The sequence below is a fragment of the Scyliorhinus torazame genome, chromosome 3 (assembly GCF_047496885.1).
Source record: "Scyliorhinus torazame isolate Kashiwa2021f chromosome 3, sScyTor2.1, whole genome shotgun sequence".
In the NCBI taxonomy this organism is placed as follows: domain Eukaryota; kingdom Metazoa; phylum Chordata; class Chondrichthyes; order Carcharhiniformes; family Scyliorhinidae; genus Scyliorhinus; species Scyliorhinus torazame.
The window spans coordinates 151,780,139-151,902,034 of record NC_092709.1 but is presented as its reverse complement, the minus strand read 5'-3'; the positions used below and the strand labels follow the sequence as shown (position 1 = coordinate 151,902,034).

The following is a 121,896-nucleotide window of genomic DNA, read 5'->3' as shown; positions in this document are numbered from 1 at the left end:
CCCGACACGCGCGACCCGCGGGGGCGGCCATCTTGTGACCTCGATACCTCAGACCACGCAGACTACCCGCAGCTCGGCGCAGTTACCCTTGACCAGTCGCGGCCAAAGCATCTGAGGAATTTGATGAAGGCCGTCCTGGTCAATGGGCACGTGATCCCTTGTCTTTTCGACTCCAGGAGCACAGAGAGCTTCGTCCACCCCTCCACATCTACCCCGCATCCCAGACAATCTCCCTCGCCTCCGGATCCCATTCGGTACAGATCCGGGGGTACTGTGTGGCGAACCTCCCCATACAGGGCACTGAGTACGCCCAATTTAAACTGCATGTCCTCGCTCACCTCTGCGCACCCCTATCACTTGGACTCGACTTCCAATGCATTCACCGAAGCCTGACGCTAAAGTTAGGCGGACCCCTACCCCCCCTCACTATATGCAGTCTCACGACCCTTAAGGTCCCCGCCCTTAGCTCTTTGCGAACCTCACTCCCGACTGTAAGCCCGTCGCCACCAGGAGCAGGCGGTACAGTTCACAAGACATGATTTTTATCAAGTCGGAGGTCCAGCGACTGTTGAGTGAAGGGATCATCGAGGCCAGCAACAGCCCCTGGAGAGCACAAGTGGTGGTCGTCAGGACCGGGGATAAGAATCGGATGGTTGTGGACTACAGCCAGACCATTAACCTGTTTATGCAACTTGATGCGTACCCCCTTTCCCGCATAGCAGAGATGGTGAACCAGATCGCGCAGTACCGGGTGTTCTCCACGGTCGATCTGAAGACTGCCTGCCACCAGCTCCCGATCTGCCCGGAAGAGCGCCACTACACTGCTTTTGAAGCAGCCGGCCGACTCTTCCACTTCCTCAGGGTCCCTTTCGGCGTCATTAAAGGGGTCACGGTTTTTCAGATAACGATGGACCGAATGGTGGACCAATACGAGCTGCGGGCTACATACCCGTACCTGGACAATGTTGCCATCTGCAGCCATGATCAGCAGGACGATGACGCCAACCTCCAGAGGTTCCTCCAGGTCGCCCAATCCCTCAACCTCACATATAACAAAGAGAAGTGCGTTTTCCGCACAACCCGGCTAGCCATCCTCGGCTATGTCGTCAAAAACGGGGTTCTGGGGCCCGACCCCGACCGCATGCGCCTCCTCATCGAACTTCCCTTTCCCCACAGCCTCAAGGCCCTCAAACGCTGCCTGAGGCTATTCTCCTATTACGCCCAGTAGGTCCCCAACTATGCGGACAAAGCCCACACTTATCAAAGCCACAATATTCTCCCTGCCGGCTGAGGCCCGCTCGGCTTTCAGCCGCATCAAGGCAGATATTGCCAAAGCCGCGATGCACGCGGTGGATGAGTCCATCCCTTTTCAGGTAGAGAACGATGCGTCAGACGTCACCCTGGCCGCCACCCCCAACCAAGCGGGCAGGCCAGTAGCCTTCTTTTCTAGAACCCTCCATGCCTCCGCTGTCGAGAAGGAAGCACAACCCATTGTGGAAGCTGTGCGGCACTGGAAGCACTACTTAGCTGGTAGGAGGTTCACCCTCGTCACCGACCAATGGTCAGTAGCCTTCATGTTTGACAATGCACAACGGGGCAAAATTAAAAACGACAAAATCTTGAGGTGGACTTACGATATCAAGTATCGTCCTGGGAAGCTCAATGAGCCCTCAGATGCCCTGTCCTGCAGCACGTGCGCCAGCGCGCAAGATGACCGACTTCGGACCATCCACAATGACCTCTGTCACCCGGCTCATCCACTTAATTAAGGCCCGCAACCTGCCCTACTCCACCGAGGGACCAGGGACTGCCAAGTCTGCGCAGAATGCAAACCGCACTTCTCCCAGCCAGACAAGGCCCACCTGGTAAAGGCCTCCCGGCCCTTTGAGCATCTCAGTATCGACTTCAAAGGGCCCCTCCCTTCCACCAACCATAACGTATACTTCCGCTTCCCCATCGCTATCCCATGTCCCGACATGACCTCGGCCACCGTTATAAAGGCACTGCACAGCATCTTCACCCTGTTCGGTTTCCCTAAATACATCCACAGTGACCGGGGCACCTCTTTCATGAGCGATGAGCTGCGTCAGTACCTGCTTAGTAAGGGCAGCGCCTCGAGCAGGACTACGAGCTATAACCCGCAGGGAAACGGGCAAGTGTAGAGGGAGAACGTGACAGTATGGAAGGCCGTCCTTCGTGCCCTTCGGTCGAGAAGTCTCCAGATTCCCCGCTGGCAGGAGGTCCCCCGACGCGCTTCACTCCATTGGATTGCTCCTCTGCACAGCCACGAACGAGACCTCTCACGACCGTTTGTTTGTCTTCCCTAGGAGGTCCATCTCCGGGGTCTCGCTTCCATCCTGGCTGACAACTCTGGGAGCTGTCCTTCTTCGGAAGGATACGAGGAGCCATACGACCGACACCCTGGTCGAGAGGGTCCTGCTGCTGCAAGCCAACCCCAAATATGCCTACGTCGCACACCAAGACAGACGGCAAGACACGGTCTCCCTCCGGGACCTGGCGCCCATTGGTTCCCTGGCCAACGCCCCCCCCCGCCCCCCCTATCGCCACACCCCGAATCCCTTACGCCCCCCTGGGGCTCCTGTACTGTCCCGAGCCTACACTGCCGCCATCCACCACCCCCCTGCCGCCATCCACCACCCCCCTGCCTACCCCCACCCCTCAACCGTCGCCGACACACCGGACCGAAGCTCCAGACAACACGCTCTCGGAGTCAACAACTGCAACGCCCGTACCCGCCGCACCGCCAGAGCTGAGGAGGTCCAAAAGAACAATCCGGCCTCCAGACAGACTGAACATATGATGATCCCACTTCATCCTCGCTGGACTTCATTTTTTTTTAACAGGGGGTGAATGTTGTGAATGTATTCACCATAGTATGAGCTGTCTGTGTAGCACTGTGGCCCAATGGTAATGTGATATCCTTCCAGGTAGTGTACTGGAACCTGGTGGGCTCCGCCTCTGGCTCCGCCACCCCCCCCTGGCCGGTATATAGACTGCCCGCCTAGGGGCGGCGCTCATTTGTACAGCAGACACAGGCAGGCAAGTTCTTGGTTAATAAAGCCTATGTTCACGCACTCTCATCGTCTTGCAGTGAATTAATGGTACATCAGGCGCCATTTTGTCCCGCCAATTTGGATACCAGCTCCCACAGTCTATATTTCAACCAATCTTCTTCCATTCCATTTCTTTTTGATGTATGAAACAAGAGGTCTCCTGAACCACAACGCAAACTAAAAACTTTCCTTATGCCCGACTGTGGTTTGCCTTTTTCCTGAGTAGTGGCCTGTACAGAGTAAGAAGACTTCTCAATCCCTATTCCTGTGACTGTTTCACCTCGCCACGTGTGTGCTCTCTGCAGCCTTGAGTCTACCCACGCAATGGCAAGCAAGTTTTAAAAACTGTAGTTCTGCTGACTCACGATTGTTCTCTTTTTTTTTGTTTTAAAGCTTCAGCATCGGCAGCTTTTCCTTGGACTAATGTGTGAGCTCGCTCCGGGGAATCTTCTCCTCTGCTCTCATCGGCGTCTCCACCTTTCCTGTTGATGATTTTTCTCTCAGAAGTTTATTTTCTTCTTGTCGCAATCCTCACCGCCATTTTTCTCTTTTGTTATATGCTCAACATGACGCAAAGAGAAGGGGTTTATGGAAGAGCCACACACTTGGGTTTCTTACAAACACGATGAGAGGTTCATTACATTTTGCTCATATAAACCAAGACGCCGAACTGAAACCCGTGCAAAAACTCTGCTGATGTCACTACAGATCTCACGACATTCTATCAGCAGAGATATATTCTCTGATATATAACAGATACAGATTGGCAATTATCTAATTGAATGGTGGAACAGGCTCAAGAGGCTGAATGGCTTGTTCATCTTCCTGTGCTCCTTTGTTATGTTTGCTGGACATGATCTCCTCCATTGCCTGTGGAAATAATTGGGTCTTGGTTCAAGCATTTCCAAGCTAAAATGGCAGCCGGGGATCCTCGAGTGTGGATTTTCAATGGGAATCCAATGCCCAGATAATTTCCAGGTCACAACCCTGCACCATGTCAGTATCACTTACCCAACTCCATTTTGATATGCAAAGGCTTTAATTGGGCCAGACGCACGTTCAGCTGGGTGCTACTTGGAGATAGGAATTGGCTTTGGAGGGTGATTTTGAAAGGCAGCCATGTTTGGACTTCCAGAATGGAGCAGGCAGGAGAGCAGAGTGGCTGGGGCATGATGGCCCAAACAAGTGCGCCTTTACGTCCCCTAGACAGTTCATTCTTCCCGTTCTAAACTTTGACAATTTCCTTTTGGTCCTCTCCAAACTGTGCGCAAGTTTTTCAATGTGCTTAACAGCAGGTTAATAGGAGACTTGGGGGATACTGGGTTACCTCAACCCATTCTCCTTTCAAAATCACAACTTGTTACAAAGCCGGCTGAAGACCGACACACCATCCAAGAGGACTATTACATCAATAATACTTCCAGTGTCACCCCTGCACTTCCTAAAAAGCAATGAAGTTCACTTTGCAATTCCTTTGAAAGGTGTAATTTGACAACAATGTGCTAGATACTGTTATGTTCTGTGACCTTGGGCGGGATTCTCCCAGCCCTGCGCCAGGCAGGAGAATCCCCGCGAACGGGCCACGCGCACTGCGGAGAATCCGCGCCATTGGCGCCGGCGTGGTTGGTGACGCCGGTCGCAGGCCGCCCTACGCGGCCGGCCCGCTGATTCTCCGGCCCGGACGGGCCGAGTGGCCGTAGGAAAAGAGCCGAGTCTCGCCGGCGCCGTTCTAACCTGCTCTGAGCCGACGGGACCTCGGCGTGTAAGGGTCGGGTGGCGCCCTGTGGAGGGGGGGGGGGGTCCGACCCCAGTGGGGTCTGATGTGGTCTGGCCCGCAATCGGGACCCACTGATCGGCGGGCCGGCCTCTGTGGCTGGTGGCCTCCTTTCCTACGCGCCGGCCCCTGGAGTCCTGCGCCATGTTGCGTCGGGGCCGGAGCATTGAAGGAGGCCACTGCACATGTGCGCATTGGCGCCGGCGCAACTGCACATGCGCGGGTCCCGCGACGGCGTTTACGATGGCGTGGACACACTGCCGCGGGATTGGAGAATCCTGCCCCTTGTCTTCGCAATGATTCATACAAACTGCTGGTGACTTAACTAGAATGATGATTTATTAATGTACACGTGGTAAGGTAACAATCAGAATGCTATACAGACTAAGTTACTGATTGAGTTACATAGGCCGCGATTCTCCAATCCCGCGGCCAAGTACTAATGCCGGCATGAAAAGCGGCGTGAAAAGTGGCGTCAACAGTCCCCGATAATCAGGAATGCTCCCCTTCCCAGGGGGCTAGGTCGGCACTGGAGTGGTCCCCGCAGCTCCAGCCGGTGTGGAACAGCTGGCGTGAGCTCGCGCATGCGCGCTACAGCCGGCGTGATTCCGCACATGCGCGTAGGTTCCCGTCTCCGCGCCGCCCCCTAGGCAATATGGCGGAGCTGTACAGGGGCCCGGCGCGGAGAAACATAGGCCCCCATTGAACCAGCTCGCCCGCCGATCGGTAGGCCCTGATCGCGGGCCAGGCCACCATGGAGGCCCCCCCTGGGGTTGGATCCCCCCACACCCCCTCCAGGATGGCCCCCGCAGACTCATCTTCCAGGTCCCGTCATGTGGGACCTGAGTAACCCACGCCGGCAGGACTCAGCCGAACTCGGCGGCCACTCGGCCCGGAGAATCGCCGGGGTGCCGCTTTCAATGGCCCCCGACCGGCGCGGCGGCGATCCTGCAGGCGCACAGGAATCGGCGCCGGAGAATCGGTAAGCCGGCTTCAGGGCGCGATTCTCGCCCCCTCCCCCCCCAGGCATTCACCGACCCGACGTGGGGTCGGAGAATCCCGGCCATAGACTCTCCTGGAACTACCCTAATGTGTGACTGTCCTGGTGTATGACTTACAACCTTATAGCCAGAATCGGATGTCACATGACTGATGTCTGCGGCCACCTGCTGGTGGGAGGTCACATTGCTGAGTGTATACAATATTATCCAGTTTTTAATTTTTTACTAAAACAGTGGTGTTACTGTCACACTGCAGGTAGACGAGGGAGTTGCCAAGTACTCAAAATCACAGCATAAAGAGGGAAAGCAGCCAACAAAAATAACCCTATTCAACAAGTTCACAACAATTCAGCAATCTTGTCAACAATCAAGAAAGGCAGGACCACACTTTTAATGCTAATATTCGTAAGTTGCAAGAAATTCAATATTTTTAATCATTGTGGGATTGGTTAGCTCCGATGGCGAGAGCGGAAGTAGTTCATGGAGACCTGCCTTTTCACCTTGCACCACGCTTGTATAACCGAGAAGTATAGATTTATAACTAATTGTCTCTCTTTAATGGAGAGGAATGCCTATGTTCCTTTATGGATAATGGCTAATCATCTCACTTTTAATCGTTGTCAATAGCACTCGGTTGCTTCGAATTTGTTGGTGTTGTTTGTTTCTTTCACTTCTTCTTGCCGTTCTTTCATCTCATTGTTTAATTGATTTCTAGCTTTGAGAATTTAACTTAGATGAACACAATTGTTTCTTAAATAAGCATCATAGAAAGAAATAGCTAAGACACTTTGATTAAACATAAGAACTAGGAGCAGTAGGCAGCATGGTAGCACAGTGGTTAGCACAGTTGCTTCACAGCTCCAGGATCCGAGTTTCGATTCCCGGCTTGGGTCACGGTCTTGATTGTTGACAAGATTGCTGAATCGTTGTGAACTTGTTGAATAGGATTATTTTTGTTGGCTGCTTTCCCTCTTTCTGCTGTGATTTTGAGTACGGAGACTGCACGTTATCCTCGTGTCTGCGTGGGTTTCCTCCGGGTGCTCCAGTTTCCTCCCATAGTCCAAAGGTATGCACGTTCAGTGGATTGGCCGTGCTAAATTGCCCTTAGTGTCCAAAAAGGTTAGATGGGGTTACGGGGATAGGTTGGAAGTGTGGGCGTACGTGGGGTGCTCTTTCCAAGGGCTGGTGCAGACCTCGATGGGCCAAATAGCCTCTTTCAGCACTGTAAATTCTAGGCAATTCAATCCCTTGAGCCCGGTGAATGTAAGCTAATCTGTAATTACAGTACTATTTTTAACTTTGCAAATGTTAAAAAAGACCGTGTCTTACCAGCAATTTTCGAATAGAAATGTCCTTGAATTATTTAATTAATTCTAGTTAAACTTGGCTGCTGTGCTACATCACATCTCATTTATGCAGCTGTAATCCAGTACCCCTAAATAGTTTGACAGAAGGCGACTTTACACTGTGTGGAATGCAATAACATGTAAAACTAAACTTCACACAAGCTCTGTCATTTGAGCAAGAACCAATTACTTTTAAGTTTTTAAACCTGATTGTGTGTTGCTGTGGTGAAATGGCGCTGAAAACCTGCAGTCAAGTATTGAAAACCTGTCATCGAGTATGAAGAGAACTTAAATGGACAATGCTTTACAGATACCCTTAAAGGAATATCACCTGTTGATTAGTTTTATGGCTTTATCTAAATAATATCTGCGCATGTGGATCTCCCCTGTGGAGCCTTCATTGTCTTCCATTCTGTTCAGGAGACTTGCAGGGAATTGATACTTCGGGTGACAAGGGGATTTTCTTCAGGAACACTTACAATGACAGTAATTGTGGATTGTCAAATGTCTTTTTATGTCTCCTGGAGTAGAGGATCTAGTATATTAAGAGTTAGTCTGGGCCAGAGTACAGTACCACACACCACTGATGTAAGAAGGGACCGGACCCAGAGTTTAGGGATGAAGATTTCGGTGGGAAGGGGAAGGGGACACCTACATCAGAAGCCCCCTTCTGACTGGGAGTGCCCTTCCCTTATAGCCCGGTGACCTCCGCACTGTCCTCCATCCCTAACCCCCAACCTATGTCCAAGATCCCGATCACCCCTTAATGACCATCCAGGCCTTACCCATCCTCCCTGCCCAGCCCACTGACAAATACCTTTTCACCTGTTCCTGGGACTTAGGCTCAGGAGGCTTTGTGCAGTGCCTCTTCTGACCACTGAAGTGTTGTTCCTGGAGGGACTTGAGAGTTGCAGGCCATCTGATTTGCTGGCAGCTGTCCAAGGCGGGAGGCCCTCCTGAGTTAGAGGCGGAAGTACTGCCTGACAAAATTACAAACTACCAGCACTATTAGAATGAGTGTTATAATTTAGTTTGGAATCAGAATGAATGAATGATCACTCAGTATTATCCAACTTGAAAACGGAACATTGATGGTTGCATAAATGTTCAAAATAGGTGTACAAAAAATACTTAATTCTTCCTCGCGATTCCAACAATGTGTGCAAGCAATCTAAAAAGAATAATTATGCATATATTAGTTTAAACTTCACCACCCTTGAGGCAGACTTGTGGACAAAGTTCCAGTTCTGGTTGGATCAATCCACATTGCTGACCCCAGTCCATGTATTTAAATGCTGTGAACTACAATGAATCTGAAAAAGAAAATAATTTATGTAGTTTAGATGAAAGATACTTGAACAAATACTTGAACAAATTTTGTAAGTTTATATAGTGAGGTAATTTTTTAAAAGCTGGTTTGACTTATTTTGAGTCGACTAAAGAGATACTGATACCTCGACAGAATTACTTCTCATCTGTCTTATGTCCAGGCTGAAAAGCCTAAGTATCTCCAGTGGTATCTCTTACCCTGGATGACTGACACTAGATACCAGATACTAGATACCCCAAAACCAGGAAGTGGACAGGGAGGAGGAGGATTGAAGAACACTAAAAATTGGAGGAGGAATCAGTCATTTAGCCCCTCCAGCCTGCCCCATTATTTAAGAAGGTCATGGCTAACCCTTGACTTGGCCATCCAATCCAAGATAGGAAATCTAGAAGTAACGATTTCCCACAAGGCCTGACAAATTTAACTGCGGGACACGCAGTTTTAAATGATCCCAATAGGTTTCCCAGCCGCCAGCCAGGCAGATTTATAAGCTGATTGTCTACAGGGAAGCAGTCAGGATGTGAGTGACAAGTCAGTTTGACATTGCGAAAGGTGGTGGGGGGAGGGGTTGGCAGTGGGTTGCAAAGCAGACATCACAGTGGGGTTTGAGCATCAGGTGCGGTTGGGGTTTACCAACGTCAGGGGGGAGATGGTAGTCAGCCAAATGCAGGGTGCACAAAGGATAGGGAGAGATGCACTCCTGCCCCTCCAGCCTGCCCCTCCTGAACCAGAAGCAGTGCAGTAAAGACACCTCATGAATCTGGCCCTTCTTGCCTTCTTTCATCTGCCCTACAGTAACTGAAAATAAAAAATGCATAGTTTGGTGATAGATGTGACCACTGAACCACCTCTGGAAGAGGGAGCCCCTCCATCCCCAGGATTCAGGCTCAAGGGTCTTCTACATATTACCTTCAGCATTTGAATATCTCCTTTGTTTCTCAGTTATCAGAACCACGTGCAGTAGGGGAAGGTTGTTCAGCTTCTTACTCCGTTTTCAGCCTTCAATTAGGTCATTGATAACTGCTTCAAATCCATTTGCCCTTTATTGCTCCATATCCTTGTTCTTATAGACTGTGACAAATATAAATGATCCCTCCTCGTCCTTCTTGACCTCTCTGTAGTGTTTGGCACAGCTGATCACTTCATCCTCTTCCAATGCCTCTCTACTCTTGTTCAGCCGAGTAGGACTGCACTCGCCATTCCTTTTTATCGAATCGTAGCCTGAGAGTGATCAACAATGGCGTCTCTTCCTGCTCCGGCAGTTTCTGCTGGAATCCCCCAAGAACATATCCTTAGCCCACTTCTATTACTCATCCACATACTGCTTCTCAGTGACATCATCTGAAAACACATAGTTACCGAGTGCTAGCTGGTGATGCCGTGTTAAGCACACTGCGATAACACGGGCTGCAACTGAATGCAGCTATAACTCAAGTAGACTCCAGACCTTGAAGTTAGTTCAATTTGATTTATTGAACCTGTCACACAGTTAGCACAGTTCTCTGAGAGTTCGGCTCTCTGCTAACCTAAGTGTGATTTCTCTATCTGACTGAATCAGACTAGCTCTTAGCCACGTGCTGTATGCGTTACGTGATATGTACACTGGGCTCACTCTGTAGATGTCCCCAGTAGAAAGAGGCGGAGTGTGAGTGCCTCGTGCCTTTTATAGTGGGAAAACAAGTGTTCTGCCTGCTGATTGGTTATGTCCTGCTCCCTGCGCTCATTAGTTGTCTGTCTGTATCTCATTAAGTGCATGTCTGCATATCATGACAGATGACACCCAGCTTTACCTTACCAGCATGTCACTTGACTTCTCCTTGGTTGCTAAATTGTCAGATTGCTTGTCAGGATAAGCAGAAATTCCCTCCAATTAAATACTGAAAATACTTGAAGCCATTGTGGTCAGTCCTGTCACAAAGGTGCTGTTGGCTAGCCACTAACTCTATCCCTCTCGTTGGCAACATGTCCGAGGCTTAACCAGACTCTTTTCAAACCCAGTGTCATATTTGGCCCCAAATAAGCACTGTTAGTAAGATCACTTATTTCCATCTCTGTAATATCATCCGAGTCTATCTCTACTTCCATTCTTCTGCTGTTAAAACTCTCACCCAAGCCAATATCGCTCTGAATTTGACTATTTTAAATGACTCCTGGCTGATAATATAATGATTTTCTAAGTTCATCGTTAAGGTTTCCTAACTAAAAGATTCCAGCATTTCCCCACCCACTGATGTCAGGCTAACTGGCCGGAAATTCTTGATTTTCACTCGCACTGCTTTCTAGAATAGAATTCAGATGATACAAAGATCTGTGGAGGGACAGGTAGTATTGAGGAAGCAAGGGGGCTGCAGAAGGATTTGGACAAGCTAGGAGAGTAGGCAATGAAGTGGCAAATGAAGTACAATGTGGAGAAGTATGAGGTTATGCACTTTGGAAAGAGGAATTTCGGCATAGGCTATTTTCTAAATGGGGAAATGCTTCGGAAATCAGAAACACAAAGGGACTTGGGTGTCCTTGTTCACAATTCTCTTAAGGTTAACTTGCAGGTTCAGTAGGCAGTTAAGAAGGTAAATGCAATGTTAGCATTCATGTCAAGAAGGCGAGAATACAAGACCAGGGATGTACTTCTGAGGTTGTATAAGGCTCTGGTCACACCCCATTTGGAGTATTGTGAGCAATTTTGGGCCCTGTATCTAAGGAAAGATGTGCTGGCTTTGGAAAGGATCCAGAGGAGGTTTACAAGAATGATCCCTGGAATGAAGAGCTTGTCGTATGAGGAACGGTTGAGGACTCTGGGTCTGTACTCGTTGGAGTTTAGAAGGATGAGGGGGGATCTTATTGAAACTTACAGGATACTGCGAGGCCTGGATAGAGTGGATGTAGAGAGGATGTTTCCACTTGTAGGAAAAACTAGAACCAGAGGACACCATCTCAGACTAAAGGGGCGATCCTTTAAAACAGAGACGAGGAGGGATTTCTTCAGCCAGAGGGTGGTGAATCTGTGGAACTCTTTGCTGCAGAAGGCTGTGGAGGCCAAATCATTGAGTGCCTTTAAGACAGAGATAGATAGGTTCTTGATTAATAAGGGGATCAGGGGTTATGGGGAGAAGGCAGGAGAATGGGAATATCAGCCATGATTGAATGGCGGAACAGACTCGAAGGGCCGAGTGGCCTAATTTTGCTCCTATGTCTTAAAGTCTTTTCTTGTAGATTTGTGCTGGGGGTTCTGGTGGCCATTTTGAATGGGTCTGGTGTCGACCTTTCCTGGAGGGTTGCTAGATTGCTTCACGGGACTGACTCCGGTGAGAGAGGGAGTGGACGTCCCCCCTCATTCAGCTGGTCACATGGAACGTGACGGGGTTGAGTGGTCTGGTTAAGAGATCCAGGATGTTTACGCACCTTAATACTCGGAGGGCTGAAGTGGTGCTGTCACAGGAGACACATTTACGATTCAGAGACCAGATAAGGTTACAAAAGGTTTGCTGGGTTGCTGACCTTAGTGCTGCTTGAGGTGTTTGAGGACTCTCTGATTCAAGGATGTTGCCAGCCTCTTTGGTGCAGGCGACGATCTCCTTGATATTGAAGAAGGATAAAGACCCAGTGGAGTGTGGGTCGTACTGCTCCCATCTCTTTGTTGAATACAAATGAACAGTTGTTAGCTGATGCGCAATCAATTACTCTCAAGACGAAGTGATTGAGAACTGAAGGCTTTAATCTGCAAGAACTCTTCCCCAGCAGCTTCGATACAGAACGTGAAGGCTGCTGGGACTGCACCGGTTCTTACACTCCGCCTCTCAGGGCGGAGCTATGTACATCAGCCAATGGTAGACTCCCGGGTCTAACCAATGGTCATCCACCTCTCAGGTACCGCAATACCTTGTACTACCACACTAGCGAAGTTATTGGTGAGGCCATTGGAGTCCTGCCTCCTAGGAATCATTTAGGAAGGGCAGACAGGATTTATCAAAGGGAGACAACTGTCGGCCAATGTCCAAAGGCTGCTCAATGTGGTTCTGTCCCCTCTCGATCCCCTGAAACAGAGGTGATTATTTCTCTTGATGCAGAGAAGGTGTTCAATAGGTTGGAATGGAACTATTTATTCGAGGTCTTGGGCTGGTTTGGCTTTGGACCTCGGTTTATATCCTGGATCCGGCTTTTGTGTAGCGCCCCCACTGCCAGTGTCCATATAAATGATTTAAACTCAAAATACTTCCAACTCGGAAGAGGCATGAGACAGGGATGTCCCTGGTCTCCTCTCTTGTTTGCCTTGGCTATTGAGCCTCTGTCTTTCGCACTGAGGTCATCCACAAAGTGGAGGGGAATAGATAGAGGGAGCATAGGGTGTCCTTATATGTGGTTTGTTTTTTTGTTTTGTTTTTAAATTTAGAGTACCCAATTCATTTTTTTTTCCAATTAAGGGGCAATTTAGCGTGGCCAATCCACCTATCTGCACATCTTTGGGTTGTGGGGGTGAATGTGCAACCTCCACACGGACAGTGACCCAGAGCCTGGATCGAACCTGGGATCTCGATGCCATGAGGCAACAGGGCTAACCCACTGCACCACCGTGCTACCCCCTCCTTATATGTGGTTAACCTGTTATTGTATGTGACGGACCACCTCTCCAGTGCAGAGAAGAAAATTAAACTGCTCAAGAGGTTTGGCTCCTTTTCGGGGTACAGATTGAACCTGGGTAAAAGCAAATGTTTTCCGGTAAATCCCCCAGGAAGGGGAGCCGACCTGCGGAAGTTGCCTTTTCGCCTGGGCAGGTCCAACTTTCTTTATCTGAGAACTTACACTTCCCCAGTCACTCCTCAAAACTCAGGAACCTACCGTCAACAAACCCAGATCACCAAGTCTCTCCAACCCCTCCTCCTTCCAAGCCCCGAGGGACAAATCCAAAACCGCAGGCACAAAACAAAGGTTTGCACAGATTGGGCCACGTTACAGAAGCTAAATTTTGGGGTCCTGGTTAGAGCAGTGAAGGAGGACCTGAAAAGGTGGGTTAGCCTCCTGCTGACTTTGGAAGGATCCAATTGATTAAAATTAATATCCTCCCAAGGTTTTTGTTTTTGTTTCAGTGCCGTCCAGTTTTCTTTTTGAATTCTTTTTTTTCAGGAGTCAATAAGATGATCTCATCTTTCATTTGGGTGGATAAGACCCATGTGTCCGAAGGGGATTTTCGTCAAAAGCTAACCAGTTTTGATATTACCAGGTACGACCCTTTGCGTGCAAGGAAATTGCTTCCTTCCCTTTGAACCCCCCTCCCCCCACAATCCTTCGTTGATGGACAAAGTTCTTTTGCTCGCAAGGGTACGGGAAGGAGGGGTGTCGGAGATCCACGGCCAGCTGATGTCTATGGATCAGGTCCTGTTGGACGAAATTAAAAGAAAGTAGGAGGAGGAATTGGGTCATGAACTTGAGGATGGAGAGTGGAGCGAGGCTCCATATGAAGTCAATTCTACATCAATGAGTGCTAGACTCAGCCTGATGCAATTCAAGGTGGTGCATAGGACGCATTTCACCAGGGCCCAAAATGAGTGGATTTTTTGAGGACATAGGGGATAGGTGCGAGTGGCTTTGGGGGGTCCAGCCCAACACACACACATGTCCTGGTCCTGCCATGGACCCATGAACCTTTGGGTCTCCTTCTTCAACGCCATTTCAGGAACTATTGGGATTGACTTAGAGACGTGCCCTTTGGTGGCTGTTTTGGGGATCTCAAACTTGACAGAGTTACTGATAGGGGCGAAGGCAGATGCTCTTGCCCTTGCTTCATAGTTCATAGAATTTACACTGCAGAAGGAGGCCATTTGGCCCATCGACTCTGCACCGGCCCTTGGAAAGTGCACCCTACCCAAGCCCTCACCCCCACCCTCCCCGTAGCCCAGTAACCCCACCCAACTTTTTATCTTTTAGGACACTAAGGGCAATTTAGCGTGGCCAATCCATGTAACCTGTACATCTTTGGAATGTGGGAGGAAACCGGAGCACCAGGAGGAAACCCACACAGACACAGGGAGGACGTACAGACTCTGCATAGACAGTGACCCAAGCCGGGAATCGAACCTGGGACACTGGAGCTGTGAAGCAACTGTGCGAACCACAATGCTACCATGCTGCCACTATGCTACCATGCTTCTTTGATAACCCTTAGGCGAATCGTGTTTGGTTGGAGGTCCTTACTGCAGCAACTTGGCTCGGTGACCGAATGGACTTTTTACTCTTAGAAAAAATCAAGTTACTAATGATTGATTGAAAGTTGGTTGAAAGTTTTGACCTCAGATGGCAGGTGTTTATTTCCATTTTCAAACAGTTGGTCACCATCAGATGCTGGGGAGTGGGGGGAGACCGGGAATTGGTTGTTGTTTATTTTGGGTTTGTGTGGGGTGGATGAAAAGGTTGGATTACTGTTAATTATTGTACATAAGTGGTTGGAATGGCGTTATTCTGAAAAATTGTTAATTTTTTAAAAACTGAAATGGGGAGTGGATGGGTTGGGTGGCAGGGGATTTTTCTTATATTGTATGAATCTGGTTGAATATTCTGTACGTTTGTCAACTGAACATTTTAAATTTTATTATTTTTTAAAAAGAGAATAGGTAATTTTCTGGTTGGCAGATTGTAACTAGTGGAGTGCCACAACTGCGTGCCTCAACTACTTACAATCCATATTAATGACTTGGATGAAGGGGGTTCGGTTTTTAAAGCAACAAGCATTTCTATTCATAGTCCCAATTCAAAGATTTTATAAGCACTTGGAGCTGTCATTCAAATTGTGAATTGACAGGCACCCAACTGTGATAATGATAGGTTGTGAAATAAGTTATACAGCACTAATCATGTAATGTAGGCCCTCGAAGCTTTGCCAGTAGACAAAGTAAAATAGCAAGCCTTTTTTTTTTAACATTGTTGACAGCTTTTTTCCCAAATATTTAAAGGGATTAAAATTCCTCAACAGCATGACAACTGCCTTTGACTAAATATTTGATTAATGAGTTAAGTATTTGAAGAAAGTTAAATTTAGTAAATGGAAATTTATCAGTAATAGTTTTTTTAAAAATAGTGGTTCCATCAATAGATGCTTAAGTGCTTAAATGTATTTAATGTCACCATGGATCTATGGTTGTCCCATGGTAGATACTGGGTGCAATGGTATGGAGGCAGTAAGGGCAAAGGGTGAAGGATGGGGGAATGGATTGGCACTAAGTTGGCATGTGGCTAATAAGGGCCATGGGGATGGGTTGTCATGGAAGGGGAATAGGAAGAGTGTAGGGGAGAGAGAGGTTGAGGACTGCTATTTGGGTTTTTTTCAAAGCTGTGACAAGTTTCCACTTAGGTCATACATATGGGAAAATTGAAGCTAGAACTGCAGCATGTTTCAGTTTATGGTTAAAAAGACTGACTTAGTCAGAGCACCAGGTGGCAAGAAGAAAAGGGTTGAAGTTGAATCCCTTTGTTCTATTTGAATGACATATTGCTTCTCTTTGCTGTTGACAACTGGAGTCGGAATGTTGAGTGGGCAAAAAATTGGCAGATGGAATATAACATAGAAAAATGTGAGCTTTTCTACTTTGGCAGGAAGAATAGAAATGTAAATTATTATTTAAGTGGAGAGAGAGATTGGAGAACACTGTGGTATTGTGGAATCTGGGTGTCCTTGTATATGAATCACAAAAAGTTAGCATTCAGGTACAACAAATGATTAGAAAAGTAAATGTAATGTTTATGTTATTGCAATGGAGATGGAGTATAAGAGTAGGGAAGTCTTGCTACAAATTTTATTAACCAAGACCAGACCCCAACAGTGGCTAGGATACTGGACAGAAACCCCGATATTTTATTTTAATTTTGTAAAACTGTGAGGAAAGTTTACCTCACTCCATGAGTGATTGCACAAAGAAATAGGGACATGGTACATTGAAGAAAACTTTATTATTAACACAGTGTTCAAATCTTTAAATTCACACTAGAAAATAACTTATAATTATCCCTTAAACAATACCACTCAATACAATGAATACAATACCATTAATTGCTATCTTTATTCCCACTTAAACAATAAGGATACAAACCATCTCAGTTCTCAATCCACGTGGCACATAGGAATACTTGTTTTACAGAGATGTTCTTTGGGAAAGACAAATCTCTTTACACTACTTTTAAAAATCTGACTCCTGTCAGACCCATGCAGAAACTCTGGCTGTATGTCTTCAGAAGCTGTTTCTCAGTTTGTTTCAGCTCCCCCTTGTTCTCAGACAAGTCTGTGTTGCTTTAAAGACTGTTAATCACTTTTAAACTGAATTGTGGTGATAGCAAAACTGTTTGATTGTGGTCACGGCTTCATCCAGAACTACACTGATCCGCTTTCCCTACAAAATGCATCAAACTTTAGCTCCACCCAGTAATGACATCATCTTACCAAGCTGACATCTAATGAACTCCACAGTGAATCTCCTTCATCAAAACAAAATTTCATTCGCCCATGCTTTTTACAATGGCTGATTTTCACCTCTGGCTCCCAGAATACACTGGCCTTTCAAACTAGGATTTATTTTAAAATTTGATTGCAGGAGTCGCACACATTAACCCAAGTGTTTAACCCCTACTGCACCAAATACCTAAAATACAATACCTCTGAAATTGCTACATTCATCACACTGCACAGGGCATTGCTGAGGCCACGCTTCCTATTGTGTAGATTTTGTCTCCTTCCCGATAATGTTTCCTCTCATGGGGAAATCTAGAACTGGACAGCAACATTTCAAAATAAGCGGTCTCCCTTTTTATGACAGAGATGAAGAGAATTTTTCTCTCTCAGAGATTAGTTAATCTATGTAATGTTCTTCCCCAGAGGGCAGTGGAGCCTGGATCATTGAATATATTCAAGGCTAAGTTAGATAGACTTTTGATTGACAAGGAGGTCAAGGGCTATGGGGCAAGGCAGGAAAGTGGAGTTTTAAAACATTTTTTTAGAATACACAATTATTTTATGTTATTTTTTGTTTCCAATTAAGGGGCAACTGAGCAAGGCCAATCCACCTATCTGCACATCTTTGGGTTGTGGGGGTGAAACCCACGCAGACATGGGGTGAATGTGCAAACTCCACACAGACAGTGACCTAGGGCCGGGGTCGAACCTGGGATCTCGGCGCCATGAGGCAGCAGGGCTAACCCACTGCACCAACGTGCTGCCCCCTCCTTATATGTGGTTAACCTGTTATTGTATATGACGGACCCCCTCTCCAGTGCAGAGAAGAAAATTAAACTGCTCAAGAGGTTTGGCTCCTTTTCGGGGTACAGATTGAACCTGGGTAAAAGCAAATGTTTTCCGGTAAATCCCCCAGGAAGGGGAGCCGACCTGAGGAAGGTGCCTTTTCGCCTGGGCAGGTCCAGCTTTCTTTATCTGAGAACTTACACTTCCCCAGTCACTCCTCAAAACTCAGGAACCTACCGTCAACAAACCCAGATCACCAAGTCTCTCCAACCCCTCCTCCTTCCAAGCCCCGAGGGACGAATCCAAAACCGCAGGCACAAAACAAAGGTTTGCACAGATTGGGCCACGTTACAGAAGCTAAATTTTGGGGTCCTGGTTAGAGCAGTGAAGGAGGACCTGAAAAGATGGGTTAGCCTCCTGCTGACTTTGGAAGGATCCAATTGATTAAAATTAATATCCTCCCAAGGTTTTTGTTTTTGTTTCAGTGCCGTCCAGTTTTCTTTTTGAATTCTTTTTTTTCAGGAGTCAATAAGATGATCTCATCTTTCATTTGGGTGGATAAGACCCATGTATCCGAAGGGGATTTTCGTCAAGAGCTAACCAGTTTTGATATTACCAGGTACGAACCTTTGCGTGCAAGGAGATTGCTTCCTTCCCTTTGAACCCCCCTCCCCCCACAATCCTTCGTTGATGGACAAAGTTCTTTTGCTCGCAAGGGTACGGGAAGGAGGGGTGTCGGAGGCCCATGGCCAGCTGATGTCTATGGATCAGGGCCTGTTGGACGAAATTAAAAGAAAGTAGTAGGAGGAATTGGGCCATGACTTGAGGATGGAGAGTGGAGCGAGGCTCCATATGAAGTCAATTCTACATCATTGTGCGCTACACTTAGCCTGATGCAATTCAAGGTGGTGCATAGGACGCATTTCACCAGGGCCCAAAATGATTGGATTTTTTGAGGACATAGAGGATAGGTGCGAGTGGCCTTGTGGGGCCCAGCCCAACACACACACATGTCCTGGTCCTGCCCTGGACTCATGAACCTATGGGTCTCCTTCTTCAATGCCATGTCAGGAACTCTTGGGATTGACTTAGAGACGTGCCCTTTGATGGCTGTTTTGGGGATCTCAAACTTGACGGAGTTACAGATCGGGGCGAAGGCAGATGCTCTTGCCCTTGCTTCATAGTTCATAGAATTTACACTGCAGAAGGAGGCCATTCAGCCCATCGAGTATGCACCGGCCCTTGGAAAGTGCACCCTACCCAAGCCCTCACCCCCACCCTCCCCGTAACACAGTAACCCCACCCAACCTTTTATTATTTAGGACACTAAGGGCAATTTAGCATGGCCAATCCATGTAGCCTGTACATCTTTGGACTGTGGGAGGAAACCAGAGCACCCGGAGGAAACCCACACAGACACAGGGAGGACGTGCAGACTCTGCATAGACAGTGACCCAAGCCGGGAATCGAACCTGGGACCCTGGAGCTGTGAAGCAACTGTGCGAACCACAATGCTACCATGCTGCCACTATGCTACCATGCTTCTTTGATAGCCCTTAGGCGAATCGTGTTTGGCTGGAGGTCTTTACTGCAGCAACTTGGCTCGGTGACCAAATGGACTTTTTACTCTTAGAAAAAATCAAGTTACTAATGATTGATTGAAAGTTGGTTGAAAGTTTTGACCTCAGATGGCAGGTGTTTATTTCCATTTTCAAACAGTTGGTCACCATCATATGCTGGGGAGTGGGGGGAGACCGGGAATTGGGAATTGGTTGTTGTTTATTTTGGGTTTGTGTGGGGTGGATGAAAAGGTTGGATTACTGTTAATTATTGTACATAAGTGGTTGGAATGGCGTTATTCTGAAAAATTGTTAATTTTTTAAAAACTGAAATGGGGGTGGATGGGTTGGATGGCAGGGGATTTTTCTTATATTGTATGAATCTGGTTGAATATTCTGTACGTTTGTCAACTGAAAATTTTAAATTTTATTATTTTTTAAAAAGAGAATAGGTAATTTTCTGGTTGGCAGATTGCAACTAGTGGAGTGCCACAACTGCGTGCCTCAACTACTTACAATCCATATTAATGACTTGGATGAAGGGGGATTTGGTTTTTAAAGCAACAAGCATTTCTATTCATAGTCCCAATTCAAAGATTTTATAAGCACTTGGAGCTGTCATTCAAATTGTGAATTGACAGGCACCCAACTGTGATAATGATAGGTTGTGAAATAAGTTATACAGCAATAATCATGTAATGTAGGCCCTCGAAGCTTTGCCAGTAGACAAAAGTAAAATAGCAAGCCCTATTTTTTTAACATTGTTGACAGCTTTTTTTCCAAATATTTAAAGGGATTAAAATTCCTCAACAGCATGACAACTGCCTTTGACTAAATATTTGATGAAGGAGTTAAGTATTTGAAGAAAGTTAAATTTAGTAAATGGAAATTTATCAGTAATAGTCTTCTTAAAAATAGTGGTTCCATCAATAGATGCTTAAGTGGTTAAATGTATTTAATGTCACCATGGATCTACGGTTGTCCCATGGTAGATACTGGGTGCATTGGTATGGAGGCAGTAAGGGCAAAGGGTGAAGGATAGGGGAATGGATTGGCACTAAGTTGGCATGGGGCTAATAAGGGCCATGGGGATGGGTGGAGGGATATGGGTTGTCATGGAAGGGGAATAGGAAGAGTGTAGGGAAGAGAGAGGTTGAGGACTGCTATTTGGGTTTTTTTCAAAGCTGTGACAAGTTTCCACTTAGGTCATACATATGGGAAAATTGAAGCTAGAACTGCAGCATGTTTCGGTTTATGGTCAAAAAGACTGACTTAGTCAGAGCACCAGGTGGCAAGAAGAAAAGGGTTGAAGTTGAATCCCTTTGTTCTATTTGAATGACATATTGCTTCTCTTTGCTGTTGACAACTGGAGTCGGAATGTTGAGTGGGCAAAAAATTGGCAGATGGAATATAACATAGAAAAATGTGAGCTTTTCTACTTTGGCAGGAAGAATAGAAATGTAAATTATTATTTAAGTGGAGAGAGAGATTGGAGAACACTGTGATATTGTGGAATCTGGGTGTCCTTGTATATGAATCACAAAAAGTTAGCATTCAGGTACAACAAATGATTAGAAAAGTAAATGTAATGTTTATGTTATTGCAATGGAGATGGAGTATAAGAGTAGGGAAGTCTTGCTACAAATTTTATTAACCAAGACCAGACCCCAACAGTGGCTAGGATACTGGACAGAAACCCCGATATTTTATTTTAATTTTGTAAAACTGTGAGGAAAGTTTACCTCACTCCATGAGTGATTGCACAAAGAAATAGGGACATGGTACATTGAAGAAAACTTTATTATTAACACAGTGTTCAAATCTTTAAATTCACACTAGAAAATAACTTATAATTATCCCTTAAACAATACCACTCAATACAATGAATACAATACCATTAATTGCTATCTTTATTCCCACTTAAACAATAAGGATACAAACCATCTCAGTTCTCAATCCACGTGGCACATAGGAATACTTGTTTTACAGAGATGTTCTTTGGGAAAAACAAATCTCTTTACACTACTTTTAAAAATCTGACTCCTGTCAGACCCATGCAGAAACTCTGGCTGTATGTCTTCAGAAGCTGTTTCTCAGTTTGTTTCAGCTCCCCCTTGTTCTCAGACAAGTCTGTGCTGCTTTAAAGACTGATAATCACTTTTAAACTGAATTGTGGTGATAGCAAAACTGTTTGATTGTGGTCACGGCTTCATCCGGAACTACACTGATCCGCTTTCCCTACAAAATGCATCAAACATTAGCTCCACCCAGTAATGACATCATCTTACCAAGCTGACATCTAATGAACTCCACAGTGAATCTCCTTCATCAAAACAAAATTTCATTGGCCCAAGCTTTTTACAATGGCTGATTTTCATCTCTGGCTCCCAGAATACACTGGCCTTTCAAACTAGGATTTATTTTAAAATTTGATTGCAGGAGTCGCACACATTAACCCAAGCGTTTAACCCCTACTGTACCAAATACCTAAAATACAATACCTCTGAAATTGCTACATTCATCACACTGCACAGGGCATTGCGGAGGCCACGCTTCCTATTGTGTAGTTTTTGTCTCCTTCCCGATAATGTTTCCTCTCATGGGGAAATCTAGAACTGGACAGCAACATTTCAAAATAAGCGGTCTCCCTTTTTATGACAGAGATGAAGAGAATGTTTCTCTCTCAGAGATTAGTTAATCTATGAAATTTTCTTCCCCGGAGAGCAGCGTAGCCTGGATCATTGAATATATTCAAGGCTAAGTTAGATAGACTTTTGATTGACAAGGAGGTCAAGGGCTATGGGGCAAGGCGGGAAAGTGGAGTTTTAAAACATTTTTTTAGAATACACAATTATTTTATGTTATTTTTTGTTTCCAATTAAGGGGCAACTGAGCAAGGCCAATCCACCTATCTGCACATCTTTGGGTTGTGGGGGTGAAACCCACGCAGACATGGGGTGAATGTGCAAACTCCACACAGACAGTGACCTAGGGCCGGGGTCGAACCTGGGATCTCGGCGCCATGAGGCAGCAGGGCTAACCCACTGCACCACCGTGCTGCCCCCTCCTTATATGTGGTTAACCTGTTATTGTATGTGACGGACCCCCTCTCCAGTGCAGAGAAGAAAATTAAACTGCTCAAGAGGTTTGGCTCCTTTTCGGGGTACAGATTGAACCTGGGTAAAAGCAAATGTTTTCCAGTAAATCCCCCAGGAAGGGGAACCGACCTGAGGAAGGTGCCTTTTCGCCTGGGCAGGTCCAACTTTCTTTATCTGAGAACTTACACTTCCCCAGTCACTCCTCAAAACTCAGGAACCTACCGTCAACAAACCCAGATCACCAAGTCTCTCCAACCCCTCCTCCTTCCAAGCCCCGAGGGACGAATCCAAAACCGCAGGCACAAAACAAAGGTTTGCACAGATTGGGCCACGTTACAGAAGCTAAATTTTGGGGTCCTGGTTAGAGCAGTGAAGGAGGACCTGAAAAGATGGGTTAGCCTCCTGCTGACTTTGGAAGGATCCAATTGATTAAAATTAATATCCTCCCAAGGTTTTTGTTTTTGTTTCAGTGCCGTCCAGTTTTCTTTTTGAATTCTTTTTTTTCAGGAGTCAATAAGGTGATCTCATCTTTCATTTGGGTGGATAAGACCCATGTATCCGAAGGGGATTTTCGTCAAGAGCTAACCAGTTTTGATACTACCAGGTACGAACCTTTGCGTGCAAGGAGATTGCTTCCTTCCCTTTGAACCCCCCTCCCCCCACAATCCTTCGTTGATGGACAAAGTTCTTTTGCTCGCAAGGGTACGGGAAGGAGGGGTGTCGGAGGACCATGGCCAGCTGATGTCTATGGATCAGGGCCTGTTGGACGAAATTAAAAGAAAGTAGTAGGAGGAATTGGGCCATAACTTGAGGATGGAGAGTGGAGCGAGGCTCCATATGAAGTCAATTCTACATCATTGTGCGCTACACTCAGCCTGATGCAATTCAAGGTGGTGCATAGGACGCATTTCACCAGGGCCCAAAATGATTGGATTTTTTGAGGACATAGAGGATAGGTGCGAGTGGCCTTGTGGGGTCCAGCCCAACACACACACATGTCCTGGTCCTGCCCTGGACTCATGAACCTATGGGTCTCCTTCTTCAACGCCATGTCAGGAACTCTTGGGATTGACTTAGAGACGTGCCCTTTGGTGGCTGTTTTGGGGATCTCAAACTTGACGGAGTTACAGATCGGGGCGAAGGCAGATGCTCTTGCCCTTGCTTCATAGTTCATAGAATTTACACTGCAGAAGGAGGCCATTCAGCCCATCGAGTATGCACCGGCCCTTGGAAAGTGCACCCTACCCAAGCCCTCACCCCCACCCTCCCCGTAACACAGTAACCCCACCCAACTTTTTAATTTTTCGGACACTAAGGGCAATTTAGCGTGGCCAATCCATGTAGCCTGTACATCTTTGGACTGTGGGAGGAAACCAGAGCACCAGGAGGAAACCCACACAGACACAGGGAGGACGTGCATACTCTGCATAGACAGTGACCCAAGCCGGGAATCGAACCTGGGACCCTGGAGCTGTGAAGCAACTGTGCGAACCACAATGCTACCATGCTGCCACTATGTTACAGCCCTTAGGCGAATCGTGTTTGGCTGGAGGTCCTTACTGCAGCAACTTGGCTCGGTGACCAAATGGACTTTTTACTCTTCGAAAAAAATCAAGTTACTAATGATTGATTGAAAGTTGGTTGAAAGTTTTGACCTCAGATGGCAGGTGTTTATTTCCATTTTCAAACAGTTGGTCACCATCAGATGCTGGGGAGTGGGGGGAGACCGGGAATTGGGAATTGGTTGTTGTTTATTTTGGGTTTGTGTGGGGTGGATGAAAAGGTTGGATTACTGTTAATTATTGTACATAAGTGGTTGGAATGGCGTTATTCTGAAAAATTGTTAATTTTTTTAAAAACTGAAATGGGGGTTGGATGGGTTGGGTGGCAGGGGATTTTTCTTATATTGTATGAATCTGGTTGAATATTCTGTACGTTTGTCAACTGAAAATTTTAAATTTTATTATTTTTTAAAAAGAGAATAGGTAATTTTCTGGTTGGCAGATTGTAACCAGTGGAGTGCCACAACTGCGTGCCTCAACTACTTACAATCCATATTAATGACTTGGATGAAGGGGGATTCGGTTTTTAAAGCAACAGGCATTTCTATTCATAGCCCAATTCAAAGATTTTATAAGCACTTGGAGCTGTCATTCAAATTGTGAATTGACAGGCACCCAACTGTGATAATGCTAGGTTGTGAAATATGTTATACAGCAATAATCATGTAATGAAGGCCCTCGAAGCTTTGCCAGTAGACAAAGTAAAATAGCAAGCCCTATTTTTTTAACATTGTTGACAGCTTTTTTTCCAAATATTTAAAGGGATTAAAATTCCTCAACAGCATGACAACTGCCTTTGACTAAATATTTGATGAAGGAGTTAAGTATTTGAAGAAAGTTAAATTTAGTAAATGGAAATTTATCAGTAATAGTTCTTTTAAAAATAGTGGTTTCATCAATAGATGCTTAAGTGCATTTAATGTCACCATGGATCTACGGTTGTCCCATGGTAGATACTGGGTGCATTGGTATGGAGGCAGTAAGGGCAAAGGGTGAAGGATGGGGGAATGGATTGGCACTAAGTTGGCATGGGGCTAATAAGGGCCATGGGGATGGGTGGAGGGATATGGGTTGTCATGGAAGAGGAATAGGAAGAGTGTAGGGGAGAGAGAGGTTGAGGACTGCTATTTGGGGTTTTTTCAAAGATGTGACAAGTTTCCACTTAGGTCATAAATATGGGAAAATTGAAGCTAGAACTGCAGCATGTTTCAGTTTATGGTTAAAAAGACTGACTTAGTCAGAGCACCAGGTGGCAAGAAGAAAAGGGTTGAAGTTGAATCCCTTTGTTCTATTTGAATGACATATTGCTTCTCTTTGCTGTTTTCAACTGGAGTCGGAATGTTGAGTGGGCAAAAAATTGGCAGATGGAATATAACATAGAAAAATGTGAGCTTTTCTACTTTGGCAGGAAGAATAGAAATGTAAATTATTATTTAAGTGGAGAGAGAGATTGGAGAACACTGTGATATTGTGGAATCTGGGTGTCCTTGTATATGAATCACAAAAAGTTAGCATTCAGGTACAACAAATGATTAGAAAAGTAAATGTAATGTTTATGTTATTGCAATGGAGATGGAGTATAAGAGTAGGGAAGTCTTGCTACAAATTTTATTAACCAAGACCAGACCCCAACAGTGGCTAGGATACTGGACAGAAACTCCGATATTTTATTTTAATTTTGTAAAACTGTGAGGAAAGTTTACCTCACTCCATGAGTGATTGCACAAAGAAATAGGGACATGGTACATTGAAGAAAACTTTATTATTAACACAGTGTTCAAATCTTTAAATTCACACTAGAAAATAACATAATTATCCCTTAAACAATACCACTCAATACAATGAATACAATACCATTAATTGCTATCTTTATTCCCACTTAAACAATAAGGATACAAACCATCTCAGTTCTCAATCCACTTGGCACATAGGAATACTTGTTTTACAGAGATGTTCTTTGGGAAAGACAAATCTCTTTACACTACATTACAAAATCTGACTCCTGTCAGACCCATGCAGAAACTCTGGCTGTATGTCTTCAGAAGCTGTTTCTCAGTTTGTTTCAGCTCCCCCTTGTTCTCAGACAAGTTTGTGCTGCTTTAAAGACTGTTAATCACTTTTAAACTGAATTGCGGTGATAGCAAAACTGTTTGATTGTGGTCACGGCTTCATCCATAACTACACTGATCTGCTTTCCCTACAAAATGCATCAAACATTAGCTCCACCCAGTAATGACATCATCTTACCAAGCTGACATCTAATGAACTCCACAGTGAATCTCCTTCATCAAAACAAAATTTCATTCGCCCAAGCTTTTTACAATGGCTGATTTTCACCTCTGGCTCCCAGAATACACTGGCCTTTCAAACTAGGATTTATTTTAAAATTTGATTGCAGGAGTCGCACACATTAACCCAAGCGTTTAACCCCTACTGCACCAAATACCTAAAATACAATACCTCTGAAATTGCTACATTCATCACACTGCACAGGGCATTGCTGAGGCCACGCTTCCTATTGCGTAGTTTTTGTCTCCTTCCCGATAATGTTTCCTCTCATGGAGAAATCTAGAACTGGACAGCAACATTTCAAAATAAGCGGTCTCCCTTTTTATGACAGAGACGAAGAGAATTTTTTTCTCTCAGAGATTAGTTAATCTATGAAATGTTCTTGCCCAGAGAGCAGTGGAGCCTGGATCATTGAATATATTCAAGGCTAAGTTAGATAGATTTTTGATTGACAGGGAGGTCAAGGGCTATGGGGCAAGGCAGGAAAGTGGAGTTTTTAAAAAAAATTTAGAATACACAATTATTTTATGGGTTTTTTTTCCAATTAAGGGGCAACTGAGCGTGGCCAATCCACCTACCTGCACATCTTTGGGTTGTGGGGGTGAAACCCACACACACATGGGGTGAATGTGCAAGCTCCACACAGACAGTGACCTAGGGCCGGGATTCAAACCTGGGTCCTCAGCACCGCAGTACCAGTGCTAACCACTTTGCTACATGCCACCCTAGGAAAGTGGAGTTAAGGCCACAATCAGATCAGCCATGATTTTATTGAATGGCAGAACAGGCTGGTGGACCGAATGGCCCACACTTGCTCCTGTTTCTTATGATCTTATGACTTTCAACAGGGCACTATCAATATTTTAGAAGATAAGAAATAGGAGCAGGTCTAGGCCATTTGGTCCATCGTATCTCCTCAACCAGTCATTACGAACATGGCTGTTCTTCTACCTCAACAATGTCTCCAAATTCCTCAATCCGTTTCCAATCCCAAAACCTATCTTGAATATACTCAATTGAATATTTGAAGCTCTCTTGTGAAGAGAATTTCAAAGAAACATATTTCCTCGATAATAATAGCTTATTGTCACAAGTAGGCTTCAATGAAGTTACTGTGAAAAGCCCTTAGTCGCCATATTCCGGCACCTGTTCGGGGAGGCCAATACAGGAATTGAACCCGCGCTGCTGGCCTTGTTCTACATTACAAGCCAGCTGTTTAGCCCACGGTGCTAAACCAGCCCCAAAATCCATATCCTCGCTTCCCTTCCTCTTAATCTTTCTGCTGCCTTCTATACTTGTTGTTCCTCACCATGTCACCTCTAATGTGTGCCTCTCAGCATTTAACATACCCTTTTCACCATCGTCCCTCTTTTGCCCGGCCTGGAAGCCTTACTCGAAATTTCAAAGAAGCAAATTAGCTCTTTGTTTCTTTGAGTGCGTGTGTCACAATAAAAATCCAATTGCAAATTTGTGAATAAAGCTCACAGTTCTGAGGTCCTGGTTCCTGAGGATTTTGGGTGGTAGAGGGCAGATTTCTGGCTGGGGGCAACTGAAAATAGGCCAAAGTGCTACTGCTTATTTCAGGAGCTGGAAGAGGCTACAGGCTGGTCAGCAGCAGAGAATAGTGAATGGGCTGATACCAGCAGAGGAGACACTAAAATCCGCTACAGAGTCAGAGAGCAAGCTGTTGGGCCAGCCAGGGTTGGGTCAGTGAGCAGTGTGCAAAATACATATGGGAGATTGCATCGGATGCTGTGCAGCAAAGGGTCAAAGGAACTGCCAAAACAGAGGTGGAGGAGAGGAAGCGAGCGATAGACAATCATAGTGTGCATTATCAGTGGACTGTGTAATCAACAGAAACACAGGGTAAAGTGGCAATCCATAGAGTGAAATCAGAAATGGTGAGTGGAGAATGGGGAAAGAACATCAATCGATGGGCTTGATCTTCTGAGGAGCAGCAATCATTGTTGGATTGCCGCTCCACTGTAACATTCCCTTAACTGAAAGCTGCTTCAGATTTCTTTTGGGATCTTCTGAGTCCAGCTTTTCCAGGAAGGTGACGTGCAGTGTGATCGAGGACTCAGTTGCAGCAGAGTAGAGTAGTATGTCTAGTGTTCGACAGTTCAAAGACAGAAAGATTTAGGCAATTTTCATGGCTGCAAGTCCTGAAGAGAAAAACTATATCAAAATGTTTTAAATAGATAGAAATACAAATTCAAATTCAAAACCCACTTGGAGAAAAAAATCACCAGCAATGATTGAGCATAGAATCCCCTTATTTGGGGAGGGATGTAGTGGCATTAGAGACAGTTCAGAGGACGTTCACTAGATTGATTCCAGAGATGAGGAGTTTGTTTTATGAAGAGAGATTGAGTGGTTTAGGCCTATACTCTCTCAAGTTTAGAAGAATGCGAGATCTAATTGAAGTATATAAGATGATAAAAGGTATTGACAAAGTCGACGGAAAGTGGATCCTTCCTCTTTTGGGGCAATCTAGAATTAGACATCGTAGTTTTAGCATAAGGGGTAGCAGATTTAAAACAGGGACGAGGAGAAATTACTTCTCTCAAAGGGTCGTGAATCTGTGGAATTCACTACCCCAGAGTGCGGTGGATGCCGGAACAGTGAGTAAAATTAAGGAGGAGATTAGCAGATTTTTAATCAGTAATGGGTTGAAGGATTTTGGGGAACGGGCAGGAAGGTGGAGTTGAGGCCAAGTTGAGATCAGCCATGATCATATTGAATGGCAGAGCCAGCTCATGGGGCTGAATTGCCTACTCCTGCTCCTAGTTCTTATGTTCATATACATGGTTCAGAATAATACCAACAGCACGAGTATGATTCCCATTCTGGCTGAGATAGACTTTGGACTTGCCTCCTGGCCCTGTTCCTGAGAATGAAAGGAAATGGCAAAACAACCTGAGAAAGGTTGACAGGAAAATAGCTCAGGATGAAGCATCAGCAAACAATGAGCCAACAACCTGCCTTTGGGCAGAGAATACATGGCATTTTCTAGAACTGACCCGAGAACAGGCCAAACTGGATTAGTAATGAGTAGCAAGCCATGTTCAGTTAAAACCTAACAGTAAGGAAACATTTAATAAACAGCAACCATAATATGGTTGAACTCAATTTTAGGTTTAAAAAGGAGAATCTTAACAATTACCTAACTGCCATATTTTATTGAGATTTCTTTGATAGGATGGTAGAAAGGCTGATGGAGTAAACTGGTCCAAATAATTATCAGGTAAATTGCAGGTGAACCTAATAAACCTCAATCCTAATAAATTTAACTTATCAAATAAAACAGTCAAATCAAGAAAGAGGGCGAGTGAGATTTTACTCAAAACTAAAGGAAAAATAATCTCAAAATGCAAAGAACGGAATAGATCCTGGGGACTGAGAGAGATATGGAGAACAGTAAGTGAAGAAGAGAGTTACAAAAGGAATGTGAAGAGAAATTTCAAGGGTTATCTAGATTAACATTAGAATTTTTTAACAATTAAATTCAAAGAAAAGGGTAATCAAGGATAGTTTAGGCCCTTAAAAATGATGAGTAATATTGCAAATAAAAAGAGAAAAGGCAGGATTTTTAAATAATTACTTTGTGCCATTTTTCACAGTAGAGGTAGGGAATACTAAACCTGACATTTCAGGCAAAATAATAATGAATCAAGAACTGGAACTCATTAAAGTTAATGTAATCAAGAGTTCCACCCCAAAGGAAGTAAGTGAGGAAACTGCAGATGCCATAGCCAAAATCTTTCAAAATTCTCTCCAATTTGTGATTATCTCTTTAGAGTGGAAAATTACAAACATAACTCCCATTATTTAAAAATGTGAGGGAGAGAAAGCAGGAATTGATAGACCTCTTAATCTAACATTTGTCATGGAAAATGGTTGGAATCTATAATTAAGGTCAGAGTGAGTAAGCACTTAGAGAGTTAAAGCTGGTTAGAGAGAACCAACATGGATTTATAAAGGGAAGGTCATGTTGAACAAACTCAATTAATTTCTTTTTTGAGGAAGTAACTAAGGTCGTAGCCAGGGAATGTCTATGGATGTAGATGAAATGGACTTCTAGAAAACAATCAATACAGTTCAAATGAAATGAAAGGTAAATTATTGACCTGTTTAGGAGATTGGTAATAATAATCTTTATTAGTGTCACAAGTGGTAATAATAATCTTTATTAGTGTCACAAGTAGGCTTACGTTAACACTGCAATGAAGTTACTGTGAAAATCCCCTAGTTGCCACACTCCAGCGCCTGTTCGGGTACACAGAGGGCGAATTCAAAATGTCCAATTCACCTAACAAGCACGTCTTTCGGGACTGTGTGCGAGGAAACCGGAGCACTCGGAGGAAACCCGCACAGACACGGGTGAATGTGCAGACTCCGCACAGACAGTGACCCAAGCTGGGAATTGAACCTGGGACCCTGACGCTGTGAAGCAACAGTGCCAACCACTGTGCAACCGGTTATGTGGTTAGATGATAGAAGACAGAGAGTGGGAATAATTGGTATGAAGTCAAACTGTGGTCTTCCACAGTGATTTATGCTGAAGCCTAAAATATTCGCTATTTTTATTCATGACGTTGATAACTGTGAGAGTCATATATCCAAGTTTGCCAATGGCACAAAGTCATAGCAAGTAGCAGAGAGGGGGATAAAACTACAGAGTCATTGTTAGATTATCAGGTAAATGACAGATGAATAATGGGAGAATTTTTAAATGGCGATCCGAGTAAATTTAATTTACAAAGTGTAACAGTCAAGTTCAAGACAGAAGGTGAGATTTAAACAAACCTAAATGAAAACGGATCTCAAAAAACAGATTAGATCCAGACGACTGGGAGAGATATAAAGAGTAGCAAATGAAGATTTAATAAAGCAGAGTTGAAACTGGATTGTGAAAAGAAACCTCAAAACATTTAATGATTAACATTAGAAATGTTAATTTAAGTGAATGTGTTAACTTTTTGCAGATTAATTTCAAGCAGGTAATTGTGAAGCCATCTATTTTGATCTGTTTATTCTTTAAGTGTTGGAAATTGGGAACAGTGGACGTCCAAAGTGATTTAGGAGTCTATGTATGTAAATGATAAAATGCGTTAGTCAACGAAAAAAGAGCTAATGTGATGTTAGCCTCTCTAACTAGAGGGGTAGAATAGAAAGGAAAAGGTTTTGTTACAGCTATACAAAGCGCAGGAGTACTGTTTACAGTGTACCTTAGAAAGGATATATTAGTCTTGGATGCAAATTAGCCAGAATGTTACCAGGGCTCTAAGGTCTAGGTGATGAGGAGAGATTACATAAACTAAATGTGTACTCACTGTAACATGGAAGTTTAAGGGGTGATTTGATTTAGGTGTTTAGGATTGTGGAGGAATTGATAGGGTAGATAGAAGAAAATCTTCTTCGGCTGATGTGGGAATCTAGGACAAGGGGACATGATCTTAAATTCAGAACCAAGTCATTCAGGAGAGAACTTAGGAAATACTTCTTCATGGAAACAGTGGTAGCAGTGTGGAACGCTCCCCTACAAATATCAGTCGATGCCAGGCTTAATTAATAATTTAAAATTTGAGATAAATAATTTCAAAACCTTGTTAAGAAAAAATCTGTGGAGCCAGGTAGGTGAATGGAGGTAAGGTACAGATCAACCTTGATCTTATTGAATGGCAGAACAAGCTTGAATGGCTTACTCCTATTCCTATATTCCAATATAGATGTGTTCAGATTACCATTGGAAATTCTGTTATGGCGACACCTACTGGTAATACAAGGAACATCAAGGAAAGCATCACAAGTATCTCCAGGCATTTTAACAAGAGAAACCCTACATGAATGTTTACATAGCATTTATCAATTGAGTGCACAATATATAAGAACATAAGAACATAAGAAGTAGGAGCAGGAGTAGGCTATCTGGCCCCTCAAGCCTGTTCTGCCATTCAATGAGATCATGGCTGATCATTTGTGGACTCAGCTCCACTTTCCGGCCCGAACACATAACCCTTAATCCCTTTATTCTTCAAAAAACTATCTATCTTTATCTTAAAAACATTTAATGAAGGAGCCTTTATCTGCTTCACTGGGCAAGGAATTCCTTAGATTCACAACCCTTTGGGTGAAGAAGTTCCTCCCAAACTCAGTCCTAAATCTACTTCCCCTTATTTTGAGGCTATGCTCCCTAGTTCTGCTTTCACCCGCCAGTGGAAACAACCTGCCCGCATCTATCCTATCTATTCTCTTCATAATTTTATATGTTTCTATAAGATTCCCCCTCATCCTTCCAAATTCCGACGAGTACAGTCCCAGTCTACTCAACCTCTCCTCATAATCCAACCCCTTCAGCTCTGGGATTAACCTAGTGAATCTCCTCTGCACACCCTCCAGCGCCAGTAAGTCCTTTCTCAGGTAAGGAGACCAAAACTGAACACAATACTCCAGGTGTGGCCTCACTAACACCTGATACAATTGCAGCATAACCTCCCTAGTCTTAAACTCCATCCCTCTAGCAATGAAGGACAAAATTCCATTTGCCTTCTTAATCACCTGTTGCACCTGTAAACCAACTTTTTGCGACTCACACCCAGGTTTCTCTGCACAGCAGCATGTTTTAATATTTTATCATTTAAATAATAATCCCTTTTGCTGTTATTCCGAACAAAATGGATAACCTCACATTTGTCAACATTGTATTCTATGTACCAGACCCTAGCCCATTCACTTAGCCTATCCAAATCCCTCTGCAGACTTCCAGTATCCTCTGCACTTTTTGCATTACCACTCATCTTAGTGTCGTCTGCAAACTTGGACACATTGCCCTTGATCCCCAACTCCAAATCATCTATGTAAATTGTGAACAGTTGTGGGCCCAACACTGATCCCCGAGGGACACCACTAGCTACTGATTGCCAACCAGAGAAACACCCATTAATCCCCACTCTTTGCTTTCTATTAATTAACCAATCCTCTATCAATGCTACTACTTTCCCCTTAATGCCATGCATCTTTATCTGATGCAGCAACCTTTTGTGTGGCACCTTGTCAAAGGCTTTCTGGAAATGCAGATATACCACATCCATTGACTCCCCGTTATCTACCGCACTGGTAATGTCCTCAAAGAATTCCACTAAATTAGTTAGGCATGACCTGCCCTTTATGAACCCATGCTGCGTCTGCCCAATGGGACAATTTCCATCCAGATGCCTCGCTATTTCTTCCTTGATGATAGATTCCAGCATCTTCCCTACTACCGAAGTTAAGCTCACTGGCCTATAATTACCCGCTTTCTGCCTACCTCCTTTTTTACACAGTGGTGTCACGTTTGCTAATTTCCAATCCGCCGGGACCACCCCAGAGTCTAGTGAATTTTGGTAAATTATCACCAGTGCATTTGCAATTTCCCTAGCCATCTCTTTTAGCACTCTGGGATGCATTCCATCAGGGCCAGGAGACTTGTCTACCTTTAGCCCCATTAGCTTTCCCATCACTACCTCCTTAGTGATAACAATCATCTCAAGGTCCTCACCTGTCATAGCCTCATTTCTATCAGTCACTGGCATGTTATTTGTGTATTCCACTGTGAAGACCGACCCAAAAAACCTGTTCAGTTCCGCAGCCATTTCTTCATCTCCCATTATTAAATCTCCCTTCTCATCCTCTAAAGGACCAATATTTACCTTAGCCACTCTTTTTTCTTTTATATATTTGTGGAAACTTTTACTATCTGTTTTTATATTCTGAGCAAGTTTACTCTCATAATCTATCTTTCACTTCTTTATAGCTTTTTTAGTAGCTTTCTGTTGCTCCCTAAAGATTTCCCAGTCCTCTAGTCTCCCACTAATTTTGCCACTTTGTATGCTTTTTCCTTCAATTTGGTACTCTCCCTTATTTCCTTAGATGTCCACGGTTGATTTTCCCTCTTTCTACTGTCCTTCCTTTTTGTTGGCATAAACCTTTGCTGAGCATTGTGAAAAATCGCTTAGAAAGTTCTCCACTGTTCCTCAACTGTTTGACCATAAAGTCTTTGCTCCCAGTTTACCTTAGCTTGTTCTTCTCTCATCCCATTGTAAACAGGGGCTGTTTAGCACAGGGCTAAATCGCTGGCTTTGAAAGCAGACCAAGGCAGACCAGCAGCATGGTTCAATTCCCGTAACAGCCTCCCGAACAGGCGCCGGAATGTGGCGACTAGGGGCTTTTCACAGTAACTTCATTGAAGCCTACTTGTGACAATAAGCGATTTTCATTTCATTTCATCTCCTTTGTTTAAGCACAAAACACTAGTGTTTGATTTTACCTTCTTACCCTCCATCTGTATTTTAAATTCCACCATATTGTGATCGCTCCTTCCGAGAGGATCCCTAACTATGAGATCCTGAATCAATCCTGTCTCATTACACAGGACCAGATCTAGGACCGCTTGTTCCCTCGTAGGTTCCATTACATACTGTTCTAGAAAACTATCGCGGATACATTCTATAAACTCCTCCTCAAGGCTGCCTTGACTGACCTGGTTAAACCAATCGACATGTAGATTAAAATCCCCCATGATAACTGCTGTACCATTTCTACATGCATCAGTTATTTCTTTGTTTATTGCCTCCCCCACCATAATGTTACTATTTGATGGCCTATAGACTACTCCTATCAGTGACTTTTTCGCCTTGCTATTCCTGATTTCCACCCAAATGGATTCAACCTTATCCTCCATAGCACCGATGTCATCCCTTACTATTGCCCGGATGACAACCTTAAATAACAGAGCTACACCACCTCCCTTACCATCCACTCTGTCCTTCCGAATAGTTTAATACCCTTGGATATTTAACTCCCAGTCGTGACCATCCTTTAACCATGTTTCAGTAATGGCCACTAAATCATAGCCATTCACGATGATTTGCGCCATCAACTCATTTACCTTATTCCGAATACCATGAGCATTCAGGTAAAGTACATTTATGCTGGCTTTTATACCTCTGTTTTGAATCTTAACACCTCGATCAGTAACCTCTCCTAAGTTATATTTCCTCTTAACTTTGCTCCTAATTTTCCTTGTCGTTGAACCCATATCTTCATGTAACAACCTGCTTGATTCAACCTTACCATTTATGTGTTTTATTCCTTTTGGTATTCCTGGGCCTATTCACTGAGCTCCCCTCAGTCACTGTACCTTGTACTGTTGCCCTTTTTGATTTTTGATTATGGCTTCTCTGCCTTACACTTTCCCCCTTACAGCCTTTTGTTTCTGTCCCTGTTTTACGACCTTCCAACTTCCTGCATCGGTTCCCATCCCCCTGCCACATTAGTTTAAACCCTCCCCAACAGCTCTAGCAACCCCCCCCCCCAGGGCATCAGTTCCAGTCCTGCCCAGCTGCAGCCCGTCCAGTTTGTACTGGTCCCACCTCCCCCAGAACCTGTTCCAGTGCCCCAGGAATGTGAATCCTTCCCAGCTGCGCAGCAGAGCCAGCCATGGTGCCATGTACCTGGCTGCTGCTCCCTTCCCCTGGTGAGCCATCTCCCTCAACAGTATCCAAAGCGGTATATCTGTTTTGCAGGGAGATGTCCGCAGGGGACACCTGCACTGACTTCCTACTTTTGCTCTGTCTTTTGGTCAACCATTTTCTATCTCCCTCAGTAACTTTCACCTGCGGTGTGACCAACTCGCTAAACGTGCTATCCATGATGTCCTCAGCATCGCGGATGCTCCAAAGTGAGTCCATCCGCAGCTCCAGAGCCGTCAAACGGTCTAACAGGAGCTGCAACTGGACACACTTCTTGCACGTGAAGGAGCCAGGGACAGTGGCCGTGTATATGCATCAATTTTATAATTTATATACATTTTAGCAGAATATAAGCATTTTGAAATGTGTTCTGTGCCTTCTCTTCAAATATAATTTCTTAAGGGCGGTACGGTAGCACAGTGGTTGGCACAATTGCTTCACAGCTCCAGGGTCGCAGGTTCGATTCCCGGCTTGGGTCACTGTCTGTGTGGTGTCTGCAAGTTCTCCCCATGTCTATGTGGGTTTTCTCCGGGTGCTCTGGTTTCCTCCCACAGCCCAAAGATGTGCAGGCTAGGTGGGTTGGCCAGGCTAAATTGCCCTTAGTGTCCAAAAAGGTTAGATGGGGTCACTGGATTATGGGAATAGGGTCGAGGTGTAGGTTTAGATAGGGTGCTCTTTCCAAGTGCTGGTGCAGGCTCGATGGGCCGAATGGCCTCCTTCTGCACTGTAAATTCTATAATTCAATTATTCTATAATTTTGAAAAACAGCCAAAGAGATTTAATTAGCGAAGTATTCTATCATTTAGTTAGGCTAAAACACTGCTAATGTACCCTGGAAAATTGTGCACACTGCACATGCTCAAGACAACAGGCGCAGCCTTCAGATCACAAGCAAAATTATCACATTCAAGCTGTGGCTTTGGGGAGAGACAGAAGCCTTTAAATAGAAAATTTAATGAAGGTAGTAAACGAGACAAAAATAATTAACAAGTTAAATAATGTTGTGAAAAAGTATTTTTGGTTTAAAACCTTAACACTGAATATTAAAAAATGACAGTTGAAAACTTTGAATGGTTCCATCGATTCGACAAATTGTGCTGGCAAAATGTTTACACACTTTCTCAATTCTAAAATATTTGTTTACAGAATTCAGTTGTAATTATTTATATTTCTATTATAAATGTTAACGAAGTGTGACAAAGCACTTCCAGTGAGCAGGAAATGTATGCGCTGGACAAGTTCATTAACATTAATGTTACAGTTTCGTTCTCAGTATTTGTAAAAAAAAACTTTAATTTCTGTAGTTCTCGGATCATTCTCAGAACATCCTCAGTGTTTCACAACCACGACATTTTATGAAAATAGTACATATAACCGGACCCCATCTTGGACACTGGACTACCTCAATGATTGTACCTGAGCGCCGCACTATTTTGAGGTTGGGATTTGTTAGCTTAACGCTTGTGTTCAGACTTTCCAAAGCGAGGATAATGAAGTGAGAAATGTCCATAGTTCTATATAAAGCTTGAGGCGGGAAGTGTTCCAAAGCATTTCACAAAGGGGTGATTAAAAATGAAATCCGCCGTGGATCTAGGAATTCTAGCCCCAAATCGTTATTTTTACAGTTTTATTCAAAATATGCCGGCGAAGTACGAGTTGGGTGTCCATGCACAGGCAGCTTGTTTAGACATACGCAGTGAAGCTAAAGGGTCTGAAATAAACGCAAGAACGGACCAAAGAGGGGAAAATAAACTGCAAATTTGGTACAGCTCATTACAACTTCAGAGTGAGCAGTGGAAGCAGACGACAGAGAAAGTCATATTAATTTGACACGTTTCCATTTAATGTTGATTTGGATGGGAACCAGTTCTGCCCTCTGGACATGGTGATGCTGATGACAATGGAGCTACCTGGTGGCTCCTTCAATTGAAAGAAGCACAACATTCCTGAAAAGACAGTGTGCTTCGTCATTTAAAAAAAAAAGGTCTAAAATAGCTGGGGAGCATATGCAAATGTGATTTTTTTTTTCCTCTTGATGACACTTTTTAAAAAAGATATAAAATACCTCACCTTGTCAGCCTGAGATTCAGCAGTTCCTGTGTGAGATTTGCTGCAACTGTCTCTAGCGGTGATTCTCTTCCTCTCTCTCTCTTTCTCTCAAGTGCGCCCCCCCCCCCCCCCCCTTTCCCCACGTGATTTATTTTTTTAAAAAAATCTTAACCTGCTGCCGCTTCAAGGCATTCAGAGGTTGCTAAGTGTGGCCGCGGAGATGGAAGGTTGCCTGTCGCTGCTGCTCTTGCTTCTGCGATTTCAGGTCGCTGCTGGGCAGCGCTCGGATGGGAATGAGCCGCTCGAGGAGAGGCAGCCCGGCCACAGCAGCGGTAGCGGCGCTGCACTGCAGAAGGTGCGAGGGTACACCCAGCGTGCAGGTGAGCTCCTGGGGAGGCTCGGCTGGAGGGAGGGGGAGATTGGGAGAAAAGCTGGGAATGTTGGAGAAGCGGATCAGGAAGGAGAGGGGACGAAGTTTGACAATCTGCTCCACCACTTTTACCTCAACACTCCGGTGTTTCCGCAGGTTTAGGACAGCCGAGATGACTTCTTGTCCCGTCTCGCCTTCTTGTCCTTTCCACCGCTGCCCGCCCTTCATTTTACTTATTCGGCTTTTTAGTATCGTGTGGCTGTTGCTCGAAATGCGGCGCGCTTCCTTAACTTAGACGAACTCTCAGCTTTAAATCCCATTTTAAAATTAAATGTATGAACAGACTTGTTGCATACAATGGCAATCACATTCCTACACCCGCATGATGAGCGTTATCTGATTTCGAGGTTGAATCGACCTGATCAGTATTACTCGTTTATGGCATCAAAGTAGTTCTGTGTATTCAATTTCTGTTTGCATGTTTCTGTCTGTGCCACTTCTAATGTTGCTGATGCTAAAATCCCAATGCTTCCTATTCGTGTGACCCAACACACAATGACAGTCAATGTATGTATAATTATCGCCCTCTGTCCCCTTTTGTATCTCCCTCTCGCTTCCACCATATTGTGGAATTAATTCAAATATTTGTGTGGGGGAGATGATGCAAAACGACAATGAAAGATAACATTAACATTTTTTAAAATTCCATTATAAAAGTTACAAAGCTGATATTCAGTAGACAGAGCAGACCCTTAATCCATCTCATTGCTTGCTCCAAAAATCAATTCAAATTGAATCCAATTAATGGTTTTCACAAGCGAGATAAAAGGCAGTAAGGGGGAAAGTGTAAGGCAGAGAAGCCATAGTCAAAAATCAAAAAGGGTGACAGTACAAGGTACAGTGACTTGAGGGGAGCTCAGTGAATAGGACCAGGAATACTAAAAGAAATAAAACGGGAAGTGAAAACATTAATGGTAAGCGACGCGGCAGGTTGTTACATGAAGATATGGGTTTAACGACAAGGAAAATTAGGAGAAAGGTTAAGAGGAAATATAACTTAGGAGAGGTTACTGATCGAGGTGTTAAGATTCAGAACAGAGGTAAAAAAGCCGACATAAGTGTACTTTGCCTGAATGCTCGTAGTATTCGGAATAAGGTAAATGAGTTGATGGCGCAAATCATCGTGAATGACTATGATTTAGTGGCCATTACTGAAACATGGTTAAAGGATGGTCACGACTGGGAGTTAAATATCCGAGGGTATCAAACTTTTCGGAAGGACAGAGTGGATGGTAAGGGAGGTGGTGTAGCTCTGTTATTTAAGGATGACATCCGGGCAACAGTAAGGGATGACATCGGTGCTATGGAGGATAAGGTTGAATCCATTTGGGTGGAAATCAGGAATAGTAAGGTGAAAAAGTCACTGATAGGAGTAATCTATAGGCCACCAAATAGTAACATTATGGTGGGGCAGGCAATAAACAAAGAAATAACAGATGCATGTAGAAATGGTACAGCAGTTATCATGGGGGATTTTAATCTACATGTTGATTGGTTTAACCAGGTCGGTCAAGGCAGCCTTGAGGACGAGTTTATAGAACGTAGCCGCGATAGTTTCCTAGAACAGTATGTAATGGAACCTACGAGGGAACAAGCGGTCCTAGATCTGGTCCTGTGTATGAGACAGGATTGATTCAGGATCTCATAGTTAGGGATCCTCTTGGAAGGAGCGATCACAATATGGTGGAACTTAAAATACAGATGGAGGGTGAGAAGGTAAAATCAAGCACTAGTGTGTTGTGCTTAAACAAAGGAGATTACAGTGGGATGAGGGAAGAACTAGCTGAGGTAGACTGGGAGCAAAGACTTTATAGTGAAACAGTGGAGAACCTTCCAAGTGATTTTTCACAGTGCTCAGCAAAGGTTTATACCAACAAAAAGGAAGGACGGTAAAAAGAGGGAAAATCGACCGTGGATATCTAAGGAAATAAGGGAGAGTATCAAATTGAAGGAAAAAACATACAAAGTAGCAAAGATCAGTTGGAGACTAGAGGACTGGGAAATCTTTAGGGGGCAACAGAAAGCTACTAAAAAAGCTATGAAGAAGAGTAAGATAGATTATGAGAGTAAACTTGCTCAGAATATAAAAACAGATAGTAAAAGTTTCTACAAATACATAAAACAAAAAAGAGTGGCTAAGGTAAATATTGGTCCTTTAGAGGATGAGAAGGGAGATTTAATAATGGGAGATGAGGAAATGGCTGAGGAACTGAACAGGTTTTTTGGGTCGGTCTTCACAGTGGAAGACACAAATAACATGCCAGTGACTGATGGAAATGAGGCTATGACAGGTGAGGACCTTGAGAGGATTGTTATCACCAAGGAGGTAGTGATGGGCAAGCTAATGGGGGTAAAGGTAGACAAGTCTCCTGGACCTGATGGAATGCATCGCAGAGTGGTAAATGAGATGGCTAGGGAAATTGCAAATGCACTACTGATAATTTACCAAAATTCACTAGACTCTGGGGTGGTCCTGGCAGATTGGAAATTAGCAAACGTGACACCACTTTTTTAAAAAAAGAGGTAGGCAGAAATCGGGTAATTATAGGCCAGTGAGCTTAACTTCGGTAGTAGGGAAGATGCTGGAATCTATCATCAAGGAAGAAATAGCGAGGCATCTGGATGGAAATTGTCCCATTGGGCAGGCGCAGCATGGGTTCATAAAGGGCAGGTCGTGCCTAACTAATTTAGTGGAATTTTTTGAGGACATTAACAGTGCGGTAGATAACGGGTAGCCAATGGATGTGGTATATCTGGATTTCCAGAAAGCCTTTGACAAGGTGCCACATAAAAGGTTGTTGCATAAGATAAAGATGCATGGCATTAAGGGGAAAGTAGTAGCATGGATAGAGGATTGGTTAATTAATAGAAAGCAAAGAGTGGTGATTAATGGGTGTTTCTCTGGTTGGCAATCAGTAGCTAGTGGTGTCCCTCAGGGGTCAGTGTTGGGCCCACAACTGTTCACAATTTACATAGATGATTTGGAGTTGGGGACCAAGGGCAATGTATCCAAGTTTGCAGATGACACTAAGATAAGTGGTAAAGCAAAAAGTGCAGAGGATACTGGAAGTCTGCAGAGGGATTTGGATAGGCTAAGTGAATGGGCTAGGGTCTGGCAGATAGAATACAATGTTGACAAATGTGAGGTTATCCATTTTGTTCGGAATAACAGCAAAAGGGATTATTATTTAAATGATAAAATATTAAAACATGCTGCTGTGCAGAGAAACCTGGGTGGGAGTCGCAAAAAGTTGGTTTACAGGTGCAACAGGTGATTAAGAAGGCAAATGGAATTCATTGCTAGAGGGATGGAGTTTAAGACTAGGGAGGTTCTGCTGCAATTGTATAAGGTGTTAGTGAGGCCACACCTGGAGTATTGTGTTCAATTTTGGTCTCCTTACTTGAGGAAGGACGTACTGGCACTGGAGGGTGTGCAGAGGAGATTCACTAGGTTAATCCCAGAGCTGAAGGGGTTGGATTACGAGGAGAGGTTGAGTAGACTGGGACTGTACTCGTTGGAATTTAGAAGGATGAGGGGGGATCTTATAGAAACATATAAGATTATGAAGGGAATAGATAGGATAGACGCGGGCAGGTTGTTTCCACTGGTGGGTGAAAGCAGAACTAGGGGGCATAGCCTCAAAATAAGGGGAAGTAGATTTAGGACTGAGTTTAGGAGGAACTTCTTCACCCAAAGGGTTGTGAATCTATGGAATTCCTTGCCCAGTGAAGCAGTAGAGGCTCCTTCATTCAATGTTTTTAAGATAACGATAGATAGTTTTTGAAGAATAAAGTGATTAAGGGTTATGGTGTTCGGGCCGGAAAGTGGAGCTGAGTCCACAAAAGATCAGCCATGATCTCATTGAATGGTGGAGCAGGCTCGAGGGGCCAGATGGCCTACTCCTGCTCCTAGTTCTTATGTTCTTATGAGACATCCAATATCCAAGCTCAGAACAAAAGACATTGCACCTCATCTTGGGCTTGATCTGATGTTTGATTTGAGCCAAAAGGCTAATAAAAGATAACATACATAGAAAATAAAAGCAGGAGGAGGCCATTTGTTATGATCATGGCCGATTATCATTCAATAACCTGATCCCATCTCTCTTTCCCCCCCCCCCACCCCCCCATTTCCCATTGACCCCAAGAGCTATATCTAATTCATAATTGCTACAGTTCATGTCATTGTATAACTGAGCGCTTCTCTGGGCACCATAATGCCAATCTAAGAAGTGCATCTTTTTGTCACCCCACCATTTGTGAATTGTTCTCTGACAATGTTTGCTGTGAAATGATGAATACACTTATTGTATCTTACTTTCTATTTTCAACAGTTGAAATCAATAACTGTTTGCAAAATGCTCCAGCTGTGGGCTGTGATGTTTTTGAATGTTTGGAAAACAGCACATGTGAACTAGAAAATCTATACAATATCTGCAGACTTCTTCTCCAGAATGCAGGAAGTTTTAATACAAAGGTAATCGCTCCTTTTTTAAAAAAAAACCTTTGTTCCGGTTTTAAAGTTGTGGACATTTTCTTAAAGTAAGCAGCACATGGCATGATTAAAATCTCCGATTGCATTTTCCCTGTTCAGACAGGGTCAAGTGGAATGAAGTCATTCCCAATAGTTTTCATTTGGGTGTTGAGGAGGAATACTACAGCCAGCTGATTCTTGAAATGCTTGCTCCTGTATTTGGATTAATGGAGCAAAAACAATAACTTCAGTGAGTTTAATGTAATAACCTGTCCGAAGGTGCTTTACATGAGCATTATAAAACAAAATGACACCGAACTGCGTCGGTAAATATGAGGTCAGATGACCAAAAACCTGGCGAAAGAGGTAGGTTTCAAGGAGTGTTTCAAAGGAAGAAAGATGGATCGAGGTGTGGGGAGGGAATTCCAAGGGTGAGGGCATGGCCACGAATGGTAGAACAATTTCAATTGCGATGCTCAAAAGACCAGAATTCCATGAGTGCCGATATCTTGGAGGGTTGTGAGGATGGAGGAGATTAGAGAAGGAAGGGGTGAGAGATTTGAGAGCAAAGATTAGAATTTTAAAATAGAGGCATTCCTTGACCAGAAGCTGATGTAGATCAGCGAGCACATGGGTGGCTGGTGAATGGGACTTGGTGCAAGTTGGAACAAGGGCAGCAGAGTTTTGAATGAACGAGTTTACTGAGGGTAGGAATGAGTGAAACCAACAGGAATGCATTGGAAAAATGTTGTGATCTACTACCAGACTCCCAATTCAGTCAAGGACCAATAATATTTTATTTAAAGTAGACAAAGATTAATATTTAAGACAAAGTGAATAAAGCCACAAGAATCAATAAGTTTTGAACAAACAAAAAACTTTACAAACAAGGTCAGAAAGATAAACCAATTTGCAATATCTATCTTCGGTACATTCAGGGTTAATATAAGATACATGTGAATTGACAAACGTGAATTAACAGGCAAACGTGTGGTTGAACACACAGCACAATAAATGAGAGATATAACCAAGACAGATTTCCCAGATTTCTTAGCAACCCACTCAGACATCAGTAACAATGAGAATCAACCGGTCTCAATGGAACTCTTGTCTTTCTCATGAGGGATTCCAGTCTTCAGCTTTGAAGATCTAACCTTGGAGCACCTTTTGGAAAGGATTCCAAATAAGACGGCGTCAACAATGGCCTGCTTGTAGGATTTCAATCTCGTCTCCTGAGACAAACCTTCCCTAGATTCCTGAATATGCACTCAAGCACCAACTCGCAAGCGCAGCTTTAGCTCTTCAGCCGTACTTGAGCAGAATACTACTGCTTCAAAGGGGCACCTTCATCTCAACGGCAGACAGCACAGTCACCAAACTTTGACTTCCTTTTTAGATCTTCAATGCTTCCTCTGAGTCCTCCTTTGATTGTCAGGGCTTCTCCTGAACGTCAGCACATAAGGTTTACCAACATCAGTCTTTTTTCTGCTTGGAGCTTCTTTCTCGGATACTCTTTCTTCTTAACTTGGACCTCCCTGTTGTTTGACTGGAACATTCCCCTGCGATGGCACTCTGCTCCCAGTCACATGACCCATGTTTTCATGGCATTTTCCCTTCTATGCAGGCGCATTGATGGCCGAACCCTTTAACAGTCAGAGGAAAAACATGGAACAGAACATGCACGGCCAGACACACTACTGTGGATTTGATGAAACTCAGAGCTGGGCATCATAGTCCTTGGCCCAAAGAACTTAATGTTGTATTGCAAAAGTGTGGAAACTCAAGAGGTTTATTTGGACCTCGGGAGTTCCTGACCTCTTGCTCGTGATGATAAGGTAAGCTGGCTTTCACCAATAGCAAGTCTAGAGTTACCAAAGACATAAGTGGGAGTTTCAGCAACATAAGAACTGCGATGAGGTGAAGTCAGATAATGTTACCGAGGTACAAACAGGTGGCCTTAGTGATGGTGTGAATTTGTGACCAGAAGCTTGCCTTGGGGGTCAAATATGACACCGAGGATGCGAAGAGGCAGGCTTGGGTTTAGACCTGGGAAATGGATGGAGTTGGTAGCTGGGGAATGGAATTTGGAGTGGGGACCAAAGACCATGGCTTCGGCCTTCAAAGCATTTAATTGGAGGAAATTTCTGTTCATCCGATATTGGATGTTGGATAAGCAGTCCAATAATTTAGCAGTAATGCTGGAATTTAGAGAGGTTATGGTGAGGTAGAGCTGGGTGACATCAGCTTGCATTGGGAAATTAATATTGTATTTTTGAATGATATCACAGAGGGGCAGTATTTTTGAATGATATCACAGAGGGGCAGTATGTTAATGAGTATTAGGAAGGGGCTGAGGGTATTTCAGTGGGGCACATCAGAGGTAATGGTGTAGGAGCAGGGAAGAAGGGCAGGTAGTAGTAGTAGTTTCGATAGCTGAGCAAATTTCAAATTTCCGAGAGAGTCTGGGGTATTAATAATGGACAATGAGAAAATGGCAGATAGTTTGCAGCTATTTTCACCATACAGGATATAAATAACATCTCAAAAAAATTATGAATCAAAAGGTGAAAGGCAGGGTGGAACTTCCAACAGTTACATAAAATTATTAGAAGTAAAAGCTGTAAGTCCCCCAGGTCCTGATGGACCTCATCCAAGGGTCAACACGGTAGCACAGCGGGTAGCACTGTTGCTTCACAGCGCCAGGTTCCCACGTTCGATTCCCCGCTTGGATCACTGTCTGTGTGGAATCTGCACGTTCTCCTCGTGTTTGCGTGGGTTTCCTCTGGGTGCTCCAGTTTCCTCCCACAAGACCTGAAATACTTATTAGGTAATTTGGACATTCTGAATTCTCCCTGTGTACCCGAACAGGCGCCGGAATGTGGCGACTAGGGAATTTTCACAGTAACTTCATTACCGTGTTAATGTAAGCCTACTTGTGACAAAGATTATTAATATTATAAGAAGTGGCTGATCGGATAGTAGATACATTGGTTTTAATTTTCCAAGGTTCCCTCGATTCTGGAAAGGTCCCATCAAATTGGAAAATAGTGAATGTGACTGCTCTTTCAAGAAAGTGGAAATGACAGGCCAGTTAGCTTATTATCTATCATAGGGAAAATGCTGGAGTCTATTATTAAAGGGGCTATAGCAGGTTATTTAAATCTCAGTGCAAATAGATAGTCAACATGTTTTTGTGAAAGAGAAATTGTTGTGTTTGACTAATTTATTATTTGGAAGGCAAAGATGATTTGGAAGGCAAATGGAATGTTGTCATTTATTTCAAGAGGAATGGAATAGGGATGTTCTTCTGCGTTTGTACTGGGCATTGGTGAGACCACATCTAGAGCACTGTGTACAGTTTTGGTCTCCTTTGTTGAAGAAAGGCTGTAATTGCTCAAGAAGCAGTTCACAGAATGTTGACTCGACTGAATCTTGGATTGAGGGGCCTGTCCTAATGAGGAAAGATTGGACAAGTTGGGGTTGTATCCATTGGAGTTTCACTGAATGAGAGGTGATCTTGTTGAAACATAAGATCCTGAGGGGACTTGGTGGATGCTGAAAGGATGTTTCCCTTTTGTGGTAGAGACTAGAACGAGGGGACACAGATTAAAAATACCAGGTCTCCCATTTATGATGGGGGTTGAAGGCCGTAAGTCTGTGGAGCCCTCTTCGCCAGAGAGTAGTAGAGCCAGGGTCATTATAAGGTTGAGGTAGGTTAATTTTTGACGAACAAAGGATACAAAGGATTCACAGCTTATCAGGGCTAGGTCAGAATTAGAACAGCTTATGATCTTATTGAATGGTGGAGCAAGCCCAGGGGCCTGAATGGCCTACTCCAAATTTGTATGGCCATATGTAAATATATCTGGTCCACCTCCTGATCAATGGGAATGTTTCTTCTTAATAGGTTAACTTCTGAATATTGTCAGTTGGTCATGCGTCGACTGTTAGAAGTTTGGTGTCTAAAACAGAAAAATGGACACTTTCCAATAAATGTATTGAGTTCTTTTCCTGAAACAATTTTTTTCAAGTATGATTTTTCTAGATAAAACACAAGGCTACTCTAAACTGGTGATTGGCTGCAAAATAGTTTGAAGGAAACACTTCAAATTCCCAAAAAGTTATTTTTGCAAATAGTGGTTCAACTTAAGGCTATGGGTGCGATCTACCGGCCACGTTATGCCCGAAAGGCTGCATGGCATGAGACAACGTGGCGGTAGATGCCAGGAGATCCCTCTCTGGGACTTGCCTGACTTGCCGAGCCTCGCGAGATCTAATGCGATCTTGTGAGACGTCGCGATGTGAATCCCGCCCATTGTGTGTATCACTTTTTAGCAAATCTGCATATTAGAGTGAGACAGCTAGTCTCGCCCTTCATAATAATAATAATAATTGCATATTCTCACAAGTAGGCTTCAATTAAGTTACTGTGAAAAGCCCCCAGTCGCCACATTCCGGTGCCTGTTCGGGGAGGCCGGTACAGAAATTGAACCTGCGCTGCTGAGTTTAGGAGGATCTTCTTCACCCAAAGGGTTGTGAATCTATGGAATTCCTTGCCCAGTGAAGCAGTAGAGGCTCCTTCATTAAATGTTTTTAAGATAAAGATAGATAGTTTTTTGAAGAATAAAGGGATTAAGGGTTATGGTGTTCGGGCCGGAAAGTGGAGCTGAGTCCACAAAGGATCAGCCATGATCTCATTGAATGGTGGAGCAGACTCGAGGGGCCAGGTGGCCTACTCCTGCTTCTAGTTCATAAGCTTTTATGCTGGCCTTGTTCTGCATTTCAAGCCAGCTGTTTAGCCCACTGTGCTAAACAAACCCTTATAATAATGCCCATACGCACTCCCGCGATCTAACCAAGGCGTTGCGATATAATGCCTTCACCTTGGAGACCTCGGGCGAGTGCCTGGAGTGTTGGTCTCCACAAACGAGGATCAGATGGAATGGCACTTGTGGGGATCTCCCAGGAGATTGGAGGCCCCCAGGTGCTTTCCCTCTTGGCAGTGTGGCACCCTGGTACTGCTGGTGTCACCTGGGCACCTTGTTACTGGCCTCTGGCACTCTAGAGGTGCCACCTGAGTTCCAGCCTGACATTGCCAAGGTGCTCAGGTGGCACTGCCAGTGGGAAGAGGCATTACCAGGGTGCTAAACTGGCATTTTCCCTGTGGATTGGGCCGGGGTGTGCCCTCCGTGGGCGCAGGAGGATGCTGGGGTGGGGGTGGGGGGGTGCTGAGGACACCCTTATATGAGAGTTGGGGCTTTTGGTGGGGGGTGGCGGGGTCACATCAAGGGGGATGGCGATGGAGAGATCAGGACGCCATTTAAAAATGACATTCCGATCTCCTTCTACACTTGGAGTTCCGGCGAGTGGAGCTCCTCAGTGCAGAAAATGGGACTAAGTGCGGCCCCATCGGGGTGTTCCCAGCTGAGGCCCTTGATCTACTCAAATGGGAACAGAACCCCATTCAATAGCTTTGGGTTTCTCAGCACTCCCAGCGCCGGGAAACACCTGGCTTAACGTGCTCGTTATGGGACTGTTCCCAGGGGTAGATGGGTAGATCGCGCCCTATATATGTTGATGGTCATTTGAAAAAGGTTATAGCAGATGACTAATTCTGTTCCCTCCCAAAATCTGAACTTTTCGGGCGATATCACTAGATAACCATGGGGCATTTTCTCCATGGACTAGAGTTTGAGATTCTACCTTCTCCGTGTCTTAGCCAGGTGGCGTATTTGCCCAGTGGGGATTTGATGGCATAATTCTGAAGGGTATAGCCAGCAGAAGGTGGAATTCAAGTTACAGTTAGATCAACTACAATATTATTGAATGGCTATGCAGACCCGAGGGGCCAAGTGGCCTACTCGTCTTGTTTCTTCAATCAAATATTAGCAATATTTGTATAATTTAAAATATGTCTATTGAATCAATACATGAGAGGGCGATACTACATGAAGACAAACAGTTCATGCTGAAACTGGTATTTTATAAGTCTGTGCACAAAGAAGCAAGCAATAAATGTTATAATAGCAAAAAGATCAGGGGCGTCATTCTCCAACCCCCCGCCGGGTCGGAGAATGGCCGTTGGCCGCCGTGAATCCCGCCCCCGCCCCCGCCGAAGTCTCCGCTCCCGGAGATTGGGCGGGGGCGGGAATCCAGCCGCGCTGGTTGGCGGGACCCCCCGCTGGATTCTCCGGCCCGGATGGGCTGAAGTCCCGCCCAGGAATTGCCTGTCCCGCCGACGTAAATCAAACGTGGTATTTACCGGCGGGACCAGGCGGCGTGGGCGGGCTCCGGGGTCCTGGGGTGCGGGGCGATCTGACCCCGGGGGGTGCCCCCACAGTGGCCTGGCCCGCGATCGGGGCCCACCGATCCGCGGGCGGGCCTGTGCCGTGGGGGCACTCTTTCCCTTCCGCCTCCGCTACGGCCTCCACCATGGCGGAGGCGGAAGAGACTCTCCCCACTGCGCATGCGCGGGAAACTGACAGCGGCCGCTGACGCTCCCGCGCATGCGCTGGGAAACTGACAGCGGCCGCTGACGCTCCCGCGCATGCGCCGCATTTCCGCGCCAGCTGGCGGGGCAACAAACGCCATTTCCGCCAGCTGGCGGGACGGAAATCCCTCCGGCGTCGGCCTAGCCCCTCAATGTTGGGGCTAGGCCGCCAAAGATGCGGAGACTTCCGCACCTTTGGGCCGGCGCGATGCCCGTCTGATTGGCGCCAGCTTTGGCGCCAGTCGGCGGGCATCCCGCCATTGGGGGAGAATTTCGCCCCAGATTCTTCAACTGTGATTTAATTCAAGGGGCGTCATTCTCCGCCGGCGGGAGTCTCCGTTCTGCCGGCGCTCGGGGGTTTCCCGACGGCGTGGGGGTGCCCCACAATGGGAAACCCCATTGACCGGCCGGTGTTACGGAGACTCCCGCCGGCCGGTCGGCGCAGAAATGTGGCGGGGCGGGTAGGAGAATTTCGCCCAAGGTGTAGGTTATTATTTTAGTTTATATTTTTTATTTATTTTGGGTTTTAGTTTAGATAATTGTCAGGGTTTTTTTAAATCCCTGCACTTTCCTATGAATTAACTTGAGAAACTTTCCCCCCCTTTTACTTGAAAGGGGAAAACTTGTGTATAAAATATCAGATGCCCACTGAATAGGCAAACTTGATTTTGACACATTCACAGATTACTGCGGATTCTCAATCTAAATTAAAAACAGAAAATGCTGGAAATACTTCGGAGGTCAGGTACAATCTGTGGTGAGAGAAGCCTAGTTAATGTTTCTGGTCAATAAGCTCCAATAGACTTGAATTTTTAAAATCGTGTACCCAATTATTTTATTCTTTCCAATTAAGGGGCAATTCAGCGTGGCCAATTCACCTGTCCTGCACATCTTTGGGTTGTGGGGGTGAAACCCACACAGACCCAGGAAGAATGTGCAAACTCCACACGGACAGTGACCCGGGGCTGCGATCGAACCACTGCACCATCGTGCCACCCGTTTAGACTTGATGTTTGAGTCCTGGGCCTTTACTACTTCATGGGACAGGTTAGATGGACCAGTAGGTTTGTCTTTTCTGTCACTCATTTCTGGTGTTTAAATTCAGCATCATTTCAACAGATGGATGTACTTTGTGCAGTTTAAGTAAGCACTTAGCAGCACCTCCGAAGTCGCACCAAATTCTTGCATATGAAGGTAAGTCAAAAATAGCAGGACTAATTTTTCTCCTGTGTTATCTGCGCAAAAGGATTCTACTTTTGGAATTTGTTCCTTCAACCCTTCTCCAACAACTGACAAGCAGTGAAGTTTCCCGCTGCCTTGTAAATTTTCACGATCCATCTCAACCTTGTCTTCTTTGGATTATTTTAACTGTATCAGATGTAAATCACCGCGCTGCATAAACTTTGGCTATTAGCTGCCTCTTGAAGCTTGTTTATATGGCTTTATCTGTGTTTCCACAGGAATGAGGAAGTCCAGCTGCAACATTTGACACAATGCCATCATAGTCAAAGCTTTAATATTGGAGCATTTTAGAGACATGTTAATATAAACTAAAACAATAATCCACATCTGCAATTAAATTTCAGTCACATAATCCAGCTTTTTAAGGGGAACACATGTATGGTTTGCTGCATTGTGTACAGAATCGTAAACTACCTGTTCCTTGCATGAGCTACTGTTAGTCTTCTTGTAGGATGCCTCCCTAAAGAATAGATTCAGCAGATTTTTTTTTAAAATTCAAATATTTGCACTTGTATTTGAAAATAGGAACCGGAGTAAGCCATTTGGCCCCTATATCCTGTTCCACACTTCAATTCATTCTACTTTCCACCCTGCCCCACGTAACATTTGATTCCACCCTGCCCCACATAACCTTTGACTCCATTATAGATCAAAAATCTCTCTTAACTCAGCCTTGAGTATATTCAGTGATCCAGCCTCATATACTCCCTGGGGAAGGGAATTCCAAAAATTCCCTCTGAGAAAAAACAAATTCCGTCTCATCTCTTCATTTCGGAACTGTGACCCCGAGTTCTACGTTTTCCCCCCCCCCCATGATAGGATAGATGCTGAGAGGATATTTCCCATCAAGCCTCCCTCAGAATCTTGTATCAATAAGATCCATAGAATTCCTACAGTGCAGAAGGAGGCCATTTGACCCATCGAGCCTGCACCGACCCTCCAAATGAGGAGCTTACCTAGACCCATTCACCCGTCCTACCCCCATGGCCCCAACTAACCTGCACATCTTTGGACACTAAGGAGCAATCTTAGCACCTAACCTTAACATCTTTGGATTGTGGGAGTAAACCAGAGCACGGAGGAAACTCACGCAAACACAGGGAGAACGTGAAAACTCCACACTGACAATCACTCAAGGCCAGAATTGAACCTGGGTCGTTGGTGCTGTGAGGCAGCAGTGCTAACCATTGTGCCACCGTGCCACCTCTCTCTCATTCTTCTGGACCCCCAAGTGAGTTTGGGCCCAACCTGCTCAACGATTCCTCATCAGCCAACCCGTTCATTCCCGGAATCGGCCTAGTGAACCTTCTCTGAACTGGCTCCAATGCAAGTATGTTCTTTGTTAAATAAGGAGACCACAAACTGTACACACTACTCCAGATGTGGTCTCAGCAATGCCCTGTATAGTGAAGAGCATAGGAAATAGGAGCAAATCATAGAATCCACCGTGCCGAAGGAGGCCATTCGGCCCATCGAGTCTGCACCAGCCCTTGGAAAGAGCACCCCACCAAAGCCCACACCTCCATCCTATCCCAGCAACCCCACTTAACCTTTTTGGACACCAAGGGCAATTTAGCATGGCCAACCCACCTAACCCGCACATCTTTGGACTGTGGGGGGAAACCGGAGCCCCTGGCGATGCAGACTCCACACAGACAGTGACCCAAGCCAGGAATCGAACCTGGGACCCTGGAGCTGTGAAGCAACTGTGCTAATCACTATGCTACCGTGCTGCCCGTCTATGCTACCAGTATGGACTATTCAACCCCTCAAGCCTGCTCTGCTGTAACAGGAATTCCATACTCCATCCCCTTGTAATAACAACCATGTGCCTTCCCAATTACTTGCTGTACCTGCATGCAGACTTTTTGTGATTCATATGAGGACACGCAGATCCTGCTGTACCACAGTATTCTGCGGTATGTCTTCATTTAAGTAATATTCTGCTTTTCTATTAATATATTTGTTCATGGGATGTGGGCGTTGCTGGCGGGGCCAGTATTTATTGCCATCTCTGATTGCCCTTGAGGGAGCAGTTAAGTGTCAACCACATTGCTGTGGGTCTGGAGTCACATGTAGGCTGGACCGGGTAAGGATGGCAGTTTTCCTTCCCTGAACCAGATGGGTTTTAATGACAATCGACAATGGTTTCATGGTCACCATTAGACTTTAATTTCAGATTTTTGTTGAATTCAAATTTCACCATTGGCGGGATTCGAACAAGCGTCCTCAGAGCATTACTCTGGGTCTCTGGATTACTAGTCCAGTGACAATACCACTACACCACTGCCTCCCAACAAAGTAGACATTTTTCCACATTTTACTCCCACCTTCCAATTTTTTTCCCACTCACTTAGCTTATGTCCCTTTTGTAGACTCGATTGTGACCTCTTCAAATCTGTTCTCCCACCTATCTTTGAAAATCAGCAAATATGGCTACAATATGCTCAGTCCCTTTGACCAAATCATTTCATACAGATTGTTTAGATTTGCAATCAAGGCTGTATGGTTGGGTTAATTCTAGGTTTTTGTGTATCCCGTTACCAGGTTTTTATCATTTCTTTAAATCTTAATATCTTCTATTTCCAAAGTACGCATTAGAACATCTTTACATGGAGCAAAGACGGACAGTGAGTAAGCAAATATTTGAGGTGGGAAAGAGGAGACCAATGCCATCAATTTTAAGTCCGAAGGGTGGAAACGAAGTGAATGTTTTGACACGTGAACTGTGCCTTTGGGTAGGGTAAATTAGGCATGAAAGGATTTGTCACTGCTAGTCTGGCATCCAGTACTGGATGAATAGGAATTGCTTTGAACGAAAGATTAGGAAGACCAAAGCAATGGTCTTTGATTCCTGCCTTGGAGACCAATTACATTCCTCTCCTTGGCTGCTGTATGAGGCTAAACCAGACAGTTTGCAACCTTCATATCAGACCACCTCCATCACCAAGACCGCCTACTTTTATCTCCATAATATTGCCCAACTCCACTGCTACCTTGGATTATCTGCTGCTGAAGCCATATTTCATGCGTTTGTTTCCTCTAGAATTGATGATTGCAATGCTCTCTTGGCTAGCCTCTATCGTCCAACCTAACCAATATCAACTTGAGCTCATCCAAAACACTGCTGTCTGAATCCTAATGTAAACAAAATCCAACTCTGTTGCCTCTGATCCTACATTTCCTCCCAGTCCAGCAACACCAGCATTTTGATATTCTCATGTTTTCAAATCACTGCATGGTTTTGCTTCACCCCAAATCTCCACCTTCCCCCATTCGTTTTAAGCACTCCACCATTGGTGACTGTGCCATCAGTTGCCTGGCCCCAAAACACAAATCCTCATCCTAAACCATTTTGCCCTCCATCTTTAAGACACTCCTTCGAAAAATACCTCCTAGTGTGGCTCAGTATGAAATTTTGTCATTGCTCTATGAAATACTTTGGCACCTTTCTACTATGATAAATGTAGAAATGGTTCTTATGAAAACATTAACTCTGTTTCTCTCTCCACAGATGTTGCCGGACCAGCTGAGTATTTCTCACACTTTGTGTTTTCTTTATTTCTGATTTCTAGCATCTGCTTTTCTACATGTTGGTGTTATGGGTCTAGATGAGTTCATCTTGCAGAGAGCCAGCACAGAGACAATGGGCTAAATGGCCTCCTTCAGGCCTGCAACCATTCTATAATTCTTGTAATGATGAGTGGCTTCTTACTGGGAGCTGGGTAGCTGGGTGAACGCAAGTTTGACTGTGAAGGAAGACTTAGTCTAAAGTACAGGAGAGCTGGGAGACCATCTGCTGAATGAACTCTGATATGTCATTGAAGCAGTGGGGTGATCTTCAAGGAGATTTTTGCATTTCCTGTCTTTTCACCCAACCCCAGCCCATGGCAACATTGGCAGAGGAACCTAGCATGAGTTGTAGGAACATCTTTGGTGTCTTCTTTCAAATTCTTTCCTGGCCTCCAGATGGGAAAGTGATTAGAGCTGGAGGGTCTGGTCATCTGTGGTGACTTGGCTGAAATCCACAATTTGCTGCCAGGAGAATCATGGGTGTGAGCACGTCGCCCTGTATTAATTTTCTTCCTCTCCTACATTACAAATCAAAATACACTTTACCGTTTCCCCTTCTTTCTCCATTTAGCATGACACCTGGCCCACAAAAAATAAAGATTTGTTCTTCTTAGGAGGAATGTAATTATTTTTAAATGGGTCAAGTGTTTTTTTTGTGTGCATGTTGTCTCATTAAATATATCACAAGGTTTTTTATTTTGATAAATTGTTTGGATTTTCAAGAATTTTCACTCCTCCAGGTCCTGCTCAAATGCACTTGTAAATCAACACCATTAAAAACCTTCATGAATCAGTGCAATCAGACAGTGTTTTAGAATTCTCATTTAAACAAGATTCAATAAAATAGCCTGTTTGCAATTATTAATGCAGCTGAAAATGGGTCTCACAAACTAAGCATTTTGAATTGGTGTCTCATTCAAGGCCTCTGCACTGTCAGCCAGCTGCATGAGACTGTTGTCATCTGGTTTGTTCTTGTCTAACTCATTGTCGTCAGAGAATGGCTTCTCTTCCTGCTCCCACACTGTTACATAGACCATATAGAACATACAGAAGGAGGCAAGCAAAAAGCATTTAGATAGTTACATGGGTAAGATGGGTATAGAGGGTTATGGGCCAAGTGCGGGCAACTGGGACTAGCTTAATGGTAAAAACTGGGCGGCATGGACTGGTTGGGCCGAAGGGCCTGTTTCCATGCTGTAAACTTCTATGATTCTATGAAACCCACGCAGACACCTTTGGTTTCTACCAGGCGTCTATCCTTGGCCCCCCCCCCCCATTCTATTTCTCATCTACATGCTGCGCTTCAGTGACATCATCTGAGAAAATGCAGCATTCCTTTTCACAAGTATGTTGACAACACCCAGCTCTACCTCGCCGCTACCCTCCTCGACTTCCGCACCTGCTGCTAAATGATCAGGCTGCGCTGCTTATCTGACATCCAGTAATAAAACCACAGACATTTCCTCCAATTAAATATTGGGAAACCTGGGAAGCTATTGTTGTTAGTCCCCGCTCCAAATGCAGGTCCTATCTAACGGCTCCATCCCCTCGCAAAATACTGTGGATGCTGGAGTTCTCAAATGAAAACGGGATGTGCTGGAAAAGCTCAGCAGGCCTGGCAGCATCTGTGGAGAGAGAAACGGGTTAACGTTTTGAGTCCAGGCTGACACTTTTGGTTCTGAAGAAGAGCCACATTAAAGTCAACTTTAACCTGTTTCTCTCTCCACAGATGATGTTAGACTGATTGAGCCAGTCTGTTTGCAATCTTGGTCACATTGATCCTGAGATGATATTCTGTCCTCCTGTTTGTTCCATTATTAAGACTATTTTCACCTTTATTAAGACTATTTTCACCGCTAACACTTCCTAACTTTGCTGTCTCAGCTCAGGGCTGAAACCCTCGATCATGCCTTTATTCCCTCTGGATTTGATTATCCCTACAAACCCGAGGCTGGCGTCCCATATTCTATCATCTGTAAACTTGAGGTCATCCAAGACTGTGCTGCCCGTATCTTCATTCACAACAAGTCACATTCCCTGATGACGTGTTGTGCTCGCGGATCTACATTGCATTTTCCTTTTTTTACAAAACTTTCCGTGGCCTTTCCTCTCCCTATCTCAACATCCTCCAGCCCCACAACCCTCTACAAGGGAGACGATGGCATCGTGATAATGTCACTGGATTAGCTATCCAGAGGTCTAGACTAATGCTCTGGGGACAAGGGTTCAAGTCCCACCATAGCTGCTGGGGGAACTTAATTTGATTAATAAATCTGGAATTAAAAGCTTGTCTCAGTCATGGTGACCATTAAGCCATTGTCTTAAAATCCCACCTGGTTCACTAATGCTCTCTAGGGAAGGGAATCGACCATCCTTGCCATGTGACTGCAGACCCACAGCAATTTGGTTGACTTAACTGCCCTCGTGGCCTCGCAAGCCACTCAGTCCCAAGGCAATTGGAAATGGGCAACAAATAATAATAATAATAATCGCTTATTGTTACAAGTAGACTTCAATAAAGTTACTGTGAAAAGCCCCCTAGTCACCACATTCTGGCGCCTATTCGGGGACCTTGCTAGCAATGCCATAGCCCATGAAAGAATAGTTACCTGCTTTTCCGTCACCTGACCTATTTCCGCAGTGTCATACTTTGTTTTCTAATGCTCTTGTGAAGCACCTTGGGATGTTTCGCTACATGAAAGGTGCTTTAAAATAAAAGTTTTTTGGTTAACTGACTGGGAGTAGCCTTATTTCTGAATAACTAAAATTGAACTGATAACTATAGAATCATTTACTTATCAGAATGATGTACGATAGTCAATTTCTTAATTTTTCAAAGGTGCCTATTGATGTCCTTGTACCAAAAGAATTCCCTCCGAGAATTAAAGGATATGGAGAGCATGTGTAAAAATGGAGTTGAAGCCCAAGATAGCCATGATTGTATTGAATGTGGAGCAGACTCAATGGGTCATGTGGCTTACTCTTGCTCCTACTTCTTATGTTCAAAACAATTCTGCCTAATTAAGAAGCAAATTTGTAATGGTGGTTAATTCAATATGGGGCGTGGTCACTTTGTGGACAAGACCAGCTTCCGGCACCTTTTCTAAACTTGTGCAAAAATTGCAGAAATGCAATTTGCACCTGAAGTTCCCCTTTTGTGCTGGGTTAGCTGATCTTGGGTGAACTGCCCTGAAGAGACCGCACAACCCAGCAGGAACTCCCACTTACAAAGCGGTGACTTTCATGAAACAGTGAAAAATGCATTCGTTTCTTTTGATGTTTATGATCTGGTGTCCTTGTTTTTATCTATTTTTCTGTCCCCTTCCAGGGAAAGCAATTTATCAAAGATTTCCTGAAGTGTAATGCTTTTGGGATTAAATCCAGATTCAGCTGCAGTATTCAAAGATGTCCTGCAATGCAGGAGATCCTTTCTGAACTGCAGGAGGCCTGTTACCAGAAGCATGACATCTGCGCTGTAGCAAACGATAATGTTAATGCTTTTGCAGAAATGATTGATCTACACAATATGCTGTTAAATGGGTAAGTGTATATTGGGTTATCTGGCTTGGGTTTTTGTAACTTTGTTTTAGTAACTTTTGTTGCACATAATATGGGTAAAGTAGTCAATAAAGCGGTAAACATTACCAGGATGCAGGAACCTACTTTTGTTTCTTGGATTAAGATTATGTTGGATTATCTTGCAGTTACTTATTCTTGTATTTTTTAAATTGCTTGTATTTAGAGTCTTTTTAAAAAAAAAAAAAAATACAGTATTGCTTGTTTATTTTTGTTTTGTGTATTTTTTTTACACATAAACAGTTTTATTTTATATTTGCAAGGAAGATTTTACGAGTCCAGCATATTGTTTGAAAGCATTGGGCAAAGAGTTGAAAACGGAAATGTGCGAAGTTTGCAGTTCTCACTCCAATTGAGATTCCAGATATCGCAACAAAGAAACCTTCATTAAAAGGATTCACATGACTTTGTTCTCCCCCCCCCCCCCCCCCCCCCCCCCCCCACTGCTTCCAACACCTCGGAGCAGACCCATTCGCTGCGGGCGTAAACCTAGTTATGGCCGCTAATTCTCACGATGAGGGCCATAACAGGATTTGTGCTGGTGAGATCTCTGTTTAAGGGGTGAGATTCTCCACTCCTGCGCCGGTTGGGAGAATCGCCTGGGCCGGCAAAATTTCCCACGATGCCGGTCCGACGCCCTCCCGCGATTCTCCCAAGAGGCGGGAACGGCCCCGTCAAGTGCCGCAGGCCGGAGGATCGCCCGAGACACCCAAAATGGCGATTCTCCGGCACCCCTGCTATTCTCAGGCCCCCCCCCCCCCCCCCCACCCCCAATTTTTTTGTGCACTGTGCCAGTAAATATGGTCTGAAAACTCAACTGTTTCTGAAGAGAAACACACGGTGTGGGATTCTCCAATAATGGGGCCATGTCCCCACGTCCGCGAGAAAAGGGGCGCGAACCACACCGGCGTCAACGGTCCCTGATTAATGAGGAATACTCCCCTTCCTAGTGGTCAAGGTCAGCGCCGGAGTGGTCCCCGCATCTCCAGCCGGCGCTTTTCCACACCTGCGCGCAACGGCTGCCGTATTTCGGTGTGTGCGCAGGGGTTCCCTTCTCCGCGCCGGCTCCCGGGCAATATGGCGGAGCCCTACAGGGGCCTGGCACGGAGGAACATAGGCCCCCACGGAACCAGCCCGCCCGCCAATCGGTAGGCCCTGATGGCCCACCGTGAGGGCCCCTGTCCCTGGGGTTGGATCCCCCCTCCCCCTTCAGGGTGGCCCCTGCAGACGCACCTTCCAGGTCCCGCCACGTAGGTCCTGAGTAACCCACGCCGGCGGGACCCGGCTGAACCCGGTGGCCACTCGGCCCGTCAGGACCCGGGGAATCGCCAGGGAGGGGTCACTTTCAACCCGTCCCCCCGACCGGCAGGGCAGGAATCCCGCGGACGCCCAAGAATCGGCGGGGGAGAATCAGTAAGCTGGCGTCGGTGCGTGATTCTCGTATGCCCCCTGGGTATTCTCCGACCCGGCGCGGGGTCGGAGAATCCTGGCCACGGTTTTCCATCAGACCCTGACACCTTTGCCATTTAAAAAAAATAAAAATAAAAAATTCCACCTGTCAGTTCTGTAAAGTGGTCTACTCTGATTACTCTATTCTACTCCGATTACTCTAGTCTACTCCGATTACTCTATTCACATTTGAACTGGAACAGGAGTAGCCATTTAACCTTTCAAACCTTTTCTGCCCCTCAGTGAGAACATAGCTGATATGTGTAGGCTAGTCAATGTAATTTCTGTGGTAACTTCTAGAAACAATAATCAGGGTCAAAATGTATGGTCACATGGACAAATGTGGATTAATTAGGAGAGCCAGTGTGGATTTCCTAAGGAAATATCATGTTTAACTTGCTTAACTATTTGAAGAGGTAACATGGAAGGTTGGTGAGGGCAATGCTGTGGATGTAATATACAAAGATGTCCGAAAGGCATTTGAAACAATACCGCAAAACAAACCTGTGAGCTAAGTTATAGCTCATGGAATAAAAAGGATAGTTAGCAACGTTGATATGAACTTGTTTTCTGTCACTCAGCCAGAGTAATGGTCAATGGACGTTTTTCGGGCCAGAGGTACGTTTGTAGTGGAGTTCATGCGGATTAAGTGTCCCTTGTTTTTCCATATTTGCGTATGATATTGAACTTGGAAGTATTGTGAACTGTGAAGAGAATAGTATAGAACTTCTAAAGGACAGAGACAATTTGGTGGAATGGGCAGATAAGTGGCAGATGAAGTTCAATGTGGAAAAGTGTGAAGTGATTTATTTTGGTAGGAAGAACATGGAGTGACAATATAAAATAAAGGGAGAAACTCTAAAAGGGGTGCAGGAGCGGAAGGACCTAGATGTATATGTGTATAAATCATTGAAGGTGGCAGGACAGGTTGGGAAAGAGGGTAATAAAACATGTGGCATCCCAGGCTTTATTGAATGAGGAGGTTATTTTGAATTTGTATAAAACACTAGCTTGGCCTCAGCTGGAGTATTGCGTTCGGTTCTGGGCACCATGCTTTCCGAAGGATGTAAAGGCATTCGAGAGGGTGCAGTAAAGATTCACAATGGTTCTAGGGTTGAGGAACTGCAGTTACATCGATTGGAGATGTTAGGACTGTTTCCTGTGGACAAAATAAAACTGAGAAGAGATTTGATGACAGAAATTCAGAAGCATGAGGGGTCTGGACAGAGAACATGGGAAGAAGCTGTCCCCACTTGCGAAAGGATCAAGAGGACAAGAGCATAGGTTCAAAATAATTGGCGAAGGAAAAAAAGCAAAATGAGAGAGAACATTTTCAGTCAGCAGGTTGTTAAGGTCTGGAATGCACTGCCTGAGAGTGTATTGGAAGCAGGTTCAATTGAAGAATTCAACATGGAATTACACTGTTACATGAAAAGGAAGAATGTGCAGGGGTGTGGGGAGAAGGCAAAAGAGTGGCATCTAAGTGAATTACTTGTTCGGAGACTGATTGCAGACATGATGGGCTGAATGGCCTCCTGTGTTGTAACAATTTTATAATTCTGTGGTCTAACTCCATCTACATTTGCCACTTTGCTCCAAATCCATTAATACCTTTGGATAACTATCCGAGTTAAAATTAACAACTGACCCAACTGCCATTTTCAGGAAGTGTTCCAACTTCTACATACAGTTGTGATTCTAACTTTACTCCTGAAAGATCTGCCTCTAATTTTTTTAGTATGCACCCCAGTACTAGAGTCCAACCCATTAGAAATAGTGTCACTCTTTTACCCTCAATTTCCTGGGAATACGTTGTTGTGAAGTTCTTGGGAAGAAACAATAAGATTTTCAGTAAGAAGCATTCAGAATCTGAACCGCACATGCTGTTAAAACATGGATTCCTTTTTTGTTTCTTCTAGACCCCCTCTGCTGGTATATTTATGTATGGTAGCCTCAAGTGAACAAAATTGGCAGTGCAGTTTTCAATACATTACAATGTGTATTCACTGCTTGTATTGCAACCTTTTTGAGCCACTGAATCATTCTAGTAAATTTACATGGCAACCCCTCCAAGGCAAATATATGCTTCCTAAAGTGGGTCTAACTAGAGTTTTGTAAAGCTATCGCATGACCATTATCCTCTTGTAGAGGGTCCGGGATCGAATCCCAGGCTTGAATCATTGTCTGCGTGGAGTCTGCACATTCTCCTCGTGTCTGCGTGGGTTTCCTCCGGGTGCTCCGGTTTCCTCCCACAAGTCCAGAAAGACGTGCTTGTTAGGTGATTTGACATTCTGAATTCTCCCTCTGTGCACCCGAACAGGCGCTGGAGTGTGATGACTAGGGAATTTTCACAGTAACTTAATTGCAGTGTTTTTGTAAGCCTACTTGCGACACTAATAAAGATTATTACTATTATTATGTCTAATTCTCCCAGATAAAGGACCAGCATTAGCCTTTACAACTATTTTTATGTAACTGTCCGTGACAATTTAACCTATTGGACTGGGAAACTCCTCCAACGCATTTGCTTGCTAAGTCAGTGAAGATAGTTTTATTTATTAACTTTGGTAAAGTTCATTTTGGCACTTATTGAGTGACGATCAAAGTCCAGCTAAATTTTATATGCCAATCCTAGAAGACAAAAAAAATGCTGCATACAAAAGATTGGATTATTACTCATGGTTCACACTATGAAGAAGTTTGGCATGTAATGTTATTTTAATGGTGCCCTTCGTGATTTGGCAGCTTGAAAATGTAATCTCAATGTTGCTGATGCAAATAGAGCAGCTTTTAAATAAAGTTGCTAACTTTGCAACTATAATACTTTTTTCTCTCTAACCAGTTCATACACACATAAATAAAATGCTGAAAAAAGACATTTAGTCAAAGCTTTTCATCTTACACTCATCAGGACAGGTAAACAACAACTTGTATACTCTGGTAGAAGCGTTAACCTGGAGAATGCACAAGTTCTCCAGTTAACTGGTATACTTGTGATTGTCCTGATTCATGCAAGATGAATTTTAACAAAATGTCTTACTCCTGTAATTCCAAATGATAAACAAAATGCTGGAAATATTCAGCAAGTCAGAAAGCATCTGTGGATTTAAAAAATCAGTTAACTTTGCATATCTTAAGCTTTTTCAGAACAGAAATGACAAACTGTGTGGAAGGGAAGGTCTGATAATGTGACTCAGTTACGAGGGATGAAGGTGCAAGGGAGGAGGGGATTATTAGAACAAGAAATAAAATATGGATCTAGAGGCGGTATAAATGAAACAGCAAAATCATTACTTGTGTGTCTTCTCCAGTTTATAAAAAAAAAAAAAAGCAGTGGTTACAAGCCAAAATTGTTGAACGTCAGTCCGGAAAGCTTTACAGCAATTTTACTTCTCTTTTAATTTAATACACCACATTTATTGTTCATCATGCAGTGTTCTACATCGGGGAGACTAAACACCGATTGGGTAATCATCTTGAACACCTTCGTTTAGTCTTCAGCATGATCCCGAGCTTCATGACACCTGTCATTGTAATTTGCCCACTCTGCCTTTTTATCCTCAACTAACTTCCAATGAAGTTCGGAATGGCAGCTAATATTTCAATTCAGCACCTTAAAAGCTTTCTGGGCTAGACATCGGTTCATAGCCACTGTTCTCTCGTTCAGCAGGTTCTGGAAATGACTCTGCGATTACCTTTTACAACTCCTTGACCAATCTTTTTCTCTGTTACAAAGCTAATGTTGCCTTGCACTTTCATTGCTTGTTATTGAATCACTCCTGCCTGCACTTTTTGTTCTTTCACTTCCTCGGTTCTGCTTGCTTAAAAGTGTTACAGAGAAAGCATTTTCCAGTTCTGACAATAAGCCACAGACCTGAGATCTCAACTGTTTCTGTCCACAGCTACTGCCTGACCTGTGAATTGCTCACATTTTCTGTTTAGCTTCGCTTTCCAGCATCTACACTATTTTGCCTTTCCTACATGGCTGCGTTTATTTGGGCCAGGATCCCAGGGGGAGTATTTCTTGCACATGCACAAATACCATTTCAGAGCCTGTAACATCATGGCCAACGCTGTCCCAGGCCGTTGTCAGCACCAAGAAATGTGGGCCGAATCTTCCTCTGGGTTTGGCCCAACCCATCACGTGATATTTTTATCTTTTTACACTGTGGCCAGGTTCACAGTGTGCAACTTGCAAGCCACAAGTAGTAGTTACAGAGATTAGCAGTTAAAAGGCCCATCTTGGTTCATCAACACACTATCCCAACTCCCAACATTGCTTAAAGGCCCCTAAATCTCACAACCCCATCTACCTTCATTCCACCTTTATGCCCCCATGTATCCTCCATAGCCCCTCACCCTGTATGCACTGCATGTAGCCCTGAGATTCCATGTATTGTCAATGGAAAATATTTTACATTACGTCCAGGGGGGGGGGGGGGGGGGGGAAGGAAGAGGAGAAGAGAATACATTTCACCATCTAATAAAAGCTCTCATATCATTGATTTTGAGAAAAAAATATTGTGTTCTGCAATGTGAAAAAGTACTCGCAATATTTGTGCCAACAAGCCAGAAATCACATCAAAGGGACAACCTGTTATTACAACTTCATTAAGCTGCCTTTCATCCTCAGATAAACGGAACACTTGATGTTCTTAAATCCATGAGCATTTGAAACTCAACTGCGCATTGATAACGAACATACCTGTTCAAACAATAGATTGTGCTTTGGGAGCAAAAGAACACACAGTTTGCATTTCCGTTTCAAAGCTGAGCTACTGTCAATCGATGCAAGGGCAGGTGGTTATAATTTTGTTTCAAATATCAAAAACAATTTTTTTTTTTTTTTTTTTTAATTAGCCTGCGCCATTTAATTCACAGTTGAAAAGGTGACTGTGCAGGCTGACAGGACAAATTGAAACATTTTCCATTGTATTATGGTACTTCCTTCATTAGAAAAGCATTGTAATGCTTTTGTCTACTATTCTTCTGTCTACTGTGTACGTTCCCTTGGCCGCAGAAAAATACTTTTCACTACTTCGGTACATGTGACAAATATCAATCAATAATGCATGTGAATAAATACACAAGACTGGCCAATGTAAGGGTCAACTTGCCTTTAAAGATCAGGTCTCCAAGATCAATCATTGCACTAAAAGCATGCCTACATGACAAAACAGCACTTCATAGTAACATTTGAAAGTGTGAAAGTATTTTACACTTTATTTTTGAGAATCCTCAGCAGGCTTTCTGTTTTCTTCACAAACTGTCAAAACTGGAGTACTTTTAATTGGTTTCCAACATTCTGCCGCATCAGATTAAAAATGGTGTGTGGGAGGAGGCAGTTTTCATCCCCAATTTAAAATGGGGAAATGACCTTGGCGAGGGGGAGTGTGCATTTTTGAACCTAGGCATTTGCAACTTGCTAAAGGCCAGAGGAAAATGGAAATGGAAATGGGGCGGTGGGGGGGGGGGGGAAATGCTGAACAAAATTGGATTTCCTTCAAAACAAAACAGTAGGGGAGCAATTCACCTGAAAAATGACCCAAGTCTAATTTTGGACTGGAATTGCGGGGCGATTTCCTCTGGATGTATGGGCGTGATCCAGATCGCACCTCACCCACACTTAGTACAGAAACTATGCCCCACGTGAAACTCACCATGCCCGAGTCCCCAGGCGTCTGATTCATCACTTGATGCTCAGTTGCCCACAGCTAACCAGGAGGACCTTCATTAAAGCACTCCCTCAGCACTCACTCTCAGTCAAGCCAAGAGGACGTCAGTGCAGATAGCGGCTTGTCAATTTCTGGCCAGTATTCTGGATGCCGTGAAGGAGAGGCTGGGTACCCTGTACCCCCGATGGGGATAGGAGACTCCATAGCACAGTGATGTGCCGCCTGGGTTGCAATGGTAGCCAGCAGCATGACGAGGAAGACTGCTGTCCAATGTAGGAAGAAGGTGACGTTACCACCTCTCGCCTCCTGGTATCGGTCATGTCTGCCGCACTTCAATTCCCAACCACACCGCCCCTCCCCTAAAATCCTCTGGCTGATACCTCGCAACCTCCCACATCTAACCTCTAAAATTGTTCTTCAGAACCCCCTGCCACTCCCCATCACATCCCCTTAATGTCTAGGGATAGTGTCCACACATGCCACCTGCTTTAGACCCCTGACCCATCAGGCATGTGGCTCACAATGTTCTCTTTTTTTGTCCTTGCATGAGAAGATAGCCCATAATAAGAGGGAAAGTGAGATTGGGGGGGGGTGGGGTGCGGTATGCCAGAGCTGTGAGTCTTCACCCCAGATGAAGGCAGGGCCCTGGAGATCGCGGGGTTGCCCAAGGAGTGAGCAGTGACTGACTATGAGGTTGGCCTGTGCCAGAGAAATGAGGATCCACTGCACCTTATCCAGATGACCTGCTTCAAGTGAGCTGATGACCCAGATGATTACACTTCCCTTTCACTGAACCCATGTCCATTGTCCAGCTGATGAGGCCAGACCATCCGGGGTCGCTGTCCAAGAGACCACCTCGGGGGAGAGCTGTGAGAACACTGCCGATTGGTCACAGCTATCACCTGTACCCTCCATTATCGCAGAGAAACGCACCTCGGTGGGCGGGATTAACAGACAGAGTTTTGGGCATAATCTGGTGAGCACCACAGAGCTGCTGATGCATATCAGGTGGAGGCAGGGTCTTCCAAGCTAATAATAATAACAAAAGTTGCTTATTGTCACAAGTAGGCTTCAGTGAAGTTACTGTGCAAAGCCCCTTGTCGCCACATTCCGGTGCCTGTTTGGGGAGGCCGGTACGGGAATTGAACCGTGCTGCTGGCCTTGTTCTGCATTACAAACCAGCTGTTCAGCCCGCTGTGCTAAACCAGCCCCATGGAAGGTAGACAGCAGTTGGAGGTCTGCTGGATGCTAGGGCTCATCTGGACCCCAGCCAGATGCCGAGCCTCTGGACAAGGTTCTCTCTGAGCTGCTAGAGATGACATGGCAGAGCTATGAGATTCAGACCCCTCTCCCAATTTACAACCATTCAGGTAGTAATCTGCCTTCCTGTTTTTGCTTCCAAAGTGAATAACCTCACACTTATCCAAATTATACTGCATCTGCCATTGATTTGCCCTCTCGCCAACCTGTCCAGACCATGCTGTAGGATCCTTGCACCCTCGTCACAATTCACCCTCACCTAACTTGGTATCATCCGCAAACTTTGAGATGTTACATTTTGTTCCCTCATCCATATCATTAATATGTATTGTGAATAACTGAGGTCCCAGCACCGATCCTTGCGGTACCCCACTAGTTACTGCCTGCCAATTTGAAAAGGACCCATTAATCCCTATTCTTTGTTTCCTCTCTGCCAACCAGTTTTCTATCCACCTCGATACATTTCCCCCAATCCCATGCGCTTTAATTTTGCATAATAATCTCTTGTGTGGGACTTTGTCAAATGCCTTCTGAAAGTCCAAATATACCACATCGACTGGCTCCCCCTTGTCAACTGTACTGGTTACATCTTCAAAGAATTCCAACAGATTTGTCAAGCATGATTTTCCCTTCGTAAATCCTTGCTGACTCTGACTGATCCTGCCACTGCTCTCTAAATATTCCGCTCTAAAGTCCTTGATAGGGCAGCACGGTAACATTGTGGATAGCACAATTGCTTCATAGCTCCAGGGTCCCAGGTTCGATTCCGGTTTGGGTCACTGTCTGCACATCCTCCCTGTGTGCGCGTGGATTTCCTCTGGGTGCTCCGGTTTCCTCCCACAGTCCAAAGATGTGCAGGTTAGGTGGATTGGCCATGATAAATTGCCCTTGGTGTCCAAAATTGCCCTTAGTGTTAGGTGGGGTTACTGGGTTATGGGGATAGGGTGGAGGTGTTGACCTTGGGTGGGGTGCTCTTTCCAAGAGCTGGGCCAGACTCGATGGGCCGAATGGCCTCCTTCTGCACTGTAAATTCTATGACAGCTATGACATAATGGATTCAAGCATTTTCCTCATTACTGATGTCCGGCTTACTGGTCTACAATTCCCTGCTTTCTCTCTACTTCCCTTTTTGAATATCGGAGTGATGTGAGCAACCCTCCAATCTGCAGGGATAGTTCCAGAGTCTGTAGAATACCGGAAGATGACCACCAATGCATCCACTATTTCCAGAGCAACCTCTTTAAGTACTCTGGGATGCACATTCTCAGGCCCTGGGGATTTAGCCACCTTCAATCCCATCAATTTTCCCAGCACATTTCTCTACTAATGTTGATCTCCCTCAGTTCTGCCATCTCACTAAACCTTTCATTCTCCAACTTTTCTGGTATCTGATTTGTGTCATCTTTTGTGAAGACTGAACCAAAGTATGTATTCAATTGCTCAGCCATTTCTTTGTCCCTTATGATGCAATCCCCTGTTTCTGTCTGTCGGGGGCCTACATTTCTCTTTCTCTTCACATATTTATAGAAACTCGTGCCAGTCTATGTTCCCTGCAAGCTTCCTTGCGTACTGTACTTTCCCCTTCTTAATCAATCCCTTCATCCTTCTTTGCTGAATTCTAAACTGCTCCCAATCCTCAGACCTATTATTTTTCTTGACCAATCTGTATGCTTCTTCCTTTGACCGGATACTGTTTCTAATTTCTTTTGTAAGCCATGGATGGCCCTCTTTCCCCCTTTACTTTTGTGCCAGACAGAAATGAACTTGCTGTAGTTCCCCCATGCATTCCTTGAATGTTTGCCATTGCCTATCTACTGTCATCCCTTTAAGTAGCTCTCCCTAATCTATCTAGGCCAACTCCCGCCTCATATCGTCATAGTTCCCTTTATTAAGATTCAGCACCCTAGTCTTTGAATCAATTACTTCACTCTCCAACTTGATAAAAAATTCTATCATGTTATGGTTGCTTATCCCCAAGGGGCCTCGCACAGCCAGATTGGCAGTGATTCCCTTCTCATTACACAGTACCCAGTCTAAGATGGCCTACTCTCTAGTTGGTTCCTCCACATATTGGTCAAGAAAATCATCTCGTATACACTCTAGGAATTCCTCCTCTACAACATTGTGGCTAATTTGATTTACCCAATCTATGTGAAGATTAAAATCACCTATGATCACCGATATTCCCTCATTATGTGCATCTCTAATTTCGTGTTTAATGCCATTCCCAACCTCTCCACTGCAGTTTGGGGGTCTATATATTACACTCACTAATGTTTTTTGCCCATTGGCATTTCTCAACTCTATCCATACAGATACAAGTGAACATTTCCTGAGTTACTCCAGAGAGTGGCCGAGTCACTGAGGACCATTGCTGAGGGCTTCAACACCATGTTGCAGACAATGGGGGGCCAACAGAACTGATAGCACCAGATGACTCCGGCTTCTGGAGCTCAAACCTGCTGCCCCTCCATCCCATGGAGTCACCCAGGGCCGTACGGGCACCCTGAGGGAGGAGGAAGCATTAAGGTCCAACCTGCGGTCTTCCACCAAGGAAACTCTGGCGGTTTCCAGGTCTTCTGACTGTACCCCCCGCCCCCGCAATCTCCTGACACTGGCGCATCTCCAGGGCAGTGGGGCAAACAGGGTGTCATGCTGAGTAAGTTGGCTGGGATGCTCTGGCTCCAGGCCCTCCAGAGGATAACCGCCAAGGGCATCAAAGTCCACAAGGCACGGAAAGCAGCAGACCACCTCCACCTCTGAAGTGCATCCTGGGGAGACACCTAGATGAGAACTAGACTACGGAAAAGTAAGAAGTCTTGAAACACCAACAGGTTAAAGTCCAACAGGTTTGTTTCAAATCACTAGCTTTCAGAGCGCAGCTCCTTCATCACAATTCGGGAGACTGTCTGAGTCTCCTGCTACGGGCCTCCCAAGAAATACAGCAGTGAAAGCTTAGGAAACCCACAGTGACATACATCCTGGACTGCCAGCCCCATCACTCACTGACACAAACATTTCTCTCCCTCCCTCCCTCCACAATGCCAAAACAAGGTGCCCCTGATGCAGACCCTGTTCAGAGGATGGGTGTGAGCGCTCTGTCAGCCGAAAACCTAGAGTCCGACTTAATTAGAACCTAAGGAGTACCCCAGCTTTCCTCCCAGCGAGTCAGTGACGATGTGGCACAGGTGCCGCACTGTCTCCCTGTTGAGACACAGACGCCGCACTGTCTCCCCGTTGAGACACAGACATCTGTGGCACATGGTGTCCGACAGCTCATTGTCGGACCATCGACTCCTGTACGCCCTAGCTCGTCATCAGTGTACCCTTCTGTCTCCCTCGTCCACCTGATGGGTGGCCAGGTGTGGAGTGTGTGTGTGGCACACTCCTGCCAATGTGGCGCAGGCCCCAGCCTGCGTTGACCGTGATGCCTTTGGCAACTTCTGCCCGCCTCGGCTGCAACAATCAGGATAACAGCAACCTCAGCAGGATCTATCCCAATATTCATTGTTGTATTTGGAAGGATTTTGAGGAATGATACTGACGATCAGTTAGGTTTTCCATCCTGGGATCTTCAAATCCACTCACCCTCCCCACAATCTCTTGTCCTCATGATCATTTCAGCTGGCCACCCATCACTGTGCCCGGCACCCTTGGCCACAACTCGCGTTGCCTGGCCCTTGACCCTCAGTCCTTGCCTTTGAGGGAGCCTTCCCCTGACCCAGACTTGGAGAGTGATGTCACTGAGAGTGCTGAGGCATAATGATGTTTGCCAACTGGTTGTAGTGGTCTGATTCGCTGAACTGAGGGGACACAAAATTGATCAGGGTCACTGTGACGACAAACATCTATGGTGTGGTCGATACTCAGCATTAGGAACCTGAGACCTTATTGCTATCATGCCATCATACTGAAAATACCTGGGCTGCCAGAGGTTGCACTGTGCTTTAAAACCTGTTGGGGAGTCCGTGTTGCAACCCTCCCCCATACTTACCATGACTGTCCCTCCTTCTCTGAGTGCCATCCAGCGTGCCTTTTGTGCTGACAAACCTCGCTCTGCACACTCTCTCCCACCCAGATCAGGAGCTCCATAGATCCCAAACCTCTGTCAGCAACATAAGTAGGTCGTGTTCAGCTGTCTTTCATCCAGATAGTTACCCTTTGGCTGAGAGAGGATCCTCAGTGGTGGACACCTGCTTGTTTGAGTGTTGGCAGCTGCCTCGATGGTGCAGATGCTCCTAGAGTACAGGCACACTGTTCAGGCAGCAAATGTTGCAGGACGTCCAGTCCACAAATCATCCTCCTCAGATGGGCCAGCTAATCTTTCGAGGAGGTACTTGAAAGTTCAGGGACCGTCAAGTGCTATTCCAATTTACAAGGCTAATCCCTCTTATGAGATAGCCTTCAGCTGTCAAGGTAGAAGCTGGTCACAGTCAACAGGGTGTGAAATGGAATGTGAACACCCAAGAACAGAGGTAGAAAAGAAGGCAGACTACAACATTAAAACCATAGGAACAGGAGTAGGCCATTCCGCCCCTTGAGCCTGTCCCACCTGCCATTCAATGGGATCATGGCTGATCTGTGGCCTAACTCCATATACCTGCCTTTGGCCCAAATCCCTTAATATCTTTGCTTAACAAAAATCTGTCTATCTCAGATTTAAAATTAACCACTGTTCTAGCTTCAACTGCTGTTTGTGGCAGAGAGTTCCAAATCTCTACAATGGTTTGAGTGAAGAAGTCCTTCTGAACATCTCTCCTAAATGGTCTGGCCCTAATTTGTCGTCTATGCCCCCGAGGTTTAGAATCACCAGTCAGTGGAAATAGTTTGTCAGTGGAAATAGTTTGTCGTTGCCCTGTCTTTCCCTATTAATATCTTGAATACCTTGATCCGATTACCCCTTAAGCCCTCGAAATTTTAGCAAAAATACCAGCCTCCCCGAACAGGCACCGGAATGTGGCGACTTGGGGCTTTTCACAGTGACTTCATTTGAAGCCTACTTGTGACAATAAGCGATTTTCATTTCACCTCATTTCAAAAATAGGCCTAATCTGTGTAATCTTTCCTCATAACTTAAGCTCAATAGTCCAGATATAATTTTTGTAAACCTACGTTGCATTCCCTCCAAGGCCAAAATATCCTTCCTGAGGTGTGGTGCCCAGAACTGCTCACAGTACTCCAAGCGGGGTCTAACCAGGGTTTTGTGTAGCTGCAGCATAACCCATGTGCCTCTCAACTCTGATCCTCTAGATATAAAGGCTAACATTCAATTAGCATTTTTGAATATTTTCTGCACTTGTTCTTGGCATTTTAAGGATCTATGCACCTGAACCCCCAGTCTCTTTGGTCATCCACTGTACATAACCTCGTTCCATTTAGAAAGTACTCTGATCTATCCTTTTTTGGTCCAAAATGGATAAACTCGTACAATATCTCCTTGAAACTTTATGCTATCATCTGGGCTGTCTACAATGCCACCTTACTTTGTATCATCAGCAAATGTGGATATATGACTTTCTATGCTATCATCCAAGTCATTAATGAATAATGTAAATAATTGAGACCTCTGCATCGACCGCTGTGTTACACCACTAGTCACCTCCTGCCAATTAGAGTCATTGCCCATTATCCTCACTCTCTGTCGCCTGCCACACAAACCAATTTTCTAACCATGTCAATAATTTGCCCTCAAATCCGTGGGCTTCCACTTTAGTTATCAGTCTCTTATGTGAGACTTTATCAAGTGCCTTCTGGAAGTCCATATAAATAACATCCATAGATATTTCCCTGTATACGACCTTAGTCGCCTCTTCACAAAATTCAGTAAGATTAGTCAAGCGTGACCTACCCTTCACGAATCCATGCAGGCTCTCCCTAAAGGACCAACATTTTTTGAGGTGTTCAGTTATCACATCCTTGATTCCTGTAACAGCCTCCCCGAACAGGCGCCGGAATGTGGCGACTAGGGGCTTTTCACAGTAACTTCATTGAAGCCTACTTGTGACAATAAGCGATTGTCATTTCATTTCATTTCATTTCATTATAGACTCCAGCAATTTCCCCACTACAGATGTTAGGCTAACCGGTTTCCCCCTTTCACTCTTCTTAAACAATGGAGTGACATGTGCAGTTTGTCAATTCAGAGGGACTTCTCCTGAATCTAGGGAACTCTGGAAAATTATAGTTAGGACATCTACAAAGTGCTCCCCATAGCTGATTGAAACCTCAAGAGGGGGGGTGAAATGGACTTTAATCAGACGAGCTGTCCTTTGAGATTTTGGTAGGACAGTCAGGCTGCAGCTGTGGTTGGCCCAATTATGGTTGTCCACAAGATTTAAAAATGGCTTAAATGCCTCACACATACTCAAACCTGACCACCTTGAATTCCCCCCCCCCCCCCCCCCCCCCCCCCCCCCCCCGCCCCCAAACAGCATTGGGCCATCAGCTATAGTGCCCTTGAATTGCATGGAGGTAAATGGAGATGGCTGCTTGCCTCATTGTTCCCCCTCAGTGTCCATGACACCTGGTCCCCACTGTTTGTAAAGTACTAAATGATGCCCGGGTAACTCCTGGGAGGCTGCTGCATTCTACTTTAATCTCGTTAATAAGATTAAAATGAATGCAAGTGAGGTGCGATCAATTTTTCGTCCTTTCTGGGTGAGATCCTGATCACGCTCGAACTGTTTGGCACTCGGCACAAATCTCATTTTAAGGCTCTCCCACTATTCTCCCAACATAGCGGGATCGGTGCTGGTTGCAACACAGCCAGAAAATTGTTCTCTAGGTGTTAAGAGGCCTTCGAGCCGCTAGATTGATGCATAAGTTCCACACCAGATACACTAGGCAGGATGAGAAGACCGCATAATTTACATAAAACATGATTCAGGAGGTAGTTCTCTTGAGAGTTGTTAGCCCCTCAAGCAAGTTAACCAACACATGCAGTGAATGTGGACTTCCATTCAAAAGGGAGTTGGACCAGCTTGTCAGTGGCCAATATATCTGCAACTGGTGGTTTATTAGAGTTGTGTTATCCAGTCACTGAAATGTGGACAGCTTTTGGAGTCAAAGGGCATTTGGCTAATTTTTCTTTTGGTTGACGTTTTCTTTGTTCCAATTGATTTCATGGGTTATGATGCGTTGAAGTAACATAATATCTGTCTAGGACAGCCATTGTCTGTTTAATGTGGAGCAGCAAACTGACAGAGCAACTCTCCGTACTCATTCAGCATTTTTAAGAAGACATTTTAATAATCTATGTGGAAGAGTTAGGAGCCCCTTGATGCCTCTGGATGAATAAAAGCACAAATAAGAGTTGGGGAAAGAGAATCAATCAGAATTAAGCTGCTTAGAAAAAGGAAAATCAGAAGTTAATCCTGAGATTTGCCTAAATTTGAAGACCAGCGGCTGTTTTAGTTTGCCAGGTCAGCTGAGGGACAAATATTTGAAAGCAGTACTGACTGCAAAAAGGAAAAAGCTGTAATGCTCAGATTTGATATGACAATACAATTTGTGTTTATGAGCTAATGAATTCAGCTTAACACTGAGTTTGAGCCTGAAAGATTGAAAGTTGGTAATACTGCAGTATACTCTACTGTTAACATGTAAAAAGCTAGTGTATATTCTACATTCATCTGAAGGAAGAAAAAAATCTCTCAATTGTCCCATGTTAGCATTCCAGTTTTTGAAGAACGCTTTGGCACCTTATCCTTTCAATTTATCATATTCTTGGTAATTTGAAATTCTGTTCACTTTGAACTTTTCTTCAGAGCAAAAGATTTCCTGTGCTATTATTCAAATTGCTTAAATCTGTCTTTTGCATGATTCAACTTTTGATCAAAATGACTTTGTTTTCAGTAGGATTAAATAATACAAGTGGGCTGTATCTGCAGTGTTAATAGTGCTCCTTAAATGATGACCCACATCTTTCTGCAGTGAATCTTGATAAATGGCTTGAATTTTGGCTAGATAAGTGGCTAAACTTCAAATGTGGAATTGTTTAAGTAATGATGCATATACATTTGTCATGGATGTATTGGCTTTGCTCTACGAGGTAAATAACTTGCCAATTCCATGAAGGTTCCAGTCCCCAATATTATAATTTGCCGTAATATGTTGTACTTTGTACTACAGTGATCATGCTAGCTTATCTTGGGACAGCAATTCAGCTTGAATTCATTACTTTATTCTCCAGATTCTTTTGCCAATAACTTCAAGCAATATGTTATGATCTGCAGTTCATGATTCTGTATCAGTTATATTGATTCGTCGTCAATTAAATTTTTTTTCTAGTAAATGGAGGGAAAAGAATCTGTGTACAGCCAAAATGTCACAGTAAATGTCGAAGTATTGCAGAATTGTTCAAGTGTAAGTCCCGAAAGACGTGCTGTCAGGTAATTTGGACATTCTGAATTCTCCCTCCGTGTACCCGAACAGGCGCTGGAGTGTGGCGACTGGGGGCTTTTCACAGTGGCTTCATTGCAGTGTTAATGTAAGCCTACTTGTGACAATCAAAGATTATTAAAATATTAAAATTAATTTGACGTGTAATTTTTTTTGTCAATTCTTGTACTGAACAACAGAGAAGAATGCTGGTGCTTGCTTTATTCCCTACTCCCATTTCTCATCCAATGTCAATGTTGATCTTTCAGTTCAAGTATAATATGATTCAAAGCAGAGTTAGTAATTTCAATATTGGGAAGAGCAATCCTTGCAGAATTGTGGATTTTTGTTTTTCCTGCACCTACTATCTTTAGAGTAAAGTACCTAGAAGCCATGGGTAGTTTGGGCTGAAATTAAAGTAATCCCAGAAGTGAGAGCAATATATTGTGATTTTCTCCATGCATTCATTATGTATACTGGGCTTCGGGTTGTATAACCTTTAAAGTGGACTGCGTGCACTAAATTAAATGGACAAAAACAAATTGTCCTTTTGCTTCAAATTAGCTGAAAATGATGGCTGAAAATGAACCAGGGGAACTGTCAAACTTCCATGTGAAAATTACATTTGTGTGGTGTTGACTGGCTCCTGGATTTTGAGCAGGGGAGAAAAAATTCTGTAAGGCAAAACTGTACATAATGTGGCAAAAATGAGCAATTTTAATCAAGCAAGGATGGCTCGTACAGAAATAAAAATAACTTAAGCTCACTCCCAAGATTGGCATAAAGTACAGTGATACACACTAGAAGGAACTTTAAAACTTGCTAACACCGTATCAGTAGTAAATGAGTCTCTATTGCAAAGGATTTTACACTTTGCCAACTCAAATGGCGAGGGGGATATCTTGCCAACGGTATGTGGAGTTTGTTGTAGTTTCACCAAATTGTAACTTTAAATTTTCTTAAAATAAGTATGCATTTCCTTACATTACTTGATTATGCTCCTGTCTTTTGCAGCTCAATTTCTGTACAATAAATGTGTCATAGACTAAAGTACAACACAAAAACTTGTGATGGTCTTTATAATTAGATTTTCTGTGTGGATACTGCAACTAAAGCTTGCTGGATTCTTGAATGTTTGTGGTTTTCTTAGTGCACTAGTAAAATATTTTGGCCTGCTTTACAATCTTTGGTTTGGATCATTGGCCCAGGAACAACCAATCTTTAAACTGGTATGCGTAGGAAAGACCATTTTGGATTTAAATTTTAGTTCCTTAAGGGGAAAGAAAAAGCTAGCTGTCTTGCTTTCAGTGTGTTCGAAAGTGCAGGAATGAGTTACCTAGTTTATACTTAATAGATTTTAGGTTGACTGCGGCCAAAGTATACAAAACTAATAGATTAGTCTCCCTTGAGATCAGATGTCCGGACAATGAACAGCACTGTGACTTATAGAATGGAAAGTAATTGATTTTTAATGACCTAATCTGTCTAGGTGGATTTTGCTGCTGGATTAAAATCTGTACTATTTAGAGTTGGGGCCATTGTAAATAATAAGCAAAGAGAAATGGGATTTAAATTGACTTGTTGTCTCAAATTGTAATATCATGCCACTGCCCAAAACTTCTCAATTAAGAAAATTTCTATTTGTGAAAAGTTCAATTTAGTTTGATGGGTAGGTATATCCCAATGCTGAGCTGCAAGTTTTGTCCAACTGCTGTTAGTCGACCAGATTAGGAAGAGTTAGCATGTACAGGGTGCAAAGAATTTTGGGTGAATTTGTTTCATCCGGTCAAGATGAAGTGAAGAGAAATTATGCATGTGTCCAGGTTGATTTTCAGGCACTCCTACCCCTAAGAGGGCATTGGCAACCATACATCTCCATTGGATTGGTCCATGATTATGCTTGGCAAAGTACGTCAGTTTCCTTCTGCAGTATGGTTGCCAGGAAACACTCCCGCTCTGACCACCCATCAGGTATATTGGGATTTCCAGACTGATAATGCCATATTATGAACATGCCTTCTGTGGCCATAAAGTCCTGAAAGTGGACTTGAACCTGGGTCCTCTGACCCAAAGGTAAGGATGATACCCATTGCACCACAAGAGATTTGGCCCAGTGTTCCTGTTCTATTTATATCATAAAAGTCTACCCTTTGTGCTCTTGTTGTATACTCATTATTTCCTTCCTCAGGGGGCAGCACGGTAGCGCAATGGGTTCGCCCTGATGCCTCACGGCGCCGAGGTCCCAGGTTCGATCCCGGCTCTGGGTCACTGTCCGTGTGGAGTTTGCACATTTTCTCTGTGTTTGCGTGGGTTTCGCCCCCACAACCCAAAGATGTGCAGGCTAGGTGGATTGGCCACACTAAATTGCCCCTTAATTGGGAAAAAAAATTAATTGGGTGCTCTAAATTTATTTTTAAACAATAAAAAATTATTTCCTTCATCCTATAAGAGTTGCAGATGCCAATGTATGATACTGAACTCTGAAGAAAGGAAAAACGTGAAAATTTAGGATGTCGAGTGAGTGATTTCAGATATAACTGAGTAAATGTGATCTGCTTAGGAAGAATAGGTGTATTTAAAAGTAAAATTTCAAACGACTTGAGCAGATTTCCCCTGTTTTGACTAATTAACTAAGTAATGATTAGTCAACAAACGGTTCCAATCATTGTATCATGCAACAAGCAGGATGGCAGCAGACAAACAAGATGAACCTTGCTCTTTTGCTATCTGGCAATTCTTAAGTTCCTGTGTTTGCAATCAGAAAAATATGTTGATTGGCAAGATGAAGTGAGGATGAGAACTGATTCCTGTGGGGCATAAACATACCGATGGGACACATAGCAGTGTTTATGACCTGGGAGGAAATTGGAGCTGGTGGTGTTTCCATGGCATTGACATGATATACAATAAAAGGGGTGGATATTGAGCTCAATTACCTTGCCGCCATTATTCTGGGTGGTGTTGAGCTGCAGCATCCATCTAGTTGAGATGTGTGTATTCTGTCACACTAAACCTTGTAAATAGCGAAGGGGCTAGGATCATCCACAGCAAAACTACTCAACTCATCTGTGTTCTTGCAACCATGATGTAGCTGATCCAGTTCAGCTTCAGGGCAATGGTGGCATTTGTCCCAAGGATATTGACGGTGGTGATTCAGTGATAACAGTGCTGTTGGAGTTCAGGGGAAGTTATTGGCTTTCTTCCTGTTTCTTCATTTCCCTTTGTATACAGAATGCAAATATTGTTTTTGTCAGCCTAAGCCTAGATATTATCTAAGTCCTAGTGGAAGCTGGTATGGGCACTTTATTGGCAAAGGTGTGAGTGAAGCCAAACACTGTAGCATCAATGAGCAGCTCCACTGCTAACCTTATGGCTGAGGGATGATGATGATGAAGCAACTAAAGGTAGTTGCACCAAAGAATCATCAGGTGGAAATCCTATAGTGTTTTGGACAGTTGGCCTCCAGCAACTGTTGCCATCTTCTATGTGACTGCTGCCACCTGAAGATTTTCCCATTGACCTCCATTTGCTACGGTTCCTTTAATACCATACTCTGTATAAATGCTGCTATGATGTTGAAGGCAGTTACATCCCTGTGCTACCATTCCAAATAATGTTTGATGGGTGCAGGCCTTTTAGAGAACCCTATAGGGTATATTTTAAATTTATTTTGGTTGTAATTGGATTCTGATGCAATTAAAAGGCTGCTACCACATCTTTCAGATGTTAAGAGGGAAGTCTGTCTATTGAATTAAAGGGGCACTAATATATAGATATGTAATTTTGTTACAACCCCCACCTGAGCTAGTCCGCAGTCTATTCAAGCCCACTTGACCTGGAGTTGCAATTTATTAATTGAAATTAATAAATAATTCTTAAAAAAACACCCATAGTCTTTCGCCATTGGCTGCCCAATAACTACCAGCCACCAGGTTCGCAAATTTAAACACAATCTATTTTATTAATAACAACTATGATTAAATATGCAGAAAATACAACAGGTTAACTATTATCTCATTCCTAACTTGCCCCGCTCTCTATGCACACACACAAGACAGACAAACAAAACGGAAAAAGAAGTGTGCAAAAGAATAAGTAAAAAGGTGAGTCATTGATTTAGATGGTGGCCTTTTAGCATACCTTCCTTCCATGTAGGCTGTTAGTCCGTGAGTTCTGCTTTCAATCTGTAATGATTTTCACTGCAAATTCATTCAGGTTTCTGTACATCGATGCAGCTTTTCTGGATAAGGAGAGAGCAAAAAGAGAGTAGGTTCATTCCTCTGAGCATCCGGTGGGAAGGGGGGGGGGGGTCATAATATACACACAGGTATATGATGGTGCACAGACAGGCAGTGATTGACACACAGGATGACCAGTGAACACACAGAACACAGCAGCCAATCACCCGTCAGGACACGACCACTATAAAGCCAGAGGGCACTAGTTTTCCCGCTCTCTTGGGATCCAGCCTCTGAGACAGTCAGAGCCCATGAGCAGCAACTAGAACATACACCATGTGGTAGTAAGATAGTCTGGTCAGGTTAGCCTCAGGTCTCCAGTCAACTCAGCATAGTGTCAACCCACAGTTGAAGTATGAATGATAGTTAAGAGTTCAATAAAATCAAGTTGCATTTCTTCAAGTGTTGGAAGCCTGTCTCTCTCACTGCTGCAGCAAACGCAGTCCTCGCAGGCCCGGCATACCCAACACATCGGGGGAGGGGGGGAGGAGAGGCCCAAGTACCGGGGACATTGAATGCCTAATTGATGAACCTTGCAATGGGAAGGGGAGGGGACCTCCTAAGAGCCACCTCCTTCCTCTTGCGGCTGATACTTCACTCTCCCGTGAGCCCCTACAACACTCCCTCCAACATCACCACCTGTTCCTGGGTCTATTGGGTATAGTACCAGTAGTGGCCACCACTTCCCTGGTGGCAGTACTGAGCAATGAGTCAACCTCTGATTGAATGGCAACTCTCAGAGGCTAGAACCTCCACCTCCTCTACCCCTCCCCTCCCCCCCCCCAAGGCCTTTGATCCTGGGAAAGGCCTGCCATTCCCAATTAAGTCCCCGATTAGCACTTAAATGGCCAACCTTCCTGAACTGAGGCAACACATAGCTCTCGCCAGCTCTCCAGTGGGTGAGACCCCCATCACCTCCATTAAATACCATTATACATACATTGCAAAAGACTGAATATTTTGGTTGGGCCAAGTTCAAATTAAAACCACTGCATCCTACCTTCCAGAAGGCAGCTGTGTGTTTTGTGAGTGCACAATTAAATACAGTGTGAAGAAATTAACACTTTCCTTCGATGAAATAGGTCAGTAATTAATGTTAACCTGTGGATGTCCTTTTTTTAAACAGGGCATACTTCGAATTTGTAAAGATATTATTTGACTGTGATGCTGGTATTGCTGATACCATAAGGAGAAATATACAATCTCGAATTGGTTCAAAGCTTGGTATTTTGAGGAGAATGGTACAAGATGATTCCTGCCTACTAGCTGAGAAAGCAACGTTGGTCAGTGAAAATCGAACACCAGGATCTACTGTGAAATCCAAGAAGATCAGTAGAAAAGGAAGAAGCATTGGATTAGACAACATTACATCTAGAGATGAATAGTGGAACCAGAAAACTGAAAAGCCTCTACAGATTTCCATAATTGTGCACAGATTTCTGTACTTAGCAGTTAAATGTGCAGTTTGGTGAAAACTAATAGCTTGACAAACCACCTGGTGTATTACCGCATCTTTTTATCTATTTTCTCCAAGTTGGGCATTAACTGTTGCTGTTGAAAACAGTAGTTTTAATACTAGTGAAAATTCAATTTCTTGAAAAGGAAACTATAGAGTATAATGCACGATATTTCAAAGACAATATCCTAATTGGATGATCAGAATACTCCTGTGTACTTAAGTAATTATTTAGTGTAAAGTATCAATCTCCCTTATAATTGGAGAGAAATTAAAAAATAAAGTCTCAATCACTGCTGTCAAATTCATTTGCTTACTGTAAAATATAAATCTGTAAACATCTAATAGCTTTGACTGTTCAGTACTGATCAACTTGTGTATATAGTGTTGGAAAAGATGTAAATAGTTGTTTTGCTCGTGCACCTTTTTATTAATTAAACCTACTTAATTGTATTTGTTTTTTTCCTTGTTGCAGCCCTGTTACATATTGCAATCTAGTTACATTCTGCACACAGATGGCATTAATCGAACCCAGTTACCAGTTTACTGCGGCCTATGAGCTAATTGTGGCCAAAATGAATCCATGAATACTATTTGCACCTCTTTATTTTAATAAACTAGGGAGATTTGCATGAGCAGATGAGTATTCACTAAGGTTTTGCCATGTTAATTGTGTTGAGTTTCAGGCTTGTTGTTTTGGCCAGTTTAGAGGTTGGTAATCAACTTAATTCCCTCTTGGTATAATGAGAATTTCCATAGGTTTCGTACAAATGGATATTTCCTTTTCTTCCTTGTTCTGGACCATCACTTAATGCTGTTTCCTTTCCTTAACCACTAGGAGATGTGAAAACAAAGGCCTGATGTAGACTTTGGTCTCAGCTTTATATTTTCTTAATCATGTAATAAGGTTAAGTTTTGCACTCTTCCACACTTGTAGCCTATCATCTATATATACCGGTGTATAGTATGATTTCTTTTGTTCCTAAATATTTCCTCGACAAGTCATAACTTTCTTGCTGGCTGACCAATTAGGGAGGCTGTGGCTAAAATGCAAGTATGCCTGCTTGCAGGTAATAGGTGTGAATTGTAGCTAGTTATAGTGGCTCATTGGTCTTGTGCTAATGTGGTCAGGAAAATTGGAACTGAATGTACATCTTGTGGCTTGATTGAATATGAAACTTGATGTTGCTGAAATGTAACATTTTTAGCTCCTGAATGGAGAGCTGGATCATTCTCTGCAAGGGAGCCTTTTTAAGTATTGAATTGATATACAGCTGACTAGTTTCAGTTTCTGGGGGGAAAGAAACCATATTGTCCATTGGTTAGCACTGTTGCTTCGCAGCGCCAGGGTTCCAGGTTCAATTCTTGGCTTGGGTCACTGCAGAGTCTGCATGTTCTCCCTGTGTCTGGGTGGGTTTCTTCCGGGTGCTCCGGTTTCCTCCCAAAGACGTGCTGTTATGTGGATTGGACATGAATTCTCCCTCTGTGTACCTGAACAGGCACTGGAATGTGGTGACTAGGGGCTTTTCACAGTAACTTCATTGCAGTGTTAATGTAAGCCTACTTGTGACAATGACTAATATTATTGTTGTAGAATCATAGAATTTACAGTGCAGAAGGAGGTCATTCGGCCCATCGAGTCTGCACCAGCTCTTGGAAAGAGCACCCACTTAAGCCCACACCTCCACCCCATCTCCGTAACCCCACCTAACCTAAGGGCAATTTAGATGGCCAATCCACCTAACCTGCACATCTTTGGACTGTGGGAGGAAACCGGAGCACCCGGAGGAAACCCACGCAGACATGGGGAGAATGTGCAGACTCCACACAGACAGTGACCCAAACCGGGAATCTAACCTGGAGCTGTGAAGCAACTGTGCTAACCACTGTGCTACCATGCTGTTCTTATCGCAGAAAGTTGGCATGCAGGTACAGCATATAATAAAAAGGGCAAATGGAATTTTAGCATTTATTGCAAAAGGACGAGTATGAAAGTAGAGCAGTGTTGTGGCAATTGTCTAGGGTGTTGTGAGGCCACATCTGGAGTATTGTGTCCAGTTTTGGTCTCCTTATTTGAGAAAGGATGTGGTGGCATTGGCGGCAGTTCAGAGGAGGTTCACCAAGTTGATTCCAGGCATGACGAATGAGGCGATATTGAACAGATCGAGATATATAAAATACTAAAAGGGATTGATAAAATAAGTGCAGACCAAATGTTTCCTCTTGTGGGGCAATCTGGAACGAGAGGTCACCGTTTTGGTTGAGGTGGTAGATTTAAAACTGAGATGAGGAGGAACGTGGTGAGTTTGTGGAACTCGTTGCCCCATAGTACAGTGGAGTCTGAATCATTAAATGGTTTCAGGAAGGATATAGATATATTTCTGATTTTTTTTTTTAAACGGCACAGACAAGGAGGTGGATTTGTGACCAGGGAGAGATCAACCATGATTTGATTTGAATGATTGAGCTTCCTGTGTACTAGACATTGACTCACTTATTCCAATCTGAATAGTTGAGTGTCTAACTTTGAAATCTTTCTCATTGACCTTGCTTTTTTATTCAATAATGATTTCATTCATTTCCTTCCACGTTTTTCATCAAACACTGGCTTCTTTGGGCACTTTAATTTGCCCAGACCATTTTTTATATAACAAAAACAGAAAATGCTAAAAAAGCACAGCAAGTCTGGCAGCATCTGTAGAGCGAGAAACCGAGTTAATGTATCATGTCCATAGGACTCCCCTTCATGTGGTGTTGGGTGCTCTGAGGTACAGACGAACCAACACGGTTGCAATTGATACAACGCAGTTTTATTCCAACTAGTTATTTACACATCTGACTTGGTACTCAGCACGTGGTGACTGTGTGAGTGTCTTGTTAATGAGGTCCTGGCCTTGTCCTGTCTCCAAATGGACTGGCCAGGAGGTGTCGTGTTTCTTGTCTTATACTGTGTCTGCTCTTGTCTGTGATTGGCTGTCGTGTTATGTGTGCTAATTGGTCTGTTGGTCTGTCTATCATGATGTGTGTGTTTGAATATCATGACATCCCCCTTTTTTACAAGATTATGTGCCTACGTGGTTATAAATATAAATGTGTCCTGAGTGCAGCTAAAGGTGTGTGTGTGTGAGATATTTACAGCATGTACATGTGGCGTAACTATATACAAGGGGCGATGTCAGGTGTGACATGCTAACGAGGTTGTACCATAACGAAAGAAGAAGAACGTTGAAATTTGGACCGATCAAACGAGGCCTGGAACGATATAACAGTGACATGTTACAATACAGTAGTTGCTAAAATTTGACGTGTGAACAGTCTCATAAGTCCAGTCTAGTAGGTGGGCGACGAATTTGGGTTGACCGCCTCAAGGGTGGGTCGAGAACCACCGGCTGAGGTGCGAGTCTGGCCACGGGCAGCGACAGAAGGGGCATGGTATATGGCAGCTCCACTAAGTCGCTATCAGGAACCAGTGGAGGACACGGCATCTGTGTATGGTTCCGTTGCAAGCGTGGAAGTAGGCAAAGGGCCCGGCGATTGCACCTACGCACGGATCCATCCGGCATGCGTACCAGGAACGAGCGGGGAGCCACGCGTCGGAGAACTTCGGCAGGTGCTGACCAGCCACCGTCTGGTAGGTGAATACGGACGTTGTCTCCAGGGGCCAGGGAGGGAAGATCAGTTGCCCTTGTGTCGTACGATCTCTTCTGGCGATCGCGCTGCAGTTGCATCCTATGCAGTACCGGAGCATGGTCTATTGTTGGTGCCAGGATGGAAGGCACAGTGGTTCTGAGGGCGCGACCCATCAGCAGCTGTGCTGGCGAGAGACCCGTGGCTAGTGGGGCCGAGCGATAGGCCAGCAGGGCAAGGTAGAAGTCCGATCCGGCAGCAGCAGCCTTGCAGAGGAGTCGCTTGGCAATGTGAACGCCCTTCTCCGCTTTTCCATTGGACTGGGGATGCAGAGGGCTGGACGTCACGTGTGTGAAGCCATACGAGGCCGCAAAGGACGACTATTCATGGCTGGCAAAACAGGGCCCATTGTCCGACATGACAGTCATCGGAATGCCGTGGCGAGCAAAGGTGTCTTTGCAGGCCCTGATGACAGCAGACGACGTCAGATCATGCAGGCGTATGACTTCTGGGTAATTGGAGAAGTAATCTACTATGATAAGATAGTCCATGCCAAGCACGTGAAATAGGTCGATACCCACCTTTGCCCAGGGGGACGTCACCAGCTCATGGGGCAGAAGCGTCTCAGGAGGTTGCGCCGGCTGAAACCTTTGGCAGGTTGTACAGTTGATCACCATGTTGGCAATATCGTCGCTGATGCCTGGCCAGTATACCGCCTCTCGGGCCCTCCGTCTGCATTTCCCGACCCCCAAGTGGCCTTCGTGTATTTGATCGAGAACCAGCTGGCGCATACTGTGCGGAATCACAATCCAGTCCAGCTTCAGCAGGATCCCATCAATGATGGCTAGGTCGTCTCGTACATTATAGAACTGCGGGCACTGCCCTTTGAGCCATCCTCCTGTCATGTGGCGCATCACTCGCTGTAAAAGGGGGTCGGCCGCTGTCTCGGCGGATGCGGGCCAGACTGGGGTCGTTAGCCGGCAGATTTGCCGCTGTCAAGGCCACCTGTGCCTCGACCTGACATACGAACCCCTCCGCATCTGGCGGCGTGCTCACTGCTCTGGATAGGGCATCCGCCACGATGAGGTCCTTCCCTGGAGTGTAGACCAGTTGGAAGTCGTACCTCCTGAGTTTAAGTAGAATGCGCTGGAGGCGAGGGGTCATCTCGTTCACGTCCTTGTTTATTATGCTGACCAGGGGGCAGGTGGTCAGTTTCGAGCTTCAGAGCTTCTTCTTCAGACTATTCTTTATGTACCTGTGTTGGCAGACCATTGGGTTGTGCATAATACTGAGAGAAGTGTGGTCTTAATGTCCATAATGATGTACTTTCTGTAGGTATCGTTATATAATGAGCAATGGGAAGCCTGGCATTTTAAAAATGTATTCCTTTTTCTGGCCTGGGGTTGTGGAGGCCAAGTAAAGTTTTCTGACTGAGGACAGATAAATGGATTAAGCAAGTGATCTTGCTGGCCTGTGTGCCTCTGGTGCTGGATGATATACAGTTCAGCCATCAAAAAGATCGGATGATTTAATTGCATGATTAATCAATAGAATTGTCTCTGGCAAGTGAAGAAACTATTCTCAATGCATTTTTAATTATGCGTATTTTCCAAGCTCGTTTCTGCATCTGAGCGAGCTGCTGCTGTTAAAAGATCCCACTAACCATCATATGTGTAGGATTCCAAGCAACTTGGCATCTTTCTTGATCCTTGATGCCAATTAACATTTGTCTGGGACAGGAACGTTCAGTACCCAGCTGGTATTAAATGCTTGAGTCTTGGATGCCTCAATTTGAGATGAAGGACTAGGAGCTTTGCCAAGTATTTATTGATGGGGTCTCTGTTAGCCACTGAGGGAGTCTATTGTGTTGGACATGCATAACAGCATTTCTCCAGGAGTTTTCTGCATGAGGTTGCAAAAAGTTACAACAACTCAAAGTAGAAGTAGCACTATTTACCAACGTTAAGCTTGCAGATTTCCCTCAAGACATTTTATGTAAATGCTGGTGGCATGCTAAATATGGGAAATGTTGAGCTGGCTTGTGTTATGCCAGCTATTTAATATTACTTGTTTGAAAGTAAAAACATATCTTGTACGCAAAATATTCCAGCATTAAGTTTCCGGAGTGCTTTAAAACCTGATTTTACCTACATTAAACTTATTCACCACTTGTGTTTGACACTTTTTATCTTTTAAACAGTTTGAATACAGTAGGTGCTACCCTCGGTGAAATGGTTTGGCCACATAATCTGTAAGGTAGCCAAACTGAATTCTAAATGGTTCCAATTTAAAGCATTGATTGCCGAATATTAGAACAGTTTTTGGTGATAAAATGTGCCAACTATGCTATACTGTATTTAAGCATATGGGATTCGATTGGTGGGCTCATAAGCCATTTGCACTGCCCAGATTATGCTCCTTCACAAACCTGAATTAAAATTTAGCTGTAGTATTGAAGAACTGTACTCCAGACAGAACATACCTCTAATGAAACCGTTCCAGTTTGTTGTAAGATGTGTGTAGTTTGGTAGGCCTCATGACGAGGTTCTGAGTCTTGTACAGTTTAACAGTAAGTGTTTATTAACTACTTCTATCTATATACCTGTAGACAGTATAAGGCCTAAGCTAGGAGTTTCCTCCATGCTTGCCTCTACAGGCACCGCTATCCAGTACAAGAATGCTCTCCTGTAATTTCTTGTAGGATTCGTGACAAGTCGCTAGTATGTCGCACTTGTGCGGTGTGACGACACGGAAGTGCGGGCGTACAGGCATGTGCACTGGAAGCGCGTGGCGTTTAAACTCTCGGCCAGCTTTTTTACCCCTGCTTGAAGCCCCGTGCTGCGCTGGAGCTGCTGAATGAAAAATCCAGCTACAGTGCTAAATTGGGACCACTTACCTGGATTTTAGGTGAGTTTTTGCATCTTTTTATTTGCACTTTTAGTTTTTTAGTCTAGCAGAGGCGTCGGGGGACATTTTTCTGGTTGGTTAAATGTTTTCTATTATTAGTGTTTAGTGTTTATAAATATGTTTATAATGCAAATAAAGTGAAAGAAAGAAAGATTTTAAACTTTGGTTTGTCTTGAGGCTGGTAATTCTTTTAAAAGGGCACTTTACTGTATAAAGTGAATTTGGAGTCACAGAAGGTGAAATAATTTATTTTTAACTTTGGTTTGCCATGAGGAAGTTAATTCCATTAGAGGAACTATGATTGATAGAATGCAGTGATCACTCGCTAACAGGTATGATTGTCCACCTAAAATACTCCATGTTACTGGTCAGCAGTTCTGTGGGTCCTTGCGTAGCTGATGGGCCCATTCCTGGAGCTGCATCTTCAATTACTCACTTGGCAGGAGTTTCCGAAAGGTGGCATCAGTCTGTGGACACTAGGTCGCAGGTATTCCTTCATTGGGCTCCTTTTCCGGGTCTCCTCTTGCCGCCAGGTGTTCTCGAAGAATTATGACCCTTCCATCAGGAGGTTCCTCCAAGTAGGTCTCTTCTGAGCAAAGATTGAGCATTGCCGCTATGTTCCATTTCTTGAGGTAAGCCTTCAAGGTGTCTTTGAGGAGCTTCTGTTGTCCTCTTTTTCAGATCCTTCCTTGATCTGGGTGAAGAAGATTGCTTTGGCAGTCAGGACTCTGGCATTCTAAGCATATGGGTGGCCCAGTGGAGTTTGTTTCAAATTATCATAGTCTCTATACTGTTGTTATTGACTCCTTCAAGGACACAAATATCAGCACGCTTGCACTCCCAGCTGACTCAGAGCGAAAGTACATTTGGATTTTGCAATGTATTTTAAGCTGAGTTGTTTAAGAGACTTCTTACAATCCTCAGTGATTACTTCAAAAGCTTTAACAACGTTTTTAGTGCCTTAGTTGACATATACAAGCCCTCCTGTAAACTAATGAGAACTATCTGACAGGTATTGCAGCAAATCAATCACCCACCCACCTCTAAGAGTGTACTGACAAAGGACATCCTGAAATGATGTCAGAGCAGATGTGTGCCAGGACACTGCGCTTCAGCAGCTGCTGTTTTCGGATGCTGAGCTTGTAACAGTAACAATTGATATGTCTATACACTCCCCTCTCTCCCATCTTCCCTCCTTTTTTCAAATAGTCAGAACCATTGTGTTTATGTGGAAAAATATATTTTATTGACCTTTGTGTTCAAGTGAGGAAATATATTGTTGCAAGAAATTTGTAAAAAGTTGAGGTAGCTTTATGTAATTGTTCAGCTGATAAAGTTAAATGTTAACTGGTTTCAAAGTTTTGTATTTATAAAATTATTTTTGTTAATAAATGTTTCACATTAAACTTTACAAGCTTCTACAAATATTTTACCGGAACATCAAAACACAGCATTTAATTATGAGATAATTATAAATGAACAAGATAAAAAGTAAACAAGGCAGAAACATATTTAACACGGTGGCACACAAATAGTTAACACTGCTGTCACATAACAATGGGACCTGTGCTCATTGTAGCCACCTAAATTGGCCAACTCCCGATTTAAAATGGCGAACGGCAAAGGCTGATGGGAAAGTCAGCCAACATAGACAGAAACCCGCAGGTGCAGGTTTGCTGTGTATTTAACTCTGCAAAAGGCCAGACAACATCGATACCAGTGACCATCAGCATAACAATGTAGCAGCCATCTACATACTGATGAGCAATCCCCGGGAACAATAAGTAACATTTTGGACACACAAAGCAAAGCCAGACACCCCGGCGCCAGCAGGAGCCAACACAAAGGAGGTGAACAAGCACCTCAAGACCGCCCATCGATCAGGGAACCGCTCCAGTATTGGAGAAATCGAACCAAGCGATTGGGACAAAGTCCAATCACTTGGGACCAGGTACAGGGTCCGCACCGAAAGGCAGGAACCCCTGGGGACTATAAGAGTTAAGCCCCAAGTTCAAATCACTCTCTTCACCTCTTCGTCCTGCCCGGGTCACCCAGCAACACGAACCAACATTGACCGTGACCGGTGCAGTGACCGCCGAGCGAAGTAAGTCTTAATTCAATGCTCGCTACGAGATAGGCGCTCCTAGCTACCAATCCGTACCAACTTCGAACCCCGCAGACTCAGAACCCGAAAGAAAGGCCATTTGTTCCCCTGACCTGGTTGGCCAGTCCGAAGCTAAGTATAGGCCTGTTAGTTGTAGAAGTAGCTTAGACGTAGAAGTTGTGCATGAGTAGCGATTACTGTGTATAATAAATGTGCTTTGATTTGAATCTTACTAATCAGGGTATTGGGTCATTGACCATTACTCGGACTTGAACCTCGTGGCGGTATAAAGATACCTGGTGACTCGAGAGCAAAGGTAATAAAACAGAGCAATTGAACCAACGGAAAGTTAGCAACATCATGAGTGACTGTGTGTTTACATACTCTCCCGAGTCTGCGTGGGTTTCCTACAACCATGGAATAGAATCATAGAATTCCTGCATTGCAGAAGGAGACCATTTGCCCATCAGGCTGCCCGACCCTCTGAAAGAGTATTCTACCAAGGTCCACTCCCCTGGAACATAACCTATACATCCCTGGACACTAAAGGGCAACTTAGCATGGCCAATTCAGGACCTAACCTACACATCTTTGGATTGTGAAAGGAAACCAGAGCACCCGGAGGAAACCCATGCAGACACTGGGAGAATGTACAAAGTCCACAGGCAGTCACCCAAGGCCGGGATTGACCTGGGTCCCTGGTACTGTGAGGCAGCAGTACTAACCACAATGCCACCGTGTTGCTGCTGTTTCCTCTGGGTGCTTTGGTTTCCTCCCACAGTCCAAAGATGTTCAGGTTAGGTGGATTATCCTTGTTAAATTGCCCCTTTGTGTCCAAAGCTTAGGTGGGGTTATAGGGAAAGCTTGGAGGTTGGGACCGGGTAGGGTGCTCTTTCGAGTGTCAGTGCAGACTTTTGGCCCAAATGGCTTTCTTCTGCACTGCAGTGATTCTATGAACACAAATAAAAAGTTTTAAAAATCAGATATTATGAGGGCAGTGACAGCAAAAAGTCCTGGGGTGCTTTTAAAATCTTATGACCATAATCTAAATTAAAGCATACAAACAATTTTAAACATGCCACATGTAAAGTTATATAATAGTATAGTGCAGATTTAAATAGTTTCACAGATATAAAACAAATAACCAAACCCATGTTCACTTATAAATAATCACCTATAATCATAAAATTAAAAATTACCTTAAAAGAATCAAGAACAACAGCAATGTCTGTTGAAAAGAGAGAGCAAAAGAACTGTTTTTTAAAAACAAAACTTCTACATGCCTTTAAATCACTTTTTAAATAGTTGCCTGTTGTTTTCAATCTAAATCTACTGTTTAAATGCCTGCTGTCAATGGCCGTTCCCAAACTGGCTGTGTCGTAAGGAGGTGGGGGTGCGCTCCTCCTGCGCTGTGCTGGAGCTTGCGCAGACCGGGTTGCTGGAGGCCCCAGGCTGCCGCAGAGAAAAAAAGGTTGGACGCATCATTCGAGTGCAGGTAATTGCGCACATTTTCCTGTTAAAATCAGCGGCCCATGACTTCCTGCCGCTTGCCGGAGATTACGAGCCCATGTTTTCCTTTGCATCACACTGGGTGGTATTGTACCCAGTCCCATGTTAACCCTTTTCTGTGCCAGAATTTTATATTACACCTCCTAAGTGATCATCCATCTAATTTACAGTACATTAACATTTATCCAACATATTTGCACTCCTTTACTACTTCTACTCTTATCTCCCTTCAATATCTACCCCACCCTCCCCCAGACTTGTGTTTATAGGTTCAGGCAGTCTTGAGTGTCATGATATTCAGGTAAACATCATGGTGCAAACATGCATATATACTGATGGACAGATCAATGGACCAATCAATACACACACAACACCACAGCCAATCACAGCCAAGAGGATACACACTATAAAACGGGGAACACGACACTTCCCGCTGATTCCAGCAGGAGACAGCTCGGGGCACAGAGCTCACAGCAAGCCACTCAGACATCCACCATGTGCTGAGTGCCACTCCAAGCTAGTGTTAGGGATAGGTCCACAGATTCTAGGGTAATGAACGAACCACAGTAACCAGGGGCGGAATTCTCCCGAAACGGCGCGATGTCCGCCGACTGGCGCCCAAAACGGCACCAATCAGACGGGCATCGCGCCACCCCAAAGGTGCGGAATGCTCCGCATCTTTGGGGGCTGAGCCCCAACATTGAGGGGCTAGGCCGGCGCCGGAGGAATTTCCGCCCCGCCAGCTGGCGGAAACGGCCTTTGTTGCCCCGCCAGCTGGCGCGGAAATGACATCTCCGGGCGGCGCATGCGCGGGAGCGTCAGTTGCCGCTGACAGTTTCCCACGCGTGCGCAGTGGAGGGAGTCTCTTCCGCCTCCAGCCATGGTGGAGACCGTGGCGGAGGCGGAAGGGAAAGAGTGCCCCCATGGCACAGGCCCACCCGCGGATTGGTGGGCCCCGATCACGGGCCAGGCCACCGTGGGGGCACCCCCCGGGGCCAGATCGCCCCGCGCCCCCCCCCCCCCCCCCCCCAGGACCCCGGAGCCCACCCACGCCGCCTTGTCCTGCCGTTCAAAAGGTGGTTTAATCCACGCCGGCGGGACAGGCAATTTATCGGCGGGACTTCAGCCCATCCGGGCCGGAGAATCCAGCGGGGGGGCCCGCCAACCGGCGCGGCCCGATTCCCGCCCCCGCCGAATATCCGGTGCCGGAGATTTCGGCAACCGGCGGGGGGGTCGGAGAATGACGCCCATATTTACCATTGTAAATATTGTTTGTAATAAAACTGAGTTGTACCATCCGCAACCGTGTTGGTTCGTCTGTGTAGCAGAACAACCCAACACTACATTGAGGAGGATAGTGTCTTACAACAGTTGGAGGAATGGTAGATTGCTTATATTGTTGAATAGGAGGCTGCTTTTGTGTTCATTTTGGCACCTGGTTGGTTGATCTTAATTTTCTTTTTTTCATTCTCGAGTTGAACCACTCCTCAAATCCGTGTCTGCTGTTGGTGTGTTGGTGATGGTCAATGGTTTATCCTATTTCTTAACGTGAACTCACAGCTCGTCAATAATGCTCATTCTGTTTTTCTTCTATGTGTGATATTCCATGATGCACAATAGGATGGAATATATCTCTTCCTATTGTGTGGGTGTAACTTATCATTGGCCTCATCTTGCAGTTTGGCTTTCTGTGGAATGGTGTTCTCATTGGTTGGCTTTCTTGCCTCAGCCCAAAGTGTGCTAGGGTTGGTTGATGGTTGTTTCTCTGTTCCAGCATCATCAGGCTAACATTTATACAGGCCAGAGGTTGCAACATCCGTGTTATGATACCTTGAGGCATCTTACTAACCAATATTAGATCTGGAGGTTGAAGCTCTTCTTGCTGCTCGTTCATCCCTTGGATGTTTTATACTCAAGATCTTAAGGATCAACAAGGACATCTATGTGAAGAGCCACAAGAGTTGGGTGAGATCCTGAATGAATATTTCTCATCGGTATTCACGGTGGAGAAAGGCATGGATGTTAGGAAACTAAGGGAAATAAATAGTGATATCTTGAGAAGTGTGCATATTACAGAGGAGGAGGTGCTGGAAGTCTTAAAGCGCATAAAGGTAGATAAATCCCCGGGACCTGATGAAATGTATCCCAGGATGTTGTGGGAGGCTAGGGAGGAAATTGCGGGTCCCCTAACAGAGATATTTGAATCATCGGCAGCCACAGGTGAGGTGCCTGAAGATTGGAGAGTAGCGAATGTTGTGCCCTTGTTTAAAAAGGGCAGCAGGGAAAAGCCTGGGAACTACAGACCAGTGAGCCTAACGTCTGTAGTAGGTAAGTTGCTAGAAGGTATTCTGAGAGACAGGATCTACAAGCATTTAGAGAGGCAAGGACTGATTCGGGGCAGTCAGCATAGCTTTGTGCGTGGAAAATCATGCTCACAAATTTGATTGAGTTTTTTGAGGGGGTGATTAAGAAGGTAGATGAGGGCAGTGCAGTGGACGTTGTCTACATGGACTTTAGCAAAGCCTTTGACAAGGTACCGCATGATAGGTTGTTGCAGAAGGTTAAAGCTCACGGGATCCAGGGTGAGGTTGCCAATTGGATTCAAAATTGGCTGGACGACAGAAGACAGAGGGTGGTTGTAGAGGGTTGTTTTTCAAACTGGAGGCCTGTGACCAGTGGTGTGCTTCAGGGATCGGTGCTGGGTCCACTGTTATTTGTGATTTATATTAATTTGGATGAGAATTTAGGAGGCATGGTTAGTAAGTTTGCAGATGACACCAAGATTGGTGGCACAGTGGATAGTGAAGAAGGTTATCTAGGATTGCAACGGGATCTTGATCAATTAGGCCAGTGGGCCGACGAATGGCAGATGGAGTTTAATTTAGATAAATGTGAGGTGATGCATTTTGGCAGATCGAATCAGGCCAGGACCTACTCAGTTAATTGTACGGTGTTGGGGAGAGTTATAGAACAAAGAGATCTAGGAGTACAGGTTCATAGCTCCTTGAAGGTGGAGTCGCAGGTGGACAGGGTGGTGAAGAAGGCATTCGGCATGCTTGGTTTCATTGGTCAGAACATTGAATACAGGAGTTGGGACATCTTGTTGAAGTTGTACAAGACATTGGTACGGCCACACTTGGAATACTGTGTGCAGTTCTGGTCACCCTATTATAGAAAGGATATTATTAAACTAGAAAGAGTGCAGAAAAGATTTACTAGGATGTTACCGGGACTTGATGGTTTGAGTTATAAGGAGAGGCTGGATAGACTGGGACTTTTTTCCCTGGAGCGTAGGAGGCTTAGGGGTGATCTTATAGAGGTCTATAAAATAATGAGGGGCATAGATAAGGTAGATAGTCAACATCTTTTCCCAAAGGTAGGGGAGTCTAAAACTAGAGGGCATAGGTTTAAGGTGAGAGGGGAGAGATTCAGAAGGGCCCAGAGGGGCAATTTATTCACTCAAGAGGGTAGTGAGTGTCTGGAATGTGCTGCCAGAGGTAGTAGTAGAGGCGGGTACAATTGTGTCTTTTAAAAAGCATTTAGATAGTTACATGGGTAAGATAGGTATAGAGGGTTATGGGCCAGGTGCAGGCAACTGGGACTAGCTTAATGGTAAAAACTGGGCGGCATGGACTGGTTGGGCCGAAGGGCCTGTTTCCATGCTGTAAACTTCTATGATTCTATGTTGTGGTAACCATTTAAGTGGTGGCCGGCCTGGCCAACAATGAGCTTCTGGCACCTGCAAATAAAATGGAAAAACCTGCTTTTCAAAGAGAGACAATTCAGAGCTGAAGTCCAGGTTGAGAGTATCTTTCCTGTTGGTGCTCTTAGGAGCTTGCAGTCAGATGTAATTGATGACAGTGGTTGTTTTGTCATCAATGCCATTTTAAGAAGGTTCAGGACAACACGGACACCTTTGCTCAGAAAAGAAAAAGGACTGGTGATGAATGTTTTACATAACATCAAAGATTTATTTTCCACTACAGCCAACTGGTTCCAGAATGATGCCTTGAAACATGGCCTATAGTGCACGGCTCCTCTGCTGTTTTACTAGCTGGACAGTGGTGGTTGCTCTGTACCATGGCTTGCTTTTGCTCCTTAAGATGGATCTGTGCTGTAAACAGATTTCAGATTGCCTGACAATCTGAATGACTTTTCTTTTCAAAAAAAAAATAGTTTTTATTAAAGTTTTCACAAAATATCAACAACAAAATGTAAAAGGAACCCAATAGAATTAAATACAAAACAAAACAACCCCGTGCCCCCCTCCCCCCTATACATAAATAATAAATTAACACCCCGAATTAACACATAGCAAATATATACACCCCCTCAAATCCCCCAGTATAGACAAACAAAAGTAAAATAGAACCCCTCTTTCCACCCCCCCCCCCCCCCCCCCCCCCGGGTTGCTGCTGCTGCTGACCATTGTCTACCGTTCTGCCAGGAAATCCAAGAACGGTTGCCACCGCCTGAAAAACCCTTGCACCGATACCCTTAAGGCAAATTTCACCCTCTCCAATTTAATAAACGCCGACATATCCAGGATTCCATGCTTGGGGGCCTCGCATCCTTCCACTGAAGAAGAATCCTTCGCTAGGCTACCAAGGACGCAAATGCCAGAATACCGGCCTCTTTCGCCTCCTGCACTCCCGGCTCCCCTGCAACACCAAATATTGTGAGCCCCCAGCCCGGTTTGACCCTGGATCCTACCACCCGTGACACCGTCCTTGCTACGCCCTTCCAAAACTCCTCCAGCGCTGGGCATGCCCAGAACACATGGGTGTGGTTTGCTGGGCTCCCTGAGCACCTAACACACCTGTCCTCACCCCCAAAAACCATCTCATCCTTGTCCTGGTCATGTGTGCCCTGTGCAGCACCTTAAACTGTATGAGGCTGAGCCTCGCGCACAAAGAGGAAGAGTTCACCCTCTCAAGGGCATCTGCCCACATCCCCTCCTCAATCTCCTCCCCCAACTCCTCCTCCCCATACCTTTCAGCTCCTCCACCGAGGCCTCCTCCTCCTCCTGCATCACCTGATATGTTGCCGAGATCTTCCCCTCTCCAACCAACACCCCCGAGAGCACCCTGTCCTGTACCGTGCATGGCAGCAGCAGCGGGAATTCCACCACTTGCCGCCTGGCAAACGCCCTTACCTGTACATACCTAAAGGTGTTCCCCGGGGGGAGCCCGTACATCTCCTCCAGCTCACCCAGGCTCGCGAACTTCCCATCCACAAACAGGTCCCCCAACCTTCTTATCCCTGCCCTGTGCCACTCCGAAAACCCTCCATCTATTCTCCCTGGGACAAACCGGTGGTCCACACAGAGGCCCCCACTTCCGCCCTGTGCCACCTCCATTGCCCCCAGATTTTGAGGGTAACCGCCACCACCGGGCCTGTGGTATACCTCATTGGAGGGAGCGGCAGCGGCGCCGTTGCCATGCCTCCAGACTCGTACCCTCACAAGACGCCGTCTCCAGCCTCTTCCATTCAGCCCCCTCCCCTCCATCACCCAATTGCGCACCATCGCCGCATTGGTGGCCCAGTAGTACCCACAGAGGTTAGGCAGTGCCAACCCCCTCCCATCCCTACTCCGCTCCAGGAACACCCTTCTCACCCTCCGAGTCCCTCGCGCCAACACAAACTCCGTTAGGCTCCTGTTGACCCGCCTAAAGAAGGCCTTTGGGATAGGAATGGGGAGGCACTGGAACAGGAACAAAAACCTTAGGAGCACCGTCATCTTAGGAGCTCGCCAATCCCCCTCTCCTGGTCCCCTGGGTGAACCACAAACAACTCGCTCTTCCCCATGTTGAGCTTGTACCCTGAGAAATCCCCGAACTCCCTGCGGATCCTCATTACGTCCGGCATTCCCCCCACCGGATCCGCCACATATAGCAGCAAGTCGTCCGCATATAGCGACACTCTATGCTCCTCCCCACCCCGCACAAACCCCCTCCAGTTCCTTGACTCCCTCAGTGCCATAGCCAGGGGTTCAATCGCCAGTGCGAAGGGCAGGGGGGACAGGGGACACCCCTGCCTCGTCCCTCGATGCAACGGAAAGTATTCAGACCTCCTCTTGTTCATGGCCACACTCGCCATCGGGACCTCTTACAACAGCCTAACCCACCTGACAAACCCCTCCCCAAATCCGAACCTCTTCAGCACCTCCCACGAGTACACCCACTCTACCCTATCGAAGGCCTTCTCAGCGTCCATCGCCGCCACTATCTCCACCTCCCCCTCCCTCGCCGGCATCATAACGTTCAGGAGCCTCCGCACATTCGCGTTCAACTGCCTCACCTTCACAAACCCCGTCTGGTCTTCGTGGATAACCTGCGGCACCCAATCCTCAATCCTCGTGGCTAAGACCTTCGCCAGCACCTTGGCATCTACATTTAACAACGAAATCGGCCTGTAAGACCCAAACTGCAGGGGATCCTTGTCGCGCTTCAGGATCAAGGAGATCCGTGCCCGGGACATCGTCGGGGGAAAAGCCCCCCCCTCCCTTGCCTCATTGAAGGTCCTAACCAGCAACGGGCCCAACAGGTCTGCATATTTTTTTGTAGAATTCGACCGAGAAACCATCCGGCCCCGGTGCCTTCCCCACCTGCATGCTCCCTATCCCTTTGGCCAGCTCCTCCAGCCCAATCGGGGCCCCTAATCCCGCCTCCAGTCCCTCCTCCACCTTCGGGAACCTCAATTGGTCCAGAAAGTGGCCCATCCCTCCCTCCTCCAGTGGGGGCTCGGACCGATACAGTTCCTCATAAAAGTCCCTTAAAACCCCATTGATGCCACCCCCACTCCGCACCACACTCCCTCCCCTATCCTTAACTCCCCCGATCTCCCTAGCTGCATCCCACTTCCGAAGCTGATGCGCCAGCATCCGGCTTGCCTTTTCCCCATTTTCATAAACCGCACCTTGGGCCTTCCTCCACTGCGCCTCCGCCTTCCTGGTGGTCAACAGGTCGAATTCAGCCTCTTCCTCAACAGTCCTCAATGCTGCTAGCCCTCAAGTCCAAAGGCCTACCAGTCTCCCGTTGGCAGGAGGCCCTCCCGGCCGCACTCCACTCCATCCGGTCTCTTTTGTGTACTGCAACGAATGCTACCCCTCATGAGCGAATGTTTCTCTTCTCCAGGAGATCGGCATCCGTGACATCGCTTCCATCCTGGCTCCTGTCCCCGGGAGACGTCCTGCTCCGCAAGCACGTGCGGACCTCTAAGGCGGAGCCCCTGGTGGAGAGAGTCCATCTCCTCCACGCCAACCCACAGTACGTGTACATAGCGTACCCCGACGGGCGTGAGGAGACCGTCTCCATCAAGGACCTGGCCCCCTCTGGGGCCCCTGCCGCCCCCGCCCCGCAGCCTCTACCCCACTCCCTCTCTGCTCCCGTCGATCCCTCGGTCTGTTACTACTCCGTGCCAGCCGCTGTCATCCCGCAGTTTCGCCTCGAGCCAGCCGAAGCGGTGTGGGACGTCATGCCGCCTCGCGACCCAGCACCACCGACCGCACGGATACCACCGGACACTACCTCAGCGCCGCAGCTCCGACGTTCAAAGAGATCGACCAAACCCATCGTTCGTCTCGACCTTTGACGACACGGAACCTCCTGATGGACTCTGTTCACTGCTCCAAATTTTCACCCCGGACTTCCTTCGAAACAAGGGGTGAATGTGGTGATACACCACTGTACCTCCCTACCATTGTACATAGTATATAATAGTTGTGCGTAACGAGGCCCTGTAATACTGTGTATTGTACTGTAACTCTGCAGAGGTTCGGTCACTGGTAGGTAACCCGACTTGGCCACGGAGAGCTCCGCCTTAGCCACTCCCCCGGGAGTCAGTATAAGAACCTCTTCTGGGACAGGCCCCATTCTGTCTGGGGTCGTCTGTGTCGGGTAAGCCTCCCATGTAGTATATTAAAGCCTGAGTTAAAGTCTCACATGTCTTTGTGGTTCTTGACGCTTAGCGCATCATACCCGTCCAAGACACTGGAGCGGTCCAGTGCCGGATCCAACACCGTGTTAAAGTCTCCCCCCATTATCAGGCCCCCCACTTTCAAGTCCGGGATCCGACCCAACATGCGGCGCATAATACCCCCATCGTCCCAGTTTGGGGGGTACACGTTGACCAGCACCACCCTCTCCCCTTGCAGCTTACCACTTACCATTACGTACCTGCCGCCATTGTCTGTCACAATGCTCGACGCCTCGAACGACACCCTCTTTCCCACCAAGATCGCCACCCCCCCGATTTTTGGCATCCAGCCCCGAATGAAACACCTGACCTACCCACCCCTTCCTCAATCTTACCTGGTCTGCCACCTTCAGGTGTGTCTCCTGGAGCATGACCACATCTGCCTTCAGCCCCTTCAGGTGCGCGAACATCTGGGCCCACTTAACCGGCCCGTTCAGTGTCCTTATCAGGTTATCAGCCGGATCAGGGGGCTACCCGCCCCCCTCCCCCGCCGACTAGCCATAACCCCTCCTCGGCCAGCCACGCGCCCGCACCCCACGCCCGGCCCATTCCCTACGGCGTCAGACTCCCGTCCAAACCCCCTCTATTCGCTCCAGCTTCCCCTTGACCATACCAGCAGCAACCCGGTTCTCCCTCCCCCCCCCCCCCCCCCCCCACCAGCTAGGACCCCTCCTATCTGTTTTGCTCCCCCCATTGCACTCCCGCAAGTCAGCTGACTCCTGCTGACCCCGGCCGCTCCCGCCTCTCCTTCGACTCCTCCCATTGTGGGACTTCCCCCTCCCCCTCCATTACCCACCAGCAGGCTCTCCGCCTCCCCATTCCAACCCGTGTGGGAAAAAAACAACCCGTGCTTCCCTGCCCGGCCCCGCCCCCTCCAGACTCCAGCGCAGGAAAAATCCTGCGCTTTCTACCTGCCTGGCCCCGCCTCCTCTGGCGCAGCTCCTTTTACAGGCCCAGTCCCCTCACCCCTGATTCGGGCCTCCCCCTCCCCCGCAGGGCCCCATATCCCCTACCGGCCATCTACCCCTACTCCGCTTACTTGCCCCCCCTCCAAGACCCCACCCGACAGACCCAACCAAAACAGTGCCCAACCCACCCTAACCACCCACACCGAATCAAAAAGAAACAAGAACAAAGAACCTGCCCTCAAAATGTAACACAACAACAACAATTCCCGACCATCCCCACGCCCGACCCCCACCCATCCCAACCCTCAGTTTGTGTCCAGCATCTCGGCCTGAACAAAGGCCCACGCCTCCTCCGGGGACTCACAATAATGGTGCTGGTCCTTGTAGGTGACCCACAGTCGCGCCGGCTGCAGCATGCCAAACTTCACCCCCTTCCTGTGCAGCACCGCCTTCGCTCGATTGTATCCGGCCCTCCTCTTCGCCACCTCCGCACTCCAGTCCTGGTAAATTCGAACCTCCGCATTCTCCCACCTGCTCCTCCTCTCTTTCTTGGCCCACCTGAGTACGCACTCCTGATCAGCGAACCAATGAAACCACACCAACACCTCACTAGCCTTGGGCCTCCTCGCCAGCACTCCATGGGCTCCCATCAGCGAGTTTAACATGGTGACCACATAGGCCATCACGCCCAACCCCTCCAGCCCCTCAGGGAGGCCCTGGATCCGCAGATTCTTCCGCCTCAACCGATTCTCCATCTCCTCGAACTGTTCCTGCCATTTCTTGTGGAGCGCCTCATGCGCCTCCACCTTTACCGCAAGGCCCTAGATCTCGTCCTTGTTATCTGAGATCTTTTGTCAGGCCTCGCGGATCGCCACCCCTTGGGCCGTCTGGGTCTCCAGCAGCTTATCAATAGAAGCCTTCATCGGCTCCAGCAAGTCTGCTTTGAGCTCCTTGAAGCAGCGCTGGATAACCTCCTGCTGCTCCTGCGCCCACTGCATCCACGCTGCCTGGTCCCTGCCCGCCGCCATTTTGCTCTTCTTCCCTCGCACTTTCTTTGGGTTCACCACAACTTTTATAGTTGCCCCGCTCCTGGTCCAAGCCATACACTGTCGGGGGAATGTTGCAGTCTTCTTCCCACATCGGGAAATGTCGAAGAAATGCCGTTGGGGGCCCTAATAAGAGCCCAAAAGTCTGTTCCAAGCGGGAGCTGCCGAACGTGCAACTTAGCTCTGCATAGCTGCAACCGGAAGTCCTGAATGACTTTTCAAGGGTCAGATCTTCCTTAGCTTGAAGCATGTCGAAGAGTACATCATCCAATAATCTAACAACAAGTCTGTCCTGATAGCTCTAATTTCAGGTCACTTTAGTCACCGTCCTCAGCCATTCTGTACAGCTTATTAATGAAGGAGTCAACAGGTTCTCCTGACTTTTGGATACATTTGTTGAACTTTGTTCTTCCAGAGATCTTGGGCGGGATTCTGTCGTAATCGGCGGGGCGGGCAACTCCGGCGGGATGGACTGGCGTGAACCACTCCGCCGTCGGCCCGCCCCAAAGGTGCAGAATCCTCCACACCTTCAGGGGCTAGGCCCGCCCCGAATGGTTTGCACCCCACCGGCCGGCGGGGAAGGGGCTTGGCACCACGCCAACCGGCATCGAAGGGCCTCCGCCGGCCGGCGCGAATAGGCGCATGCGCGGGAGAAGCAGCATGTGCTGGCGTCATTCCGGCGCAAGCGTGGGAGGGTTAATCTCCGCATCGCTATCGCGGAGGACCACAGCAGCAAATGTGGAGGAATAGAGTGCCCCCACGGCACAGGCCCGCCCGCGGATTGGTGGGCCCCGATCGCGGGCCAGGCCACTGTTAGGGCACCTCCTGGGGCCAGATCCCCCCGCACCCCCCGAGAACCCCGGAGGCCGCCCGCGCCACCAGGTCCCGCCGGTAAGGACCTACTCCAATTTACGGCGGCGGCACTGGCAAAAAACGGGCGGGACTTCGGCCCATAGGCGGCACGGAGGATTCGGGCGGACCCGGGGTCCATTGAGTTGCGCCGGTCCCCGCCGTTCTCCGAGGCGGGCGGCGCGATTCACACCGGGGTGATTTTGGGGGGACCGGAGAATTTGGAGGGGTCGGGGGCGGGATTCACGCCGACCCCCGGCGATTCTCCGACCTGGTTGGGGGGGGGGGGGGGGGGGGGTCGCAGAATCCTGCCCCTTGCTACCACTTAAAATCATAAAACATCATCAAATTTTGCTGAGGATTCATTGATTCCTTGTCTAGCTATTATATTGTCAGCTATTATACCTGCCAAATAAAGCTGTGTGTTACCTGTTCAACTTCTTTCTTTTTAACCAGACCTGTATCTAAGGAATCCTTTTCTCCAATGTCTCCAATGTTATGATTGAACAGGGTCTTGGATGCGACCAAGCTGGTCTGGTAAGGTAGATGTTTGATCCCTGGCTATTTAAAATTAAAAGTGTGTATAGGTTTAAATGTTTTTAGGGAGTCCAGGATGCTGCTGCTGTACATTGCTTCTCAATGAGGTTTCTGGTGCTGGCTAGTTATGCTGGCACTCTCTGTGATAGCAGTTGCAATTTCGGTGTTAAATTTTTTCAGGCGACTCCTGGATCAACAATTTTTTTGTCTGTCCCACAGTCTTAAGTATTTTTGGTCATGAAACCATCTATTCCTGGCTTTTACTGACTTTTATAATTGATGATGTTTCTTTTTCTTGGTTGGAGGGAGCTCAGCCACCAAGTGTCCAGGTGCCAACTCAGGACTCTGGCTGTTTGCGATGCATTTTAAAACTGCAATTCTGACTGCTGTTGACTTAAAAGCTTCTTTAAAGCCCAGTTCGGGCCAAGAATAAAAAAATTTTTTTAGCTCACCCCAGCCGGGTGTTCTGACTCTGCACCGTTTTGGTATTGAAGCTGGACTTCCACTGGATTCAGTGGGGTCCATAAGATATAGAAGCAGAATTAGGCCACTTGGCCCATCGAGTCTGCTCCGCCATTCAATCATGGCTGATATTTTCTCATCCCCATTCTCCTGCCTTCTCCCCATAACCCCTGATCCCTTTATTAATCAAGAATCTATCTATCTCTGCCTTAAAGACACACAGTGAATTGGCCTCCACAAGCCTTCTGCGCCAAAGAGTTCCACAGATTCACCACCCTCTGGCTGTAGAAATTCCTCCTCGTCTCTGTTTTAAAGGATCGTCCCTTTAGTCTGAGATGGTGTCCTCTGGTTCTAGTTCTTCAGCTATAGTTTTATTTCTTCCTTCTGCTTCCAATCCTGCTTTGGAACTTTTCCCTGGCGCTCTACTTCCGCGCCTTTGCTTCCGATGCTTTTTGTCTGGTCAGAATGCTGCTTTTTCAATCTTCCAGGTTTTAAGTTTCTTCTCCAGCTTCTATCGGGTTCTGGGTTGTTCCAAAAGCTGCCACCATGTTGTGTGTAGTTCGGTAGGTCTCGTGAAGAGGTTCTGAGTCCTGTATAGTTTAACAGTAAGTATTTATTAGTCACTTGTAACTATAAGGCCTTAACTAGGAGCTGTCTCCAGGCTTGCCTGTATATGTGCCTAGGTCCAATACAAGTACCATCCATTGTGTGATGTACCCAGGCCCACATTAACCCTTTATACGCCAGACCCTTATACTACAGTTACAAAAATTATATCCACTTGACAATGTGGAAAGTTGCCAAAGTATGACCTTTTCACAAAGCCAACCAATCTTCACCCCATCAGCTTTCTCTCAAATCATCACAAGTGATGAAAGGGGGTCATCGGCAGTGTAATCAAGCAGTACTTGTCCACCGTTGCCTCGTTTGGCTTCTGTCAAAACCATTCTGCTCAATATTTCAGTTCAGGAATTCCGGTGCGGCGGCCGCATTTCAGGTGGTTCCCAGGCAGGCTATTATATTGTCAGCTATTGGACCTACCAATAGACCACTTGGGCCTATCTGCCCGATCGCAAGAATTTTTTTTTAAACTTGCCCGGAAGTGAAATTGACCACAGAATGCGATGTTGAAATTGACATTGAAGAGGGGTGGAATTACAAACATCGAGCCCGAGCGACGAGGCATCAAAGATGGAGGAGATAGTGACCATGCCCATTACCCTCAACGTGATGGCAGGGGTGGTAGCCAGAGAATTAAAGAACTTTTGTGCAGAAATGGATGAACGCTTCAGGAAACACAGTCAGGAATTGAAGGTTTCATTTAAAGCCACAGTGGAGGAAGCTCCGTAAGGGAGCTGTCATGATATGCAAACATGCAACCAATGAACACTCAGAATAGGACACAGCCAATGGGCAGTCAGGACACTCAGAGGTGGCATCACCACTATAAAAGGAATGAGGCTCTCACACCCTGCCTCTTTCCACAGTGGGAGTTAGACAGGGTTGATCAGCAGCATCACACCCCAGCACGTGGCTTAGAGCAAGCTGGTACAGTTAGACTGAGTTACTACAGTTAGATTAGCAGAGAGTCGAACTCATTTGAGAACTGTGTTAATAGTTCAATAAACACGTTGAACTCATTTCAGAGTCTGGAGCATCCTTTAGTTAAGACTGCATCAAATAGCAGCCTGTGTTATCCGAAGCAGCAGAACACAACAGGAGCAACTGAGCAAAACAATTAAAGCGGCAAGCGAGCAGGTGGCGAAATTGAAAAATGTGGAGGAGGCCTTATCCCAGCCCGAAGACAGGCTTGCATCCTTGGAGGCCGAAATGGCGATCGTCGGAGACAGGAATACGGGCTTCAAGGCGAAGCTGGATGCCAGATGCATGATCCTGAGGCTGGTGGGTCTACCCGAGAAAGTTGAGGGCACAAGGTCAACCAAACACTTTGCTGCAAAGTTTTCCTAATTGATGAGCGGCGATGAGATATTTGCACCGGAAACCCCGATCGAATGAGCCAGCTCGAGCAGCGATCATTCAATTTCATAGTTTTCAGGGAAAGGAGCAGGTCCTGGAATAGGCTAAGAAAGCCCAAAACATCAACTGGAACAGCAGCATGGTAAGGATTTACCAGGACATTGGCACAGACCTGGCCGAACGACTGTCGGCCTTCAATAAGGTGAAGACGGTCCTGTATAATTGAAGAGTGCGATTTGGGGCTGTGTATCCCGTGAAATTAAGGGTCACATTTGACTCAAAAGATTTCTATTTGAAAACTCCTGAGCAGGCGGAAGACTCTATCAAAGATCGAGGTCTAGACACAGCTTGAGGGAAGCAGGGTAGGGGTCGGTTGGGATGTTAAATATTTTACTGTTTTTATTGCTCATGTTCACGTCGTTAAGATGTTGAGCTGGGTTAATGGTGGAGATGTTTGGATGGAGTCATTTCCTCTTCTGTCTTTTAAAAAGATTTTCCTTCTTTTATGGGTTTTAGTATTTGTCAGGACACTGGGGGTGGGGAGGTATCTTTCCTCGGTTTCAGGGCTTTGTTTATTATTGGTAGGAAAGGGGATCGGGGAGAGAAACATGCTTGGGGCAGATATGAAGGCAATGGTTAAGGAATAGGTGGGATCTGGGGTGGCCACCTTTATTAGCACTAGAATGTTAGCTAGTTAATGGAAGTCAAGTGGTGGGGGGGGCTGTGACATAATGAGCTAGTTTGGCTAAGCTCGATGGGTCTAGAAGGGGGGTGGGATGAGGAGAGGGGTTAGAAGAGACAATAGGCTATCTGTTGACTGGAGGAGAAGGAGGGTGGGAAACTGACCGTGTCCAGTTATTCTTTTCTGCTCCACCATTTAGGTGTGATGAGTCACCATCTTAGGTGGGCCTGCAACCTGGGTATCATTGGTGAAGCTATGACTTTTGAGGTGGTAATGACTGACTCTAGGCTGGGGAGAAGGGGAGGGTGTTGGTAAGTGACACCCTATAAGGGTGGTCATCTGGAATTTGCAGGGTCTGGGGGGGGGGCAGTCAAAGGAGCGTGGATATTTGCTCATTTAAAGAACTTGGGAGCTGATTTGACATTCCTCCAGGAGACCCGCATGCATGAGTGAGATCAGGCGCAGCTTCGGAAGGCTTGGCTGAGCCAAGTTTTCCATTCAGGATTTGACAGCAGGGCTGGGGGGGGGGGCGATCCTTATTCAATGAAGGTTACAATTTCATTTTGAGAAGGTATTAGCAGATGCGAGAGGGAGGTATGTTATAGTAATGGGGGTGTTAGGGTTGGTGAATGTTTACGCCCTGGATTAGGATAATACAATGTTCATGAAACGAGTGCTGGTAAGTGTCATGATATACATCAGCATATCATGGTGCAATCACACACACACTGACACACTGATGGACATACAGTAGGACCAATCAGCATACACAACATCGCAGCCAATCACCAGTGAGAGCACACGCACTATAAAGACAGGGGACACTACAGTTCCCGCTCTTTCTAGCAGCAACCAGCTCAGAGCACGTAGCTCACAGCCTGCCTCTCAGACATTCACCATGTGCTGAGTGCCTCACCTAGATAGTGATAGGACAGGGTCCACAGATCAGCTGGTAATGCACGTACCCAAGCTTACAGTATGTTATTACAGTTGAGTTGTTAATAAAATAGAGTTACACTATCTCCAGCCGTGTTGACAGCGTTTCCAGCTCTTCCTCGAGGCCACAGACAGGGAGAGTGCATCAGACACCAGGAAGATTGCCCTTCTTCTCTCCACGGCAGGGCAATACGCCATCCACATCTTTAACTCCCTTACATTCGCGGACGACGAGGACAAAACCAAATACAAGACGGTGCTCCTAAAATTTGATGAACACTTCAGCGTTGAAGTTAACGAAAGCTTTGAAAGGTACCTGTTCCAGCAGCGCCTGCAGGGTAAGGACAAGTCTTTCCAGTCTTATTTAATGCACCTTCGCATTTCGCGCAGTCCTGCGGCTATGGGCGCACTTCTGACTCCATGATACGTGACCAGATAGTTTTCGGGGTCATGTCCGAACCCCTGCGCCAGCAGCTCCTTAAAATCAAGCAACTCACCCTAGCGACGGCCATCGAGACCTGCGTCCTGCATGAGAACGCCACCAGCCGGTACTCACACATCCAGGCGGCTGAAACGGCGCGGCAGGGGCCCAACGAGGCGGAGCGGGTCCAGACGATCGTGTACCACCCGGCCCGCGGCCCGGAGGAGGGCGGCCGTTTTGCGCGCTTTCCGAGGTCTCCCGCGCTTGTACCCGCCAAAAGAGGGGACGTTGACGCGGTGGAATGCAATGCGCACGCGTGCACTACGCAAGACCGCACCGCGCATGCGCGGTGACGCAATGAACGCACTGATGTCATGACGTGTGGCAACTGTGGCTCCGCCCATTTAAAGCGGCAATGTCCGGCCAAAGCGCGACAATGCCTAAGCTGTGGCAGGCTTGGCCACTATGCTGCCTGCTGTCGAGCACCTCAGCCTGCCAACAGTTTAACCAGCCTCGCAGAAATGTTCGGGCAATTCTACCCACGTTCACCAAGTCCGATCCTGACATCATACAGACCAGTGACACTGAGGACAGGGAGCCTTTCCGCATTGCTGTCATCAACAAGAACAAACTCCCCGAGTCGAACGCACCAGCCGCTGTCGGTGCACAGTATTGATCCGGACGACGAGTGGTGTGCCACCCTGACGGTCAACCCAAATTTGTCGCCCACCCCAAAGACTTGATTTATAAACCTTGCACTATTGGACTCACTGACTTGTTCTGCCATACTGTTTAAGAGTTTTTCATCGTTTGTTAATAGCATTTGTTTTGTTCTTGATGTAACATAGTTTTCCTCTGCACCTGGCACCTTCCCATGTATATAGCATAGCCACATGTACATATTGATGTAAATAATGCACACACATGATCAGACACACTCACTACTCTTTATTTATTCTCATGGAGGTACATATTCTTTGCGAAAAGGGGGGATGTCATGATATACATCAGCATATCATGGTGCAATCACACACACACTGACACACTGATGGACATCCAGTAGGACCAACCAGCATACACAACATCGCAGCCAATCACCAGTGAGAGCACACGCACTATAAAGACAGGGGACACCAGAGTTCCTGCTCATTCTAGCAGCAGCCAGCTCAGAGCACAGAGCTCACAGCCTGCCTCTCAGACATTCACCATGTGCTGAGTGCCTTACCTAGATAGTTATAGGACAGGGTCCACAGATAAGCTGGTAATGCACATACCCAAGCTTACAGTATGTTATTACAGTTGAGTTGTTAATAAAATAGAGTTACACCATCTGCAGCCGTGTTGACCTGTTTGTAGACCAGAATACCCAACACGGCAGCAAGGATACCGAATCACAACATCGATCAGCTTATTATGGGAGGTTAGGCGGCACCGAGGCGCAGTGGTTAGCACTGCTGCCTCACGGTGATGAGGCCCCAGGTTCAATCCCTGCCCCGGGTCACTGACCGTGTGGTATTTGCACATTCTCCCCATGTTTGCGTGGGTCTCACCCCCATAGCCCAAAAAATGTGCAGTCTATGTGAATTGCCATGCTAAATTGCCCCTTAATTGAAGAAAGAAAAAAGAATTGGGTACTCTAAATTTATTTTTTAAAAAGCTTATTATGGGAGGAGACCGGAATTGTGTGCTAGACCAAGGGTAGATCATTGTTGGCCGAAGTCGCTGGCCCTGAGGGGTATGGCAAAGCCATTAATTGCTTTTATGGAAGAAACAGAGGGGACAGACCCTTGGCGGTTCGGTCACCCAAGGGAAAAAGAGTTCTTGTTCTTCTCCTCAGTACACAATGTTTATTCCAGGATAAACTATTTTGGCACAAGCCGATCGCTAATGCCAGGGGTGAAGAAATTTTCGGCAGTGGTAATTTCTGACCATGCCCCATGGATAGCACGGTAGTTCAGTGGTTAGCACAGTTGCTTCACAGCTCCAGGGTCCCAGGTTCCATTCCTGGCTTGGGTCACTGTCTGTGCGGAGTCTGCACGTTCTCCCCGTGTCTGCATGGATTTCCTCCGCGTGCTCTGGTTTCCTCCCACAGTCTAAAGATGTGCAAGTTAGGTGGATTGGCTATGCTAAATTGCCCTTAGTGTCCAATAAAAGGTTGGGCGGGGTTACGGGGATAGGGTGGAGGTGTGGGCTTAGGTAGCGTGCTCTTTACAAGGGCCTGGCATAACAACTGAGGAAGCAGGAGGCTGAGAGGGAGATTGCCCAGAATAGGACATGGGACATGGGACCGGGGGGGGAGGGGGGGGGGGCTGAACTCCTGATCTCAAATGAGGTATTTAAGACCTCAAATCAAAATTTATGCAGGTTGGACCCGCCATGAGATGGGAAAGATGTTGTGAAATTCCTGGTGAGTTGGAGTTTCCTAAGGTGGAGGAGGAGTTACAAGAGGACCTTGAAACTTCACTGGAGTTGGATGAGATCAAGCAGGCCATGAAACTGATGCAGTTGGGGAAGGCACCGGGACCTGACGGGTTCCCGGTGGAATTTTATTAAAAATTCAAAGACTTATTGACCTCTACTGTTAGAGATGTTTTGGAGCTCCTTGGAGAAAGGTGCTTTGCCACAGATGCTGAGGAAAACTTTGATTTTCCTACTCTTGAAAAAAGATAAGGACCCCTTAGACTGTGGGTTGTATTGTCCAATCTCCTTATTGAATGTGCACGCGAAGCTGTTAGCTAAGGTGTTGGCATTAAAACTGGAACCTTGTCTACCAGAGGGGGAAATACCAAACAGGTTTTTTTAAGGGGCAGAGGCTGGCAACGAACATGAGACAACTGTTGAATGTGGTACTTGCTCCGAACGAGGGTCAGGTCCTGGAGATCATAATCTTGCTCAACGCGGAGAAGGCATTCAACTGGGTAGAGTGGGATCATCTGTTTGCGGTTTTAGAAAAATTTGGATTTGGACCGGGCTTTGCACTGTGGGTGCAGCTGTTGAATACAGCCCCATTTGCCAGTGTTTGCACTAACAAGTGACCTCCGACCCCTTTCGTCTTTACCAAGGCTCCAGGCAGGGATGTCCATTGACATCTTTGCTGTTTGCACTAGCATTGGAGCCACTAGCCATGGCCCTGAGGTCCTTGAATACATGGGGAGGAATAGTTAGAGGTGGGTCTCGCTGATGATTTACTATTAAATGTGAGGGATCCGGAGGCATCAATAGATAACATTATGGAAATCTTGCAGTGTTTTGGGGCCTATTCTGGTTACAAGATAAATATAGGAAAGAGTGAATACTTTGTGGTTGGATTGATGAAGTGGAGACGGGCGGTGGTTAGTGGAGTGCCGTTCTGGCTAGCTTGCTTCCGGTATTTGGGTATCCAGATAGCAAGGGACTGGGAAATCTCCAAAGATTGAATTATACAAATCTGGTGACAAAGGTCAAAGCGGACTGGCAAAGATGGGACGGTCTCCCACTATCTCTGGTGGGCCGAGTGCTATCGGTTAAAATGAACATCATGCCGAGATTTGTATTCTTATTCCAGTGCCTTCCGATATTCTTTTTTTTTTAATAAACATTTTATTGAGGGTTTTTTGGGCATTGTAACAGCAGCAATATAAACAATGTACATAAAAATATAAACATAGTACAAACACCACCTCCCTCCCCAACAGGTCCCACCATTAATTAACCCCCTACTCTACGCTAAGCTAACCCCCCCCCCCTTCTGCTGATGATTAATTCTCTGCGAAGAAGTCGGTGAATGGTTGCCACCTCCGGGCGAACCCGAACAGTGACCCTCTCGTGACGAACTTAATTTTCTCCAGGCAGGGCCAGCGAACCATGTCCGATAGCCAGGTCTCTGATTTTGGGGGCCTTGAGTCCCTCCATGCTAGTAATATCCACCTCCGAGAGTCTACCAGGGAAGCAAAGGCCAGAATGTCTGCCTCTTTCTCCTCCTGGATTCCCGGATCCTGCGACACCCTGAAAATCGCCACCTCTGGACTCAATGCCACCCTTGTATTTAAGACATGACGTCCGCAAACTCCTGCCAAAATCCCCTCAGTTTTGGACATGCCCAGAACATGTGGCCATGGTTCGCTGGTCCTCCCACACATTTTTTGCACCTATCCTCCACCCCAAAGTATCTGCTCATCGGGGCCACTGTCATGTGAGCCCGGTGAACGATCTTGAATTGAATCAGGCTGAGTCTGGCACAAGTTGACTCTACTCAACATGTCCGATCAAAGGCCCTCCTCTATCTCTCCCCCCCAGCTCTTCCTCCCACTTTCACTCCAGCTCCTCGGTCTGCGTCTCCTCCGATCCCATGAGCTCCTTATAAATGTCAGAACCGCTCCCCTCTCCTATCCATCCTCTGGAAACTACCCTGTCCTGAATCCCCCTTAGCGGAAAGAGTGGGAAAGTTGGTACCTGTCTACGCAGAAAGTTCCGCACCTGCAGATGTCAAAATTTGTTTCCCCCCCGCCAATGCAAACTTCTCCTCCAGCGCCTTCATATTCAGAAAGCTCCCCTCTATAAACATGTCCCCCACCCTCTCAATCCCCGCTCTCCACCAAATTCGGAACCCCCGTTCATCCTCCCCGGGGCAAACGGTGATTATCGCAAATTGGGGACCAGACCGATGCTCCCCCTGCTCCCACGTGTCTCCTCCATTGCCCCCAGACTCTCAAGGCTGCTACTACCACGGGGCTGCTGGAGTACCGCGCCAGCGGGAACGGCAGAGGCGCAGTTGCCAGCACCCCCAAACATGTGCCTATGCAAGAACCCACCTCCATACACACCCATGCTGACCACCCCCCCCCCCCCCCCCCCCACCAGCCACTTCCTAATCATGGCAATGTTAGCCGCCCAGTAATAATTGCTAAAGTTCGGCAGCGCCAGCCCTCCCTCTCCCCGACTCCGCTCCAGCATTACCCTCTTCACTCGCGGGAATTTGCCCCCCCCCCCATATGAAGCCCACTGTAACTTTATCGACCCGCTTAAAAAGGGCCGCGGAATGAAGATGGGGAGACATTGAAATACAAACAGGAATCTCGGGAGAACCATCATTGTCACCGTTTGGACTCTACCAGCTAGAGACAACGGGAGCGCTTCCCATCTCCGGAAATCATCTTTCATCTGATCCACCAACCGGGCCAAGTTCAATTTGTGTAGCCTGTCCCAATCCCTCTCCACTTGGATACCCAGGTACCTTAAACTGTCCCCCACCACTCTAAACGGCAGTTCCCCCCAGTCTCCTCTCCTGACCTCTCGCCTGGACTCCAAACATCTCGCTCTTCCCCATATTGAGCTTATACCCCGAAAACTGGCCGCATTCCCCTAAAATTCCCATGATTTCTTCCATCCCCTCAATTGGATCTGAAACATACAGAAGCAGGTCGTCGGCATACAGCGAGACTCTGTGCTCCACCTCCCCCCCCCCCCCCCCCCTTCCCCGGGACCAGCCCCTTCCAGCCCCTTGAGGCCCTCAGAGCAACTGCCAGCGGTTCTATAGCCAGTGCAGACAGCAGGGGGGAGAGGGGGCATCCCTCTCTCATCCCCTGATGCAGTCTAAAATAGTCCGAAGTCGTCCTGTTCGTACGTACACTTACTCAGGAGCCTGGTACAACAACCTGACCCAGTCAATAAAGCCCCTCCCAAATCCGAACCGCCCCAGAACCTCCCATAAATAATCACACTCAACCCGGTCAAACGCTTTTACCGCATCCATCGCGAACACTACCTCCACCTCCCTACTTTCTGGGGGCACCATGATCACGTTTAACAGCCTTCTTACATTGGCCACCAGCTGCCTGCCCTTAATGAACCCCATCTGATCCTCCACAATGACGTTCGGTACACAATCCTCAATCCTGGAGGACAACATTTTGGCCAGCAGTTTGGCGTCTACGTTCAACAGGGAAATCGGCCTGGAAAACCCACATAGCTCTGGGTTCTTGTCCCGTTTCAGGATAAGCGAAATCGTGGCCTGTGACATTGTCCGGGGCAGAACCCCTGTGGTCAACCACTGTTGCACATTTTTGGTGATGTCAGGTAGGACCTGTACTACAGGTTCGCCAGTAGTCCCTGCCTGCTGGCTCCGCCCGGTAGGCGGAGTATAAATATGCGTGTCCTCCATTCAGCAGACATTTCGCCAGTTGCTGTGGGAAGCCACACATCTTAGAGCAATAAAGCCTCAGTTGTATCCAACTCTAGTCTTTCTTCAATTGATCGTGCCTCAATTTATTGCTCTAAGATTTTCTAGAAGATGGACCTCCGAATCAAACCAGATCGCCTGCAGCTGGATCCGCAATCAAGCGACGCCTAAAAGGACTTTAATCACTGGCTAGCTTGCTTCGAAGCGTACATCAACTCAGTGACCACCCCTGTTCCGGAGGCTCAGAAGATACAGATCCTGTACTCAAGGTTGAGCTCCAACGTGTTTCCGCTGATCCAGGACGCCCCGAACTACGTCGACGCCACGGTGCTTCTCAAAGAAAACTATGCACAGAAAACGAACACGCGCTTCACCAGGCACGCACTCGCCACTCGCTCTCAATGCCCTGGTGAGTCCATAGAAGACTTCTGGCGGCCCTAATCCCACTCGTCCGGGACTGTGACTGTCAGGCCGTTACGGCCACCGAACATTCCAACCTTCTTATGCGGGACGCGTTCGTAACGGGGATTGGGTCGGACCTCATATGCCAAAGACTGTTAGAAGGGGCCACGCTCGACCTAGCTGAAACAAAGAAGCTAGCGCTCTCCATGACGGTTGCCCCACCAGCCGCGCGGCCCACCCCTCCTACCCCTCGCGGACTACACAGACGGCTGCCCCCGCTGAGGCGTACTGGCCTTACCCAGCCAGTACGCCTGTGCCACATGTCAGTCCGCACACCCCGGGGGTCCCCGATGTTACTTCTGCAGCCAGCAGAAGCACCCTCGCCATTGCTGCCCGGCCCGCGCTGCCCTTTGCAAGGCTTGCGGCAAAAAGTGGCACTTCGCTGCGGTGTGCCAGGCCTGCGCAGTCGCCGCTATCGCCCCCACGTCCCTAGCCCACACACAATGGGCGCCGCCATCTTCATCTCCCCGGACCACGTGCGGCCAGTGGGCACCGCCATCTTCACCTCCCGGGGCCACGCGAGGCCAGTGGGCGCCGCCATCTTCTCCCCCTCAGTCCACGTGCGGCCCATGGGCACCGCCATTTTGTCCCCCGCAGGATCTTCAGGCGCCGCCATCTTGTCTCCCCCATGGGACATGGGCACCGACAGCATTCCAGGACCTGTACCCCCCAGGCTCCCCATCATCCGACGTCAGCGATGACCGACCACGACTCACCTCCGTGACGATCGACCAGTCTCGTCCGCACAACCTGGCCACCGCATCGACCAGTGTGAAAATTAACGGCCACGTGACCTCTTGCCTGCTGGACTTCGGGAGCACCTAAAGCTTCATAGACCCGGATACGGTTAGGAGCTGCTCCCTCGCGGTACATCACGCCAACCAAAGAATTTCCCTAGCCTCCGGATCCTATTCCGTCGCGATCCGGGTATTCTGCATGGTCCAGGGCGTAGAATTCAGCGGATTCCGCCTCTACGTCCTCCCTAACCTCTGCGCTGCCCTGATCTGGTGAACTGCAGCCTGTGGTGACTCAATGCACTGGAAGACACTGAAGGCGAGATGGAAGGACTGAAAGCCCCCCACCAGCTTCAGATATCTAGTAATGTAGATGAAAGCTGGCAGCTCTTCGAGCAACAGTCCAAACTCCTATGTTTCGCCTCTAGGCCTGCAGGTTCAACCTGATGAAAGGTGAATGGCGTTGCTGCTAACGGTGGGGGAGCCCGAACACCATCAGTCCGTTCCGTTCAGGTCTGTCTGATCTGAACGGGTGCTAACGCTATGTATTGGCTTTGTCCTGTTCTTATTTAGAGTGCCTGTCTGCTGGACTCTCTGTTGCTTTTGTGGGGCATTGCATTCTCTTGCAAAGTGTCCTAAATGGCCACAGTTGTAACACTCCTGTGATTTCTGTGGGGGGCTGTCCCGGCCTTCATTTACCCATGCGGGGTTCTGGTGTGCCTTAACTGTGTGTATGTCTGCTTCTGCCTGCTGTTCTTCGGGATTTTTATTCGTGGGTTTGTTTTGAACAGATTGCTCCCAGGCGCGGGACAATCTTTTTACAACCCATTTCTCATTATGAGCCTCCTCTGAGGGGTCATAATTCGCACAAGCTTTTTGTCCTGTTTCTGTGGCATGGGAGATCAGGGTGCGGGTCCATTTGGCCATGTTGTCTGGGGACAAATGGGCGCAGTCTAAGTCTCCAAAAACTGCTGCGAAATGGATCCACAAGCGTCCAGCAAACGCTGTGGGGTGCTCGGTTTTCTTTTGCCTGCACTTATTGAGGCCTTCTACGGGGTCACCCCTGTTATACCCGATCGCGTCTAGGATCGCGGTATGCATTTCTGCAAGGGTGCCTCCTCCTACATTCTGTGGGTCGGGAAGGGCTGCTACGACCGAAGGGTCTAGACTCAAAACTGTGAGCTTTACATGCTCTCGCTCATCCAGGCCGTACATGGTAGCCTGCTGTTTTGCTCTGGCAAAGAAGTGGTGGGGGTCTGAGGTGGGGAGGTGTAGCCATGTAAAATGGCTGCGTTCCGATTAATCTGGCCAAAACCCAGTTTAAAATGGCTAACCCAAAAGACTGCTGGGAAAAGCAGCCAAGAAGACACAGGCAGGCAGCTGCAGACAGGTTTGCATATTCAGCTCTGGAAACATAGCCCAGATCGATACTCAGGGCTATCAACAGCCCTTCAACCCAGGTATCCGCAGTTTCATTCAGGACTTTTCACACCTAATCAACTCAGACATCCACAGTTAAATCGGCTATCCCCGGGAACAATTGCAACATATTAGCAATTGAATACCGGGCCAGACCTGTCGGCGCCTGCAGTGGCCGAAACAAAGACAGGTGAGCGACCAACCCCCGATCGAGGAATCGCCTCACCATTGGACACATCGACCCCAGAGACTGGGGACAGAATCCAATCACTTGGGACTCAGGGTCAAGGGCCGCCCCGGGAGGCGGGAAGCCCCTGGGCCCTATAAAAGTAAAGGTCCAAGTTCAGATCTCTCTCTCTCTCATCTTCACCTGCTCGAGACCTTCGGAAAACCAGCCACCGGTAGCAGTAAGTGTGAATCCAACGATCGCTATACTGTAGAGACACCTAGCCACCGACCTGTAGCAGCCTTTTGAATCCCGCGGGCCAGATTTGACTGGACAAGCCATTCGTTTCCCTGACCTGGTGGGCTCTTCCTAAGTTAAGTATTGGCCAGTAGTGATAGGTTTGTTATATATATAGTAGTATTAGGGTATTAATATTGCTTGTTGTATATAATAAATGACCGTTGTTTTAATCCTTACTAAGCGGTGTGCTGTGTTATTAATCATAACCTAAACTTGAACCACGTGGCGGTATTATAAAGATACCTGGCGACTCATGAGCAAAGGTGACCGAAACAGAGCAAATAGAATAAAGCTAGAAAGAGCAACAGAAGAATGGTTTGATTTTATCGCACGCGTCCCGTAATTGGGTCACTGTTCAGGGGGTGGTGTACAGAAATTCCATGTCGTCTGATGTGGCTGTGCGGTGGGTGGTGACTGGGTTCATTGGAGCCTGAACTATCTGCTCTGTGGGGGGTTGGGGCGCTTTTCTCTTCTGGGGCTTTCCATGCGCACATGTTCCCTGAACATATCTCTGCGCTGTCTCGCTCAATTCTTCCCAATCAGGGCCGTCTTCCTCATCTAGCTGTGTTCCAAAGGTTTCCTGGAATCCTTTTTGAACTGAAAGCAGAGACTGTAGTTCTGCAATTTGCTTCCAGCACTTTGCGTGGTCTAATGAGCTTTGTTTTTGCTTCGTGGTGGCAGCATGGAGTGCTCTTAACGCTGCCTTCAGGTCACCACACTGCCTCTGCAATGCCTCTACCTGCTCCCCGGCTTCCTCTCGTACCAGGACTGCACGTTGCCTGTCCTGATAGGCCTTTTCGTACTGGGATTGGAAGCTGCTTAAGTACGCCAGACAAGACTGGCGTGCCCGCTTGGCATCATCCACCTCTCCGTCCTTTGCTGCTAACCTCCTCCTTAGCTCTACATTCTCTTTCTCTACCTCACTGACATCGACCTTGCTCATTCGATGTATGCCTTCTATCTCTTTTCGGAGCGTCCTAACGACCTCCTCTGTGCCTTGCAATTGTTCCAAACAGGACACGATTGCCATCGGCTTGTGAGCTTTTCCTAAGTTCTTCTTGTGAATCTCGCTCAGGTTCTCCCACCAAGTATGTCCTATACTCCCGGGACCTGTTTCCTCATTTTCACAGAATTCGCTCCAAAGGGGCCATCCTTTCCCTTTGAGGTACTTTCTGATTTCTTCTTCCCAAACGGGACACTGTCCTACTCTACTGCTGCTGGTCGCTGCGACCGTGAATTCTTCTTGCCTGCATTTCCATCTTTCCTATCTGAATGCTTTCTTAAATTTGGAACGAGGGGGACTAAGGCGGTGCTGTAATTATGGGTACGGCTTTCGCTATTTTCCGAAATACAAACTCCCAACAGTTTTACCAGTATTTATCAGTACTACCTTATCGCCCTGTTAGTTACGCATGCATTTAACACACTTCCGAATTATGAGGATTGATCAGAACTGCTTGAACACTTGTGATTTTTCTGTTCCCAATTGGATTTCTAATTCAAATATTCCGGGTTCGAGTCCCCGCGGAGTCGCCAGTAATATGTTGCTAACTTTTGGTTGGTTCAATTGGCTCTGTTTTATAACCTTTGCTCTAGAGTCGCCAGGTATCTTTATGATACCGCCATGAGGTTCAAGTTCAAATAATGATCAATAACTCAAATCACCAATTAGTAAGATTCAAATCAAAACACATTTATTATACACAGTAAATCGCTACTCATGCAGAAACTCTACTTTCTAAGCTATGTCTGTCACTAACATGACAATACTTAGCTTCGGGCTGGCCCACCAGGTCAGGGGAACAAATGGCCTTTCGTTCGGGTTCTGAGTCTGCGGGATTCAAAGCTGGTATGGACTGGTAGCTAGGAGCGCCTATCTCGTAGCGAGCGTTGACTTGAGACTTACGTTCTTGGAGGCCGCCGGACAGGTCACTGTCAAGGATTGCTTCGCGTTGCTGAGTGACCCCGTCAAGAAGGACAATTTGAACTTGGGGGCTTTACTTTATAGTCCGCAGGTGCTTTCCGCCTTTCGGGGCGGACCCCGTACCTGGTTTCAAGTGATTGGACTTTGTTCCAATCGCTTGGTTCGATTTCTCCAATACTGGAGCTGTTCCCTGATCGTTGGGCGGTCTTTAAGTGTCCGTTAACCTCTTTTGTGTTGGCTCCTGCTGGTGCCGAGGAGTCTGGCTTGGCCTTGTTTACCTCAAATGTTTTGATTGTTCCTGGGGATCGCTCATTACTATGTAGATGGCTGCTACATTACTATGCAGATTGTTGCTTGTATCGATGCTGTCTAGGCTTTTGCAGAGTCTAATACACAGTAAACCTGCACCTGCTAGTTTTTGCCTGTGTTGGCTGAATTTCCCTTCAGCCTTTGCTGGTCTCCATTTTAAGTCGGGAAGTGGCCAACTCAGGTGGCTACAACGCCCTCTGCTCTGCTACGGTGAGGAGCCGCAGGTGCGGCGGGCTGCCTACAGTCTTCTCTCTCACCCTGCGAATCTGGGCCACCTTCTCATGGGGGGACGGTAACAGGAGGGCGGGGGGGGGACATATAATGCACAGTATGAGACACCCGGACGATGCATAGTGTGAGACACTGACGTGGGCAACACAGTGGGTCCACGGCCAGTGATCTCTGTAGGCCGGGCACCAGGCCATGGTGGACGGTACGTGTGTTGGGGAGTGCAAGCAGCTCTGACTACCGCCATTCTTGCTTTGGATTCCAACATCTCCTCCAACTTGTAAGGCATAAACGAATGCATGGATGGCATGAAAGCACCATGTCATGCCACTTCTCTCAGTTCTCACGTAGAGCAGTGGAAGTATTTGAGGTGTCGACCCTTGCGAATGGCACCATGGGAGAGGGAGCTGCAGTCCTCTCTCAAGTTAACAGCATACCTGCTCCCTCACCAATGTCCACATTACCAAACTGCCAGCTGGACCAGATGCCCTGGCCACCTTGGAGATGCTGCAGTCTGTAACTAGGCTCTCTCAGGTCAAAATTCTTTGACCTCGCTATCCATGGTCATCTGAATTGCTCTAACTGGATGATCAACAACCATACACCTCCCATGTTGCAGCCACTAATGTAGAAACTTGTACCAACACCAGAGCTAACAAAAGAGTATTTAAGACCAGCACCAAGTCTTTGCATGAGAGTTACCTTTAGTTTTCCAAATAGTTTGGTTTTCCAACCCCACATTCTCGGCCACCTAGAAGATCAAGGGCAACAGATGCATGAGAACACCACCATGTGCAAGTTCCCTTCCAAACTGCACACCACTCTGACCTTGGACTTATACTGATGCTGCTTCACTGCCACTGAGTCAGAAACTTGGCACTTCCTTCCTGACAGCATTCATATCAGATGGATTGTAGCAGTTGAAGAGAACAGCTCACTACCACTTTAAAGGGCAATTAGGGATGGATAACAAATGAAGGTGCTGCCAACGAGGTTCACACCCCACAAACAAAAACTATTGTTTGATCACAATTGGAAAAGTGACTTGAAACCAGTTTATCGATATGCACAATCTTTGGATTGGCATTTGACTATACCTAGTGAAATAATCATTAGGTGTTGACATAAAGGCTATGTCTGATGCTGAAAAGGACCTTGTAATTTCTGATTATTTCGCTATTCTTCCCGCTCCTGCGCTTCCCTTTCTTCCCCAGCTGCCTATAATGGCTGTTCGCTTTGCAGACAAAGTTATGGAGCATGGTAAATGACATCAAATCCAAAGGTTCTCTGAGGGTTATTTTCCAGGATGTCTCAGGGCCTAGATGGGCAGGGACACCTCTGTTTACAACTGCCAATGGTTTGCTCGGTCAGAGCTTTGGTAGAGCTGTGACTCTGATTATATTTTCCCTTCTGTGTCTATGATCAAGTTCCTGATAGATACCATGAGCCACACACTCAGAGGATAACACTAATCTCCAAGTAGCCTGTCTAATACCCAGTGATCAGGGTGGAAACGTGGGGATTGAAGACATCTGCACAATAAAGGCATCATGACAACTACAGTCCTGGTAAACCAGACAAGATGTACTGCCGGTGGTCAAACACCAGAGTAGAGTGAGTGCATTCCATGCTTTTTGATATGGAACATGCAACAATATGTGGTTTTAGTCTATTATATGCAGCAATTTGGGCAAGCAGATGTAAAGGCCATTCTCTTGCTTTGTTACTGGAAAAAGTGCTGAAAATATTTTGCTTAGCAAAGGATTCATTTGTGAGTGGTTTGATGCAGCAAATCACTGCAAATTGACCAGTCCTATTGTTGCCCGTTGCCATTTGGAATGACCCTGAGTTGAAAGAAATCCAGGACTAGGGTCATCTTCGGAGCCACCAGCATTGAAGTGCACGATCAGTGTCGTGGTTGGTGATTCAACAGGTGCTGTCACTCTGTTACTGCCTGTCCTCATGAAGCAGATCTGTCAGACGCATAGTTAGCTGGAGGTAAGATGTTCTGTTCCTGGGCACTCGCATGGACTAAGGCCCACTAACCACCATCGAACCCCCTTCCCCCCACCGACCCTTCTTCCAGGTCTCTGCAATCCAATTTCTCCTCTACTTCCTTATCATCATCCAGTCCCAAAGGCAGACCAGGGGGCCTCATCCATGTTGGTAATAATAATAATCTTTATTGTCACAAGTAAGCTTACATTAACACTGCAATGAAGTTACTGTGAAAAACCCCTCGTCGCCACATTCCGGTGCCCATTCGGGTACACAGAGGGAGAATTTAGAATGTCCAAATTACCTAACAGCACATCTTTCAGGACTTGTGGGAGGAAACCGGAGCACCAGGGGGAAACCCACGCAGACACAGGGAGAACGTGCAGACTCCGCACAGACAGTGACCCAAGCCGGGAATCGAACTCGGGTCCCTGCCGCTGTGAGGCCACAATGCTAACCACTGTGTTACCATGCCATCCAAGATAAACTTCATATACAAGCCCCTGGTAGAGATTGTCCTTAAAAACAATTTCTAAACTCAGCTAGAACAGCCAACACATCCTTTTCTCCTTGTGAAGTCACTCCTTAAAACCTATCTCTTTGACCAAGCTTTTTGTCATCTGCCCGAACATCTCCTTGCGTGGCTTGTTGAAGTATTTTGTTTTATAATGCCTCTGACGCATCTTTGAGTATTTTATTATGTTAAAATTGCAATTAAAAGTAAGTTGTTACTGTCGGCCTAAAAGCTCACCAAGCTTCTGATGCACGCTCAATTGCAGAAAGACTAAAATTGGGTACAACTGTGGCTTTATTACAGTCAGATGCGTGGCCTCCTGCTGCAGCTGGCGAAATGGCAGGGCACTGGAGGTCATGCATATTTATACAGTTCTCCCTGGTCGGAGCCAGCCGGCAGGAGCTACCGGCGAACCTGTCGTGCAGGTCCTACCTTACATCTCCTATTACAGTGGATCACCACATTCACCCCCTGTTAAAAATGAGTCCGGCGGGGGTGACGTGAAACTATATACAATTAGTGCAATTATGTACAGTGGTAGGGAAAGAAAAGTCCATGTTGACGGTCCGGAGTCGGTCAAAGGTTCAGCTGGTCCGGTGCTTTGATGCTTCGTTGGGAGCGGCGTAACGGTGGTGGCGAAGCCGGTGCTCGCGGTGGTGGAGGCGGCAGTGATGACGGTGCTGATGCTGGCCAGTCATCGGGAACTCCGGGAGCGTGCAGAAGTCCTCTTCGTCCTCTTGTGCGGAGAAGGGGAGGGGGGGTGCTCTGATGGGGTCAATATTGGCGGTGCGGTGGGAGGTGGGCGCATTGGTGGGGGGTGGGGGGGGGTGTTGGGGTGGAACCTGACCGTGCCAGGTCCCTGAGTGAAACAGTATCTTGGCGGTTGTCGGGGAACTCAACATAGGCATATTGAGGGTTGGCGTGGAGCAGGTGAACCCTGTCCACCAAGGGGTCCGCCTTGTGGATTCGGACGTGCCTACGGAGAAGGACTGGTCCTGGAGCAGCGAGCCAAGTCGGGAGCGACACCCTGGATGTGGACTTCCTGGGGAAGGTAAAAATACGTTCATGGGGTGTATTATTAGTGGCGGTGCACAATAGTGACCAGATGGAGTGTAGAGCGTCAGGGAGGACATCCTGCCAGCGAGAGGCTGGGAGGTTCCTGGACCGTAGGGCTAGCTGGACGGCCCTCCAAACCGTCCCATTCTCCCATTCTACTTGCCCATTTCCCCGGGGGTTGTAGCTGATCGTCCTGCTGCAGGCCATACCCCTGCTGAGCAGGAACTGACACAGCTCATCGCTCATGAATGAAGATCCCCTGTCACTGTGGATGTAGGCGGGGAAACCGAACAGGGAAAAGATGGTGCTGAGGGCCATGATGACGGTGGCAGATGTCATATCGGGGCATGGGATGGCGAAGGGAAATCTGGAGTACTCGTCGACCACACTGAGAATGTACGTGTTACGGTCGGTGGAGGGGAGGGGCCCTTTGAAATCCACGCTGAGGCGTTCAAAGGGTGGGAAGCCTTCACCAGGCGCGCACGGTCCGGCCGGTAGAAGTGCGGCTTGCACTCCGCACAGACCTGGCAGTCCCTGGTGACTGTCCTTACTTCCTCGATGGAGTAGGGCAGATTGCGAGCTTTGACCAGATGGTACAATCGAGTGACCCCTGGGTGACAAAGGTTGTCGTGTA

General features: G+C 46.2%; 1 protein-coding gene and 1 long non-coding RNA gene across 3 annotated transcripts; one reads left to right on the top strand and one right to left on the bottom strand.

The window, feature by feature from the left end:
* Positions 1-16,441: 16,441 nt before the first annotated feature.
* On the bottom strand, positions 16,442-37,925 carry LOC140408757 (uncharacterized). 2 transcript variants are annotated; one of them, XR_011940192.1, is made up of 5 exons: positions 37,833-37,925; positions 26,422-26,535; positions 21,803-21,916; positions 17,161-17,274; positions 16,442-16,897 (listed from the first exon to the last, which is right to left on the bottom strand). It is a non-coding gene; the product is annotated as an uncharacterized lncRNA (long non-coding RNA). The 2 variants fall into 2 exon arrangements; XR_011940193.1 differs by lacking the exons at positions 16,442-16,897; positions 17,161-17,274 and adding an exon at positions 21,084-21,539.
* Positions 37,926-37,993: 68 nt separating this feature from the next.
* Positions 37,994-80,506, top strand: LOC140408756 (stanniocalcin-like). The gene is made up of 4 exons (XM_072496395.1): positions 37,994-38,191; positions 42,576-42,718; positions 57,349-57,560; positions 79,724-80,506. Exons 1-4 carry the CDS (start codon positions 38,032-38,034, stop codon positions 79,980-79,982), a joined length of 774 nt encoding a protein of 257 aa, XP_072352496.1. The 5' UTR covers positions 37,994-38,031; the 3' UTR covers positions 79,983-80,506.
* Positions 80,507-121,896: the final 41,390 nt, after the last annotated feature.

Coding starts and splice junctions, on each gene's coding strand:
- LOC140408756 (XM_072496395.1), top strand. CDS start 38,032: ATGGAAGGTTGCCTGTCGCTGCTGCTCTTGCTTCTGCGATTTCAGGTC. Junction 38,192..42,575: donor AGGGTACACCCAGCGTGCAG/GTGAGCTCCTGG, acceptor TATTTTCAACAG/TTGAAATCAATAACTGTTTG. Junction 57,561..79,723: donor CACAATATGCTGTTAAATGG/GTAAGTGTATAT, acceptor TTTTTTAAACAG/GGCATACTTCGAATTTGTAA.